Here is a 144179-nt window from a genome sequence, read left to right on the forward strand (position 1 = left end):
CTTAAACACTAATCCAACAGTCTCCCACTTGGATAAGTCTAGTAACTATATCTCACATATGACTTCAGGATCCGATTAGCAATCGTAGCTTTCAATAGCCGCTGTCAACTCTGATCAGTAATATGTCCTTCAGATAAGGGATCGTACAATCCTCTGTTCTAGATATCATGTTGACAATACTAGTTGTTCAGCATTTGTTCCTCGATCTCTAATTTGTTCGACATAGAACTCAGTTGAACACATCAACTTCATCCTGACTGGGCCCGACACATAAGTCAAACCAAATCATCGAGTGGCCAAGATATCGCTTTTATTCTCTTAGAATAAAAGGAACAGAAAAACTTCGACTTATATGCTTTTATCATTTACTAGCTAAGTCACACACAATAATGCGTTTTATAACATCAAGTTACTGATGCGTTTTCGCATTATCAATGTATAATCAGCTAGCAAACAATAACCATATCTCTAGGTTTAAAGATTATATGATATTATCATCTTGTGATCACTTGTGATAACTTTCATCAAGTGATACTAGCAAGTGCGGGTTTATTCCAATGCTCAAAACATATTTCATAAGCACTCATAAACTTTGTAGCAAACCTTTGCTATGTCTAAAACCTTTTAGACAATCTACAAACATGACAATCTTCTTTCATATCTACTTCCAACGTATGAGCGATTGTGGACGGTTCGAATAATCTTATTATTCAGGAAGTCAAAACATGCAAAATCGAAACAATAGATAAATAATCAACACAAGATAGTAACTTTCTTATAAATAACACACCTTTATTTAATCATCAAATGTTGAATACAAAATTATCCATTACAAGTTTCCTACCTATCTAATCTAAACTAATATCGTCTTTTAGCCCAACGCTCCTAGCGTGCTGCAAATTATCCATTACAAGTACCTCTAATGGCTCACAAACACCAAGAAGCAAGAAGGCAATTATGAGAGAGGAGGGAGGATGCTAATTTTTGGCCCTAGGGTTTCTCTTGGAAGCAAGTGGCCGAAAATTGAAGGCTAGGGTCTCTATTTATACTGTAGGCTGCTGGGGTTTCAGTCTAAACCCTAATGGACAGCTTAGCCACCAAGCAGCCCAAGGAACCTTCTGGAATAAGGCCTTGGACGAAAATATGATGATCCTTCATCATAATTTCGTTCCCCCTTTAGCCCATTATGTTTCTCAGCCTAAAACTCAACCATCACACATTTGACAGTTTAACCCCCTTTATTTAATTAATCTCTTTTAGTCACCAAATTAATTCTTAATTAATTTATGACTAATACTAATTAAACAAATATGATTTCTCCTTTAATATATTATTCTTATAATATATTAATAAACCACAATATCCTCTCTCTCTCCATTAAATTACTTTATCAAGTTGCCTTGGTGAAGGCAACCCAAAAGGACCATGCACAATCGGGTCAAGTACATACCAAATACAGTTACAGACTTAGACACTAATCCAACAGTTTATTGGGCTTCCGGTGACCCAAATACATGCCTAATGGACCCTTAATAGCTTTTACATGCTATTGGGCCTTAGTGGCCCATTTGCATTGCTAATACGGTCCAAATAACTTATCATATGCTCGATGGGCTATAACGTGTCTGTAGCATACTCAACAGCCTGTAATAACATTCAAAGTTAGTGGGCCTCCATCGTCCACTTTCTTGTCTGTTAGGCTTACTTCATATTCACATAAACATCAAACGGGAAGTAATCAATGTTATTCAAATTCATGGGGTAATAATTGGTATTTAGTGAGAATTATCGGTTGGCACCAACGAGTGTCGGTCGTAGCCTGTAGCTATAATCAGAGTCTCCTGGAGGGAGAGTGAGAGTTTGGGTATAGATCTATACGGGGGTGACTCCCCCACACCTGAGCTGTTCGCTACAGTTAGACTCGGCCAGTCTAGGGTGACAAAATCTTAATTCAAAACCGACATTTGGTAAAATACCAAGACAGGCGAAATAGTCATTATTATGCATGGTTATAACGACTCACTTAGAGATCCATTACCATATCATCATTCATGTGAAATCATATTCATACACTGTGAAGATGCAAAGTGATTCATACAATAATGCAATACTATCATACTATTTGAATTGGAAAACATCAGGTTTTCCGGGGAACGATATTATTCACTTTTACATACAACAGGTACAATACAAAGAACAATTATGATGAACATTCACTTTTACATGTTTTGAAATCACATACATATACACTTATGTGATCATCACATCTTTTTTTTTGTAAACAGTTTTTGTTTCAGAAAATATCAGATTTTCTGGATTTTACAAACGATAGAAAACATTTTCACATCAAACCTGCTTATGAACTCACCAACATTATATATGTTGACCGTTTTCAGAATAACTTGTTTTCTCAGGTAACCGTTAGAATTAAGAATTATCAAGCGTATTTATGAGCGTCTTTTGTGTGATGTCAATCGATAAATAAATTGTGTTTTGGATTATGTAATGTAAACAATATACTTGATGTGAACAATGACGGTTGAAATGTATTAATGCATGGTGATGTTTATGTTATGTTTCATGTATATTCATTGTGATGATATTTCAATTTAAATCACACGAGCCCTCGGACGTTTCCGCCGTCTGGTTCGGGGGTGTGACAGGTTGGTATCAGAGCTCTGTTTATAGTGAACTTGCATTTGTAACCACACATTGATATGCAACTATAAACCCAAAGAGGGACTTAATAACTCTGAACAAAACAAATAAAATATAAAAATAAACACTCTTACTAGTGTGACTTAGAAACATAAACATAATAACAATTCAAATAAGACATTGGGAAAAATCCTGACATCTCGGTTAAGCCAGGACTGTTCACAGTTGTATTAGGGATGAATGTAGCCTGATCAACTACATTTCCTTCAGAATACAACTATCACATGCCTTGGAGCGATCACGATGGTCAGTAAACCTAAGGCATACCCCTTTTGTTAACCAAGAGGAGAGCATCAAACCAATTACAATAACAACTAAAATGTCTTAGGAATAATAACGGTTTATTCATATACCCCCTCCCATTTATATACCCCCTCCCCTTGCAGACAGTATGACTGGTTTCCATCTTCCTGGAGATCCGTATTTCCCCAATCAGGGGAATAACGGATGGCTAGAGGAATCCGACAAGGAACCTGAAGAGGACCCCATGGAAGAAGAGGAACCGGAAGAGGAAATCGAAGAGGGACCTACAGTACCTGTGGCAGACATTGAAGAAAAAGAGTCTGGTGACGACAACGACGATGATTCGGACACTAAGTCTGTAGTCATCAACCCCCCCCCCCTATACCCAGTGAGGGTGCCAGCTCACCGAATGGGCCCTAACGGCCCTACCCCTCCCTGGGGAATCGACATTTGGAGATGGAGCAGACAACATGGACATCCACCCCCGTTTGGCATGGCTCGTGAGTTCTATGAATTGAGGGATTGAAAAGGTGGAATCAGTGTTCGAGATTTGCGGATGCCCTGAAGAAGTCAACGTGAAGTTTGCAGCGTGTACATTTGTTGATCAAGCTCTCACCTGGTGGAATGGACATGTGGAGGCTATGACTCTTCCGGTGGTCAATGTCATGCCATGGATGGAATTAAAGGAAATGCTAATGGCTGAATACTGTCCGCGTGGCGAGATTCAGAAAATGTAGCAAGAGTTATGGAACCTCACAGTCCGAAATTCCGACATCGATGCTTACATATCAAGGTTTAGTGAACTATCTCTGTTGTGCCCTGGCATGATTACTTCGGAGGAAAGAATATCGAACGATTCATCTGGGGATTAACCTCCCCAATTAAGGAAACGTGATAGCTGCAAATCCCGAAACCTTTGACAGCTCCAAGAGGTTAGCCAAAAAGTTGTACGGCCACAACAACTAGAAGGGCGAGAAAGCAGGAGAAACTGAAAGGAAGAAGGAGAGTGACAACAAGAATGGAAAGAATAACAAGAGGAAGGGACGACAAGGCTCAGAGTCATCAAAGAAACAACAGACAGTAGTGGTTGATGCTGCAATCACCCAAGTTACCTTCACCCCGCGTGCTCCAGCCTCATCCACCCCAAGTGCCCCTAAGCAGTATTCCGGAAATCTCCCTAAGTGCAACAAGTGCAATTTCCATCACAATGGTGGATGCAGGGAGATGCATTGTACCAGTTGCAACCGAAAGGGTCATACGGCAAGATACTGTAGGAGCTATCCTCCCCAGAACCAGCAACAGGGAAACAACAACAACAACCGCAACAATAACAACAACAACACCAACAACAACAACGACAACAACACTGGGGCCAGCCACACCTGTTATGGATGTGGAAGGACTCGGCGTTTCCGTCGAAATTGCCCTAATGTCAACAACCAAGGGAATGGAGGAGCAGGGAGAGTGCTGACCATGGGTCAAGGGGAAGCGGTTCAGGATCCCGTTGTTGTCACTGGTACGTTTCTCCTTAACAACACATATGCATGCATCATATTTGATACCGGGGCAGAGCGGAGCTTTGTTAGTAATAAATTCAAACATTTGCTAAATCAACAACCCCACAAGCTTAATGAAACCTTTACGGTGGAAATGGCTAATGGGAAAACAGAATCAATTGGGGAAATCTACGTAGGGTGTACCCTAACCTTAAATCACCACGCATTCCAAATAAACTTGATGCCTGTAACTATTAGGAGTTTTGATGTGATTATCGGCATGGATTGGTTAAGCCCCCATCATGCTGAAATTATGTGTCGCGAGAAGGCCGTTCGCCTTCATCTCCCTAACCACGAAACCCTAATTATATACGGGGACAAACCCAGTGCGAACCTCCGTCTTATCTCATGTATTAAGGCACAAAAGTGTCTACAAAGGAGATCCGTTGAGTTTCTGGCAAACGTTATGGATAAATCTAAGGAAGAGATTAATATTCGAAACATCCCAGTGGCTTGCGACTTCCCGGACATCTTTCCTGAAGATCTTCCGGGGATACCCCTCAGAAAGACAAGTTGAGTTCCGAATCGAGCTTGTTCCAGGAGCTACACCCATCGCCAAATCGCCCTATAGGTTGGCTCCTGCGGAGATGAAATAATTGGCAAGCCAACTCAGCGAACTCTTGAACAAAGGATTCATTCGATCCAGTTTCTCACCTTCGGGAGCTCCGGTCCTTTTTGTTAAAAAGAAGGACGGATCCTTTAGGATGTGTATCGATTATAGAGAGCTGAATAAGCTCACTATCAAGAATCGCTACCCACTTCCACGAATCGACGATCTATTCGACCAGCTTCAAGGAGCGAACTGCTTCTCTAAGATAGATTTGCGATCCGGCTATCATCAACTCAAGGTCCGGGAGGAGGATATCCCCAAGACCGCTTTCCGAACTCGCTATGGACATTATGAATTTGTTGTAATGCCCTTCGGTCTAAAGAATGCCCCTGCTGCATTTATGGACCTGATGAATCGAGTTTGCCGACCATTCCTTGACAACTTTGTAATCGTTTTCATCGATGATATCCTGGTCTATTCTCGAAGCGAAGAGGAACATAGTCGACATCTCCGACAAATCTTGGAAACCCTGCGAGCCGAAAAGTTGTACGCAAAACTCTCTAAGTGTGAGTTCTGGCTTCGTAGCGTAAAATTTTTAGGGCTTGTTGTCAGCCAAGAAGGGATACATGTGGACCCTTCCAAGGTTAAAGCCATTGAAGGATGGGCCGTCCCGACGACACCCACAGAAATTCACCAATTTTTGGGACTCGCAGGTTATTACAGAAGATTCATCCAGAACTTCTCCAGAAGAGCCAAGCCTCTTACCATGCTTACACAAAAGGGCGTACCATTCGAATGGACAGAAAAGAAGGAGGTTGCCTTCCGAACTCTGAAACGAGCTCTCTGTAGTGCTCCAGTATTATCATTACAAGAGGGAACCGAGGACTTCGTAGTTTAGTGTGATGCTTCGAATCAGGGTTTAGGCTGTGTACTTATGCAGCGTGGGAAGGTGATAGCGTATACATCCCGACAACTAAAGACACATGAGGTGAATTATACCACCCATTATCTCGAATTACGAGCTGTGGTCTTTGCTTTGAAAATTTGGAGGCACTACCTCTACGGTACAAGGTGCACCATTTTCAATGACCACAAAAGCCTCCAACACATATTTAATCAAAAGGAGTTAAACATGAGGCAGCGAAGATGGGTTGAGCTGCTAAACGATTATGAGTGTGAAATCAAGTACCACCCAGGCAAGGCTAACGTGGTAGCTGATGCCTTGAGCCGGAAAGAATACTCGAATCGACATGTGATAACTCTCTCGATAACCATTCAATCACATTTATCGTCCCAAATCCAAGAAGCCCAGTTGGATGCGATGAAGTCAGAAAACATAATAAGTGAAGCATTGCGAGGAATGGAAAAGAACTTGGAAATCAAGGGGGATGGAGCCTATTACTTCATGAACCGAATTTGGGTCCCTAAACTAGGGGGATTCAGAGAGGTAGTCATGAATGAGGCTCACAAGACACGATACTCCATCCATCTGGGTTCAGATAAAATGTACCTAGATAACAAGCAATATTATTGGTGGCCTAACATGAAGGCAGAAATTGCCACTTACATTAGCAAGTGCCTCACTTGCGGTAAAGTGAAGGTAGAATATCAAAAGCCCTCAAAACTATTATAACATCCTGAAATACCCAAGTGGAAATGGGAAAGGATTACCATGGATTTCATGACTAAATTACCCAAGACAGTGGACGGGTTGGATGCTATATGGGTAATCGTCGATTGATTGACTAAATCCGCCCATTTCCTGCCAATAAAGAAATCTTACAAGATGGAGAAATTGACAAGAACCTACATCAAGGAGATCGTGAGACTCCATGGAGTGCCAATATCTATCATATCAGATCGAGAGAGTAGATTCACTTCACGTTTTTGGCAATCACTTCAAAAGGCTATGGGAACACAACTCGACATGAGCACTGCTTACCACCCACAGACGGATGGTCAAAGTTAGCGAACCATTCAAACGCTTGAGGACATGCTTAGAGCCTGTGTGATCGACTTCGGCAAGTCTTGGGACACCCACTTGCCTTTGATTGAATTCTCCTACAACAACAGTTATCACACGAGCATCAAGGTTGCTCCCTTCGAAGCGTTATACGGTCGTAAATGTAGATCACCGTTGTGCTGGGCTGAGGTGGGTGATACTCAGCTAGCAAAAGGGCAAGCTCCGAACAATGCTTTAACAGGGCCAGAAATCATACGCGAAACGACAGAGAAGATAGTTCAAATCAGAGCTCGACTTCAAGCATCACGAGACCGACAGAAGAGCTATGTTGATAAACGGCAAAAGCCCTTGGAATTTCAAGTCGGGGATCGGGTGTTATTAAAAGTCTCTCCATGGAAAGGGGTGATTCGTTTCGGGAAACGGGGAAAATTAAACCCACGATACATTGGGCCATTCGAGATTCTTGCCCGAATCGGTCCTGTGGCCTATAAGCTGCAGCTACCTGTTGAGCTCAGCAGCGTACACCCCATGTTCCATGTTTCCAATCTGAAAAATTGCTTGTCCGACGAAACTCTTGTCATCCCATTGGAAGAAATCGAAATCAACAAGAATCTCCTGTTCGTCGAGGAACCAGTTGAAATCATGGACAGTGAAGTGAAGCGTACTAAGCAAAGTCGCATTCCAATTGTGAAATTTCGATGGAACGCAAAGTGTGGACCGGAATTCACATGGGAACGTGAAGACCAAATGAAACAAAAGTACCCTCACTTATTCTCGCATTCTCAAATCTAGCTTCAAAAAGAATTTCGGGACGAAATTCCCTCTAATGGGAGGATGATGTCACAACCAGAAAACTCTAATGCTTTTGTAAACTTTAACAAGGATAACATTTGTAACTAAAGCTTGAAAGCATGCATGATGTTTATCCAATGAAAACAAAATTCCATCAAACATTCTATACAAACACTTCAAATAGTCAACAAAAGATTGGAAACCCTAAAAATCCCGCGTTAAGTCCAATATGGACTAGGATTTCCTTATTGGGCCTAATGGACCAATAAGCTTCCAATTTGACTATTTTCGGCTTAGAACTCTTAAATGGGCTCTAATTGGACCCCCTTTCATGAAACTTAACATTTTGGGCCATAATGGATCTAAAATGAATTAGTTTATCATTAATGGGCCTTGATTAGTTTATCATTAATGGGCCATAACAAATCTAATTAGCTCTAATGGGCCATGAATCCATTCTTTTATGAAAATTGGGCCGTGAACCACCCTAAGGGCCTAATGGGCCGAAAACATCTTTATGGACCTCATAATTTTGAACCAAGATAAGAAGTGGGCCAAATTAATTCATTTCCTTCCTCCTAGCCCAAAATTTCGGCCCACGTAGAAAACAAACAAGAAAAAAGAAGTAAATGGGGAGGGTTGACTTTGGGAGGTGTCACCTCCATTTTACACACCATGTATCCATTCATGGACCAACATGCATCCATAATAGTCACTTCACTTCTCTCTCTCTCCCCTCTCTTCTTCTTCTCGGCCGAGAACCACCAAACACACACACACACCACACAAATTCTCTCCATTTCTCTCAAAGATCATCCTCTTCCTTCCTTCAAAGAAATCTCGAAAATTAGCTTGGATTCAAGGATCTTCTTCAAGTGTTGTCAATCATTGGTAAGTGCTAGCATACACAAACACCTTCTTTCATTTCAACATCTAGAACTCTTTCTTACAAAGCTTTACTCCATGAACACCTTAGAAGCTTCTTAAGTTCGAAATCAACTCAAGGAGGCTTGCTAGGACCAAAAATCTTCTTCATTTCTCTTCAAAACCGAAACATCAAAGCAAAGGTGAGTTTCATGCCCCCTTGTTTTCGGTTTTTACTTATTTTTGGGGGGAGAATACAAGTTCTATGTGTTGATCTATGTGTGTATGCTTGTTATATGTGATTTCTTTGGTTGTGTTGTGAAAACATGATATTATTTGCTAGATCTCGAAATCTATGGCTAAAGTGTGAAAGATACATAAACAAATAACCTAATAAACAACATACTTCAAAGATCCAAGAGTTTTTATGTTTAAGAAGTGAAAAACAAAGCCAAATATTCCTATATGTGTCATTTTTGCAAAATTACAAAGATTTGGTTAAAAGATGATGTTTCTCGGTTTTACAAGGACAAAATGGTATTTGTTTATATAAAAATCGGATTTTATGGAAATAATACTTGTCAAGGGGCTACAAACATAAATTTATGATTATGGGCTTCAGATTTGGTCCTGACGGTTTTTGGGCCCAAAGTGGTGAAAAGTAGAGATTTTTGAGGACTAAAGTTGTGAATTCATTAAAATATGGGTCTAAAACATAAATAAACTATTTTAGGGGCTGAAAACGGTTTTAGTTCAAATTTGGACTAAAAATGCAAACTTTTCGGATTTTAGGCCAAAATTGTAAAATTTACGGAATTTGGGCCAACAGTGTAATTTGTTTTTACAAATAAGGGCTGAAAGTATCAAACATTGTATTTTGGGGCTGAAATTGTAAAATAAACTATGTTTGGGCCGAAAATGTCAAGAAAAATGATTTAAGGACCAAAAATGTCAATTTTCACCAAAAAGGACTAAAAATGTCATTTTTACTAAGAAAGGGATGAAATTGTAACTTTATGTGCAAAAGGGGCTGAAATGGTCAAATCAATATTTTGGGACAAATATGATAATGTTTAAACATTTGGGTCAAGGATATTAAATCTATAACGTGTGGTTTCAAAAGTATATATATATATATATATATATATATATATATATATATATATATATATATATATATATATATATATATATATATATACAACCAAAGTGTCGTTATAAATCAATCGTCCAACATTTTAACGTGGTAAGTAAACACAACAACTCTTATACTACAAACCTACATCGATAAACAGCTAAACAATACAATGATTGGGCCCAACATGTTTATTAGTCTTCCGGTGACCCAAATACATTCCTAATGGACCCTTAATAGCTTTTACATGCTATTGGGCCTTAGTGGCCCATTTGCATTGCTAATACGGTCCAAATAAATTATCATATGCTCGATGGGCTATAACGTGTCCGTAGCATACTCGACAGCCTGTAATAACATACAAAGTTAGTGGGCCTCCGTCGTCATCTTTCTTGTCTGTTAGGCTTACTTCATATTCACTTAAACATCGAACGGGAAGTAATCAATGTTATTCAAATTCATGGGGTAATAATTGGGATTTAGTGAGAATTATCGGTTGGCACCAACGAGTGTCAGTCGTAGCCTGTAGCTATAATCAGAGTCTCCTGGAGGGAGAGCGAGAGTTTGGGTATAGATCTATACGGGGGTGACTCCCCCACACCTGAGCTGTTCGCTACAGTTAGACTCGGCCAGTCTAGGGTGACAAAATCTTAATTCAAAACCGGCATTTGGTAAAATGCCAAGACAGGCGAAATAGTCATTATATGCATGGTTATAACGACTCACTTAGAGATCCATTACCATATCATCATTCATGAGAAATCACATTCACACATTGTGATGATGCAAAGTGATTCATATAATAATGCAATACTATCATACTATTTGAATTGGAAAACATTGGGTTTTCCGCGGAACGACATTATTCACTTTTACATACAACAGCTACAATACAAAGAACAATTATGATGAACATTCACTTTTACATGTTTTTAAATCACATACATATACACTTATGGGATCATCACATCTTTTTTTTTTGTAAACAGTTTTTGTTTAAGAAAATATCGGATTTTCTGGGTTTTACAAACAATACAAAACATTTTCACATCAAACCTGCTTATGAACTCACCAACATTATATATGTTGACCGTTTTCAAAATAACTTGTGTTCTCAGGTAACCGTTTGAATTAAGAATTATCAAGCGTGTTTCTAAGCGTCTTTTGTGTGATGTCAATCGATAAATAAATTGTGTTTTGGATTATGGAATGTATACAATATACTTGATGTGAACAATGACGGTTGTAATGTATTAATGGATGGTGATGTTTATGTTATGTTTCATGTATATTCATTGTGATGATATTTCAATTTAAGTCACACGAGCCCTCGGACGTTTCCGCCATCTGGTTCGGGGGTGTGACACCTTAAGTCCTTGTGAGCCTAACACCCCAAATGTGATGCCTCAAATGTTTCACACAACACCAAAACTATTGGAATAACTTGAGAGAAGAACACTTTCACTCAAAATTGGGTAGCCATCCTTGTTCTTTTCTTAGTGCCGATTTTGCTCCATATGGGTTTCCTTTTATAGTGTGTCACATGTAGGGTTACACCATGTAAACCCTAATTGACATGGCTTTTCATTTCCTCCATGATCCATGGGTTTTAAGCTCAATGGAGCACCCTATGGGTTTTAGCCGAATCCAATGAACCATGGATCATAAGCCCACTATATAAGAATGAATGATTTACACAATCAATCCTTATATATTTAATTAGTCCCTTTTGATCACAAAATCAATTCCAAATTAATTCTTGATTAATAGTAATTAAATAATATGGTTTCATATTAATATATTAGAACTTATAATATATTAACAAACCATAAGTGTCCTTTTCTCATTTTGTCTAGCCAATTGTCATGATGCCATGCAACCCAAATGGACCATGCAAAATTGGGTCAAGTACATACCAGATATAATTATGGACTTAGACACCTTATCTAACAATCTCCCACTTGGATAAGCCTAATAACTATAGCTGCAAGTATGGCTTCAGGATCTGACCAGCAATCGTAGCTCTTTCAAAGTCTCGCGGAACTAAGATGACCTGCCATTTAAGATAAGCGATCATATAATCCTTTGCTCTTAAGATATCAGCCGGACAAATACATGGAACAATGTCGTACTTATTGTCGAGCAGTTTGTTTCCCGATTTCCGATTTGTTTGACATAGAACTTAATCGAACACATCAATTTAGTTCTGACCGGGCCCGACACATAAGTCAAAACAAAATCATCGAGGGGCCCAGATATCCCTTCTAATCCTCCAAGGCCTAGAAGGAACAAATAAACGTCGACTCATATGCTTGTACTAACTACTTGTTGAATCATACACAAAAGCACGTTTTATAACATCGAGTTACCGATGCGTTTTCGTACAATCAATGTACAACCAACTCATGGTTAACAACTCATATCTTTAGGTTTGAAGATTTATATGATATTACCATCTCACGATCACTCGAGATAAATTCCATGAAGTGATACAAGTGAGCGTGGGTTGAATCAAATACTCGAATCCCATTCCAGGAGTACTCATGAACACTGCAGTCCCTTTGTCCCAGACAAACTACAGATCCGTTCATGACAGTCTTGCCTCAGTACCTACTTCCAAAGTATGATTAACTGTGGATGGTTCGAATAATACGATATACCATAACATAATTATTCTCGAAGTCAAAACTTGCAAAATTGAAACAATAGTAAACGATTGACACAAGATAGTAACACTTTACTCATAAATAAATAACAACTTTTATTTAATCATCAAATGTCAATTACACTTTACAAATTTCAGAAATAGCTATCTAATCAGTAAAACTAATATCATCCTTCAGCCCGATGCGCCTCACATGCTGCAAATGCTTAACCCTACACAATCCCTTTGTGAGGGGATATGCTGGGTTCTCATCCGATGATACCCTCTTTTCCACGAGAATTCCTTCTTCTATTCGATGTCTAATAAAGTGGTATTTTCTGTCGATGTGTCTGGATCTGCCATGATCCCTTGGTTCCTTGGCTAAGGTAACTGCACTTTCACCATCACAGAAAATCTCCATAGGCTTCTTTATACCTGGTACAACTCCAAGATCTCCAATGAAGTTCTTCAGCCATATCGCGTCCTTCGCCGCCTCGCTTGCTGCTCTGTACTCTGATTCACACGTTGAATCAACTACTGTCTCCTGCTTGGAACTTTTCAAGTAATTGCTCCTCCATTCAGGGTAAAAAACCAGCCTGACTGAGAGCGGAAATTATCCCTATCAATATGAAAGCTAGCATCGCTGTACCCCACTACTCTCAAGACATCACTCCCAACGAGGGTAAGAACCCAGTCCTTAGTCCTCCGTAGGTACTTGAGAAATTATCCACATCAGGACGAGTACACGTCATCGCATACATGATCGAGCCTACAGCAGAAGCATATGGCACTCGACTCATCTCAGCTATCTCAGCCTTTGTACTCGGGCTCTGAGTCTTACTCAGTTTGGCATTACTCTTGATAGGTTTTATACAAACAATCCTATGTGTGCATGCAACCCTAATTGGATCTATGTTTTCACTATAAGACATACAACTATATGAACACAAAATAAACCCTAGCATGCTTCTATAATTTTCGAAAATCATATAGAAGTGTAGAAGACATACCTTTGTTGTTATATTGCAATAACAACTAGTTTCCTTGATCTCTTGAACTCTTGAAAGCAAGCACCACAATTGTAGTGCCTCTAATGGCTCACAAACACCTTGAAGCAAGAAGGCAATTAAGAGAGAGAGGGGAAGGATGTTAATTTCGGCCCTAGGGTTTCCCTTGGAATCAAGTGGCCTAAAATTGAAGCATAGGGCATCTATTTATACTGTAGGGTGCTAGGGTTTCAGTCTAAACCCTAATGGATAGCTTAGCCACCAAGCAGCCCAAGGAACCTTCTGGAATGAGGCCCTTGGACGAAAATATGATGATCCCTCATCATAATTTCGTTCCCCCTTAGTCCATAAGGTTTCCCAGCCCAAAACTCAACTATCACACATTTGACAGTTTATACCCCTTTATTTAATTAATCTCTTTTAGTCACCAAATTAATTCCTAATTAATTTATGACTAATACTAATTAAATAAATATGATTTCTCCTTTAATATATTATTCTTATAATATATTAATAAACCATAATATCTTCTCTCTCATATCAAATCACCTTGTCAAGTTGCTTTGGTGAAGGCAACCCAAAAGGACCATGCACACTCGGGTCAAGTACATACCAAATATAGTTACGGACTTAGACACTAATCCAACAGTCTCCCACTTGGATAAGTCTAGTAACCACATCTCACATATGACTTCCGTATCCGATTAGCAATCGTAGCTTTCAATAGCCGCTGTCAACTCTGACCAATAATCTGTCCTTCAGATAAGGGATCGTATAATCCTCTGTTCTAGATATCATGCTAACAATACTTATTGTTTAGCATTTTATTTCTTGATCTCTGATTTGTTCGACATAGAACTCAGTTGAACACATCAACTTCATCCTGACCGGGCCCGGCACATAAGTCAAACCAAATCATCAAGTGGCCAAGATATCGCTTTTATTCTCATAGAATAAAAGGAACAGAAAAACGTCGACTAATATGCCTTTATCATTTACTAGTTAAACCACACACAATAATGCGTTTTATAACATCAAGTTACTGATGCGTTTTCGCATTATCAATGTATAATCAACCAGCAAACAATAACCATATCTCTAGGTTTAAAGATTATATGATATTATCATCTTGCGATCACTTGTGATAACATTCATGAAGTGATACCAGCAAGTGTGGGTCTATTCCAATGCTCAATACAAATTTCATAAGCACTCATAAACTTTGCAGCAAACCTTTGCTATGTCTAAAACTTTTCAGACAATCTACAAACAAATTTATGACAATCTTCCTTCATATCTACTTCCAACATATGAACGATTGTGGACTGTTCGAATAATCTTATTATTCAGGAAGTCAAAACATGCAAAATTGAAACAATAGATAAATAATCAACACAAGATAGAAGCTTTCTTATAAATAACACACCTTTATTTAATCATCAAATGTTGAATACATGATCATCCATTACAAGTTTCCTACCTATCTAATCTAAACTAATATCGTCCTTCAGCCCTACGCTCCTAGCGTGCTGCAAATGTTTAACCCTACTCAGTCCCTTCGTGAGGGGATCTGCTGGGTTATCTTCTGACGATACCCTCTTCACAACGAGGAGTCCCTCTTCTACCCGATGTCTAATAAAATGGTATTTCCTGTCGATATGTCGAGATCTGCCATGATCCCTTGGTTCCTTGGTTAAGGCAACCGCTCCTTCATTATCACAGAAAATTTCCATGGGCTCCTTTATGGATGGCACAACTCCAAGGTCTCCAATGAAGTTCTTCAACCATATAGCCTCCTTTGACGCCTCGCTCGCCGCAATGTACTCTGATTCGCACGTTGAATCAGCTACAGTTTCTTGCTTGGAACTTTTCCAAGTCACTGCTCCTCCATTCAGGGTAAAGACCCAGCCCGACTGTGATCGGTAATTATCCCGATCTGTCTGGAAACTAGCGTCACTGTACCCTCGCACCCTTAAGTCATTACTCCCACCGAGGACTAGAAACCATTCCTTGGTCCTTCGTAGGTACTTAAGAATATTCTTGACAGCAATCCAATGTGCCCTACCAGGGTTCCCTTGATATCTGCTGACCATGCTCAAAGCGAAAGCCACATCAGGGCGAGTACAAGCCATAGCGTACATAATCGAGCCAACTGCGGAAGCGTAAGATACTCGGCTCATATCAGCTATCTCTGCCTCTGTACTCGGGCTCTGAGTCTTACTCAGTTTGGTATTGCATTGGATTGGTAACTCCCCTTTCTTGGAATTTTCCATACTAAAACGTTTTAGTACCTTCTCCAAGTATGTATCCTGACTAAGTCCTATCAGTCTCTTGCTTCTGTCTCTCACTATCCTTATTCCCAGAATATATGCAGCCTCTCCGAGGTCCTTCATAGCGAAACACTTCCCAAGCCAGGACTTGACCTCCTGCAATGTTGGGATGTCGTTTCCTATGAGTAGTATGTCATCGACATACAATACGAGGAAGCTCACTATACTCCCACTGGCCTTGACATATACACATGACTCATCTTCATTTCGCAGAAAACCAAACTCTTTGACCTTCTCGTCAAAACAAAGACTCCACCTGCGAGATGCTTGCTTTAATCCATAAATGGATTTCTCAAGCTTGCACACTCTATTTGGATGCTTCGCATTGACAAAACCCTCTGGCTGATTCATGTAAACATCCTCAGCCAGCTTCCCATTTAGGAAGGCGGTTTTTACGTCCATCTGCCAGATTTCATAATCATGAAACGCAGCTATTGCAAGCATTACCCTAATAGACTTTATTTTCGCAACTGGTGAGAAGGTCTCATCATAGTCAACTCCAGGAGTTTGAGTAAAGCCCTTCGCGACCAATCGCGCTTTATAAGTGTGCACTTTCCCATCCATGTCTGTCTTCTTCTTGAAGATCCACTTGCACCCGACTGTCTTACGACCTGGTACATTATCAACCAGAATTCCAAACTTGGTTGTCATACATGGACTGAATCTCGCTGTCCATTGCCTCTTTCCATTTAGCAGACTCTGGGCCTGCCATGGCTTCCTTGTAGCTGTTAGGTTCGTCCAGATTCACTAGTGTACTATCACTAATAAACGTATCCCCGTCAGTAGTAATATGGAAACCATAAAACTGGGGTGGAACAATAACTCTACTTGAACGTCTAAGAGGTAAGGACTGGTCAATAGGTTCAACAGGAGTTTCCTCCTCAGGTTGCATGCCAGTGTCAGAGGTTCCTTCTTCTCCTGACTCTTGAAGCTCTTCAAGGTCAATTTGACTCCCACTGTCTTCTTGGCTTATGAGTTCTCTTTCTCTGAAAACCCCTCTCCTAGCAACAAAGACAACATTGTCATTTGGTCTATAGAAGAGATAACCAAAAGACTTCTGTGGATAGCCGATGAAATAACACTTCTCACTACGAGGTTATAGCTTGTCGTGAGTCTCTCGTCTTACGAAAGCTTCATAACCCCAAACCTTGATATGTGCTAACGAGGGAGCTTTCCCTGTCCACATCTCGTGAGGTGTTTTGGTAACCTTCTTGGTGGGAACTAAGTTAAGGATATGGGCGGCAGTCTCCAAGGCATACCCCCAGAATGAGATTGGTAACGAAGCACGACTCATCATAGAGCGAACCATGTCCAACAAGGTTCGATTACGTCTCTCAGCCACACCATTCAATTGTGGCGTTCTAGGAGGCGTCAATTGTGAAACTATTCCACACTCTTTCAGATAGTCGTGAAACTCAAGACTTAGGTACTCTCCCCCACGATCAGATCGAAGCATCTTGATTTTCCTGCCCAACTGATTCTCTACTTCATTCTTGAACTCTTTGAACTTTTCAAAGGTTTCTGACTTCTGCTTGATTAAGTAGATATATCCATATCTGCTATAATCATCTGTAAAAGTCACGTAGAAGCGACAAGCGTCCCTTGTGGTGGATCTAAAGGGTCCACATACATCTGTGTGTATGAGATCCAATACACCCTCACCCCTTTCACATGTGCCAGTAAAGGGTGACTTGGTCATCTTCCCAAGTAAACAAGACTCACACACGTCATCGTCCCTAAGGTCGAAAGACTCCAAGACTCCATCCTTTTGGAGTTGGGCTATGCGTTTCTTGTTCACATGGCCAAGGCGACAATGCCACAAGCATGCTTTGTCCAAACTTGTGGACGAATCAATATTCAAAACATCATTTCCTAAATTGTCAATAACTAACACAGATTCATAAATCCCATTACAAGGTGATGCATTGAAATAAAAGACACCATTCAAATAAGCATTAATAGAACCATTACTATTATCAAATGAATATCTGAAACCTTGTCTAAACAAACCATGAAAAGAAATGATGTTCCTTGCCATATCTGGCGAATAACAACAATTATTTAAATCTAGTCGTAACCCATTACTCAACACTAAGGAATAAACTCCGATCTTGGTTACTGGTGAAGACTTCTTGTTTCCCATGATCAAGCTTATCCTTCCATGCTCCACTTCCCTACTTCCTTTTAGGCCCTGCATATCAGAACAAATGTGGTAACCACACCCTGTATCAAGAACCCATGAAGTAGCAAATGATGAGTTATTAGATTTAATTAAATACATACCTGCAAAGGTGGGCTTTATCTTCCCATCCTTAATATCTTACAGATATTTAGGGCAGCTTCGTTTCCAGTGGCCCTTCTGGTGGCAATAGAAGCACTCTGCTTCCTTGGGGTCAGAAGAGGGCTTAATAGAACCTGCTTTGGTCCCACTAGAAGAGGAACCATCTTGGGTCTTACCCTTATGGTGGCTCTTGTAAGGAGCCTTCCTCTTCTTTCCCTTTCCTTGGCCAATTGCCAACACAGGAGCAGCTACAGTAGAGGATGATGCAACAGATTTGTCCTTGAGGTTGCTCTCAGCTGTCCTCAGGAGCCCTTGAAGCTTACTTAGGGTGGCGTCTTCCTTATTCATGTGGTAGGTCATTCTGAACTGGCTGTAGCAGGAAGGCAAGGAGTGGAGGATGATGTCGATAGCCAAATCCTCATCAAACTTAACATTAAGTTTGAGAAGACGATCAACATATCTTTGCATTCTTTGCAAATGAGCAGTTAGGGATTCTCCACTCCCCATCTTAGCGGTGATCATGTTGGTGATGATCTCATTGCGCTCTTGCCTCGCGCTCTGGTGGTACCTGTCCAGCAAATCTTGATGCATCTCATATGGATACATGTCCTCATAGGACTTTTGGAGTTCGAGGTTCATGGTGGCCAACATGATGCAATGAACTTTCGTTGCATCACGCTCGTGGGCCTCAAAGGCGGCCATCTCTTCAGGAGTAGCTTCTTCTGGGTTGATCCTTTCAAGCTTCTCGTCTAGGACATATTCTTTGTCCTCATAACGAGTTATCATGCGAATGTATCTCATCCACTCGTTGAAGTTCGAGCCATCAAATGTCACTTTTTGACACAGGTTCATCAACGAGAATGACCCAGAAGTGTTGTTGTTTGCGTTTGCGTTTGACATCTGAAATAGAAAGGAACAAAGTTTGATTAGAATGAATCCCTAATTAAACACCCACATGAGAAATTAGGGCTAGGATCCAACAACATTATTTACAACTTAGAAAAGGGATGCCGTAATCTAAAAGTAAATAATTTGAAGGTAAGTGAATGACGATTCACTAATTTTCACCATGAAAAACGAAAGAGGTTAAGTTTTAAATGTATTTGAAAATTCCTAGATTTCTTTTGAGATTCATTGAACATTTCAATGGCATGTTTAAATCTCGATATGCACTTCAAATTTGCGACTGGGATGCCGAGGATCGCAAACAAGTTTGTGAATAACCATGCGAATCATCATGGTGCACTCAATGTCTTCATCACCTAATCAATGTGCTGGTTAGCCACGCACGCTCCATTGATCTATGATAAGACATCGAGCCACCCTTTGTCACCAATGTCAATCCCAAATTAGTGTGCTGGTTAAACACGCACGCTCCACTAACGTTTGACAGGGGTACAAAGTGTAATTCCATGGAATAGCATCATTTTCACATTTTATCCTAAAGTAACTAAGAGTGGGAATTTGTAAAACAATGTAGTTACTTTAATATTTCCATTATACTTATAATGAGGAATTAAGTGCCCTATCCTATCCGTTCGGCTAACGACCCTCCACCAGTCAAGCAAGCGGTAGATGTGAGTGTACATCCATTAAGCGCCATTTTATAGGCAGCAACCTTATACCCACCTTATAGACTGGCTTCGTGAATGAGGCCTACTAGCGATAAGGCTAGCTTATTCTTATACATATATATAATAATTAATCTTATAATATCATAATTGTATAAGGGTGTATTTTAAAACATTTTAAAATACTAGTGTCTTTGTTGCATTTAAAATTTTCGAAAATTAGACAATTTAATTTAAAATTTTAAACACCAAAAATCTTTGATTTAATAATTATCAAAATTAAACAATTAATTTAAATTATTAAATCATGAAGGATTATCATAAAATTAAACAATTAATTTATCCTAATTCTTTTTATCCCCTAGATTTCGAAATTTATGGAAAGGATAATTTAAGATCTTCAATTATCTAGTTTAAACAATTAAGTTGATAATCACAAAGATGGCATTATCCAAATCCCTAAAATTTTGGGATCTTGTCTTGGGGGGCAAGGGATTTTCGAAATCCCTAGGGTTTCATAACCCTAATTTCGAAATTTTGGAGGCTAGGCAAAAAAAAATTAAGAACCCTACAAAAAATCGCCAACTAGGGTTTCTTAACCCTATTTTCGAAAACCACCAAGCCTTAGGGTTTACTTGCCATAAACCCTAATTTGTCAAATTCATAATATGTATCAAATCAAATTGAAAACAAAAACCAAAGGCTCTGATACCACTGATAGGTTTTATACAAACAATCCTATGTGTGCATGCAACCCTAATTGGATCTATGTTTTCACTATAAGACATACAACTATATGAACACAAAATAAACCCTAGCATGCTTCTATAATTTTCGAAAATCATATAGAAGTGTAGAAGACATACCTTTGTTGTTATATTGCAATAACAACTAGTTTCCTTGATCTCTTGAACTCTTGAAAGCAAGCACCACAATTGTAGTGCCTCTAATGGCTCACAAACACCTTGAAGCAAGAAGGCAATTAAGAGAGAGAGGGGAAGGATGTTAATTTCGGCCCTAGGGTTTCCCTTGGAATCAAGTGGCCTAAAATTGAAGCATAGGGCATCTATTTATACTGTAGGGTGCTAGGGTTTCAGTCTAAACCCTAATGGATAGCTTAGCCACCAAGCAGCCCAAGGAACCTTCTGGAATGAGGCCCTTGGACGAAAATATGATGATCCCTCATCATAATTTCGTTCCCCCTTAGTCCATAAGGTTTCCCAGCCCAAAACTCAACTATCACACATTTGACAGTTTATACCCCTTTATTTAATTAATCTATTTTAGTCACCAAATTAATTCCTAATTAATTTATGACTAATACTAATTAAATAAATATGATTTCTCCTTTAATATATTATTCTTATAATATATTAATAAACCATAATATCTTCTCTCTCATATCAAATTACCTTGTCAAGTTGCTTTGGTGAAGGCAACCCAAAAGGACCATGCACACTCGGGTCAAGTACATACCAAATATAGTTACGGACTTAGACACTAATCCAACAACTCTGGCATGCTGAACTTATTCAACACCTTATCCAAGTAGGTACTTTGACTAAGTCTAATTAGTCTCTTACTCCTGTTTCTCAATATCCTTATCCGTAGGATATAGGCAGCTTCTCCAAGGTCCTTCATAGAGAAACACTTCCCAAGCCAGGATTTAACTTCCTGCAGGGTTGGAAAGTCATTTCCTATGAGTAGTATGTCACACCCCCAAACCGGAACGGCGGAAACGTTCAGGGGCGGAGGACGTAATGCTCAGTATCATAACCATAGTGAAGAAAGTAAACACAACCATCATAAATATAATTTAAAAGGTTACATCGTTGCAAAAAAATACATGTTTCCAAATAAATTACATATAATGTCAAAATATATCAAAAATCTGCACGTTAGCGTCTTGGCTTCAAATTCTTTTGGTTACCTGTATTACTGAATACCTGAGAATACAAGTTGTTTTTTTTTAAAGAGTATCAGCATTAAAGCTGGTGAGTTCGTAAGCAGTTTATGCATGAAAAATGGATGTTGTTCCTTAAAGTTTGTTACAAGTTTGTTTCCAGAAAATCCAATATTTTCTAAAAGGTTTGTTATAGTCTTAACTGAACCAAGACTTAGTATATGTAAGTAAATCGTCATACTTATGTGTGGTTTTACATTTAAATAAAACTCCTTAAATCTCCGTGAACTGTGTGTTTTGTTAATTCCCCATGTGAGTTGTTTTAACCATGCTAAAACTCGAAGACCTCGTACTCGACGTTCTTCAGGCATTGGAATGTTATGACATTTGTCACCCCAGACCTTCCGGTCTAGCTGTTGCAAGCAGCTTAGGTGCGGGTTTGTCAGACCCAATATAGATCTATACACAACTATCACGCTCTCCCTCCAAGAGATTCTGATTATAACTACAAGACTTTTTTGTGGTACTTAAGAGTACCCTGAAGGTGAATGACTCACAAATCTATTCATTAACAAGTTCACATAATTTGTAAGAAAATACCCGTTTTGTAAATCGATTGTGTTAGTGTTTCTTTGTTAAACGAAGTGTTCAAACTATACCTATTATAGTTTATCAAGAGTATTTTATGTTTAATGAAACCTTGTTATGCATGACTTTGTATTTCAATAAAATGACATTGAAAATACTAAGTGTAACTCGTACACACCTTGCTCAGCATGTTACAAGGTGTGAATAACTCTTAAACATGTTTTTGACAGTTTTATCCTTAACTGTCCCTGTTTTAGAATATTTCTAGTAAAATCATCGTAAGTTGAAAACAAAATCCGTAAACTCGGGGAGTTTGCAAAAAGAGTCTAATGTATTCATAAATTTTCCTATAATTTTTGGTGGTCTCAAACCAGTGTGAAAATGTTCATCGTCACAGCTTGGTCCGATTTTGTTACTGAGGTGATAGGCAGTTTTGTAAAAATCACCATAAATTGTAGAAAAATCGTATGGAGATGTGCAAGAAGTCATTTTAAAGGTATAAACCTGAACTATTTTCATATTAAACAGTTTTGAAAAATATTAAGTTTAAGTTGGGTAAAACAGTTCGTGAACAGGACACAACCTTTCTATTGTAAGCTGTCAGGTTAAGTTTCAAACATGTTTTGGTGTTTTAACTTGTATTCCCCCCTGAAAACTAAAGAAAACATGAAAATGTAGGGGTATGAACTCACCTTGAGTGATTTCTTGCAGAGTGGAAGGTCGAAGACGAGGAGTATCAAGTCAAGAACACTTGATGAACACGTGAAAGCTTGAATGATCCTAAGAACGATTTTTGGTGTTAAAATGTGTGTAGATGATCCAAGAGTGTTATGAAAACATGGAATAAAACTTGAGTTTAGATGGAATACTTACCAAAAAGTGAAGTAGTAGCTCAAGAACACTTCCAAAAATGGTTGGAAGTAGAGAGAACAATAGGCTCTTTTGATGGTTTGAGAAGTGTATAAGTGTTTGAAAGTGATCAAAGTAACCCAAGAAATCCTCCAGGGATTTCTTTATATAGATGACACATGGAGACAAGTGGGCACACTTGACCCACTCGTGGTGTAGAATACTCTTCTTAATGTAAAATAATGATTTATAATTAATAAATCCTTGAGAAGTGAATAAAATATGAGTTTAGCGAGTTTAAAATGATAAAAATATGAGTTTGGTGAAAAATCCCTGTCAAAAACGTCAAAAACAGGCTTAACAGGCGAAAGTTGTCGAAAACCGGACAATAGGAGCGAACCTGTGAGGTTAGGTCCTTAGGAGATGAGGACCGAGAGTGGGCAACAAGGGAACCGAAGGAAGGGGATCGGGCCCGAAGGGAGGAAAGAAGCGAGGCTCGGATCCGAAGGCAGGAGGGAAGCGAAATGGACCGAGGATCGGTTCATTTCGGCTGCGAGAGGTTTCGGTCCTAGTTGACTTCGGTTCGGTTCTGAAGGGAAGGTTCAGTCTTAATAGGGTTCGGCTCTAAGAGGTTCGCCTCTAAGAGGGTTCGATTCCTAAGAAGGGTTTCGGCCCTATTTAGCTGTTTTTCGATATAACTCCCCGATTCAAGCGGTTTTTGCCAAGTTTAGGGTCGGGATGACCCGGATGACTATAAAAAGTTGAGAGAGATTTTGAGAGAGATTTGGGAGAGATTAGGGAGAGATTTAATTTTAGCCATTATTATTGTATAATCTCGTAATGCAAGGTTCGTGAACCCCGTTATGCTTCGTTTATGATTGTTTTCAGTCCCCAGAAGGGTCCATAGTCGTGTTTTGATGCGTTTAACTCCCTTCTTAGGGTGTCCCATTGCTAAACACATAGATTCTCCGAGACACTTGAATTTTTAACATACAAATGCACATTCTTATACATAGAATAACTTTTAACATGCAAGTACTAGTTAAGTTTGACCGGTTTGACTTGTTGACTTTGACTTGAATTTGACGGTTGTCACATAGTATGTCATCCACATACAATACCAAAAAGCTAACTACACTCCCACTAGCCTTAGCATACACACATGACTCATCTTCGCTCCTCGAAAAGCCAAACTCTTTGGCTTTCTCATCGAAACAAAAATTCCATCTGTGAGATGCTTGTTTTAGCCCACAAATAGATTTCTCAAGCTTACACACCCTATTAGGGTACTTTGCGTCGACAAAACCCTCTGGCTGACTCATGTAAACATCCTCAACCAACTTTCCATTAAGGAAATCTGTTTTGACATCCATTTTCCATATTTCATAATCATGAAATGCATCAATGGCTAGCATAACCCTAATGGACTTAATCTTCTCTACTGGTGAGAAGGTTTCATCATAATCAACTCCCGGAGTTTGAGTAAAACCCTTCGCTGCCAGTCGTGCCTTATAAGTGTGTACATTCCCATCCATGCCGGTCTTCTTCTTGAAGATCCATTTGCACCCGACTGTCTTCCGACCCGGTACATTGTCAACCAAGTTCCAAACTTGATTGTCATACACGGACTGAATCTCGCTGTCCATAGCCTCTTTCCATTTGGCAGACTCAGGGCCTGCCATGGCTTCCTTAAAGTTGTTAGGCTTATCCAAATTTACCAGTGTACTATCACTGATAAATGCATCACCTTCCACAGTAATATGGAAACCATAGTAATGTTCAGGTGGATTCCTAACTCTTGTGGAACTCCTCAGAGGCACAGACTCATCTATCGGCTCTACAGGAGTTTGCTCCTCAAGTTGACTGCTAGTGTTAGAGATTCCTTCACCGCTTGACTCTTGAATTTCTTCAAGGTCAATTTGCCTCCCACTGTTTCCTTGTCTTATGAATTCTCTCTCACGAAAGACTCCTCTACTTGGCGCAAAGACCACATTTTCACTGGGTCTGTAGAAGAGGTAACCAAAGGATTTCTATGGGTAGCCGATGAAAATATACCGCTCACTTCGAGGTTCGAGCTTGTCGTGAGTCTCACGCCTCACAAAAGCCTCGCAACCCCAAACCTTGATGTGGTCTAAATTGGGAATTTTCCCAGTCCACATCTTGTGAGGTGTTTTGGCAACCTTCTTGGTAGGGACTAGATTTAGGATATGGGCGGCAGTCTCTAAGGCATACCCCCAAAATGAGATTGGTAACGAATCCTGAGTCATCATGGAACGAACCATGTCCAACAAGGTTCGATTACGCCTCTCAGCCACACCATTCAGCTGTGGTGTCCTAGGAGGTGTCAACTGTGAAACAATTCCACATTCCTTAAGATAGTCAAGGAACTCGATACTAAGATACTCACCACCTCGATCGGATCGGAGAATCTTTATCTTCCTGCCTAACTGATTCTCTACTTCCTGTTTAAACTCTTTGAATTTCTCAACGGTTTCTAACTTATGCTTGATTAAGTAGACATAACCATATCTAAAGTAATCATTAGTAAAAGTCACATAGAAGCGGTTAGCATCCCTTATGGCGGTTCTGAAAGGCCCACACATATCTATGTGTATGAGATCCAACAAACCCTCACCCCTAGCACAAGTACCAGTGAAGGGTGACTTTTTCATTTTTACAAGTAAACAAGATTCGCAACTATAATAAGATTTTAAGTCAAATGACTCCAAGACTCCAGCCCTTTTGGAGTTGGCCTATGCGCTTCTTGTTGACATGTCGAAGACGACAATGCCACAAGGATGCCTTATCCAAACTAGTGGAAGAATCAATATGCAATACATTATTTCCTAAGTTGTCTACAATCGACACAGTTTCATATACACCATTAGAAGGTAATGCTTTAAAATAAAGAACATCATTATAAAAAGCATCAATACCACCACAATCATTATCAAATGAAAAGTAAATCCTTGTTTGTACAAACCATGAAAAGAAATAATATTTCTCGTCATTTCAGACGAGTAACAAAATTTATTTAAATCTAATACTAATCCACTACTAAGCAATAAAGAATACACTCTAATATTGGTGATAGGTGATACATTCTTATTCCCCATGATCAAGTTTATCTTCCCGTGCTCCACATCCTCACTTCTTTTTAGGCCCTGCAAATCAGAACAAATGTGATTCCACACCTTGTATCAAGGACCCAATAATTAGTATGTGGTGAATTATTAGACAATATAGTGTAAATACCTATATGGGTGGATTTTCCTTTCCCATCCTTAAGATCCTGCAAGTACTTGGGGCATGTCGAAGACGACAATGCCACAAGGATGCCTTATCCAAACTAGTGGAAGAATCAATATGCAATACATTATTTCCTAAGTTGTCTACAATCGACACAGTTTCATATACACCATTAGAAGGTAATGCTTTAAAATAAAGAACATTATTATAAAAAGCATCAATACCACCACAATCATTATCAAATGAAAAGTAAATCCTTGTTTGTACAAACCATGAAAAGAAATAATATTTCTCGTCATTTCAGACGAGTAACAAAATTTATTTAAATCTAATACTAATCCACTACTAAGAAATAAAGAATACACTCCAATATTGGTGATAGGTGATACATTCTTATTCCCCATGATCAAGTTTATCTTCCCGTGCTCCACATCCTCACTTCTTTTTAGGCCCTGCAAATCAGAACAAATGTGATTCCACACCTTGTATCAAGGACCCAATAATTAGTATGTGGTGAATTATTAGACAATATAGTGTAAATACCTATATGGGTGTATTTTCCTTTCCCATCCTTAAGATCCTGCAAGTACTTGGGGCAGCTTCGCTTCCAGTGCCCCTTTTCCTGATAGTAGAAGCATTGAGCATCTTTTGGGTTGGAAGAGGGACTAGCAGAACCACCTTTGGTTCCATTTGATGAGGATCCTTCAAGATACTTTCCATTGGTACCTTTCGAAGGGGTCTTCCTCTTTTTACCTTTACCATCCCCGATTGCCAGAACAGGGGTGGCGGTAGGAGTAGGAGTGGTAACAACCGATTTGCCTTTAAGACCAGATTCAACGGTCTTCAAAAGTCCTTGAAGTTTGCTAAGTGTGACCTCCTCCTTGTTCATATGATAGGTCATGCGGAACTGATCATAACAGGGAAGTAAGGAGTGTAGTATGATGTCAATAGCTAGCTCCTCAGGGAAGTTCACATTCAACTTCAATAAACGGTCCACAAACCTTTGCATTTTCTACATGTGGCCCGTGATGGGTTCACCATCCTTCATTTGGTTTGTTATCATGGAAGAGATGATTTCATACTGCTCTTGACGAGCACTCCGATGGTATCTTTCCATCAGGTCCTGGTGTATCTCAAAAGGGTAAAAGTCCTCATAGGACTTTTGGAGTTCGGCTGTCATTGTGGCCATCATGATGCATGCCACCTTGGTGGCATCTCTCTCATGAGTCCTAAAGTCAGTGATCTCCTGTGGAGTAGCAGAAGACTCATCAAGTTCCTTCAGCTCCTTGTCGAGTACATATTCTTTGTCCTCATAGCGAGTGACCATCCTTATTTTCCTAATCCAATCATTGAAATTAGTCCCATCAAAGATGACTCTCCCACAAAGGTTCATGAGAGAGAAGGAGCCGGTAGGGTTCGAGCCAGAAGCATTGTTGGAAGACATCTGAAAAAAGAAGAAAGACAAGTTTAGATTTGATAAAGAGACCTTAATAAGACACCCAAATGTAATATTAAGGCTAGGATCCAACACAATATTTTATGACTTAGAAGAGGGATGCCCTAATCCAAGCCATAAAATATTTGAAGGTAGGTGAATGATGATTCACCAATTTCCACCACGAAAAATGAAATAAATATTAGGTTTTAATTGGAATGAAACTCCTAGATCTTTTCAGATTCATTAAACAATTCAATGGCATGTTTAAATCTCTAATGTGCCCTTCAAGTTTGTGACTGGGATACCGAGGATCACAAAACAAGGTGTGAATAACCATGCAAATTAACTTGGTACTCTTAATTTTATCACCTAATCGATGTGCTGGTTAACTACACACGCTCCACAGATCTATGATAAACCTTAAGCCACCCTTTACGATGCTTGTCAGGTCCAAGTTAGTTTGTCGGTTAACCACACACGCTCCAGTAAGCATTTAAGCAAGGTGCAAAGTGTAATTTCATGGGTTAGCACCAAATTCACCTTTTCCAAAAGTAACTAAGATTGGGAATTTCTAAAACATTTAGTTACTTTATAAGGGGGGTATAAGGTTGTTTCCTATAAAATGGCAGCTTAATGGGTGTCCACTCTCAATAAATTCTATATATATATATATATATATATATATATATATATATATATATATATATATATATATATATATTAAATTATAATACTATAAAATAAAAGGATTGAATTTTAACCTTTTAAAATTCTACGGGTTGGAACTAAAGTTTTCTAAAGTGACTTTACAAGTTCCAAAACTTGAATCTTCAAAACTTTTCAACTTCATAACTTATGAGTTTAATGGTCTATAAAAGAAGACTCTTCATTTTATGTAACCTATGAGTTCTTTAATGACTCTTTTAAAGAAATGACTCTTGGTAATCAATAACTTGAGGACAAGTTATGGACTCCATTAATAACATTTAGATCAAGAATTAGATTATCAAACAATTTGCAAATAATTCCCATGATCTACTAAAATCATAAGTATGAACATTCATATCAACAATTTCAAGAATCATATAAACATATATAAAACTTGAAAATTTGATAATAACCATTGAAAATGGATTGGTATAATCATTACCTCACCAAAAATAGGTTTTATAAGTCCAAAACAGTTTAGGGTAATGATTCTAGTCCATTTCCAGCAGCAAAACTCGAAAATGTGCACACATGGCCTCCTACTCGCCGAGTGCAAGAACTTACTCAACGAGTAGGATGAAATAACACATGGACTCGTCGAGTACCCCCATGGACTCAACGAGTTCATTGAAGAGTGAGCAAAAATTCGACTTTCTTCAGCAATTTGCATCAAGTATAATGAAAACAAGCCTAGGATCTAATACCACTGATGGGATTTGAGCATTCTAACACTCCTATGGTGTACATGCAACCCAGGATACCTTGGATCTATGTTTTCTATAATATACATGCGAATTTGATTTTCCAAGGTTTCTCATCCTAACTAGCATGGCATGGGGTACTTGTAATATAAAACTAGTAGAATGACATACCTTTCTTATAGCTTGGATTCCTTAAGACCTTGTGAGCCTAGCACCCCAAATGTGATGCCTCAAATGTTTCACACAACACCACAACTCTTGGAATAACTTGAGAGAATAACACTTTCACATAAAATCGGCTAGCCCTCCTTCTTCTTTTCTTAGTGCCGATTTTGCTCCATATGGGGTTCCCTTTATAGTGTGTCACATGTAGGGTTACACCATGTAAACCTTAATGTGCATGGCTTTTCATTTCCCCCATGATCCATGGGTTATAACCTCCATGGAGCATCCATGGAGCACCCAATAGGTGCTAGCCCAATCCAATGAACCATGGATCATAAGCCTTGTATATAAGAATGGATGATTTACACAATCAATCCCCATATATTTAATTAGTCTCTTTTGATCACAAAATCAATTCCAAATTAATTCTTGATCAATAGTAATTAAATAATATGATTTCATATTAATATATTAGAACATATAATATATTAACAAACCATAAGTGTCCTTTTCTCATTTTGTCTATCCAATTGTCATGATGCCATGCAACCCAAATGAACCATGCCAAATCGGGTCAACTACATACCAGATATAGTTATGGACTTAGACACCTTATCCAACAACTTCATGGCATAAAGGTGCCAACTTTATGGCCATGGAAATCCCATGCAACTTTTAGACCACCTTTTTGGTCTTCTAAGCCCTAATGGGTCATGCATGCAAGCCAATATAGGAGCTTTATGTGACCAAATTGTCCCCAGAGCCCAGATCTATGACCTCATGGTCTATCTTGAAGTCTTAATGGCCTTTGGAGTTGGATCTAATCCATTTTGAGTTAGGGTTTGAGCTTATTTCTTCTACGATAGGTTTTAATGGGTAAAGTTGGAAACTTTACCCTCGTAGGCGTGTTTTCGACCCATATATGGAATATGGGACTTAGATTTGAAGAATAATGGCTTAATGCCTTAAGAAGGCTTAACAGATTGAAGAACTCGACAAGTTCATAGTGGAACTCGACGAGTTGGGTCGAAGCGTCCCGATTCTGTTAAAAGGAAAAAAAATGACGAGTTCAAGGATGGACTCAACGGGTTGATTTGAGATGTCCTAATCTTGTTGATAGGAGGAACTTGACGAGTTCATAAAAGAACTCAACGAGTTGGATTGCAACTTCAGGATTTTATGATTTATGGAACTCGGCAAGTTGAAGGACCAACACGACGAGTTGAGTCAACTCAGAATGTTGACTTTGACTTTGACCAGGGTGTTGACTTTGACTTTGAATTTGACCAAAGTTGACCCCTAAGGGGTTATGAGTATGAAAGGGTTATTAAAGGAAATCTATTAGTGTAGGGTTTAAGTTGGGTTGATTTTAGAGTCGAGTATTGTTCATCTACTTTACAACATTCGAAGTGAGCTACCTTCCCGGTAGCAGTAGGTCTAAGGCACCAAGGCCGGCCCACTAGTAGGAGTTTGTAGTTAGATGATTGTATTTGTGATAATCATCTGTTATTCCACTATCTGTTATGATTTATGTGCTAGCATGCTATGATATTATGTGATAGTAGTAGGGGTGGAATAGACCTGCGTATCCGGTTGATAAACCGGAGGGTAAGTCGGGCACCCAGATATGCCTAACAATATGTTTATGTGTGGTTATTATATGACATTATGTGATAGTCGTAGAGGGTGAAACAGACTCCGTAAGCGGTTGAAATAAACCGGAGGGTAGGTCGGGTACCCAGATATGCCTGACAGGGGTAGGTCGGGCACCCAGGTAAGCCTGATAGGGGTAGGTCGGACACCCCGGTATGTCTGACATGGGTAGGTTGAGCACCTAGGTATGCTCAGCAAGGTAGGTCAGGCACCCGAATATGCCTGATATTATGTTTGTTGTATGGTTGTGGTATGAGGGGGGAACTCACTAAGCTTCGTGCTTAGGGTTTTCAGTTTTGCTTTCAGATACTTCTTCTTTGAAAGGAAAGGAGCCGACATGATCGCAACGTATCACACTATGATTTTCTACACATGAGATCTTTGGGAGTTGTACTGTGATGATGTTTTATTATGACATGTTTTGGGTATTGAGATATTGGTTTTGATCATGATATGTGATGATACTATTGATGTTTTCAGACTACTGGTTTTTATAAATACGTAATTAAAAACGAAAATTTTGATCTTGAATTTTGGGATGTTACAATAAAATAGTCATCTGTGAAGGAGGCATTGGACGTCACGAAGTAAATTATGTAACCAACAAGATTATGCAAATGCATAGGCGACTCCCATGTACTGAACTTCAAAACTAGAATTGGAAATTACACCCTATCATTTGGATGGCATTTAGACAAGATTGTCATAGAGTTGTAATACACGATATCTAGTGGTCGACTGACAAATGGTTGGACACCCACAAATCTGAATCTCAAGATACGCTTGAGAGCAGAAAAGTATGGATCCAGAAAATCATACATATATAAGCATATTTGCTGAACTTAAAATGTAATGTTCTTATGGTTGAAGGTTAGGTACTAAAGGGCTCTTCCAATCTGGTGTGGAGAGAGGGGTCTAATATCGAGTACCATTCAAGTCCAGATTTGGTATGGCTTTAGTTGAATAAAAATATTGGTCTCAATAATAATGTTAGCCTGTTTAAGAATATTGGTTACATATATTGGCTGAGAGAGAAGTAAAACGGTGGAGTTATAGGAGGAAGATATGCTATGGGAATAGTTAAGAGTCCCCAAATATGTGAAAAAAATTGTCATTCCCTATAAGAAATGATTTGTTGTAAGAATTTTATAGATGGAATAGCTAGAATAATATCATCAATGTATAATAAAAGGAGGGTCCAATGTAAAATGTCGTCCTGTAGAGGGTTCGGTGTAAACTGTCTCCAGTAGAGATTTGTGAAGAAAAGCATTATTCATAGCTAACATAAGAACAATCTGTATGTTATCCGGTTAGTTAGTCATTGGTTAGTCAAGTTGAATGCTTCATTGCAATCAATACCTGGTTGCTAGCTTTTTTATGTTGGCAACGAGACAATCCTTGTAGATGGAAAGAGTTCTATCATCATGAAAATTGTTTTTGAGTAACCACATGAATCTATTAAATGTTTACCCCTCCTGGTCGGGGGAACAAGGGTCCGTGTACTATTCAAAATAAGAGCATAAACTCTCTATCTATGGATTATGTTAATGAGGGTCCTAAATAACTTGTAAATATGGTCACGCGACATAGGAAATAAAGGAAATGATTAGGTTTAGATGTTGAATGAGTTCTTGGATTCTTCTTTTGTTCGGATCATCATTGGATCGTTGGTGATTTGTCTAGGTGGTTCAATGATAATGGTAGAAGATGGTGAAGTGTGATATGTAGTCTCGATAGCCTTTGTTGATGAAGGTGATGTGGAAAATAGGGAGTGGAATTTCGAGAAGAGATATTAAGATTAGGTAAGAGGAAGGAGCAAGGAAATATTAGTGAACAATATGAGAAGAGCCAAGGTTGTCGTGTAGGAAATCATAGGAGAGTGGTGCTTCAGGTGTAACAGAACTATACAGAATTATAGACTCTTCGAACAAAACATAACAAGAAATGAAGAATATTATATTATGAGGTATTGTCATGATGAGGTGGGACATGAGTGAGCCGTGAGTGAACCATTCCTTTTTCTTCCATGAGAATCATGCTCCGCGTTTCAAGAAGCAGTGGAAGGGGAGATCGGTGTCTTACTATGCTTTCCACATGATCAAAATTTGATGATATTCCATTAATAGCAAAGAAGACTAGGTTTTTATCTAGTATCGGGGATCCAATATTTTCAATTAAATCAGTCATTGTCTTGATTTTGTGAAGATATTATGGACGAAATATATGTAGTGGAAACATTACACAATTTATTATCCACCTCCGGTGCTTTTTCATCATTATTGACTTAGAACAAGCCTTCTAGATTCACCCATACATCTTTAAAAGTGAAGTTTATGTTCAAATTAACGGTGATAGGTTTGGAAAGACCGTACCATATTTATAGAGTTTCAAAATAGCATTAATCTTCTTCCATTCTACATCCGTTGGCTTAGGCATGGTGTTGTCCACATGGTCTCGTACATCAAAACTAATAGTGTGCTCAAAATTGTTCTTTCCAATCATCATAGTTCAATCGATCCAAGTCGAGGATCAATGGTATGTGAGTTTTGATATTGGTAATACCAAAGACCTTGTTTGGAAAATTAGTAGAAGAACACGACCCAAGGATGGTGGTCGGACGTGGAGCAGGTCGTGCCGCCTTGAGTAAGAAAGCAAGCAGTCGTGAAAGAAATGAAAGTGAGGATTTTTAGGATAAGATATGTGATGTGATACATTGATTAAATGGTTCATTCTCGTTGCAAATATTAGGGATAACAAGAGAAATATCTAACAAAATACAACATATTGTTGGGCTATTTTTACAAGGGCTGTGAACATAATTACAAACTTGTTAGTAATTTTAGTGTCACCATCTAATTTTATGTAATTGGAACTAACATGTGAGCGAAGGGGATTCATAATTTGTACTATAATATATGTATGGGTATGTGCGGAGTTTACGCATGTATAATATCGAATTACTAGTCGGTTCGACGACAAGTTGGGGGACCGAGGGCAGCACCCCTTTGGCGAGGTATAAGGGCAGCGCCCCTAGCATGGTCCAAGGGGCAGAGCCCCTGCCTAGGGTCCCGCCTACGTGATTATGGTTAAACTGACGAAATTCGTCAGTTTTGAAAACCATTGATTTCCATATTAAATTTTGGGTTTCGTTGACATGCTTCCAAAGCAACCCACGACGGCCAACCCTAAGAGGCAAAACCTAATATCGTTTATTATATAAAAGACTCTTCTCTTTGAGAAGAGACTCACAACTATTAGCTTTCTTCAAACGAAATCCATCAAGCAATTTGGCTTACGATTTTCGTGTCTAGATTTGTAAGTATCCTCTTGGATTATCCTACGCTGAATTTCTTGCAATCCAGGCATAAGGTAGAAATATCAGTTCAGAAAGTGTTCACACGGTCTAAGGGGTATCCAGATCTCCAACATAAACCCTAAACTACTCCAACAAACTCTGTGTTATATTACCCACTAACAACATTGTTTGATAAAACAGCCTTTGCAGATCCGCTTCCAAGAGTCTTGGAAATTGAAGCTAATAGAAATTGTGTGGTGAGCCGAAGATTAAAATAATATATTTAGGGGGTAGAATTCTCTGGATCCTTCGAAAAGATTCAATATTAGATTGTAAGGCATATAAAATGACGTGAATTTTCGAGGTTGTTTCTCAAAGTGGAAGTGGAATAACCTGATCCTTGGAAAAATTAATGTTTACATGTAGAGAACTCTTAAAAAAATGACTTTCTGTTAGATAATTATATGGGACCACATCATATATATGTAACGTTATTATTAAATCCAGTTATTATGGTAAGAATATAACTTCTTGATGGACCGATTTTTAGAATATTTACTTACCTTGTGGGTTGAATTCCCAGTTTGACTCAAGATCCTCAAGATCCCTTCCATCTCTCACATTAGGGTATATCTCCATCCATATATACATGTGATGAGGAGAAGATCAAGACACATAGAATACACACACAAAATTTGTGGCTCAAATTGTTGAAGGATTTTAGAGAGTTCTTGAGATCAACTAGAAAACGCATCCTAGTCTTCAGATCCGTAAATCATAATGAATCAGGTATGTAATCATTCTTTCAGGTTTAAAGTTTTCTTTTGACAGATTCGAGATTATTATCGAAAGCTTCTGCATTTTATGTTTTGGTTATGAAAATAACCAACAATTGGTATCAGAGCCAACTCAAATCTGTTACTAGAATCTTTTTGTTGTTTTAATACCCCTAAAATTTGTTTACATAATAAACATACATGTTGTTACTCATTACGTCAAGATTGCAATTTCGGTTTCATTTTTTGCTTATTTCTATGTTGATGATGATGAGAAAATAATTTTGGAAGATATATGGTTTCTTTGGTTACTTGTACGCATATATTTTGTATGTAAATTTACAATATGTTTTTTTTATCCTTTGTGACGTATGAGCTGTGAAACTTATGTTGTTGATAAAACAAATTACCTATCCACAACCCACGTGATTGTTAAGGTTTCCTAGAATTAATATTGAGAAACTAAATAATGATGATTTGGATAATGGTTCATTTTTTTAATTATTACAAAATAGTTGGTAAAATTTTCCAAAATTTGATGTTAAGATTATAATTATTTTCTTACCAGTATGTTTAATGGATAGTAACATATCATAATATTCTTGCTACCTAACTTTTCTTTTTTCTTGGTTTCCATCAAAGAAATATAAGGTGAGATAAATATATATATATTACATTTTCTTCTTTGACCGTACATGGCTATATATCATAGCTTCTTTCTATTATTAAAAATGGAACAAGCTAATATCATGATATATTATTACATTTATTTTCAAGTTCAAGTACTATGTTGTAACGCCCGGATCCTGGTATGTATTTTAAAATTAAATTATTCATTTTTGCGAGGGGACTCGGCGAGTTGGAGGCCCAAACTCGTCGAGTAAGAATGGAATTTGGACGCGGGACTTGAAGACTACTAGACTTGCTGAGAGCCTCAACTCGACGAGTAGGACTACCAGAGTGAAACCCTAATTATTAGGGTTTTACACCCTATTTAAGGACCTTAACACTTCATTGTGGCCTCCCTCATCGCCTCCCTCAGTCCAGCAAAACTCTAATTCGTGATGTTGAGCCTTTTGAGTATGTGTGAGTGAAAAGAGGGTGATTCTTTGGAATTTCCTTGAAGGAGTGGAAGCTAGAAGTGCTTGGTTGAAGGAAGAAGCTTTGGATCCAGAGGTTCCCTTGTCAAGGCAGCCTTATTGAGGTATAAAGTCTATACCTTGACTATTCATTTTCTAGATCTCTTCATGGAGTAGTTTAGGGATTTAAGAAGCCTATGCGATTCGTGGATGTGATCATGTTTTGGAGTTATGGCTTCAGATCTAGACGTCCATGGCCTTATGGACTTAAAGTTGCCAGCTTTATTAAGTAATGGCCCTTCTGCATGCCTTAGATCTCTTTAGAAGCTTAGTTTTGGTGCTATTAGCTTCATGACACCATGCATGAACGTAAAGTTAGCAACTTTACGTGGTAACTTAGTCCTAAGGGACTGGATCTATGGTGTGGATGCATTGAACCCGACTAGAAACGACTGAATGGGTTTAGACTATAGGAGACTCGACGAGTTGTTCATACAACTTGGCGATTTGGGTCGTGGTCCCCCAACCTTTTCTGTTACCGAGCAAATTCGTTGACTCTAGGAGATGACTCAGCGAGTTGGCCATGGTTTTGGGTTAGGAAGATTGAGGAACTCGACGAGTTCAAAGAGGGACTCGACGAGTTGTGAGTGAAATGTCCCGACTACATTATGAGGAGGAACTCGACGAGTTGGATCGAGACTTCCATGCTTTATGGATCATGGAACTCGACGAGTTGAGCGACCAACTCGGCGTGTTGAGTCAACTAGGATGTTGACTTTGACCAACAGGTTGACTTTGAATTGACTTTAACCAGAGTTGACCCTTAAGGGGGGGGGGGGGGTTCATGAGTATGAAAGGGTAATTAAAGGAAATGCTTATGTGTAGGAGTCTGAGAGTGGTTGATTTCAGATCAGGAGCCTTTGCAGCTAATTCCCAGTTATCGAGGTGAGTTACCTTCCAGTATGAGTGGGTCGAAGGCACCAATGTCGGCCCACTAATATTGATTATAGTTGAGATGATTGTCTTTGTGATAATTATATGGTACGCCACAATCTGTTATGCTTAATGTGCTAGTATGTTATGTTATTATATGGTTGTGGTAGGGGTGAAATAGTCATCATTTACCGGTTGAATGATACCGAAGGGAGGCCAGCACCCATATATGCTAGGCAGTTACCAGTTGAAATATACCGAAGGGGAGGCCAGCACCCATATATGCTAGGCAGTTACCGGTTGAAAGATACCAAAGGGGAGGCCAGCACCCATATATGCTAAACATTATGTGCTTATATGGTATGAGGTATGATTGAGGAACTCACTAAGTTTTGTGCTTACAGTTTTCAGTTTTGTTTCAGGTCCTTCTTCTTGAAGGGAAAGGAGCCGATACGGTAGCAACACATCACACACACGATTTTCCACATATGAGATTCTTGGGATTTATACTCTGATGTTGTCTTATCATGACATGTTTTGACTATTGATACTTTGGTTTTGATATGATTTGATACTATGGTTGTTTCCTGACAAATGGTTTTACAATTATTATATTTAAAAATAAAATGTTTGGCCCTAAATTTTGGGATGTTACATATGCATTGCTTTAGTATATTTTCGGCCTAATGAAAACGTAATATCACACATATTTATGAGAAAACTAATGAGATTTTGTACTGTCGTTATATTTGTTATAACAAATCTCCATATTAGGATAATGTTGAGTCTTTCTATTATTTAGTTACTAGTCATTTGGTTGAAACAACATTAATAGTTTCCTTTTTATAAAACCTAAAATATTTTGATTGAATATTTGAATCTTTTGGCTTATGGACGTCGTGTTTTGGGTTAGTGATTAATATAAAATTGTTACTAAAATAACCTCTATTATTTTAATCATTTTGATTGTAAATAATTAAAGTTTTATATGATATTGTTTATGTGAACTGTGTTCGACTTAAAGGTAGACACATTCAATATATTTCAGGTTAATTGTCAATACACTACAATTATGATATGTTTATTTATTGTCTAAGTAAATTTATTGACACAATATATCGCCAAAGTGACCTCTTTTGTGAAAATTAATTTACAGAGAACTTAAATTTTATGGTTTGTGTTTCTTTTTGCGGATATTAATCGACCCAAAGGTAGGTTAATATTTGGCCGGATAAATACATGTTTGATAACAAATATGCGACAATTTTTAGGTTACATGTCATTAATAAGTCAATCCAAAGAGGGACTTATTAATTGCTATGATATATTGTCAATTCTTATTATCAAAATTTATAGTTTATGTGTTTGTTAATGCGGGTATTAGCCGACCCAAAGGTAGAATGATATTTGGCCGAATAAACATATATTTTGTGATAAACATGTGATGATTTTTTGGTTACATGTGATTAATAAGTCAATTCAAAGAGGGGCTTGTTAATTGACATGGTTTATTGTCAACGTTTATCTCTAAAACAAGGATATCTCTGGCAAGTTAGTATTGCTATCCAAAGACTTGATATTAATGGTGTGTTGATACCTTGTAAAGATGTCATAAATTGAATTTATTGATTAAAGTTTATGGATGAATGAGCATAAAAATATATTTGTTTATGTTCTCAAAACAACAAATTTGAATTATTGTATTATATATGCTAATATTGATCACAGTTATTATTCATTTACTCAATGACATTAAATTTAAGGAATGGAATAAGGGCATTATGTTAGTTCTCATTTGCATGGATATTGACCTTGCATTTTGGATAGAGTAACATTCTTTGAGGATGTTGAGTCTGGGGGAGAAACAATGTTAAAACATTGTCCTTAAGGAGGAATAAGTCTTGATTCATTGCTTCTGATAGTATGCAGATTAGGAATTAGTGATCAACAATGTTATTCAATATCCTATACTGAATACACAAACTCAACAACCTCAACTTTAGATATCCTATGCGTGATACCATATTTTCATCAGTTTATTATCTCTTTTGGTTTTGAGGTAAATACAATAGATGATTTCGTGTATCACAGATTAAGTAGGAGGAAATTTGTCTTTTTGGTTTTGGGCAGATATCTTCGCAACCCAAGTTTGGATCAAAAGAAAGCAGCCAAATGGATTTGAGATATCTATACTTAACAAACGGCTATATGCTCAACTATTGGAAATAAGATGTTTTAAAGATCATTTTTATTAAGAATATGATTTTGTTAAATGCAAAAATGGTTACCGATCCATATCTGGATATTTTTACATTTTAGCATGATGAGTCATTTCATGGAATAGATTTCGGTAGCTTCTTCCATAATGGCAGCATAATCTGTAGCATGGAATATGGTTGCGGAATTTTGTCACGAGGCTACACATTATTGGTATTGAAAGACCACTAAAGTTGTGATAATAAGCCAGCAATGTTGTATTCCAACAACAAAAGTTCTATTAAGTCAAAGCATATTGACATCAAGTTTCCTTTTGTTAACCCAATAGTGCAAAATGGAAATATATATATATATATATATATATATATATATATATATATATATATAGCAGATATGAAGAAACTCCATGAAAGCGGATCCGCTCATAAAGGGATTACCTCTCTAAGTCTTTCACGAGCATACTACACACGTTGGTGTGATATTTGGTTTTAGTGAGAGTTTTATGGTGCTTTATGTCTTCTTTAAGAACAATTACGTTTTTCTGTACAGAATTAAGAATTCAGTTAACTCCATTATTATTTGCACTTATTTGAAGTTTGATCTCACTTCAATCTAAAGAGGAACTCGTTGGAAATCGATTTAGATTTTAAAACCACACATCATGTTTAATCTATGTCGTTAATTATATATGTATATATGACCATTGATAGGTTTAGTTACGTAAATTGTAACGAAGACCACTTTGATCCTATAATATTATGATTAGTGGAAGAGATTGTTTAAGGGTACCAATATTATGATAACATTCATTAAAGAGCTTATACAGTTATACGTACATTTTTATATTCGTGGTCCAGTGGGAGATTGTTAGATAATTATGGGACCACATCATATATATGTAACGTTATTATTAAATCCAGTTATTATGGTAAGAATATATAAATTGTTGATGAAACGATTTATTGAATATTTACTTATCTTGTGGGTTGAGTTCGCGGTTTGACTCAAGATCCTCAAGATCCCTTTCATCTCTCACATTAGAGTATATCTCCATCTATATATACATGTGATGAGGAGCAGATCAAGACACACAGAATACACACATAAAATTCGTGGCTCAAATTGCTGAGTGATTTTATAGAGTTCTTGAGATCAACTGGAAAACTCATCCTAGTCTTCAGATCCGTAAATCATAATGAATCAGGTATGTAATCGTTTTTTCAGGTATAAAGTTTTCTTTTGACAGATTCGAGACTAAGATCTAAAGCTTCCGCATTTTATGTTTTGGTTATGAAAATAACCAACAGTTTCTAATAATGTCAAGTGGATATTGGCGTATAACTTGATGATCATAGCTGCCCTTTGTGTAAGAATGCAGAAGAAAGGAACGAACATACACTAGTAAAACGTTTGGTGGCAAAGTATACGTGGGCAGAGGGGTCAAATTTTTGGGGTTAATTTCCTTCCAGGTAATATGGATTTGTTCGATCACATTTTCAACATCACAACAATTGTAGCTGGTTATCAGTTTAAGGGTAGAGTTTGCCTCATCTATTTGGGAATGTAAAAGGATTGATTCATCGTGTTATCGTTTCTTGATGCATCCAGTTTGTGTAGTGTTCAATTCGTGGTAAATCTTTATATGAAAATATTTCAAACAGTAATCTTAGGATGCACATTCATTATTTGCAACATGGGTCGAGGTGGATTGGATGCATGGGAACTCATAGAATGTGTTCAGGTTTTGGTGTCTATCTCCTCAAAGTAACTTGGTGTTGGGGTGCAATCTTAATTGTGAGATCAAAGGGTGTTACTGTGAGATATTTTTTGCCTTAAAAAGGTGTTTTGTTTTTGGTGGGAAGATTTGGGAAATTGGGAAAACTTGGTGTTTTGTGTATTCTTTCGTGTGTATGTGTGTGTAATTCCATCAGGGGAACAAGATTGGCTGAATATACTTCCTGGCTTACTGGCTTACTGGAGTAGAGTCTGAAATTGGTCTCTGGTTGCTATCATTTGGTTTAAGTCTTTATGGGATAAAATGTGTGATCACATTTCATATAGTACTGGATTGTTTTTCAACGTCCAAAAAAATGTTTCTTTGTCGAGCATAATTTTAACACTCACCAATTTCTGATTGTGAGCTATTTGGGTTATGATGGATAATCTGCATGGCAGCATTATAGTAGTCAGCATAGATGATGACGACACTGGGATGCAGCTCTCGAAGGTGGTTTAGTTTGGTTTGCAGCAGTTCATTGTGGTATTCGGTAAGTCTATTGAACTTGATGAGGCAACCGGTTCTGTTATCATTCTCTTCTTCTTTTTCATAAAAATGGCTTGTTAGTATCATACCAGAACACCCAATTGGAAAGGTTCTTGGAACAACCAGTGTTTGAGCCCCCATATTAATTAGTTCCTGTATTTAAAACTATTAGAGTCAACCCCAGGAGAAAATCATAAACTAGAAAAAGAAATTTGTGAATGCATGGTAAGTTGTTGGTAGTGATCATAATTTAACATATAGTTTGAATGATTTGAGTAGTTACATTAATTGCTGAGATGATGGTATCAATAACAAGTGGAACGTCATCGATTCGTTTATTATCAACTATTGGATTGTTGTAATCGGTTCCACCAATCTCTCCCATTAGGATCAAAGAACGCCCAACTAAGTTTCTACAATCTGCCAAAATTATAGTCAACAAAACTCATTAAATAGTGTTTGAATCTCGAAATTATAAACCAAAATCTTTAACTTTGTAGAAAATTATAATCCCAATATATAACAAATATTATGCACACATATGTATGTTTGATTACGTGAACCTGAAGCGTTGCTGCAAATAAAAGGCAGTGATTTTTTAAACCATGTCAATTGAACTCCTAAAGGAACATTTGCGACAGCATTAACAGTCCCTCTTGCTTCATGAAACGATGTATCCAATGCTGTTGCAGCCACCACCGCGTAATTAACTCCTTGTCCAAATTCCACCACTTTGTCATCCTCCTTGTCATGTAGAAACGGTGGTATCAATGGCAACCCAAGATTCTCAGCATCAGGAAGAACAAAAAATCAAAATGAACTACATAGTTTGTTACAGACTATTTACAAGATGTCAAATATCTAAAACAAACACTAGGCTTGATACAAAGAAATCAATATGAAGTTATGATAATCAAGGAAAAAAGAAGTAAACTTAGATCAGAAACTTGCATGGAACAAAGATAAGGTTTCTCCAAGATGTTGGACAATTATTAATGCACGCTTAGCATTACACATCTGGATTGGCATTACACATCTGGATTTTGCTTGTCCAGAGTGAAATGCTTTAGGTATTTGTCAATGCATGAACGAAATTCAATGTATGTATGCAATGGTACTGACAACTAGAATCTGATTTATCATAGACATACCTTAAAGTCTTAAACCATAAGTCAAATTGAATCCTCAATCAAACACAACTACTCTGAGTCGAGTCTATTCTGGGACAAACCAATTTGATCTACGTCCAATCAACTCTAGCCGTTTACTGTGATATATAAATTGTTCTAGCTAGGGCTCAACCATTACCAGTCACATTTGATAGTTATTAGTTTCACACACACACAGGACTTACCTAGGAAATCGATGAGGAGGCGACCATTGGAGGCACGACCCGTGGGTTGATGAAAGAAGGTTTCTCCATAAGGCCACCGAAGAGCATCAACGGATATGGAGGCGATTTGTTTAATGTTTCCGGTGTCAGCCAGGGAGTCACCAAAGCTGAAAATGGTTGTATAACATCCATTCCCATACATGCTAGTATTCCATAACACCTGCAAAATCATTAAGAAGAATGTAATGGACCAAGAACATGTAGAAAACTCCATTACAAGATGCTCCAAATATATTTATACTGTTTGAAAAGAAAGAAGGTAACAAAATTTCCTGCGGAAGTTATAGCATGGAGCTCCCATTATATATACAAATCCCTTATGTGGATAAATAGAATGAAAAGAGAAATAACATGTTATTCAATTAAAATTTTGGATTTTTTAACATGTTTTTCATTTTATTAGAAAAACATGTATGGTTTTTTGGATTTTGAACATGTTTTTCATTTTCTTGGTAAAACATACCCACAATGTTTTTTTCCACCTTTCTCTAGCTAGGTTGTTTCTTCTCTTTACTATTAGGGTTAATATTTTAAAGAGTAATGTGCAAAATGATACTAATATACTAAATTGCAAAAGAGTTTTAAACATGCACATTTTCGACATTTTGAGAATATTTTTTTGTGGATGAGATCATTATTCAAATTGAAATTAGGTGTCAAGGGTTAAGGGCACTTGAAATTGTAATTTCTTCTTTAATGCTAGTAAAAAAACCAAGCTTATGTAAATTATGAAAACCCTTCCTCAATTAATAACATGTGTTTAACAGAAATAATCAACTCCATCAGTCAAATCCATCAATCTACATGAAAAGCTATGTTTTTTAATTAAGTGGAATATATTAAAGAAAGAAAAGAAGAAACGTACATATATTCACATAAATTAATAAGAATCTTATGATCTTATATATGTCTACCTGCTACTTGTTATGATTTTTTTATTGATTATATGATACAATGCTATGATATGGTTGATATTTTATGATCTTATATATGTTGATTACACAATACAATGTCATTACAAGTTGTAATGACATCATATCGTGTAAAAAAACATATATAAGATCATAAAATATCAATCATATCATAGCATCGTATCATATAATCAATCAAAAAGAAAAAATCGTAACACATAGCGCGTAGACAAAAAAATAAAATCTTTTAAGGATGTGTGCTCAAAAAAATCTTACTCACCTTTGTTTGCTGTAAAACATACCCTACTTGTTGCTCTTGTATTCTCCTTTAATCCAAGAACGATATCCTGAATATAATACATAATTTTAGGCTTAATCATCTCATATAACAACTTAACACATCGATCAAATAAAAACTAATTTAATGACACTTAGATTACATTGTATCATTAGTTAATTAACTTTTAGCTTCTTATCTAAACTACTATTTTGATAAACAATATGTTCATACATCAAATCAACTCTATTGTATCAATTGGGTTAAGTTATTATATAAGGTCAGGAGTTGCATGCAACGCCTCAGTTGTTAGCTCAAAAGCCTTGCTCTTCGCCACAAGGGCCGCTTGGTTGCCCTCTCGGCCATATGTAATCCTCAACGTCGTCGGAGCTGGTGCTACAACTACTTCATCCGTCAAACTCAGACAATCGACCTTCTTATGGTCCCTCTGATTACAATGAAAGCAAATGATTCATGAAGCATGGGTGGTAGTGGTGGTAGTGCAATCCCTGCCGAAGTATCTTATCTTGCCGCACTTATAGCAACTTGAACCAATCGCCCTGCAAACCCCATCATGCATCTTGCCGCATTTGCCACGACGGCCCCGACCTGCTGGCCTTTCGATCTAGACTCAAAAACATTGGGTTTCTCGTTGAACCCCCAGATACGTGCACCCGCTCTACCTTCCTGTAACACCTCAAATTTCATACCAAAATTTTCATTTTTAAATTACCCAAAAATATTATTCAGAAGCCAAGTCATCGCAAAACATAAGTGTCAAATACAAAACATCACAAAATATCAGAGTGCTACAAAATGCCTAGTCACAAATTTCCTAGCTAGTGTGTACAATTAGACCTTCTCCTTCCCACGATCCTTAGAAGTACCTGAAACACATATAATCAACAACTGCAAGCTTGAAGCTTAGTAAGTTCCTTAAGATACCACATACATAACAACATAAATAAACAGCTATGAGTTATCAGCAACCCTGGGGACTAGCAGTAGTCATGCCATATGGGTTATCAGCAACCCTGGAGACCACGGTCTCAGTCACACATAAACAACATAATGCAAAATAAAAGTTAGACCCAACTGGTCATCACAAATACAGCTAGTGTACCGTACATGTAAGTATAAGTGAGGAGACACACCTGATACTGATGACAAATAAATCTCACACCCGAACTGCCGGAACTATACTCCCGCGTAATATCATAATTATTACTTGTAATTAATAATTAAGGTCCGTAACTTAACTTGAGAGTCCAAATTGCACAACTAAGCCCCCTTAAGGGAGAAAAGACCATTTTCCCCTCCCATGGTCCAAAACCCTAACTCTTGACCAAAGGTCAAAAGTCAGCAAAAGTCAACTGCCTAGCGCGTATGTTGGGCGTACACTCCTCTTACATAGGGCGTACTAAAAAATCAGGCAGGATCTGGTCAGGCTACGCTGGGCGTAGTCAAAAGTATGCGGGGCCTAAGCCGTCCGATCCCAAAAATTACTCCAAAATGGTCTTAAATGTTAAGACATGCATCCCAAACACAAATATGACCTTCTTAGAACGTCTTAATCCATAAAGTCCAAAACTTCAAGCCTTTCCATGGCTAAAAAGAGTTTAAACCTTAAAACTCAAACTTAATTCATACTCAACACCACCAAAATCTTGCATAACTAGAAAGGGACCATCAAGCAACCATTTTTATGAATCTACAATACCTAAAACACTTGAAAAGACAACTAATATGTTATTGAGTACTCCATACTTACAAAGGTTCAAGCTTTGGGACAAAAAGCTCATAAAAAACTCATCTATGGACATCTAGAAGGAAACACATCAAGGTATAAACTTTACACCACCTTCTTCACTAGTCTTCTTCTTCAGCAAAAGGCCACCAAAATCATCACTAAGCTTCAAGATCTTCCTCACAAGGAATATACTCGAGATTAGGGTTTGGAAGGAGTGGAGGCTGATTATGGGAGGTCCAAGGGTGAGTTAATGCCTTGAAATAGGGGTGAAACCCTAAAATTTAGGGTTTAGAGACTGGGCCAGTACGCCCGGCGTACCATAAGCACGCCCCCGCGTACTAATGGCTTCCGCGATCCCGAGCTTCTCACGAGTATGCTACACATACCCTCATGTACGCCCAGCGTACAGGATGAAAGGTGGAACTTAAACCACAAGGGAGAAAATGTGCACACTTTAATTAGGTCAAAGGGTAAAAATGAAAGTATCTGATAATCAGATGTTACACTTCCTCTTCCGATGTGCTCTAAATCGATTTCCCACTCCCAAGCCCTGGATATCATGTCATCTAATGTTGGACAGGCTTAATAGCTAACAAACTCCCTGATATTATATCTTAGCATATCACGTTACCGATTCTTCTTCATCTCCTCATTTTCAGCATACTAGGATACCAATAAACCTATCTCTCGGAATTTGGCGGTGGTCTCTACCCATGTCTCAGTCGTATGCCGCATATCTTGGAACTCCATTGCCAGCTGTTGCACCTCAACAGTAGGTGCAAACTCCCCTCAGAACTGGGTTACAAAATCCGACCAGGTCATGACCTTAATGGCTAAAGTTCCCAGAGCATAACCAACCTCCTCCTACTAATCCCAGGTTCGCTCCCTCAGACAGCGTGCAGCGAACCTCACATTCGACCCCTCGGGGCAGAAGCTAGCCATCTGATCCCACTCCATGTCTGCTGTTCATCATTTGGTGGAAATGTTGTCCTTCACCCAAAAGAAAACTGTTGCCCTACATCCCCTAAAAACCTTGAAGGAGAGAGTGTGGGCTACATATTGACCAGTAGCTACCTCAGATCTAAAGGCCCGGAAACGCTCCCCCATCAACTCTATGAAACGCTGAGTGATCGATCCGAACATCACCGGTGTCGCATCAAGGATGCCTCTCGTAATCTCTGACGCGATAAACTACTGTAGCCCTCATCAATTGGTTTGGTGTCCGTGCCCAATCTCGATCTAGATCCCAAACCTCCTGCTCCGCCACAGGTCATCACCATGTTGAAACACAATACATAAGCAATCAGTACACGCACGAAGAGGTTCACACTCCGAAAGTTTCTCGAAATCATCAAGACCTTCCTTGTCTTATGTATAGATCCTATGTTTTTAGTAGTACGGGCCCAATACTACCATCCATACCTATGTATACCTTCCTCAAGGACTCTCTCGAATTCTCCAACTCACTTCCTACTATCCATTACTTCCCTCACACTATATAGCTCCCTATGCGCTAAGATTTATCATAGGTTTTCCTAGGATTCCCTTTTTCCATCACCTGCTGACATCAACTGCAGAAGAGACTCCCTTCAACTTCTCTAACTGCCTCACAAATACAGTTACATGTTATCGACATCATATAATTTTTGAATGCTAAATCCTACCCTACAATGGTTGGACTCAAAAAAGAGCTATTTCAATATGGTTGAATCTAACCTTCAAAAATTATCCTATCCCCATAACATGTAATTTTACGCATTCACTTAATAATTAGCCGACAGCAGCGGAGTCCCTAGAAGCACAAAGCTAGCAACATTCGAGCATTGGGTTCTAAACCAATGCACTACCCCTAATCAGGCCATTCTATCTATTCATCTTAAATCTATAGTAGCATGCAGTGCTAAAGGCTCGTACAATTGAAATACAATGCATCTCTCCAAGAATTCTACCATGCAATTACGAACAAATCCTCAACCTTAATCTCGTATGCTAGACATATACACATATGTTGAAACTATAAACATGTATGGGTATTTTAGGAAATCCTTACTTGAGCACGACTGATTGCACGTATCACACCTATTTCTTTAAAAAACATCCATGTATAAAATCCATTTTCTTTCAAAAAGATTTCAAATTCCTCTGTTTGAGTTCAGACATACCCGACTGTGTGCCGGAATCCCTCAAACCAAGGCTCTGATACTGTGACAACCGAGAGGTTTCCATCACTGATTCCCATTAGGAAGTTGGAAAACAGATGTAATAGCATAAAATTGAAATATCTGATCTTTGAGATAATAAGAATAAAATGTGTCATTACATTTATTGTTAAAAACGTTCATTAGGCTAAACAATTAGCATCCGAAAAGTTGTAACATTTCCTAAGATGCTTAACATACTTGGATAGTACTTGTTAACATGATCTCAAGGGTATATGATTCGTAAAAATCCGAATCCAAAGGAAAGAGTTATGGATTTTATAAAAATAGAAATCTGCCACGTAATAAAAATTAGTTACGTCAAAACGGTACCTAGAGATTGGTTGAATTTTGACTAAAAGTGAAAAAAAGGAGTTTCTTAGTAATCCTCGATATATAAACTTTAGGAAAAATTTTGCCGAAAATGGAGTCCATACGAGAGATATATGATTTTTATAAAATAATTTACTTTTAACCCGGCTAGCACGAAAATGAAAGTCAAAACTAGCTAAAACATCCTAAAGGAGAGTTGTAGTACCCATTGAGATCGTCACATAAATATAATGATCACTTAGATTGCAAGAGACGTGGCTGAGTGGTAAAGTGACATGTGGCAGCTTTAATACTCCAGTTCCCATAATTTTTTCCATCAATTTAGGGATTTGCGGCTGAATCATATTCGCTATCGTATAGTAGTTGAACAAAACTACTGTCACTTGTCGGTGGTTATAAAGAAAGAAGATAGACTAGAATTACTCTCACACAAGAGCGCGGATATTGTTTAAATGATTGACATTGCCCTATATTTTTATTTCGTACTACTTCACTTGTTTTTTTTATATTCATGTAACACACCTATTTATACGAACAAATACTTAAAAGGTAAGGAAATATAATGGCTAAGAATTGCCATCAATGCTAGCTAACTAGTCATCACAAATTACTCCATAAAACTACCACATGTGGAGAAAAGAAAACAAATCACTTTTCCCATGCATGAACATTCCACTCCATCATGTGAGAGATGATCACAACATTCTAGAAGAATGATTTGTCTACATGGCGTATTAGAAAAAACATGTCATCAAATTTTTTTTATTTAAAAGCATTGAGAACCAAAAAAACCATTGGTATACTAAAAATCAAACCTTGGGATGCCATTAAACTTTATACTAAAAATCAACCTTCTTTGGGACATTACATCAAACACTTGGGGTGCCTATTCCATCATAGTAAAATGATAATTTCTTTACGTAAGTTGAGGAAAAATAATAAACGTAAGCACATGTGGAGAAAAGAAAACGAATCACACAAAATAATTTTTCGAATCTAAATTTATTAAAAAGCTAAGTGTCTTGTACACGAAAAAAATCAGTTTGAATAAAATTTTAAAAAAGCAATAGATATTTGATTTATAATGTGAATTGTCGAGTGACTTCTAATTTTTTACATGAGAATATGAAGATCGGTAGATGAAGGTGTTCGGCTTGATGACAATGTTGGACGACACCACGTTGGTACTTAATGATGTCGTGGGAAAAAAGAATCGCATACAGAGGTGGTGTAGGAAGGAAGAAGATGGATTGTTATAAAGGAGGTCGGTGGGTGGTTTTTTAAGGTTCATAAACTGATTTCCCAAATTTAAAGGTAATTAAAGATTTTCTCTATTTACCATAATTAATCATAGCTAAGATTACTAATATACCGTTATAGATTTAATTAACGATTTATTTTTTCTAATTTTTTATTGGTTCCTATGTCAACAGAAGAGATGTTCATCCACACATGAACTTATATCTATATATCGTACATCTCAAAATTCATTATGAATTAAAAGTTATGTCTCAGGTTGGGTCCCTTTGGCCCATTTGTCTTTTTCCAACTTGTCGATAAAACCTTCCGCTAAATCATCTGTCCTCCGCATCAAAGTTGATATATATATATATATATATATATATATATATATATATATATATATATATATATCCCTAAACTAATAAATAAGTAGAAATTGTACACGTGGCAATCAAATACCCACCCCAGTCGAATTTTCCCACTCTTTTTCTAAATGTGAAATTCTGATATTGCCCTTCATTAAACACGTCAATTGCTTGATTTTTGCGCGTTAATTACTCAATTTCCTGCAACAATTAAAAAAACGGAAAGTAAATCATCATTGTTTAATTTAAAAAGATAATTAAATCTTTTCAAATATATGATTCTGATCAATTTCTTAAATAGCGTAACTTGCCTAATCTAATTTTTTTAAATACATTATCACGTTTAATTCTTTCATTCACAGCAAATCCAAATTCCAGAGCAAAAGAGAACATAGTATCAAATATTGAAGTTGCCGTCTGTTCTTCTTTTAGGTATGTTATTAAAAGTTTTTCTTATTAGTTTAATCATTCAATGTATTCATCTTCATCTTCCTTCCAATCTCTCTGTTTGGGTGTATATTGTATAATATGTATCGACTCTATTTGAGAAAAAAGGACTCCGATTTTATGGATTGGTATTAAAAAGTCTGAAATAATCTCATATATTGTGTTTGTATGTGAATGGTTTAATAAACAGTTTCTGCTATTAATATTATTGTAACCCAATGAAAAAGGCAAAATGGGTATTAATTTCAATATGTTTTCAATTGTTTGCAGTTGAATATGAGAATGTATATGTTTATATTTGTATTAGCGATGGAATATATTGCTATTATTGATTTAATAGCATATTTTGTGTATGTATATATTCGTATTTCATACCATATTTTGTAATTTTTTTTTTGTATTTTTGCAGTTTTAAACTTCCGTGACGATTTCTTTAAAAAAATAAGTCTATACTCACTATTTATGTTAATGGTTTAAACAATTTCTGCTATTACTATAACCCAATGAAAAGGGCAAAATGGGTATTAATTTCAATATGTTTTCAATTGTTTGCAGTTAATACTAACTATTTCTTTATAAAAGAACAGTTAATAATATATGGCATTACACTTTCAGTTTTTTTATTTCTTTTTTGAAAATCTACCTGTTTATATTGCCAAATCAGCTACAATGCGATAGTACTGTGTCCTATTTTATTTATAACTTATAAATTTTGTAAGTTTGGACTAAATGCTAAAACTAGCAACATACTTTGCTATCTAACAAACATACCTCTAGATGAAAGTTGGGATGCATGTGTGTGTATCTGATGTGTGCGTGTCTATGCCGATATTTATGTGTAGTTTCACAGATCCAACCATTGACAATGATGTACTATTAAAGTTTTTTTTATTAGGACATTGTAGTTTGAAAAACCCACCAAATTATAGCAATGACAAGTGTTATTTTGATTAGGGATAGACTTGGACTTTTTCTTTCAGGTCATATTAGGTCTGGGCATTTTTTTCACAGCATATTAGACATTAATATTTTTTTGTATTGTAAGGAAGAAAGGGACAAGATGGTCATTTCGATTTAACCCAACGAAAAGGTCAAAATGGGTATTAATTTCAATATGTTTTCAATTATTTGCAGTTAATACTAACTATTTCTTTATAAAAAAACAGTTAATAATAGCTATTTCTGTTAAGGGTTTAAACAGTTTCTGCAAAAATTTTAAACTATATTTGCTATTTTTTCATTATACTATATTGCTATTTATGGATTGGTATTAACAAGTCTGAAATAATCTCATATATTGCGTTTGTATGTGAATGGTTTAAACAGTTTCTGCTATTATTGTAACCCAATGAAAAGGGCAAAAAGGGAATTAATTTCAATATGTTGTTATTTGTTTGTTCTTAATCATGTTTCATCTTATTGTTCTATAAGTGAAGCCATCAAAGAAAAAAGATGAAGAAAGAAAGAAAATGATGTATATATCTTTGGAACTACTAAGAAATTGGACACTTTATCAAGAAATGGAATATTAGAATTACCTTCTTAAATGTACGAGGTCTAGATGAAGTACCAGCAACTGCAATCATCAATAAAAAAAATCATATTAGTTAACAAAAATAAACATCCAGTTGACCGAATAGTCACTATTTTACCAATTGTCTTTACATTATTTGTACTATTTATTTGGACATTGTTGCTTGCTTAACTATGCGTGTAACTGTGTATGTATTCATCATTATATGAATTGTTTCTATGTTTTACAATGAATTTTAATTCACCTCATGATTATGGCATCCCAATAACCAAAAACGTTGTTGCCCTGTTAGAAAATTAGTCGTTTCATCACACTATAAAACCCCTTTTGGAACCATTAAAACCTAATTAACGGAAACATGGAGAAGAAAAAATGGAAACAGTAAGGGAGAGAGGGAGTCCGAGCTAGGGTTAATCACTGAATCGCAAAATCATCACTTACCTCCAGGTAGTATTTAGCTCTGAAATGTGATTCCTTCCTCTTCGATTTCTGTGTTTGTGCTGAAATCATGTTTAGGGTTAGGGTCCATTCTCCTCTTCGTATCCCTGCTCTTCGATTTCCCTACAGGTTGTAAGGCCAAAATATGTTTCACATATCATATGGTGTATTTTTCATTAAAAGTAATTAATTATAAATTATTAAGTTTAATATTTTTAATTATACTCACAATTACACAATATAATAAATATCAAATATTGATTTTACATTATTTATAAATGTAAAAAATTTTCAATTGACTTAAGAAAAACAATATTAATAATTCGAAATCGTAATAACTAATCAAAAATTTAGAAAAAAATATATTCATTTTAAAAAATATAAGTTATATTGGTCTTAGGTTGTGGAGCATGGCCTTGGTCATTTACACTTCACTGAGGTGCAAGTAGTCTCTCCAACATGTATCATGGTGGTTTGGAATGGTTTTATTCTTGAAATTATTTAAATTACTGGAAATTAAAGTATGTATATTTTCACGAATGCCCATGTTTATATTTGTTGCATGCTCAGTATATATTGGAGTTGACTTTTGTAAAAAACTACGTGGTGTCTCTATTGTTCGAAGGTGAGTAATATGATTTATCAAAAAAAATTTCATGTAGGAAAGGAATGGAATCTTACATAAGCTTTTAATCTTTATTATTTGTTTGGTTTACAGTGGCGAGAGTATGGAGAATGAATTGTGTGCATGTTTCTAAGGTATTAAAATTGTGTGTTGTGAATGAAACTAACCGTGATAATGTATTTAAAAAAAAAAAATTGATTAGGTAAGTTATGCTATTTAAGGAATTGATAAGCATGATATATTTGAAAGAATTATCGTTTTAAATTAAATAATAATTATTTACTTTTCATTTTTTAAATGTTGCAGGAAATTGACAAATTGACGTGCAAAAATTAAGCAATGGACGTGTACAATGAAGGGCAATAGCGGAAATTCACATTATGAAAAAGAGTGGGTAAATTCGATTAGGGGATTATTTATTACATAAATAAATTTTAAATTCTATTTAACATTAATACCCGTGGGTTCCACGGGTTTTTACCTACTATATATATATATATATATATATATATATATATATATATATATATATATATATATATATATATATATATATATATATATATATATATATAGGGATGAAACTGGGTCTAAAGCTGGACCGGATGGACCCGGACCCAGAAAACCCGGAACCGGTTAACCGAATTTTGTAAAACCGGAAACCGGACCGGTATATAGTAACCGGTTCCGGTTCGGTTCCGGGTATGGTACCGGGTAAAGTGGGTCTAGACCGTGGGTAGGTTGCAACCGGATAAAGTGGGTTTAGAACCGGAAAACCCGAAAAAATGGAATTTTTTTGGTAATTACTTACTACGTAGTGGGCTGAACTTTGAAAATGTTCATATTGATATCCCGACTTTGGGGGACTGTAACTCATTGAATATGAAACCAAAATTGACAAAATTATAGTCTAATATCATGAACAAACTCTAAACTACACTCTGGAAAAAAACCGCATGTCAATCCGACTTTAAACGAATGAGATATGCATGTGTTAACATTTTCACAGAATACAAAGTACAAAAACAAATAGCTGAAAAGTTGAAAATTTCCAGTTTTGATATCCCAACTTCGGGGGACTGTACAAACTTATAGTCTAAACTCACCTACAAACTCTAAACTACATGTTGGAAAAAACCACATGTCAATCAAACTTCAAACGAATTAGATATGCATGTTTTAAAACTTTCACAGAATACAAAAAAACTGAAAAACTAAAAACTTTCAGCTTTGATATCTCGACTTTGGGGGACTGTAAGTCAATGAATATAAAACTAAAAATGACAAATTTATAGTCTGAAATCATGTACAAACTCTAAAGTACACGATGGAAAAAACCGCATGTCAATCGCAGTTGAAACGAATGAGATATGCAACTTTTAAACGTTTCACAAAAACCGGTTACGGCCCTAAAAGTGGTTCCGGTTCTTAACATTGGTTCCGGTTTTTAGACCCGGTTTACCCGGACCCGATTGACCAAAACCCGGATTACCAAAAACCCGGAAAAAGCTAATTTTTAAACCCGGAACCGAAACCGGTTCTATATATTCTGGTTCTAACGGTTCCGGTCCGGTTTTCCGGTTGTAAAAAATCATTTAAAAGTCATTTATGTCTAACATAAAGAAAGATTCTAAATAGTGTGAGTGTGTCATGGCGGCAATGTCATGCCTCAAGCATTATGAGTCGTCGACAGTTATGACGTTTGTTAAAGCGTGACTAAATGTGGGAGTTTTGTGTATAATTAATAGTTTTATATGTAATTTCTACTATAATTCCTTGTATATACATATATCACTTTAGATGATATTTTTTCAAGGCTTGGCATCGAGTATAAGCATTGGAGCGATGGCACGTCATGACGAGACTTTTAGAACCATGCCATAAATACATTCAACATCTTTTGCAAACCAAACAATATTGTAAGCATAATGAATTTTAATTATGTTCAAAATATTATACAAACACACAAAACTATCCGAGTCTTTGTAAGTTTAAATCCATCTAACTCCAAATGGTTTGACACTTTCCGTATCCCACGTAAAAAATCAAACAATCGAAACGCCCCCTTAAAACACTTTATTATTTCCCAATGAATGATGCAATGACCATTGAATTCCATAACTTTTTATTTCTTATAATACACTCCACTCCCTTCACTTTTCCACTAACTGTGGCTATGGATGCTCTTTCTCAATATTTATTTTAACTATATATCACATTTTTTTCTAGAAAATGCACATCTCCCTTTCCGACTCCAGTTCTAATAGGTCTCTGTTGCATTTGTGAACCCGATAACCCAACTCTAACTTGTGATGTTAATGTAGGACACAACAAATTAAATTGGGGTGTACTATATGGGCCTTGAAATAAACTCTTGAAGATTATTAGGTATGTCGCTTCTGTAAAGTGTATTCCATCCCGGTAAGCATACATATTGGGATCATCACACGCAGTCGCAAATGCATGTCCACATGTCGCCAACGGATTGTAATTATATGGACCTCCTCCTCCACATCATGACTTCAAAACCATTTTTGTGAATCCTGCAATATTTTCAATTCCGTCACAAGAAGAAAACCAAGATCCTAAATTAACAAATAATATGGTAAATTGTGTATCACTAGCAATATTTTGGCTGTTCCAATATTTAAACACCGAATCTGTTTTTTGGAATTTTGGGTATCAACCACTTGGCTCCCATCGATGTAAAAGAAAGTGATTTGAGCTTATAACATATTGTGTACAAGTTTTTGCGATGATTTGGAAAGTAATAATCAAAATCCCTATTCATCTAATCCGGATCATTCATTAAAAATTAAACGAAGTAGAGATAAGAAAACTAGTACAAATCTAAAGATGGCTACCCTTTCATATATCTTGTTAAGGTTAATTGAAAAATATAAGTAAATTAAAAACCAAAAAGAATAGGGCTAGAAACACAAGAAATAGAAACAAGCCTAGTGAATTAACACTCAAGAAAGGTAGCAAAAAAAAAAAAAAGAAGAAGAGAGAGCACTGATCAATTAGTGTTGTTTTTTGGTTCACAGAGAGATGGTGTGCCTCTCTAACTGAATCAAAGATCATTCGAATCAATAAAATAAATAAGGCCAACGACATCGAAAATACTTTAGTCCCATCTGTGGCTAATTGTGAAATCTCAATTTATGATGTAAATGCAGATGTTAGAAGAATAACTGAAATTGGTATCGAAAAAGGTTTCACTATGTGTAGTAATACAAATGATATATTAGAAATTGTGAAAAGGGAGTTGTGTTAAAAATTCACCTCTAGAATACTCTTTCTATCCGAATTAGGAGTGGGTTATGAGGCCAAAATAAATAAAATAGTTGAGTTATGCCTAGAAAATAGGGTATGAAAGGTTTAATTAAGCATTGTAGATCTGATTGGGGAGACATAACATGGAATTTTACTTTGTAATTCCAAACCGGAAATCGGGTGGTCTATTTTCAATTTAAACCCTTTGTTATTCCACAAGTTTGAAGATATAATGAAAGATTTCTTCCTAGCAGTAAAAAGCATATGGGTAGAAAAAAAATGGACAGTTAGTTCATCAGTGTCTATGCTCCACAAGCTTCATCCGATAAGAAATTATTGTGGGAAGAAATTAGTAGGCTGATTGACAATAACAAGGAATGTTGATGACTAATATTCAACGATTTAAAGATGTTAGAAAAGTCGGTGAAAGGATATGCTAATTTTCCATACCAGTGCATGCTACTTTGATAAATTCATAGAAAATGTTGTTTTTGTAGATCTGAATATGGGAGGACCGGATTTACAAGAATGTCGACTGATGGAGCTAAATTAAGTAAGATAGACAAAGTCTTTGTTTCTTGATTCTTTTCTTTTGAATTCCCGGATGCATAATCCACTTCCATGAAACGTTTCTATCAGATTGTTTCCCGATCATCATGTTGACAGATTGATAAGGTAGATTTCAGTCCTAGTGATTTTAAAAAATCTAACTATTGGTTAACATATAAGGATTTAGTTGTGGTGGTTTCAAATAGATGGTTTATGAGGAGGATGGATCCCACTACCTTATCTCCTTTCGACGTCGTCTTGGAAAATTTTTTAAAGTTATCGAATATGACGGATGAGATTGTTAATGGTTTCAAGAAAAATATTAATAAGAAATAAATGGGTTTGAGAGAAAGCTTCACCAAATCAAAATCGCATACATAAGGAGGAAGTCAGTGTTTGACTTGAATCCAAAGGAAAGGGTGAAATAGTGGGACGAGGGGGAGGAAAACATGCCTTTTTGCATAGAACTAGAAAAAAAAAAAGAAGGATTAATAGCCTCCACAAGCGTACCATTAACAGAAGTTGGATTGTTTATCTGTACGTTAAGGTGGTTGTGTTTGAATTATTTAAGTCCAAATGGTTGGACAATAAGTTTTCAACACCTAGACTTTTTAGTAGTAAACTTAGGAAACTATCAATATCATAAGCTACGGCTCAAGAAATCTTATTATCATTTGACGAAGTCAAGAAGTCGGTACGAGAGTATAGTAGAGATAAAGCACCTAGCCCAACAGATTGTCCTTTGCTTTCTTAAAAGAGTTAGTTACTATTCATCCATTAACAAAGGATCTACCTCATCAAGGTAATGATATACTTTTATCAGTTACTCACTTTGAAAGACATTTATCCATTGACAAAGGATCTACCTTATCATTCATCGCTTTAGTCTAGAAGGTTGAAAAACTGTTAATTCTTGGTGAGTAGATATAGACCAACCGATTTTATTTGTTGTGTCTGTAAAATAATTACGAATGTCTCGTTTTAGAGACTTAAAGTGGTCCTATGTTTGGAGATCGGAACCTCTTAAATAAATTATGTGAAAAGAGTAAAGACAAAGGGGACTCATCATCGGTAGCCTAAATGACATCAATTATGCTTTCTTAAGAAAGTAGGTGTGGTAGTTTCGACATAAGTAATAATATATACTCACAACGACTTACTACTAATGTCAAGTGGATATTGGCGTATAACTTGATGATCATAGCTGCCCTTTGTGTAAGAATGCAGAAGAAAGGAAGGAACATGCACTAGTAAAACGTTTGGTGGCAAAGTATATGTGGGCAGAGGGGTAAAATATTTGGGGTTAATTTCCTTCCAGGTAATGTGGATTCATTCGATCACATTTTCAACATCACAACAATTATAGCTGGTTATCAGTTTAAGGGTAGAGTTTACCTCATCTATTTGGGAATGTAAAACTATTGATTCTTCGTGTTATTGTTTCTTGATGCATCGAGTTTGTGTACTGTTCAATTCGTGGGAAATCTTTATATGAAAATATTTCAAACAGTAATCTTAGGATGCACATTCATTATTTGCAACATGGGTCGGGGTGGATTGGATGCATGGGAACTCATAGAATGTGTTCAGGTTTTGGTGTCTATCTCCTCAAAGTAACTTGGTGTTGGGGTGCAGTCTTAATTGTGAGATCAAAGGGTGTTACTGTGAGATATTTTTTGCCTTAAAAAGGTGTTTTGTTTTTGGTGGGAAGATTTGGGAAATTGGGAAAACTTGGTGTGTGGAAGTTTCCTTCAAACTTCAACATTGGATGATTTAATACCATTCTACACATGTGGTTTTAATTTGTCAAGAATGGGTGGTAGCATGTTTGTCAAGAATGGATGGTAGCATGTTTGTCAAGCTTGGATGGTAATAGACAATTGAATTCATACATTCATTTGCCTATAAAAGGAAATGAAACCAAGCTTATTAAAAATACCACACCTCAAATTACATCTTCATCTTTCTCTCATATTCATACAAATATATGTTTGATATATTTGTTTTTCTTTCCTCTATCTCTGTAAACACTGAATATTATAGTAAATTGGTTCTCGGCTTCCTCCGCCCGTGGTTTTTCCCGATTTGGGTTTCCACGTAAATATCGCGTGTTTTTTATTTTTATCGTTCGATTTATTCTTGGTTGATTATTCAAATAGTTTTATATTCCGTTGAATCGCTATCGTGATATTTGGGTTTTATACTTCGATCTTGAAGTTATCGATTATTTATTGTAGTCGATTTGTCTACAATTGGTATCAGAGTTATCCGGGTTTTCCGATAACGATTCGTAAAAACTATTTTCAACCATGTCATCGATGAAGTACGATATTCCTTTACTTGACAGAAACACAAGATTCCCTCTCTGGCAAGTAAAGATGAAAGATGTGTTGATCGAAATGGATCTCCACAAAGAACTATTAGGAATGGAGAAAATGTCGGCAACTTGGTCGACTGAGGAAAAGGAGATGAAAGATCTGAAGGCGTCGTCGCAGATCCGTCTGCATCTTTCTAACGACGTTCTCCAAGATGTGTTGAAAGAGACATCCGCAGCGGCTCTCTGGCTAAAACTCGAGCATCTACTTATGACGAAAAGCTTGCCCAACAAGCTACACTTGAAGCAACGACTTTTTAACCTAAAGATGGGTGAAGGTAGTTCTTTGTCTGATCACCTCTCTACCTTTAAAGAGCTTGTAGGAAATCTGGAGAATATGGACGTCAAATACGAAGATGAAGACTTGGCGTTATTTTTATTATCTTCTCTCCCAGACTCCTACGATCACTTTCGTGACACCATTATCTATTCTCAGGACACTCTTGTCCTTGACGAGGTAATGACTGCTCTTGATTCAAAGGAAAAGATGAAGCAGATAGTTGGGAACAGTAGCAGCGATTCTAAAGCCGAAGGTCTCAACATCAGAGGGAGACCTAACGAGAGAGGTAGCTCTTCACAAAACCGATCTAGATCTAAGTCCAAAGCCAATCGCAAGTATTGCAATTATTGCCACAAGAAGGGACATCTGATCGATGAATGTTTCAAGTTAAAGAACAAGGAGAAAGCAAAGGCAATCGCAAAGGGAAAAACAACCAATAACACCGTTGAAGCCGATGTTGCCGAAACTGGTTCCGATGGCGAGCTTCTATCCGTTTCAGACTACGGTTTAATGACCACGAGTGAGTGGGTACTTGATTCAGCGTGTACTTTTCATATGTGCTCCAACCGAAGCGTTTTTCATTCATATGAAAAGGTTAACGAAGGCCACGTTCTAATGGGTAACGACACTTCGTGTCGTATTATTGGACGGGGTACACTCAGGTTCCGCATGTTCGATGGCGTTGTTCGAACGATTCAAGATGTGAAGCACGTATCCGGTCTTAGGCGAAATTTACTAAGTCTCGGTACTTTCGAGAAGAAAGGTTACGAGTTTGTTGGCAAAGACGGGAAACTCCATATTTTCAAGGAAGGTTCTGTGGTCATCCGAGGAGTTAGAAAATCCGCAAACCTTTACATTATGGATGGGCAAGTTATCTCCGGCGAAGTCTCGGTATGTTCTAAATCCCTCTCCAACGTTGATCGCTCTCGTCTATGGCACCTCAGGCTCGCTCACATGTCATACCATGGTATGAATGAACTAAGTCGAAGGGGGTTGCTCGGGGAGCACAAATCAATCGAACTTGAATTCTGTGAAGATTGTGTATTTGGAAAGCAGAAGCGAGTGAGTTTTATCGGTGGCAAACATACGACGAAAGGGCCACTTGACTACATACACTCTGATTTATGGGGACCAGCAAAGCTTACATCGAAAGGTGGAGCCTCTTATATGCTCATGATCATTGACGATTTCTCAAGAAAGGTATGGTCGTTCTTCTTGAAGTCAAAGGGAGAAGTATTCCAAACTTTTAGAGATCGGAAAGTATTGGTTGAAAAGCAATCAGGTTTTGAAGTGAAATACCTTCGTACTGATAATGGACTGGAATTTTGTTCTGAAGAATTCAACTCCTATTGCCGTAGGGAAGGAATTACAAGGCATCGCACCGTAGTTCATACACCACAGCAGAACGGCGTAGCGGAACGTATGAACCGTACCATCATGGAGAAGGTCTGATGCATGCTATCTCATTCGAAGTTGCCGAAGTCTTTTTGGGCCGAGGCCGCTTCAACCGCATGCTACATTATCAACTGTTCCCCTTCTCGTGCTATTCAAAAGAAGACCCCATTTGAGCTTTGGTCCGGCCAACCTGCTGATTACACGAAATTGATTCCATTTGGATGTCCAGCATATGCCCGAGTTGATAACGGTAAATTGGAACCTAAGGCAATTAAATGCGTCTTTCTCGGATATCCGACAGGTGTTAAAGGGTTCAAATTATGGAGCCCGGAGCTAAGCAAGGTTTTGACATCTAAAGATGTGACCTTCGATGAAAAAGCCATGCTTCATCCTATCTCCAACATTCAGACCAGAGAAAATGAAAATTCGGAAAAAGACAAAGTTCGAGTGGAGGTGGAGTTTCCTTTAAATTCATCTTTCGAGGACCAGTCTCATGAAGGTGTCGAGGTTTCTCAACCCTCGAATAATCAACATTCATCTTCTCATGAGCCAACCGAAGCTCCAAGCCAACCTCACAGTCCCTCCATTGCAAGAGATAGACCTCGCAGACAGATTGTACCTCCAAAGAGATATGTTCAAGCCAATTCTGTCGCTTATGCACTTACAGTTGCCAATGAAGTTGAGTCTGTTCTGGAGCCCACAAGCTACAACGAGGCCATTCAATCCAAACATTCTAATAAGTGGATGGTTGCCATGCACGAGGAGATGGAATCTTTTCAGAAAAATGGCACATGGGATCTCGTTCCAGCTCCAAAGGGTAAGAAGACAGTTAAGTGCAAATGGGTCTACAAGTTGAAGGAGGCTATCCACCCTGGTGACAAACCAAGATATAAAGCTCGTTTGGTAGCCAAAGGCTACAGTCAAATCCCAGGTATCGATTATACCAACATTTTCTCTCCGGTTGTGAAACATACGTCAATACGTGTCTTGTTGGGATTAGTTGCCTCTCATGACTATGAATTAGAGCAACTTGATGTTACTACATCATTCTTAAATGGTGTGCTTGAGGAAGAGATATATATGCAACAACCTGAAGGTTTTGTAGCTCCTGGCAAGGAAAGCTACATGTGCAAATTGAAGAAGTCTCTTTATGGCCTCAAGCAATCTCCTCGACAATGGTATAAAAGGTTTGACTCATTTATGACCAGTCACAAGCTGAAAAGGTGCACCTACGACAGCTGCGTTTACTACAAAAAGTGTGACGATGGTTCAATGGTCTATCTACTTTTATACGTGGATGACATGTTAATTGCAGCGAAGAATATAAAGGAGATTCAAAAGATAAAAGACCAGTTGAATGCTGAGTTCGATATGAAGGACTTAGGTGCTGCCAAGAAAATTCTAGGAATGGAAATAGTGCGAGACCGTAGTGCAAGAACTCTATACCTTTCTCAACAAAGCTACATTGAGAAGGTTCTGCACCGTTTCAATATGCATGACGCAAAAGAAGTCAGCACTCCTTTCGCAGCCCACTTCAAGCTATCATCCGCCTTAAGTCCTACCACCGAAGAAGATATAGCATACATGGCAAAGGTACCATACTCCAGCGCTGTAGGATCTCTTATGTATGCTATGATTTGTACACGTCCAGATTTGTCATATGTGGTAAGCATGGTGAGCAGATACATGGCGAATCCAGGAAAGGAGCATTGGCTTGCTGTTAAATGGATTTTTCGCTACTTGCGAGGTACTTCCTCTTTATGTCTGCGGTTTGGAAAAACCGATAATGGAGTACTTGGTTATGTGGATTCCGATTATGCAAAGGACTTGGATAAAAGACGATCGATTACAGGGTACGTGTTTACTTTGGGTGATTGCGCAGTTAGCTGGAAAGCGCAGTTACAATCTACTGTAGCGTTATCCACCACTGAAGCCGAATACATGGCTGCTACGGAAGCAGTGAAGGAAGCCCTCTGGTTGAAACGGTTGATAGGTGAGCTTTCAAACAAGTTATCTGTTAACACTGTTTTTTGTGACAATCAAAGTGCAATATTTCTGACGAAGGATCAAATGTTCCATGATCGAACGAAGAATATTGATGTTCGTTATCACTTCATCAGAGATGTTATTGCTAAAGGCGATATTATAGTAAACAAGATCAGCATCAATGATAATCCTGCTGATATGTTCACTAAAAGTCTTCCAATAGCCAAATTCAAAGCATGTTTGGATTTGGTAGGTGTTTCAGATCGCATTTGAGCCTGATAGGCTCGTGGTGGAGGAAGTATATTTACTTTTCAAAATCAATTTTTTCTCATATGGTGTTTGCAGATTCTTATAGAGATTTGGAGTATGGTGAGCTGTTGATAAACTGTTTTGCATGATCATTGTGCAAGTTAAAGTTTTTTCATCCTGTCTCATTTGAAGTCAAGGTGGAGATTGTGGAAGTTTCCTTCAAACTTCAACATTGGATGATTTCTAGAATATCATTCTACACATGTGGTTTTAATTTGTCAAGAATGGGTGGTAGCATGTTTGTCAAGAATGGATGGTAGCATGTTTGTCAAGCTTGGATGGTAATAGACAATTGAATTCATACATTCATTTGCCTATAAAAGGAAATGAAACCAAGCTTATTAAAAATACCACACCTCAAATTACATCTTCATCTTTCTCTCATATTCATACAAATATATGTTTGATATATTTGTTTTTCTTTCCTCTATCTCTGTAAACACTGAATATTATAATAAATTGGTTCTCGGCTTCCTCCACCCGTGGTTTTTCCCGATTTGGGTTTCCACGTAAATATCGCGTGTTTTTTCTTTTTATCATTCGATTTATTCTTGGTTGATTATTCAAATAGTTTTATATTCCGTTGAATCGCTATCGTGATATTTGGGTTTTATACTTCGATCTTGAAGTTATCGATTATTTATTGTAGTCGATTTGTCTACATGGTGTTTTGTGTATTCTTTCGTGTGTTGTCATTCTGTGTGTTGTGTGTGTATATGTGTGTAATTCCATCACGGGAACAAGATTGGCTGAATATACTTCCTGGCTTACTGGTTTACTGGAGTAGAGTCTGAAGTTGGTCTTGTTGGAATTAACCCCAAGAAACATTGAATTAAAGCAATAACATGAACATTACGTATCAGAGAAGAGAGATGTTTATATGTGCACTAAATATAGCCTTTATTGATCAAGCATCAGTTACATTTACAAATACAATTCATACATATATATATACGTACCAATCATCACAATGTTTAGTGAACCATTGTGACTTTTGACCAATATAACGGTTCCTAACTTCAACTTCCTTCCTAACTATAACTGACTTCCTAACTGCAATAATTACTTTTCAAAAATACTAAAATAACCCTAAGTCTAGATTACATTTCCAACATTCCCCCTTAATCTTAGACTTTTACCAAGAGGGTATTTCTGGAATTTCACTTCTCCCATCATCTTTCTTAGTTTTTTGTTGCCGGTCATCATCTGCTTGTGTCTTGTGGTATGAATTTCCACTGTCAACATACGTAGTAGAAGACCATCTTCCTTCTCATCTTTTGTTGCTAGTTCAAGAAAAGAAACTGTTGTGTTTTCCATAGGTTCCATAATCATCTTTTCTTCCTCAAGCATATACTTGATATCCTTCACAAAACTAACCGCAAACCCAGAGAAAGTAGGATAAAACTCATCATCATGTTCATTTGGTTTCATTCGGAAACCCTCAAAACCATCTGTAGGATAAAACTCATCATCCAGAATCTTTTCATCAGAGACATTCACACAATCATCCACTAAATCTTCATCATCAATCATCATATCACAGAAAAACTTGCCCAGAATCTTTTCATCTGGATCAAGAATCATACAATCACTAACATCAAAAATAAACTTTAACATTACCGAGATCTTTTCAACCCGGTCATCAATCCAAACTTCATCCATTTGATCACCTCTTTTCTTCAGTGATTTTTCTTGTCTTTTCTCCCTCTCCCCCTCTGATATTTCTTCCTGTTTCCTGCATAATCCTTTAAATCTGGAACCTTGCTCTGATACCACTTTGTTGGAATTAACCCCAAGAAACATTGAATTAAAGCAATAACATGAACATTACGTATCAGAGAAGAGAGATGTTTATATGTGCACTAAATATAGCCTTTATTGATCAAGCATCAGTTACATTTACAAATACAATTCATACACATATATATACGTACTAATCATCACAATGTTTAGTGAACCATTGTGACTTTTGACCAATATAATGGTTCCTAACTTCAACTTCCTTCCTAACTATAACTGACTTCCTAACTGCAATAATTACTTTTCAAAAATACTAAAATAACCCTAAGTCTAGATTACATTTCCAACAGGTCTCTGGTTGCTATCATCTGATTTAAGTCTTTATGGGATAAAATGGTGTGATCACATTTCATATAGTACTGGATTGTTTTTCAACGTCCAAAAAAATGTTTCTTTGTCGAGCATAATTTTAACACTCACCAATTTCTGATTGTGAGCTATTTGGGTTATCATGGGTACGTGGATCACTAGACCGGGCATCATGATGCACGAAACCGGGGGTCGAGAGGATTCTGGCAACAAGAATATTTGTGGGGTTTGCATAGAACTGGATTGTTATGTGGTCATAGGTGAATGATATGTTAGTCTATCAGTGGTGTATTTATATTCCTAATGGACTGTTAAACTTCATATACAGGTGGTGTCGCTTTGTAAGATGTGTTTTTGTTCGGGGTTCATTATCCTTATAGTATATATCTGGCTGTTAAAGAAAAAAAAAGTACCAAATTTATCTGGAGAACGGATAATCTGCATGGCAGCATTGTAGTAGTCAGCATAGATGATGATGACACTGGGATGCAGCTCTCGGAGGTGGTTTAGTTTTGTTTGCAGCAGTTCATTGTGGTATTCGGCAAGCGTATTGAACTTGATGAGGCAACCGGTTCTGTTATCATACTCTTCTTCTTTTTCAAAGAAATGGCTTGTTAGAATCATACCAGAACACCCAATTGGAAAAGTTCCTGGAACAACCAGTGTTTGAGCCCCCATATTAATTAGTTCCTGTATTTAAAACTATTAGAGTCAATCCCAGGAGAAAATCATAAACTAGAAAAAGAAATTTGTGAATGCATGGTAAGTTGTTGGTAGTGATCATAAATTAACATATAGTTTGAATGATTTGAGTAGTTACATTAATTGCTGAGATGATGGTATCAATAACAAGTGGAACGTATGAATTGAGCTCATCGATTGGTTTATTATCAACAATTGGATTGTTGTAATCGGTTCCACCAATCTCTCCCATTAGGATCAAAGAACGCCCAATTATGTTTCTACAATCTGCCAACAATTATAATCAATACAAGTACTCACTAAATACTGTTTGAATCTCAAAATTATAAACAAGAATCTTTGACTTTTTAGAAAATTATAATCCCAATATATAACAAATATTATGCACACATATGGTTAGCACAACTGTATACAGTAGAAGCACATATGTATGTTTGATTACCTGAACCTGACGCGTTGCTGCAAATAAAAGGCAGTGATTGTTTAAACCATGTCAATTGATCTCCTAAAGAAACATTTGCTGCAGCATTAACAGTCCCTCTTGCTTCATGAAACGATGTACCCAAAGCTGTTGCAGCCACCACCGCGTAATTAAGTCCTTGTCCAAATTCCACCACTTTGTCATCCTCCTTGTCATGCAGAAACGGTGGTATCAATGGCAACCCAAGACTCTCAGCTTCAGGAAGAACAAAAACTCAAAATGAACTACATAGTTTGTTAATTAGAGACTATCTAGAAGATGTCAAATATCTAAAACAAACACTAGGGTTGGTACAAAGAAATCAATATGAAGTTATGATAATCATGGAAAAAAAAAAGTAAACTTAGATCAGAAACTTGCATGGAACAAAGATAAGGTTTCTCCAAGATGTAGGACAATTTTTAATTCACGCTTAGCATTACACATCTGGATTTTGCTTGTCCAGAGTGAAATGCTTTAGGTATTTGTCAATGCATGAACGAAATTCAATGTATGTAAGCAATGGTACTGACATCTAGAATCTGATTATATCGTATAGACATACCTTAAACCATAGGTCAAATTGAATCCTCAATCAAACAAAACTACTCTGAGTCGAGTCTATTCTGGGACAAACCAATTTCATCTACGTCCAATCAAATCTAGCCGTTTACTGTGATATATAAATTGTTCTAGCTAGGGCTCAACCATTACCAGTCACATTTGATAGTTATTAGTTTCACACACACACACACACAGGACTTACCTAGGAAATCGATGAGGAGGCGACCATTGGAGGCACGACCCGTGGGTTGATGAAAGAAGGTTTTTCCGTAAGGCCACCGAAGAGCATCAACGTCTGTGTGGGATATGGAGGCAATTTGTTTAATGTTTCCAGTGTCGGCCAGGGAGTCACCAAAGCTGAAGATGGTTGTATAGCATCCATTCACATACATGCTAGTATTCCATAACACCTGCAAAATCATTAAGAAGAATGTAATGGACCAAGAACATGTGGAAAACTCCATTAGAAGATGCTCCAAATATATATATGTTGTTTGAAAAGAAAGAAGGTAACAAAATTTCCTCCGGAAGTTATAGCATGGAGCTCCCATTATATAAACAAATCACTTATGTGGATAAATATAATGAAAAGAAAAATAACATGTTATTCAATTAAAATTTTGGATTTTTAACATGTTTTTTCATTTTATTAGAAAAACATGTATGGTTTTTTGGATTTTTAACATGTTTTTCATTTTCTTGGTAAAACATACCAACAATGTTTTTTTCCACCTTTATCTAGCTAGGTTGTTTATTCTCTTTTCTATTAGGGTTAATATTTAAAAAGTAATGTGCAAAATGATACCAATATACTAAACTGCAAAAGAGTTTTAAACGTGCACATTTTGGACATTTTGAGAATACTTTTTTGTGGATGAGATCCTTATTCAAATTGAAATTAAGTGTCAAGGGTTAAGGGCACTTGAAATTGAAATTTCTTCTTTACTTAATTTTTTAATGTTTTTTGAAATTAAAATATTAGAAGGGAGTACACCCTCTTTTTGACAACTATCAAATTCAGGTCATTCTCGGACTCATTCAACTTTTTATAAACCATATATTCACATCATGCCAAGACCTAGTAGTATAAATTAGGTCAAAATCTTGTATAATCTTGGATCCAACTAAAATCTATGACTAATATACTTGACTCTTACGATTCAAGTAAGTTGTCTAGCTACTATAAGAAATGCCAATACCCGAATTAGAACGAACTCCAAACATTTGTTATGATTGAAAAAGGGTATAAAACCCTTAAAATAAATTAAAACCTTATAATTTCATTTCAATATGATGGTGAATATCAAACAATGTTCCAAAAACCCTAAAGAGCCCAAAAATCCAAATTTATAAACTTTAAAACCTAAAAACTCTATAAGATTTGTTATGAACCTCATTATATAAAATTTAAATAATCAAGTTATGGGATATAATCAAAGACATAAAAATTTAATTATCAAACATTAATCATGATTTATTAGTTCAAAACAAAGATTTTAAATAAATCAAGAATTAAATAAAGAAGCCTTTTTATAAAAATTGGGGTTTTATACAAATTTAAGGGGAAATTATATAAACTTGAATTAGGAGAGAGAGGACCTCTCTTATACTCATAAAATCCTTCACCCTCTCTCCCATGCTCTCTCTTCCCAAAATCTTCAATCATTAAACCCATTCTTACACTTCACATCCCTCTCTACACTCTCTCTCACACTCCACCCATTTACCACACTCAAACTCTCTCATTCTATCTCCAAAACCACAAAATTCTCCGGCCAAGAACACCTCTCAACCTTCAAATCTTCATCTTCTAGGGTTGTTCTTCAAGGTATTCACGAAAATCCTTCATTTTCCTTCACTTTCCTTCTTGTTTTAAAGGTTTTTCTTGCACTTCTTCTTCTTCTACACCATTCTTTATGAACATACATGAAAATATCCATGAAATTTCGAGTTTGATGATGATGGTGGTAGGGTTTCACCCAAAAACAACATGCATGTTGTTTAATGGTGAAATCCAAGGACCAAAACCTATGTCAAACCCTAAAATACGAATTTTTACAAATTTTAAAGGTTCATCTACCTTATGCATTCAAGTTTTTCTTTTGAAAACATCACTATGAACAAAATATGTCCATGCATGGTCTACAAACCATGATGCATGTGATGAACATCAAGTTAAAGAGTTTGATGATCAAAGTACATTGTTAATAGTGCATGTAAATGATTTTATTCATAAAAAAATCTAGATAACCTTTTCTGTTCGAAATAAAATTTTCTCAAATTCCCATTAAGATGATATGAGGATCTGGAAAATACGAAGAGCTTTTATCTTTTCTTTAATTTAATAAAATTATTACAAGAAAACAAGGCCATAAATCATTTAAAATACTTTCTTAGGTCTATAAATCCTAGGTAAATTCATGAATAACCCCTAAAATAAATGATGACATCTCAGTGAGTTTTATCGATTTTGGTTGCTGTTTGCTATGGTTTTAAATTTTGTTTTTGTTTAATCCAAGTAAATCATAAAACCACTTTAGGGAATGTGAAAAGGCTATCTAAGATTTTTCGCACATCCTACTGCATGTGGAATACTCAGACAAATATTTTCAGAATTTTTCATAATGCATAACTATTTTTCTCCTATTTTTGTATTTATAATGGACTAATAATGGAAAAAATAGTTATGCTCATCCAAAATACATGAAAAGTTACCTAAAAACCTTATACTATATTAGAACTCTAAATACAAATTTTGATGATTTTTATATTTCGTATACTATTTTTCGTTTATTTTCTAAGATTAAATACACTTAAATTGTCACACCCCGAAACCGATGGCGGAAACGTTCCGGGACGGAGGACGTCATATGTAGTATCACAACAGTTGTATCATAGTAAGCGAAGTAAACACAACCATTACATTATAATATGAGTATTTACATTGTTCAAAAACATGATTTATACATAACGGTATATGACAAAAGTAAAAGACGTGACTTCAGAATGTTCCGTCTTCTCCAAAAGTTGGCAGGAGTACCTGTCTATTGATGCCCTGAGAATACAAGCAGTTTTAAAATATCAGTATAAAGCTGGTGAGTTCATAAGCGTTTTAGTTCTGGTGAAAGAAATGTTTCTTTAATCCTTTGAAAATTGTTTCCCAAGAAAATCCTATATTTTCTTATGAAAGAAGTTCGATTATCCATTAGTTAAACAGCCTGTTTACGAAAGGTTTAGTTATCCCAGGAAAATCCTATATTTTCCTTAAAAGTTGATAGTTGGTTATCGATTCTGAAACGAGGTGTACAAGTATCTACCATACTTGTATCGTTAGATGTAGTTTCCTTGAAAAACCCTGTTTACTCTCAGTGAGATGTATTAGCCTTATTACATAAATAAAACTAATAAATAAGTAGTGAACTAGATCCTAAGCGCATTACTAATGCCCTCTAGTAATCAAATCGGTTATTACTTTGAGGTTAGTTCATTTGTTTCATTATTACAAAAGTAAATCTCTGTTATCTTGGTTGCGAGTTTTATAACCATACATTAAACTAGATATGGCACGAAACGGGGCCAGTATCCTTTTATGACTTTGTCACCCGTAGACCTAACGGTCCGACTGTAGCTAGCAGCGAGGTGCGGGATAGTCAGTCCCGTATAGATCTATACACAATAGTCACGCTCTCCCTACAAGAGATTCTGGTTATAATCGCTAGTCCTACACTCACGAATCCGGTGGAGTGTTACCAAGGACGTGTCTCCAATCCTAAAATAACAAACTTACAAGTAATAGCATCGAAAATCCTGTTTATGTTTTGTATAAATCCTTTAAAAAATATCACATTCTATGATAAGATTTACAAGTTCCTTGCTTTAGTTTTGAAAACTGTTTCTACGAGTTGATTTCTTAATGGATTGGTAAAACGGTTTTCTGAGTTAAAAGCATGCTGAACATATAATCATTCTATGCAAAATGAGATAACTTGAGCACAAGTTTCCTTGTACTTTTTGCTTGAATTCCCCCCCTGAAAACATGAAAAACTCGAAAAAAGAGTAGGGGTATGAACTAACCTGAAGTGAGTGATGCGGATGTAAGATCGGAAAAAGGATGCTATGTGTCAAGTGAAGTCTTGAGCACACGTACGGATCCTATTTAGCATATAATGACATATATATATGTATACAATTAGTGTTTACTCAACTAATTAAGAAGGATAACACCCTTATAGTCTAGGAAACACTTATATGGAAGTGTTACAATCACAAAGGATTGCTTAAAATGAGTGTATGGTCACCAAATGGAGCTTTCGGTCCAAGTGGTATGTTCCTAGGAGCTTTCGGTCCTAATGTTTCTCGGTCCGAATGGTTCTCGGTCCGAAGGTTCTCGGCCCGAAGGGTTCTCGGTCCAAAAACCGAAAACTGAAGATCTTTGATGCATGTGGTGTTTTTCAAGGGCTTTCAAACATGCATAGGGGTTCTAAGTGTTATCCAAAGCCTTAAGTACGTTTTAAGGTCTTAAAGGCACCTTTCTTTAGGGTTTTCGGTTTAAGGAGATGCACTAAGCCGAAAACTCCTTTTGTTCTTGGAGAATGACGATTTCAAGGCCTACATCAAGAGTTTCAACTAGAAAATAAGTGCAGGAAGTAATACTTACGATTTAGAGGCTAAAAGAGTTGATTTTTGGACCAAAACACTAGTGTGTGTTCTTGGTGTTCTTGAAGATTAAACCCAAAAAGATGAAGTTAATGGATGAAATCGAAGGGGGATGCTAGTTAGGAAGATCTATCAACGATTCAAGGTGAAAGAAACACTTACATTTTTTGAGAACTTGAAGATCAAAGTGAAGAACTCGATGATACTTGAGAGAGAATAGATGTTGTCTTGCTTGAAAAGGAAAGAATGATCCAAATGATCATGAAATATATATGTAAGATGGGGTTTTCGGTCCCTTGACCGAAAACTCTAAGGTCTTGACCGAAGATTCCTTTTTGAGGAGGTTTTCGGTTTGCTTCATGCCTAGTACTTCAACAAATTCATCCTAACACCGATTCCTTTGATGTACTAAGTTTAGAATATTTCGTTAGTCCAAAAATAATACTCATGTGAACAGAAATAAATCCGAATTGATTTATTTAAACGCAAAGTCTTTCCCAAACTATCAAATTTGACGGAATTAAATAAAAACCCGAATTTGATTAACGGAAATTGAGTAAGGATAATGGAAAAAGTTCCGGGTTGTCACATCATCCCCCCGTTAGAGGGAATTTTGTCCCGAAATTTGAACATAGAATACAAATCATGGATTAGAAAAAGAGATGTGAATACTTCTGTTTCATCTGATGTTTGCGTTCCCAAGTGAATTCAGGTCCCCGCTTGGCATTCCAGCGAACCTTCACTATCGGGATGCGACTTTGTTTCGTTCGTTTGATCTCTCTATCCATGATTTCGACGGGTTCTTCTATGAAGTTCAGATTCTCGTTGATTTCAATCTCGTTGAGAGGAATCGTAAAGGTTTCTTCGGATACGCAATTCTTAAGATTCGAAACGTGGAATACAGGATGAATGTTGCTAAGTTCTTGCGGTAAATAAAGTTTGTAGGCTACGGGACCGATCCTACCGAGGATCTCGAAGGGTCCTATGTATCTTGGATTTAGCTTTCCACGCTTTCTGAAGCGTATCATGCCTTTCCAGGGCAAGACCTTCAACAGAACACGGTCTCCAACCTGGAACTCCAAGGGTTTTCGTCGTTTATCGGCGTAGCTCTTTTGTCTATCTCGTGAGGCCTTAAGTCGTTCTCGGATTTGTACGATCTTTTCAGTTGTTTCGCGGATGATTTCTGGACGAGTGAGAGTGCTGTCAGGGACTTGCCCCTTGGCTAGCTGCGTGTCACCCACCTTAGCCCAGCACAGAGGGGATCTGCACTTGCGACCATAGAGTGCTTCGAAGGGCGCAACCTTGATGTTGGTATGGTAACTGTTGTTGTAGGAAAATTCAACCAAAGGAAGATGAGTGTCCCATGACGCGCCGAAATCGATGACGCAGGCTCTCAACATATCCTCCAATGTCTGAATTGTTCTCTCACTCTGTCCATCAGTCTGAGGATGGTAAGCTGTGCTCATATCCAACTTAGTTCCAAGAGCTTTCTGTAGTGACTGCCAGAACCTCGAAGTGAACCTGCTATCTCGATCGGAGATAATGGACACAGGTACACCGTGTAGTCGGACTATCTCTTGGATGTAGATTCGCGTGAGTCTCTCCATTTTGAAAGTTTCTTTGATTGGTAGGAAGTGAGCGGATTTAGTCAGTCGGTCGACAATTACCCAGATGGCGTCGTGCCCACTCGGAGACTTGGGTAATTTGGTGATAAAATCCATAGAAATTTTCTCCCACTTCCACTCAGGTATCTCCGACTGGTGGAGTAGACCTGAGGGTTTATGATATTCGACTTTCACCTTGGCGCAAGTCAGGCACTTGCCCACGAAGGTAGCAATCTCTGCTTTCATGTTCGGCCACCAATACAGTTTCTTGAGATCGAGGTACATCTTGTCCGAACCTGGGTGAACGGAGTATCTGGTCTTGTGAGCTTCGTTCATTACAACCTCTCTATAACCACCGAACTTTGGGGTCCAGATTTGGTCCATGAAATAATAGACTCCGTCTCCCTTGATCTCTAGGTTCTTTTCCATTCCTCTCAAGGCTTCACCCGGCATGTTCTCTGGTTTTTAAAGCTTCCAACCGAGCCTCTTTGATTTGCGCGGGTAAATGGGAATGGATAGTCATGGTCAGTGCCTTCACTCTACGACCTGAGTACTCCTTCCGGCTGAGGGCATCTGCTACTACATTGGCCTTGCCGGGATGGTAGCGGATTTCGCACTCGTAATCGCTGAGTAGCTCAACCCATCGCCGTTGTCTCATGTTCAGCTCCTTCTGGTCGAAGATATGTTGCAGACTTTTATGGTCAGTGAAGATAGTGCACTTGGTTCCGTAGAGATAATGTCTCCATATCTTCAGTGCGAAGACCACTGCTCCTAATTACAGGTCGTGCGTTGTGTAGTTGACTTCGTGTGCTTTCAGCTGTCTTGAGGCATAAGCAATGACTTTTCCCCGTTGCATGAGCACACAGCCTAGGCCCTGATTGGATGCATCACAGTAGACAACGAAGTCCTCCGTCCCTTCGGGCAGAGACAAGATAGGTGCGCTGCATAGGGCCTGCTTCAATGTTTGGAATGCAGTGTCTTGCTTTTCACTCCAACAAAAGGGTATGCCTTTCTGAGTCAGAGTGGTTAAGGGTTTGGCAATTTTGGAGAAATTCTGGATAAATCTGCGATAGTAGCCAGCGAGACCCAAGAATTGACGGATTTCTGTGGGCATCTTCGGTGCTGACCAGTTCTCTATCGCTTTGATTTTGGAGGGGTCCACGTGTATGCCTTCCTTGCTTACCACGTGACCTAGGAATGTTACCTTGCGAATCCAGAATTCGCACTTGGAGAACTTCACGTACAGCTTCTCCGTCCTTAGGGTTTCCAGCACTGATCTCAAGTGTTGTCGATGATCTGCCTCACTTCTGGAATAGACAAGTATATCATCTATGAACACGATTACGAACTTGTCCAGGAAAGAATGGCACACCCGATTCATCAGGTCCATGAATACCGCCGGTGCGTTGGTTAGACCGAAGGGCATCACTACAAATTCGTAGTGACCATACCGAGTCCGAAATGTTGTCTTAGGAACATCACTCTCATGGACTCGCAGCTGATGGTACCCTGATCTTAGGTCTATTTTGGAAAAGTAGCTGGCTCCTTGAAGTTGATCGAAGAGGTCGTCGATTCGAGGAAGAGGGTAACGGTTTTTGACTGTGAGCTTGTTCAGCTCTCGGTAGTCAATGCACATCCGAAAGGATCCATCCTTCTTTTTCACAAATAAGATCGGGGCTCCCCAGGGTGAGGAACTCGGTCTGATGAATCCTTTGCTGAGTAGCTCATTGAGCTGACTGGATAACTCCTGTATTTCTGACAGTGCTAATCGGTATGGGGATTTAGCTACGGGGGTAGCTCCGGGGACTAAGTCGATATGAAACTCGACTTGGCGTTCGGGAGGGATCCCCGAGAGATCTTCGGGAAAAACATCGGGAAAGTTGCAGACTTTGGGGATGCTCTCGAGGTCTTTGACTTCCTGCTTCTCGTTAATGACGTGTGCTAGGAATGCATAACACTCCTTTCGCAGGAGTTTCTGGGCTTGGATGCATGAAATCATAGAGAGGTTCGAACTGAGTTTATTGCCGTAAATCATGAGAGTTTCATTAGAGGAGCGATTGAGGCGGATAGCTTTTTCGTAACAAAGGATATCAGCATGATTGGGGCTCAACCAATCCATGCCGATGATGACATCGAAGCTTTTTATGGAGACTGGCATAAGGTCGATGGGAAAAGAATGATCGTTTAGGGTAAGAGTACAGCCTACGAATATATCATTAGTGCTCTCTTTCTCACCGTTAGCCATCTCGACGGTAAATGTTTCAGTTAATGGTTGAGGTTTATGCCTAAGAAGATGCTTGAATGCATGACTAACAAAACTTCTCTCCGCACCAGAATCGAAAAGAATGCATGCATAAGAGTTTTCGAGGAGGAACGTACCCGAAACAACGGTGGGGTCTGCCAACTGCCTCTTCTTGACCCATCGTTAACACTCTCCCTGTGCCACCTGCTGTTGTTGCCTTGGGGCAGTTTCTCTTGAAATGCCCGACTTCCCCACAGCCATAACAGGCTTTACCGACATCTGCTCCAGAGGCCGGATCGGTTGGTTGGACTGGGGTTCTGCAGCTTTGAGCCATGTGACCCTTCTTACCACAGTTGCTGCAGTGCGTTTCACGACATGGGCTGGGGATGCGATAATGATAGTTGCATTTGCTGCACCAAGGGAGGGTACCAGTATATCCACTGGTAGGTGCTTGGGTGGCAGGAGCAGCGGCAGGAGTAGTAACAGCATGGACTGCCACCGTTTGTTGTTTCTTTGAGGGCTCTTGTGAAGAATGGCCATTCCGCTGCTTCCAAAACTTTGTTTTCTCACCACTCCCTTTAAATGGCTCAGGAGCGCTTGCCACTTTATCCAGATCAACTTCGTGATCTATGAGAGTTTGCGCCAGACACTTAGCACTGTCAAAGGTGTTTGGCCTAGCAGCCAAGACATTTCCTTTGGTGGGTTGTGTCAGTCCCCAAATGTATCTCTCTATCTTCTTGCTTTCCGGGGTGACCATTCTTGGGCAAAGAAGCACTAGGTCTTCAAACCTAGAAGTGTAGGCAGCAATGTCGGATTCTTTCATCCTCAGGTTCCAGAGTTCGTGCTCTAGTTTCTGCATCTTGCCTCGTGGGCAGTACTCGGCTATCATGAGTTCCTTTGAACATTCCCAACCCATAGCATTTGCCATTGGCAGGGTTAGGGATTTGACCCGACCATTCCACCAGGTTAGTGCCCTGTTGGCGAAAGTGCAAGCGAAGAATTTTACTTTGTTAGCTTCAGAACAGGAACAGATTTCGAAAATGGACTCGATTTTCTCGATCCATTGAGTCAGGGCAATAACTCCTCCTTTGTCGTCGAAAGATGTGGGTTTCGCGCCCATGAAGTCCTTATAGGAACAATCCTTCTGGTGTCCCTGACTACCTTCATGATTTTGGGGATGCGTACCACCTCCCTGACCACCAGATCCGCCAGGATTCATCTGTGACATCGCGGCAGCCACAGCACCAGTAACAGCTGCTTGGAACATAACGGGATCGAACTGAGGGGGCGGTGGTGGTGGTGGAGCATCGTCATTCCTTCTGATAGGTCTTTTTCGAGGAGGCATCTTGTTCTAGAAACAATCAGGAAGAAGAGGATGGTAAGTCCTCGAGATATATGAAACAAAATATATCCTATCCTGATAATAAAGTGTTCTACCAAGCGATAAGCAAAGGAAAGTTACTAATTCAAGTAAGTTATCGCTAAGAAACGAATAGGTAGTAACACTAGGAATGAATTTCTACAATGTATTCGGCTCTGACTAAAATACTCCTATAGTATTTTAAGTTGTATGGATATTGGGTAAGTCTTAGGCCTGTTGCAGCACCAAAGTCACTCCCAAGCACATGTTGGTCATGTCTCGAATGAATATAGTTGATCAGGCTATATTGACCCTAGACATGCTTACATAACTGCCCAGGTTTAACCGCAGTGTTCAACATCCAAAATACTTTTGTTTTGTTCTACTTATGATACTGATTCTGGTACGTAGGTATACTTGTATACTTTTTGAGAAAATACTTGTATTTTAAAAGTATACTTTTAGTTCAGAGCACTTCAGCCCCTTAGTGTTTATAGTTCTATACCATGTAAGGTTCGGTATACTTAGTTCACTATAAACAATACCTCTGATACCAATCTGTCACACCCCGAAACTGATGGCGGAAACGTTCCGGGGCGGAGGACGTCATATGTAGTATCACAACAGTTGTATCATAGTAAGCGAAGTAAACATAACCATTACATTATAATATGAGTATTTACATTGTTCAAAAACATGATTTATACATAACGGTATATGACAAAAGTAAAAGACGTGACTTCAGAATGTTCCGTCTTCTCCAAAACTTGGCAGGAGTACCTGTCTATTGATGCCCTGAGAATACAAGCAGTTTTAAAATATCAACATAAAGCTGGTGAGTTCATAAGCGTTTTAGTTCTGGTGAAAGAAATGTTTCTTTAATCCTTTGAAAAGTGTTTCCCAAGAAAATCCTATATTTTCTTATGAAAGAAGTTCGATTATCCATTAGTTAAACAACCTGTTTACGAAAGGTTTAGTTATCCCAGGAAAATCCTATACTTTCCTTAAAAGTTGATAGTTGGTTATCGATTCTGAAACGAGGTGTACAAGTATCTACCATACTTGTATCGTTAGATGTAGTTTCCTTGAAAAACCTTGTTTACTCTCAGTGAGATGTATTAGCCTTATTACATAAATAAATCTAATAAATAAGTAGTGAACTAGATCCTAAGGGCATTACTAATGCCCTCTAGTAATCAAATCGGTTATTACTTTGAGCTTAGTTCATTTGTTTCATTATTACAAAAGTAAATCTCTGTTATCTTGGTTGCGAGTTTTATAACCATACATTAAACTAGATATGGCACGAAACGGGGCCAGTGTCCTTTTATGACTTTGTCACTCGTAGACCTAACGGTCCCACTGTAGCTAGCAGCGAGGTGCGGGATAGTCAGTCCCGTATAGATCTATACCCAATAGTCACGCTCTCCCTACAAGAGATTCTGGTTATATGGGCTAGTCCTACACTCACGAATCCGGTGGAGTGTTACCAAGGATGTGTCTCCAATCCTAAAATAACAAACTTACAAGTAATAGCATCGAAATTCCTGTTTATGTTTTGTATAAATCCTTTATAAAATATCACATTCTATGATAAGATTTACAAGTTCCTTGCTTTAGTTTTGAAAACTATTTCTACGAGTTGATTTCTTAATGGATTGGTAAAACGGTTTTCTGAGTTAAAAGCATGCTGAACATATAATCATTCTATGCAAAATGAGATAACTTGAGCACAAGTTTCCTTGTACTTTTTGCTTGAATTCCCCCCCTGAAAACATGAAAAACTCAAAAAAAGAGTAGGGGTATGAACTAACCTGAAGTGAGTGATGCGAATGTAAGATCGGAAAAAGGATGCTATGTGTCAAGTGAAGTCTTGAGCACACGTACAGATCCTATTTAGCATATAATGACATATATATGTATACAATTAGTGTTTACTCAACTAATTAAGAAGGATAACACCCTTATAGTCTAGGAAACACTTATATGGAAGTGTTACAATCACAAAGGATTGCTTAAAATGAGTGTATGGTCACCAAATGGAGCTTTCGGTCCAAGTGGTATGTTCCTAGGAGCTTTCGGTCCTAATGTTTCTCGGTCCGAATGGTTCTCGGTCCGAAGGTTCTCGGCCCGAAGGGTTCTCGGTCCAAAAACCGAAAACTGAATATCTTTGATGCATGTGGTGTTTTTCAAGGGCTTTCAAACATGCATAGGGGTTCTAAGTGTTATCCAAAGCCTTAAGTACGTTTTAAGGTCTTAATGGCACCTTTCTTTAGGGTTTTCGGTTTAAGGAGATGCACTAAACCGAAAACTCCTTTTGTTCTTGGAGAATGACGATTTCAAGGCCTACATCAAGAGTTTCAACTAGAAAATAAGTGCAGAAAGTAATACTTACGATTTAGAGGCTAAAAGAGTTTATTTTTGGACCAAAACACTAGTGTGTGTTCTTGGTGTTCTTGAAGATTAAACCCAAAAAGATGAAGTTAATGGATGAAATCGAAGGGGGATGCTAGTTAGGAAGATCTATCAACGATTCAAGGTGAAAGAAACACTAACATTTTTCGAGAACTTGAAGATCAAAGTGAAGAACTCGATGATACTTGAGAGAGAATAGATGTTGTCTTGCTTGAAAAGGAAAGAATGATCCAAATGATCATGAAATATATATGTAAGATGGGGTTTTCGGTCCCTTGACCGAAAACTCTAAGGTCTTGACCGAAGATTTCTTTTTGAGGAGGTTTTCGGTTTGCTTCATGCCTAGTACTTCCACAAATTCATCCTAACACCGATTCCTTTGATGTACTAAGTTTAGAATATTTCGTTAGTCCAAAAATAATGCTCACGTGAACAGAAATAAATCCGAATTGATTTATTTAAACGCAAAGTCTTTCCCAAACTCTCAAATTTGACGGAATTAAATAAATACCCGAATTTGATTAACGGAAATTGAGTAAGGATAATGGAAAAAGTTTCGGGTTGTCACATAAATCCACAAAATCGGATTACAGTATATAAAAATCACCATTAGTATTTTTCTCGGATTATGTACACTGTAAATGAAGTTTACAAAATTTTTGGTAATTTAATTTAACTGTTTGATAATTATTCACCAATTAATGATTATTCAAGATAATAAAACATAGAAAAATAGCAAAATTAATTGAAAGATATCTTTTATATTTTTCAAAGCTTGTACATGTATAATAACAGTGTTACAAAATGTTTGGGCAATTTGGGAAACTTTTTTATACTTTTCTCCATTTTTGTTAGAATAAATGCACAAAAATTCATAAAAATGGGATAATCTGTTTAGAAACTCATTTCTATATTTTTCCCAGCTTAAGTATGTTTAATGGCAGTAATATAAAAAGTTTGGAAATTTTTATCATCTGGATACTATTTTTCAAGAATTTATATTGTTATGAAGGCTTAAAAATTTGGAAAAAATAGTTAAACACATCCAAAATTCAAGGGAAATTTTCTGGAAGACCTCTACTGTATTTGGAACGAAAATCTAAAGGTTGATGAATTTTGGAAACTGTTTGATAATATTTTCGGATTTTAGGAGTTTAAAACACCTTTAAATGTTGAAATTACCGCAATTAATATTACAAAAATCTCGAAAATAATATCCAAAATTATCTTAATCACATGAGTTATAAAATATCACCATTTCAGAAAAATTGTTACCCATTCAATATAAAACCATTATTAGAACAAAAATTTGGCATTTCTCTATATGTAGAATTTAGTATATTAGCATTAGATTTCGACATAGAAACTCACTAGTGTGTGTTTGATGTCGTAGGATCCCGGTAGTAAGGTGTTGGTGTATTCTGAGGCACCACTTGTAGCTACTTGAAGCATTGTGAGTATTCACGACTCCCCCTATTTTCGGTTTTTATGTTTTGGGGTGAAAAAGCATGTCCGAAAAACTGTTTATTGTTCATTGTATTTAAATTTATTTGTATCAATCTTGATTGCTATATTTTGCTATGTATGTCTATGCAACTTGAAACATGAGGCCTTATCGTCTTAAGTCCCTTCTCTTACACTTTAATCCAACCATTAACTCTTTGAGCCAATGGTCATTATGGATAGCGCTATTAGCAATTGACAACTCCTCACTCACCCGATTGCTTGAGTGTATGATACCATTTCATCTATGGAACGATAAGCATAAATCTTGATAGGGCATCAGTCATAGGCTTGGTTGTGAACTCATCGTTTATTCATATACATATAAACTTGTTTATTATTTATAGCAATGAACTTTGTTTCTATTTATAGCAATGAAATTTGTTTCAATTTATAGCAATGAACTTTGTTTTTCATTAAAGCAATGTTCATTTATTTATGGAAATTTTTATACCAAATCTTAATTTAATAAACCTGTGAACTCACCAACTATTTTCATAGTTGACGCTCGTTTTACATGCCTTTTCAGGAAATAATTAGTAAGTGGATATAAAGATTCATCATCATAGAGCATGTTGCATCATGTGCAAGTTATTTTGTGATGTTAACTTTTGAAAAATGTTATTTTGGGAAACTTGTATTTTGCTTTGTTTGAATTATGGGTTGTAAACTTTTAACTATTACTATGGTGATGTATCTTTATCTTTTGAAATGAAACCTTTATCGTTGTCATATCTTGCGTTTCCGCTTTAGCGGGGTGTGACACTTTTCCCCTCTCCCCATAAGATGAATATCCCTCTCCTCCTACATATCTTAGTTTTCCTACAACCATCATCATTGATGAACATATGTACAGTTGCCACCATCACCATTTTAACATTGATTCTCTGAATCGTTTGTCCTAAATTGAAACTCTACCTTAATGCTAGTAAAAAAACCAAGCTTTAGGAAATTATGAAAACTCTTCCTCAATTCTTAACATATGTTTAACATAAGTAATAAACTCCATTAGTCAAATCCATCAGTCTACATGAAAATATACGTTTTTTAATTAAGTGGAATATATTAAAGAAAGAAATGAAGAAACCTACATATCACATAAATTAATAAGAATCTTATGATCTTATATATGTCTACCTGCTACGTGTTATGATATTTTTTTGATAGATTATATGATACAATGCTATGATATGGTTGATATTTTATGATTTTATATATGTTTATTACACAATACAATGTCATTACAAATTGTAATGACATCATATCGTGTAAAAAACATATATAAGATCATAAAATATCAATCATAGCATAGCATCGTATCATATAATCAATCAAAAAGAAAAAATCATAACACATAGCACGTAGACAAAAAAATAAAATCTTTTAGGGATGTGTGCTCAAAAAAATCTTACTCACCTTTGGTTGTTGTAAAACATACCCTACTTGTTGCTATTGTATTCTCCTTTATTCCATGAACGAAATCCTCAATATAATACATAAGTTTAGGCTTAATCACATTATATAACAACTTAAAGCATCGATCAAATAAGAACTAATTTAATGACACTTGGATGACATTGTATCATTAGTTAATTAACTTTTAGCTTCTTATCTAAACTCTTATTCTGATAAACAATATGTTCATACATTAAATCAAATCTATTGTACCAATTGGGTTAAGTTATTATATAAGGTCAAGAGTCGCACGCGCCGCCTCGGTTGTCAGCTCAATAGCCTTGCTCTTTGCCACAAGGGCCGCCTGCTTGCCCTCCCTGCCGAAGTACCTTGTCTTGCCGCACTTATTGCAACTTGAACCAACCGCCCTGCAAACCCCCATCATGCATCTTGCCGTACTTGCCACGACGGCCCCGACCCTGATTGCCCATCGATCTAGACTCAAAAACCTTGGGTTTCTCGCTGAACCCCCATATGTGTGCACTCGCTCTGCCTTCCTGTAATACCTCAAATTTTAGACCAAAGTTTTTATTTTTAAATCACCCAAAAATATTGTTCAGAAGCCAAGTCACCGGAAAACATAAGTGTCAAATACAAAACATCACAAAATATCAGAGTGCCACAAAATGTCCAGTCACAAATTTCCCAGCTAATATGTACAATCAGACCTTCGCCTTCCCGCGATCCTCAAAAGTACCTGAAACACATATAACCACACTACAAGAATAAGTATCTATAGTGACAAAGCCTAAAGGGACGAAGAAAGTCGTCGTTATAGGTGGACCTATGGGGACGATTTGTCATTCCAATAGGGTTGACCAAAATTTTTTTTGACCTTGAGATTTGTAAACGACTTGGCGGGTCTCAAATGGTTAGCGGGAATTTTCCCGGGTTCCTGAAAAGTAATAGGGACAACAATTTGCCTCAACTAAAAAAAATTAAATATAAGTTTTTTAATTTTGAAGCTAGGTCTCTTCCCTCATTCACAATCACATCTCATTCACCCTTTTCTCTCTCGATCGAACGACCCATACTTGACGCCGACCACCGTTACAACGGTGTTTTCCGTTTCCATTGACGCTGCCGACCTCCACAACGACCATCGCCTTCACTGCCTATGACCTGTGACCTGCGGCCTATTCTCTTCGGGAGGAAAATTCGAGTTCCATGTGTTGATTCCGACTCCCTGTTTTGGGCTTGGTGTTGATTCCGCCTCCTGATTTCATCAACAGTTTCAATTTCCCTGATTCCAGCTTCCTCTCTCTGTTCATCAACTCCTATTTTCTCTAGGTATGTCTCACTAATTTTGTTATTGAGTTACTGATTTTGTGATGTGTTAGTTAATTTAGGGTTATTGATTTTTGTAGACCCACTTCAAGGAAAGTTCTTTCACTTTGCACATGCTCTATCGAGGACACTGTACAGGTCAGAATATGGTGTTAAAATGTTAATGCAGAACCCTATGAGGCTATGCCATCCATTCTGGAGGCCACGAAAGAAAATAAAACAAGTAAGATCATCTAGTACTTTAAGCAGTTCTAGCAATCATTCTAGATTATCTAGTTGTTTAATTCTTATTCTCTTGTTATATTGTTGGTTTCCGTCACTATGGCTGCAAGAAGCCTTTTCTCTAAAATTTACAGTCTAGTGTTTGTTGGAGGTAATGGAGTTATGGATGTATGTATTATTATGTGATTTTGATTAAAAAATTAGAGGAAAAAAATATAATCTTTGTTTTAGCTTACTTAAATGTGTCTGGTGACTTACTAAAACTTACTAAAACGTGACATATATTTTCAATTTAACGTTCAGGATGAGATTTTTTAAGGGTCCGTGGACCATGATTGCCAAAGTCAGATTATGAGGTTTATGATTATCAGTTTTCTGCACATCAATTGGCTGGAAATCATTGCAATGTTGATTTTATCTTAACTGGTCTTGCTCATAATATGGTGGTGACACAATCATTCATTGTATTGCAGGTTATGGGTGGTAAATAGTATGTGGATGATCATTTGACAAAGATATTTGAGGCATATATGGTTGTCTTTTAAGGTTACTTTAATTATTTTGCTGAATGATTTATATTATGATGAAGCAAGGGACGTAATCTTAGAAAGGAAATTGGAATGACTTAAAGAGAGCGACCAACATAACACAACATTGAAATATGAAATTCTTTTCCAAAGAATGCCTGAACCTGTAATTACAATTTCTCCTACCTAAAAGTTTCAAAGGCATCATTGTCTAAAATTGTAAATAGCTATATATATTAGCATTTCTGGTTACCCTTGTTTTTTACATTAATATGTTAAATTTGCAGCCTTAATTGTGTTGCAATGAAGTGTATTCCTGCATGGTGTCGCCACATTTGTTTTGCGATAAGTCACATTAAAAGAATAAGTAGCTATAGCAATGTCTTGATTATGTTTGTGTATGTTGTTAGGTGGTGATTTTGTGACCAATGAGGATGTTCTTGAAGCTGTTGAGAGGGCTACAACAAAGATTTGTAACAATGATACTAAGGGTGAAGCTAAATCACTGTATTTGTTTGGACAAATGGCATTAGAAAACATGCACGCCTGGGGATGCTGATTTCGAGCTAATCATCTACAAGATTTGTTCAAGATGGAGAATTTGATTTTGATGTTATTAGATTTCATATATATTTAGCTTGTAAGTACATAGATCTTTTAGTATAATTAATTCGATTTTCACAAAGGCTAAAATTTGTTTTTTCACATTTTATGAACCAAGCCAAAACAGAGGCATGCCAAATGTGCAACAAAAGTTTGTTGCCCTAATTGTAAAAGTCTAAAAAAGTCCAATTTTCACATAATGATAAACTGCCCCTGTATTGATAATCTTTTGTTCCATATTGTTATATGTGATTCATTCATGCTTCCAAGTATGAAAAAAGGATAAACTATCTTTTTATAAGCTTTTGATTGGATGATGTTGAAATGTTTTATAGTTAAATTTACTATTTTTCTGATTTAATGTAAAAGTTCTGGGAAAATTAAACATATAATAGGGACAGGATGTAAATTGTGTCCAAACACCTATGGGGACGACATGTCGTCTCTTTAGGTGTGCCTATTGCGACGAAGGCTATGGTGACGACAAAATGAGCTAAAGCGACAGAGGTAAAGTGACGAGGCATATGGTGACCACATGTCGTCCCTGGCATTTATAGCGACGACTTTGCACCCTAAAGTGATGATTTTTGTTTTTCATATAGGTCTTTATTCTTTGAGTGCCAACAACTGCAAGCATGAAGCTTAGTGAGTTCCCTAAGATACCACATACATCACAACATAAATAAATAGCTATGGGTTATCAGCAACTCTGGGGACTATCAGTAGTCCTAGTGGGCAAACAACACGCCATGTGGGTTATCAGCAACCCTGGAGACCATCCGCAGTCTCAGTCGCACATAAACAACATAATACAAAATAAAAGTTAGACCCAAATGGTCATCACAAATACAACTAATCTACGACACAGGTAAGAATAAATGAGGAGACTCACCTGATACTGATGACAGATAAATCTCACACCCGAACTACCAGAACTAGACTCGCCTAATAACACAATAATTAACCATAATTAATAATTAAGGTCTCTAACTCAACTTGCGCGTCCAAATCCCACAACTAATCCCCTTAAGGGAAGAAAACAATTTTCCCCTCCTATGGATACAAATAGGTTGCGAAGATCTGTTTCTGATGGTAATGCTTTGAGTATTGTTTCAAACATAGTGAATATAAGTACATTAAGTTAGTTCTTTCTTTCTATTAATTGTTGTGTTTTTGGATAACTCAGAACATGATGGCCCATTTGGAAGACATAATCTTAGAAAGGAAATTGGAATGACTTAAAGAGAGCGACCAACATAACACAACATTGAAATATGAAATTCTTTTCCAAAGAATGCCTGAACCTGTAATTACAATTTCTCCTACCTAAAAGTTTCAAAGGCATCATTGTCTAAAATTGTAAATAGCTATATATATTAGCATTTCTGGTTACCCTTGTTTTTTACATTAATCTGTTAAATTTGCAGCCTTAATTGTGTTGCAATGAAGTGTATTCCTGCATGGTGTCGCCACATTTGATTTGCGATAAGTCACATTACAAGAATAAGTAGCTATAGCAATGTCTTGATTATGCTTGTGTATGTTGTTAGGTGGTGATTTTGTGACCAATGAGGATGTTCTTGAAGCTGTTGAGAGGGCTACAACAAAGATTTGTAACAATGATACTAACGGTGAAGCTAAATCACTGTATTTGTTTGGACAAATGGCATTAGAAAACATGCACGCCTGGGGATGCTGATTTCGAGCTAATCATCTACAGGATTTGTTCAAGATGGAGAATTTGATTTTGGTGTTATTAGATTTCATATATATTTAGCTTGTAAGTACATAGATCTTTTAGTATAATTAATTCGATTTTCACAAAGGCTAAAATTTGTTTTTCACATTTTATGAACCAAGCCAAAACAGAGGCATGCCAAATGTGCAACAAAAGTTTGTTGCCCTAATTGTAAAAGTCTAAAAAAGTCCAAGTTTCACATAATGATAAACTGCCCCTGTATTGATAATCTTTTGTTCCATATTGTTATATGTGATTCATTCATGCTTCCAAGTATGAAAAAAGGATAAACTATCTTTTTATAAGCTTTTGATTGGATGATGTTGAAATGTTTTATAGTTAAATTTACTATTTTTCTGATTTAATGTAAAAGTTCTGGGAAAATTAAACAAATAATAGGGACAGGATGTAAATTGTGTCCAAACACCTATGGGGACGACATGTCGTCTCTTTAGGTGTGCCTATTGCGACGAAGGCTATGGTGACGACAAAATGAGCTAAAGCGACAGAGGTAAAGTGACGAGGCATATGGTGACCACATGTCGTCCCTGGCATTTATAGCGACGACTTTGCACCCTAAAGTGATGATTTTTGTTTTTCCTATAGGTCTTTATTCTTTGAGTGCCAACAACTGCAAGCATGAAGCTTAGTGAGTTCCCGAAGATACCACATACATCACAACATAAATAAATAGCTATGGGTTATCAGCAACTCTGGGGACTATCAGTAGTCCTAGTGGGCAAACAACACGCCATGTGGGTTATCAGCAACCCTGGAGACCATCCGCAGTCTCAGTCGCACATAAACAACATAATACAAAATAAAAGTTAGACCCAAATGGTCATCACAAATACAACTAATCTACGACACAGGTAAGAATAAATGAGGAGACTCACCTGATACTGATGACAGATAAATCTCACACCCGAACTACCGGAACTAGAGTCGCCTAATAACACAATAATTAACCGTAATTAATAATTAAGGTCTCTAACTCAACTTGCGCGTCCAAATCCCACAACTAATCCCCTTAAGGGAAAAAACAATTTTCCCCTCCTATGGATACAAATAGGTTGCGAAGATCTGTTTCTGATGGTAATGCTTTGAGTATTGTTTCAAACATAGTGAATGTAAGTACATTAAGTTAGTTCTTTCTTTCTATTAATTGCTGTGTTTTTGGATAACTGAGAACATGATGGCCCATTTGGAAGGCACCTTCAAGTGATGGTCAAAAGAAGATTCATGCCAACAAGTGAAGTTTCTCCAAGGAATTGGAAGGAGAGTATTAAGAAAAGGTTAAGTTATAAATATTTTTGATTTCCATTTATACACATAAAGATTTTGTGAGCAACAAGTACGTTATGCTTGCAGGTGACCCAACCAACACCTGTGGTGGTAGGATTATGCTTGCAGGTTACCAGTTTGTTGTTTATGTTCTTTATTTCGTCTTAAGGCTTGAAGATGCAGTTAGCAACTAAAACCCATTATGGGTTTCGATGATTGTGGAAAGTGTTTCATGAAATTGAAAGGGACGGAATGATTTTTAGGATTGTACAAGGCAGAACTAGAGCCTCATACGAAGTTCTGGAAATGATTTGATTTTGGTTATGTTGTGATCAACGAATCATGCATGTTTTCTCATTGTTTTTCCAGATATGAAGACGTTTCTCTAACATTAATTATAGTATCATGAATGCCTTTTTCATCTGCCAACTCTTTACTTTAGGAAATACTTTGGTGTAGAATACCATTATTCATTCGTGTTTTTTGGTATTATGTTGTTAAGAAATGGTGGATTCAAGAAAGAAGCAAAAAAGTCTACTTTGGAATGGTAATTTTTTTTTATCGGTTTACTTGGACTTTAAGGTGGAAAAGAAGTCAGCACCAACGTTACATTTAACTTTACATTTTATTATTCAAAATGCACATGTTGTTGGCAATCAAGTAACTTGATTTACAATAACCTCTCAATTTGTTCCATTTTTTCCCTTTTAGTTTAAGGAAGATTATTGTTGTAAGTTAATACATTTTTGAATGGTATATATTCTTTTCTTTTTTCTGATTTTATTTTGAGGGTATAATTGAGAAACATTTGAAAATAGATGAAGAAATATTTGAAAATTCAAGGGTGGTTGTGTAAAGAAAAAGCTACACGTACTCATTTTTTCCGATCTTTTTGTTTTCTTTTCTCTTCACAATTCCACTATCATTGAATGTTTAGGTGGGACCTGGGTTTGTGACATTCTGGTGTACATACTACTGGTTTATTAGAAAAAGCTACCAACCTATTTTAAGTAGTTCAAGAGGTAAGGTTGGGTTACAACTTACAATATAAAATGGAAGTAAAAGTGGGTTACATACATAAACGTTTTAGTAATAGGATACACAAATAAAAAATATATGTTATTGACATTATTAATACTAAAAAGCACTTTCATTTCTTTAGGCATACTTATTTAGTTTCAATTTTTTTGATATTTACTTAACGCATTCATTTTTTTCCCACTTTTTATGCAAAACAAACTACTTATTTTAATTTACATCAGTTTGGTATATTCAAATGTGGAAGTTTTTCAAGTAAGAATCAGGTTGTAGAAGAAACTAATAATACATAAAAGTTTTAAAAATTCTGAGAATCAATGCAACATCATCTTATACAGAAACCAAGCTATATAATGGATACCTAACCTCTTTATGATGAAATATGAGCAATATTATAAGTTGACTTAAAAAAGTATTACTTTTGTCCTCAAAATTCATAAGTGAATATTTTTTGTATAGGGGATTGATCGATCTGTAGGTAGATGCTAATAGACTTGGAAGTGAAACTCAAAGATTAGTTTTCCGAAATGTGTTTAGTAGGTTGTTTTCACTTTTTGAGTTTTTGGTTAGTAGGTTAAGATATATTAGGTTGTTATCATGCTCAAAACATCAAGAAGACAAGTCCACACATATATGCTTTTAATATGTAAAATCGATGGTTGATAAAGTCTTAAAAACCATATATTTGACATTTCGATCAACCATGACTTTTAAAGGGCTCATTCACATCAATAACATCTATTTTGAATTGAAAGGTTATTTTCGTCAGACCATGGGTACATCTTCTAAGGATGTTTTAAGTTTCAATGACTTCTATTTTAAATGTCTTTTATTTTAAATGAATTCTATTATTAATTATATTACGATTAACTTTCAAATTTATTTTTAATTTGAGACCGCGTGTAATACACGGGTTATATATATATATATATATATATATATATATATATATATATAATCTGCCGGAGACTTTTTTTTTGGTTCGTCGTCGCATGTAACGTCAAAGAACAGGAGGTGATCGTCCAATTCAAACAGCAATTTAAAGTATTCGAAATCCACCCCTCACGAAAATTCTTTACAAACTAAGTTTCCACTATTCAAACTTCACTACAACATTAAATCTAACACCCCTCCTCTTAAATATTTCTTACAAATCAAGTCCTAATCACTTAAACTTTCATTTACTTTATTTAGTTTTAACCCTCCCTTGAGATTAATTTTGGACATAAATCCAAAAATCAAACTTAGAATTTAAATATGTTATTTTTAGTCCCTCATTTGAAAATTATCAACTAATTTAGTTCCACTTAATTTACTTTAATTAATAAATGGACCCTATGTCTTGGATAAATTATAAAATAATTTTCCATATATTAAATTCTATAGGAAAATAAATTAATCTTGGAGTTTTGTGTTCTCGCGCCCAATACTCGATACGACTCGACAACGGCACTTTAAGGTGAATGTTACGGCCCCACTTTTACATATTTTCGGGGGGGGGGGGGGGGGCGTGCTGTTATATATATATATATATATATATATCTACCTCTTTTAATAAATGAATCCTAATTTTGCCACTTGTCATCTTTTTATCATTTGTTTTGCCACCTGTATTTTGCCACTTGTCATCTTTTTATCATTTGTTTTAGGATTGTACAAGGCAGAACCAGAGCCTCATACGAAGTTTTGGAAATGATTTGATTTTGGTTATGTTGTGATGAACGAATCATGCAGGTTTTCTCATTGTTTTTCCAGATATGAAGACGTTTCTCTAACATTAGTTATAGTATCATGAATGTCTTTTTCATCTGCCAACTCTTTACTTTAGGAAATACTTTGGTGCAGAATACCATTATTCATTCGTGTTTTCTTGTATTATGTTGTTAAGAAATGGTGGATTCAAGAAAGAAGCAAAAAGTCTAAATTGGAATGGTAATTTTTTTATCGGTTTACTTGGACTTTAAGGTGGAAAAGAAGTCAGCACCAACGTTACATTTAACTTTACATTTTATTATTCAAAATGCACATGTTGTTGGCAATCAAGTAACTTGATTTACAATACCCTCTCAATTTGTTCCATTTTTGCCCTTTTTAGTTTAAGGAAGATTATTGTTGTAAGTTAATAGATTTTTGAATGGTATCTATTCTTCTTTTTTTTCTGATTTTATTTTGAGGGTATAATTGAGAAACATTTGAAAATAGATGAAGAAATATTTGAAAATTCAAGGGTGGTTGTGTAAAGAAAAAGCTACACGTACTCATTTTTTCCGATATTTTTTGTTTTCTTTTCTCTTCACAATTCCACTATCATTGAATGTTTAGGTGGGACCTGGGTTTGTGACATTCTGGTGTACATACTACTGGTTTATTAGAAAAAGCTACCAACCTATTTTAAGTAGTTCAAGAGGTAAGGTTGGGTTACAACTTACAATATAAAATGAAAGTAAAAGTGGGTGACATACATAAACGTTTTAGTAATAGGATACACAAATAAAAAATATATGTTATTGACCTTATTAATACTAAAAAACACTTTCATTTCTTTAGGCATACTTATTTAGTTTCAATTTTTTTGATATTTACTTGACGCATTCATTTTTTTCCCACTTTTTATGCAAAACAAACTACTTATTTTAATTTACATCAGTTTGCTATATTCATAAGTGGAAGTTTTTCAAGTAAGAATCAGGTTGTAGAAGAAACTAATAATACATAAAAGTTTTAAAAATTCTGAGAATCAATGCAACATCATCTTATACAGAAACCAAGCCATATAATGGAGACCTAACCTCTTTATGATGAAAGATGAACAATATTATAAGTTGACTTTAAAAAGTATTAGTTTTGTCCTCAAAATTCGTAAGTGAATATTTTTTGTATAGGGGATTGATGGATCTGGAGGTAGATGCTAATAGACTTGGAAGTGAAACTCAAAGATTAGTTTTCCGAAATGTGTTTAGTAGGTTGTTATCACTTTTTGAGTTTTTGGTTAGTAGTTTAACATATCTTAGGTTGTTATCATGCTCAAAACATCAAGAAGACAAGTCCAGACATATATGCTTTTAATATGTAAAATCGATGGTTGATAAAGTCTTAAAAAACATATATTTGACATTTCGATCAATCATGACTTTTAAAGGGCTCATTCGCATCAATAACATCTATTTTGAATTGAAAGGTTATTTTCGTCAGACCATGGCTACATCTTCTAAGGATGTTTTAAGTTTCAATGACTTCTATTTTAAATGACTTTTATTTTAAATGAATTCTATTATTAATTATTATTACGATTAAGTTTCAAATTTATTTTTATTTTGAGACCCCGTGTAATACACGGGTTATAACCTAGTATATATATATATATATATATATATATATATAATCTGCCGGAGACTTTTTTTTTTTGGTTCGTCGTCGCATGTAACGTCAAAGAACAGGAGGTGATCGTCCAATTCAAACAGCAATTTAAAGTATTCGAAATCCACCCCTCACGAAAATTCTTTACAAACTAAGTTTCCACTATTCAAACTTCACTACAACATTAATTCTAAAACCCCTCCCCTAAATATTTCTTACAAATCAAGTCCTAATCACTTAAACTTTCATTTACTTTATTTTGTTTTAACCCTCCCTTGTGATTAATTTGGGACATAAATCCAAAAATCAAACTTAGAATTTAAATATGTTATTTTTAGTCCCTCATTTGAAAATTATCAACTAATTTAGTCCCACTTAATTTACTTTAATTAATAAATGGACCCTATGTCTTGGATAAATTACGAAATAATTTTCCATATATTAAATTCTATAGGATAATAAATTAATCTTGGTGTTTCGTGTTCTCGCGACCAATACTCGATACGGCTCGACAACGACACTTTAAGGTGAATGTTACGGTCCCACTTTTACATATTTTCGGGGGGGGGGGGGGGGGTGTTGTTTTGTATATATATATATATATATATATATATATATATATATATATATATATATATATATATATATATATATATACTTTTACATATTTTCGCGGGGGGGGGGGGGGGGGCTGTTATATATATATATATATATATATATATATATATATATATATATATATATATATATATATATATATATATGTATGTATGTATGTATATATATATATATGTATGTATGTATGTATATACTATATATATATATATATATATATATATATATATATATATATATACATATATATATATATATATATATATATATATATACCAGTTGTAATATGTCGAAGTCATAAGTTTATTTTACAATGCGCATTTGTAACGAAGCGTAGTTGTTCAGTCCTTGTAATTTTTTGTGTGCTTTCATGTTTTCCTATAAATAGGGACATTACTTAGAGTTAGATAAGAGTCTTGTATGAACTTGTCTATTTTTCTCTGTGTAACATTTGAAAGCATAATAGAGCTGAAACCAGATCATATTTACATCTCGTGTTCAAACTTCATTCATTTTACTCTGATTTGATTCATACTTGATTCGACACTTCATCAATTGGTATCAGAGCAGGAAGCATAATCTGCGATCTGATTTTCACTCTGATTCAAAAGGTTTTTGAATCAAATTTCTGATTCAAAAAGCTTCTGCACCTTTTGAAGTGAAAAAGCGTTCTAGATCTTCTGTTGTGATTCGATTCTGCAACTGATTTTTTTGAATCGAGTGTTCTGTTTGTTATCTCAGTTCAGCTCAGCAATTTGCTTTCAAATTCTCTTTGATTTCACAGAAACTCTCAAAAAACTTTCATCCGTACATCAATGGCGAACTTCAATCTCAACTCGATGACTTGATTCTCTCATTTGCTAGGATCTTCAACTAAGATTCCTATGCTTATTCCTGAATATTATGATCAATGGGCTGATCGGATGCAAGATTACTTGAATGGACTCGATGAAGAGCTTTGGTCATGTATCTCTGGGAATATCAATCCTCTGAAAAATGTTCAACCAATTGGATCATCTTCTGGAACTTCAAGTGTTGGTGATAAAACTGATCGTTTGAAGAAACTTGAGAAAAGATGCATTAGAGAGTTACGTGGTGCTTTACCTCCAGTTGTATACAACTATGTCAGGAGTTGTACAACTGCAAAAGATATCTGGAATAATCTCAAAGACAAGTTTCAGGGAAGTGAGAAGACAAAAATAAATTCTGTGAAGCAATGTTTGATTGAATTGAAGGAATTCAAGCAAAAAGATGGTGAAACGATCGAATGCTATTATGATAGGCTGAATGAGTTGATCTACAAATGCAATCGTTATGGAATCACGAGGACTGCTATGGAATTCATTCTCATCTTCGTTATGGGACTCCGCAAAGAATGGAGGAGTGTTAGCATGATGGTTAAAAACCAACAGAGTTTCGACACATCTTCTCTAAATGATTTGTACAATCAACTGAAAACTCATGAAAACGAAGTGAATGAAATAGCAGAAGAGTCGAAGCTTAGTCTGGGAGGTCCATTAGCACTTGTGTCTAAAGTGTTTGAAAAGGAAACAATTGAAAAAGGTGATTCTGATGATGAAGAAGGGTTTATCATGAATTCAGATGATGAGGCAGTAGCTTTCTATTCAAACAACTGAGTTAAAAAGTTTTTTAAGAAACCGTTTAATCCGAAGATGAGACAAGGTGAGGACATAGGAAGTTTTGTGAACAAGATTACTGGAGAAGAGAAGAAGAAGTTTGAAAAGAATGTTGAGAAGGTGACTGAAGTTAAGAATGAGGAAAAGAAGCTGAAAGGAAATTCAGGTGTCGATTGCCATTATTGTAACGGAGCAAATCATCTAGCAAATGATTGCATGCTTCGTAAGAAGGATGAGAGAAAGAACAAAGTGAAGGACGAAGCATATTATGTGGAGAAATTGGAAGAGGTGCGTACGAAGGCAAAAAATTTGTCTTTAGTGGCTAGAGGTGAACAAAAGGAAGAAGGCACATATCAGATCTGGTCTTCCGGATCCGATGATGAAGAAATGCGTAATCCTATGCATGGTGCTATGTATGCGAAGCTGGAGGAAGATTCTGACGAAGAGGTGACTGGTCATTTCTTCATGACCAAAAGTGCTGATAAATCTCCAATGACAACGAAGGTACGTACTATTCTTCACTCTTTCAATATTCCTTTAAGTGCATATGATTCTGAACTAATTGCTTTTGATGATACTGTTGCTTATTTCGATGCTTTAGTTATATCTGCTAGCAATGAGGCTATAAAATCAACTTCTCCGTTGGTAGAAGTTCAGAAGATGTTAGATGCCAAGAAAATAAAAATAGAGAGTTTAGAATTGCAAATCACGAACATTATGTGTGATAGAGACTCATTGTCTAGTGATGTAAAACTTTTATTAGCTCAACGAAACATTTATTGTAATACTGCTAAACGTCTCTATGGCAAATTAACTGCATTGCATCATTCGTGTGAAATTAGCAAGGAAAAACATAGGAAATTACTACCTTTTTTAGCATACGAGAGAGCAAAGGTTGATAATATTTCGTATGATTGTGAGAAAAATTGTTGGTGCATGGAAATGCTCCACAAATTATGAGTGTTTATTAGGTTGTATTTTCCCTTTATTGTATTTATGGTGTAAATACTCTCCCTCCTATATAAAGGGAGAGTTGGTCATTTATTACTTTAGAAGATTATCTTTTCCTTAGTTAGAGTTACACTTCTTACAATGTAATCTCTAGAGAGAGAAAGTTGGTGGGTTCTCCCACCCAGGGAGAGTTTCTCCCCCACCATGTTCTTCATTAATATATTTTATTCTCTCTTGTTCTTAGTCTTTTTATGAACTCATAATATGTTCTTCGTGTTCATACTTCCAAAAACACGATTAATCTCGAGATATCTTTCTTCCGCACTCACCGTTCGTTATAAAAATGGGTCTCAACAATTGGTATCAGAGCCATAGTGGTTGCTTTTTGAAAACGGAACTCTGATTTTCAAAGGGCCTTCTATACCACTGAAGCTCATTTCTTAAAAAAAAAACTTCAAAAAATGGCACAATCGTTATCTCCGAATGTTTCCAACAGTGTTGGTGGTTCTAACCGAGCCCCAATACTGGTAGCAAATGAATATCATCACTGGTAACCAAGAATGGAAAGATACTTAAGGAGACTTGGTAGAGATGTATGGCGATCCGTAGAAGAAGGACCACATGTCCCAGTCCTTAAACTAGTCCAAACTGACGGCGCTACAACCAGACTAGGAGGAGGACAACCAGTCATGAGCCGTCCCACCTAGGATGATCTCGATAAAATGGAAAATGATGCTGTTGCTTTTTATGAAATCTCCTGTGGAGTTGCTCCTGACAACTTCGATATTATCATAAATTGCAAATCAGCAAAAGAGATCTGGGAAGTTCTTAAGAATCTGTACGAAGGCTCAGAACAAGCACAGGACAAGAAGCTTACTACCGCACTCAATGAGTTCAACAACTTCAAAGCTCATACAAAATAACCATCCTCGTTATCCCAAAAGTTCTAATCCACCACCCCAATCTCAAAATAATCAACCAAAGGAGGCACCGCAGTCTACTCAGACCACTGACTCCGGTACTCCCTCAGAAGACAAGACTGATGTTGTAATTTGTCACAAATGCAACAAAGAGAATCACTTTGCAAGAGATTGTAAGGCCAATGTAGTGAAAGACAAAGCATTCTACCTTAGAATGGCTCAAGAGTTGGAAGATAAAGAAAAGGCAAGGACATACGTAGCCCATGTTAAAAGAGACCATCAAGTTTGGTCATCCGGAGACGAAGATGAAGCCATCAGCAGTATCAAAGGAAAAGGGAAAATCTGTATGCTGGCAACTACGGATGATGATGGGTCTACAAAGCTAGACAAAAACTACTGCTACATGGAAAAGGATGGAACTCTAAGCATCGTCGAACAGGTAAAACTTATGATCCAAACTCTAAACTATAACATGCATGACTGTCAACCCTACATAGATGATCTTAATGACACTTGTGTTGCCGTCCTTACAGACTATAACAAAGCCTTAGATGAGAAGAACATTGCGTCCCAAGGGATGTTCCACGTGAGAGGACGACTGGATAACAAAAGACTCAAAATGGCTATGTTAGAGAAGGACTTAGAGTTAGAAAAAGATTCAAGAATGTTGAGTGAAACCCAATTAGAAATAGCTTTAAACCAAAGAGATTTAGCTCAGAGTAAAATTGTACGCTTAAATCTTTTAATCGGAAAATTGTTCAATGAAAGTGAAGCTATTGAAAATTTGGTAAACAATGGAACCGTGGACAATACATACAATTGGGGTTGGTCAAATGGATATCCTACCGCAATGGATTCCTCACCCCGGTTCAACAAAGACAGACTGTATGTCCCTCCAGACCGAGAATTTCATTTCCCAGTCAATGACAAGACCTTTCCCGAAGACATCAAAACTCACTTCGGTAGACTGCATAGTCTAAGCAATAATTGTGTCATTGAGGAAATTGTGCTTGAGGTTTCGGATCACACATGTGATCAAATTCCTATCTGTGGCACCATTTACCCAAATTCTCAAACCTCATCAGTAGTTGATGAAGAAATTGTCATTGAGGGCCCCGAAGTCTCGAAAGACTTTCCATCTCTGCCCTCAGACCACAGTGTTTCTCACTATAGCCAAAAGTCCCACTGCAGTCCCAACTAAGACTTACTCTGCGGTAGTCAAGTCATCCCTACCGCAGTCTTCGAACAAAAGTTCTGCCACTCTTCAAACAATTCATCACGAATTACCCATAGAAAACTTTGAAGTGGGTCAATGCTCTCAAATCCCTGAATCTTCAAGTTCTGATGACTCAAGCCCTCGTTTTCACAAATTTTCAAAGGGTTCTAGGAAACCGCAGTTGAACAACAAAGACTGCGGTTCACCAAAATCCTTAGCCAAAAAGGTTTTCAAAGAGGAAATTCGATCCCGTGGCACAAATAGACAAATTTTTTCGAAAAACAAGAAGCATGTCAGATTTCCAAAGTCCAAGAGTCCAGAAAAATTTGTTTTCTCACACTATTTTTCAAAAAACTCTCCTATCAAGAAAACACACAAAAAGGAATGTCAAGTTTCATCAGTCATTTCTAATTCATCGGACAAAACCCAAAAAGGTGCAAAGTCTTTTTAAAACAATGGTTTTCAAGTCTATTCCTCAGATGACCCAAAATGGAAGGGTATCTTACCTACTCCAACACTTTTAAAGTCACGTCAAAATTTCAAAAAGTGGAAGGGTATTCTACCAACTCCACCAAAAAGAACTCAAAGACCTACACGTGCTAAACCTTTTTCAAAAACAAACTTTTTCAAAAACAAACTTTTTCAAAACCCAACACCACTCATGTTAGGGATTACCAACCTCGGATCGGTATCAAGTCCAATTTATCCTATAGACCGCTGACCAAGCGTAGTGTCAGATCAAAAGACAAAATCTCTTTTTGTAAATGTCAGTGTAGTTGTCAAAAGGATTCATCCTATGTCAAATCTAGTCGGAGTCAGAAACCTCGTACTTTTTCAAAAACTCACAACACTCCAAACCTGCACAAACACCCAGGACTGGGATCAAAAGTTGACAAGAGACCCGTCCCTGCAACCTCGGTCCATGCATCATTCAGAAATTCACCAATTGCCCCAGGCTCCAAACTAGTTTGGATGCGTAAACTAACTGTGTAATTCTCAGGCTTTGTGCACGGAGGAACAAGAAGATGAATGGTTAATTGACAGTGCCTGCTCCTTGCACTGACCGGAAGGTTAGAATACCTTCGCGATTTCAGGCCAATATGCAATGGTGGAAATGTCACATTCGGCAACAATGCGAATGGAGTCATCCGAGGTTACGGTGTTCTCACTACGGGGAATTTTTCTATTCAAAAGGTTGCTTATGTAGAAAGCCTTAAACACAATCTCATCAGTGTTGGCCAACTTTGTAAGGCAGGACATCGAGTTGAATTTGATGATCAATTCTACTATGTAATGACAAGTGATAGGAGCACATGGTTGACCAAATCTCGATCCGAAGGTACCATGTACCCTTTGGATGTCTCTCTGATCATTGGTAGACCGCTGTTGTGCTTCCTATCCAAAGCCGTATCCGAAGTCAGCTGGCTATGGCATCGCAAGCTAGCTCATCTCAAATTCAGGTACATCAACAATTTGATCACCGGAGAACTAGTCAGAGGTCTCCCTATTCTCAAATTCAGCAACGTTACTCTATGTCCGGCGTGTGAATGTGGGAAGCAATCCAAAGCAAGTCACCCCATGGTGATTGATTCTTTAATCTCTGAACCTCTAGAGCTCTTACACATTGATCTCTGCAGTCCATCAACCGTAGCTAGTCTCCATCACAAGAAATACATACTGGTTATTGTAGATGACTTTACACGCTTCACATGGGTCTTCTTCCTTAGACTCAAGTCAGAAACACCGCAGATTCTCATCAATTTCATCAAGGAAATAGAACTTCATATCAAGCTTCCAGTAAGACGTATCCGCAGTGATAATGGAACCGAGTTTACTAATCATCTTCTCAAAAGTTTCTTGGTTTCCAAAGGCATCACTCACAACTTCTCAGCTCCTTATACACCACAACAAAATGGGGTAGTAGAGAGAAGGAACCACACTCTAGTAGAAGCAGCCAGATCCATGCTCAATTTCGCACACCTTCCTCTCTACTTCTGGGCTGAAGCTGTAGCCACCGCATGCTTTGTTCAAAACCGAAGCATTGTGTGCAAACGCCTCAACAAAACACCGTATGAGGGCCTTAACAACCACAAGCCAAATGTTCGCTTCTTTCATATCTGTGGGTGTAGATGTTTCGTGATCAACAACCGAGATCAGCTTAACAAGTTTGCACCGAAGTCTGATGAAGGCATATTTCTTGGCTATTCCACTAACAAAGTTGCTTACAGGGTCCTCATCAGACGTACAAGGCTAATCATTGAAAGCTTCGATGTGAAATTTGATGAATTTCACATCCGCAACGCCCCTCCATCCACTGAAACCACAACAATAATGGAAAGTGATATTCCTGCCTCTTCAGGTCCATTAAATCTTGTTGAAGTCAATTATGACGATCTCTTCGACCCTGTAGAAACAACCAAGTTATCCGAAGTTCTTGTGTCACCGGCAGCTCAACAACAACACGCTGATGTTTCTGGTCCATCACTATCCGAAGTAGCATCTCTCAATACTTCCACCTCTCCGGTTGAGGGGGAAAGCTCTACTCCGGATCAAGCAACAACCGTCGAGGTTCCAGTACTTGATGCTGCTCAAGTTCCTATCCGCAGAGAATCATTACCATCAAACGTATCTTCGAATTCGGATGATGAACTCATAGAGAACATTGACACAAGAACCGATTCCAGGATTATCACTCTTCCATCCGCAGTCCAGGGGGAACCTTCTCAGGTTCCAGAGGAACTCCCATCCGCAATCCAGGGGGAACCTCTTCCAACTGCTCAATAAAATTCCATTCTCGTTCCAACAAACCAAGATGATTCTGCAGGATGTTCTCAAATCCAGGGGGAACTGCCATCTCCAACCGCAGAATCTTCTGATATTGAAGATATTCCCTCTACCGCAGCTGCTGATCATCTGCAACCCCGTCTACATGTATGGACGAAGGACCACCCACCAGGTCAAATCATTGGCAACCCATCTGCAGGTATCCAGACTCGATCTTCCAAGGACTTATCTGATCATTGTCACTACGCAACATTTATGTCCTCGGTCGAGCCCCAAACGATCAAAGAAGCATTGCTAGAACCTGATTGGATATCCGCAATGCTAGAAGATCTAGAAGAATTCAAAAGAAACAAAGTGTGGAAGCTCATCCCGAAGCCACATGGTCACACCATTGTTGGTACTAGATGGGTATTCAAAAACAAGCTGGATGAATCTGGTGCGGTACAAGGCAAGGCTAGTTGCAAAGGGCTACAGTCAACTTGAAGGTGTTGACTATGATGAAACGTATGCTCCGGTGGCACGAATGGAAGCCATGCGAATCTTCTTAGCATACGCAACCCACAAAAACGTCAAGGTACACCAAATGGACGTTAAGAGTGCATTTATCAATGGGGAATTAAAAGAAGAGGTTTATCTGCAGCAACCTCCAGGCTTTGAAAGTATTGAATTCCCAGACCACTGCTACAAACTTGAAAAAGCAGTCTACAGTCTGAAGCAAGCCCCAAGAGCATGGTACGAGACTCTCTCTGAATTTGTTGTCTCGTCCAGATACAAAAGAGGAGTGATTGATCCCACTTTATTTAGAAAAGCAAATGGTGACCACCTTATGCTAGTACAAATATATGTGGATGATATATATCTTCGGATCGACTGATCAAGGAATAGTGGATGAATTTGCCAAGCTCATGACCAACAAATTCAAAATGAGCATGAATAGAGAGATTAACTTCTTTCTAGGACTTCAAGTGAAACAAGTTCTGCAAGGGATATTCATTCATCAAGAGAAATACACCACTGAACTGTTAAAGAAATATTCTATGGACAAATTTTCTTCGGCTAAGGTCCCCATGGCCTTTGGATATAAGATCTCTGCTGATCCCTCAGGCGAATCTGTGGATCACAAGACTTATAGAGGTATCATAGGCTCTTTGATGTACCTCACTGCAAGCGGACCAAACATTGTCTTTGCAACAGGTGTATGCGCAAGGTATCAGGCTGACCCAAAAGTGTCACATATGACCGCAACCAAACAGATACTACGGTACCTGAAAGGAAGCAGGTCTCTTGGATTATGGTACCCCGCAGACAATGATTTCAGCCTTCAAGCATTCACAGATGCAGATCACGCCGGATGCAAACTAGATCGAAAAAGCACTTTAGGTGGTTGTCAATTTCTGGGTGGAAGACTCGTCAGCTGGTCATCAAGGAAACAAAGTTGTGTATCTCTGTCTACCGCAGAAGCTGAGTATATGGCCGCAGCCAGCTGTTGTTCACTAATCCTATGGATGAAGACACAACTTATGGACTACGGATACCGAATGTTGCGGATACCAATTTACTGTGACTCTGAAACTGCTATTGCTATTTCTCACAATCCAATTCAGCACTCCAAGACTAAGCATATTGAACTACGGTATCACTTCATTAAAGACCACATCTTGAAAGGTAACATTGAACTCATCTTTGTCCATACTCACGAAGAGATTGCTGATGTGTTCAAAAAAGCGCTCGACTCCACTAAACTTAACACCTTCCTGCAAATGTTGGGAATGATGAATCCAGTCCCGTAATTCTTTTTGAATTGATAAATACCGCAGACCATCCTTGGTCCCCGTTGCGGTTCTAACTGAAAGCTACTTATGATAGATGGTTTTGGTACCGCAGTCTATGTACCACAACCATAAATCATACTTATCTTTCATGGGTCCTTATTGTTTGTTATTACTAACCTTTTGTACAAGTGCGCTCCTCAGTTCCTATACTGCAGACATTCATCTGTTCATCCGCAATGACATCTGTTCATCCGCAATGACATCTGGTCATCCGCAATAAAGTGTCCATCCGCAATCACATTGATAATTTCTAACTGTTTCATTAATCCTTGATTCATGGTGTGCTATTTAATGATCCTTCATTAAATAAGAAAACATTAAAAAAAACATTCCTTGAGAAACTGTCTCATTCTACTTTTTGAATAAACCTTGTGTCAGACCTATTTTAGGTATGATGACAAAAAGAATGTTTTTCCATAAACGCATCCTTAATCTGTCTTTTCCTCTTACCTAGCACGTCCCATCCGTTACAACTTCTTTTCCCCTCACCACACGATCACCTGAAGTAATGATGTACGTCTGACTTTTCATTAAATGCAAATCCATTTTGGTAAAATCTCAAAAACCTTTTTAAAACCGTTTCGTCTTATGTGGCTGAGATTTAATTTCCAATTCAAAAGATTCCCCCCAAACGACCTTTTACCTTATCCTCTCTTTTTACCTAGGGTAAAAACAGTTACTGTTTCACTTCACCCCTATATAAACCCTTTGTCTTCTCCAAATTCACTTTACGCTCTCTGAACATTGAATCTTCCCTCTAAAATTCCTTCAAGCACTCTGTTTTCTACTCTTTCTCTCAAGCTCCTATAATGGTGAAATCCGGTGTTTCCAAGAAACAATCCAAGGCATCTGGATCAGTCAACCCTACTGGTTCAGACTCTTCCACAATTGCTTCAAGCAACTTCAGAGCTATATTCGAAGATCATTCATCCTACAATGCTCCGATCAAGCTGATGATCAAGTTTCTGAAGAATCATCCCCTGTTTGGCCCCTTCGATGCTTTCACGGACGTTGTCCCAATCTCAACCCTATTCAAATGTGCCTTCTCCGCCTATCGCCCACTCGAAAACCCACAAGAAGTCCATCTTAATCTGGTTGACGATTCTTTGGTCATTCTGTCCAAAGAAAAGTTTCTTTCTGCCATTAACCTCCTTGTTCATCCCTCCATCAAGATTTTCACCCCATCCATGGCGGACGTTACCTCTGCACTTCACCAAATGGGATATCAGAAGAAGATTAGAGGAATTGGGGAATTCAAGAAAAACCAACTGCCTGCGGTCTGGCAATTTGTTTGCCACTTCGTCATCTGCAGTCTATCCGGCAGAACCGGAGGCACGGATAATATGGGACTTAAACTTTTGGAGCTGGTGTGGCGTATCTTCACAGGTCATGACGTGAAATACAGGCAGATACTATGGGACGACTTTCTTCAATACATTCCCAAGGAGAGCCCAAGGGAGAACCCAACCGAACTCACTTTCACAAGGTTCTGGTCCCTCTGCATTTCAGACCTCCATGCGGATGCAAGGATCGACATGGGCAGTGACATCAATTTCTTTGTCCCCAAGGATCTCAAAAGGTACAATCCCTCCTCTGATCAATCTATTTTTGGACCAATTCGAAGACTTCCTATCCACATTCTTTCCACTCTTGGTCTTGAGACTGCTTATGTCTCAGATCAAATTGAGGCTACGGAAGGTATTGCCCCATACCTTCTTACCCCGCCTCTTCAATACCCATCTGCAATCATCAACCCTGAAGGTACCGCAGTCCCTTCTTCCACTACTCTATCCAATCTTTCTCAAACACGAAAACAATTGGCCTCCAAGAAGAAACAAAGAACTCCCAAGAAGAATGCTCCCAAACCAACCGCACCCACCAAGAAACGTAAAATCAGACCAACCGCACCCACACCTGATAGTGATTCTGATGAGGATGCACAACCAATTGCCATCCTTAAGAAAAGAAAAACCAATACCACTGGCCATATGCGTGACCGGACTGATACCTCAGCCTCTCAAAAGGCTCCGGTAGTCCTTGGGGTGGCCGCAGACCCATTCAACACCACCATCGAATACCACTCAAGTTCAGAAAGTGAGTTTGTTTCATCACTACGTGGAGACTCCCCCCCCCCAGTTCAATCCCACGAGGATTACACTGGTGCATGCCCTAAGGTCTCCAGGGCTTCCCGACTGCATTTCTTTTCACTTGAGGAGTTGCGCTCCATCCTCTTGAATGTAACCCAAACACTTCAAACACCTCCCCAACCGCAGGGCACTTCTTCCACCCATGACAAAACTGAGCCAAGGCCAAACTTGACTACGGGTCAAGGAGACCAAGGAAGCTCAGGAAATCCTACTCTGCTTACATCCGCAGCAGGTGGTTTAGGCACGGTGAGCACAAATGTGCAAGGATCCGTGAACCCGAAGGACACTTCGGTGCGCTTCCAAGGATTTGACGGGGATGAATCAAACGACTCATGGTTACGCTACACTCCTGTAACTGAGTCAGAAATGAAGAAATATGCCGCTTTCAGAAGGGCATTCCAAGCAGGCAAGGAACAACAGATCAAGCAACAACAACAAAAGGAACAAGAAATTCAGTCAGTGGCTTAGTATTGGGCAGATGCAATCAATAATGCCAATACCGTAGCCACCATTCTGAAGGTTCAAGACTGGATGACCGGGATGGCTGAGACAATCCTCAAAGCTCAAGCAACAGGTGAAGGTGCAGGCCCCTCCAGAGTAACTCCAACTCCAACTCCAACTCCAATTCTAACTCCAACAGTTCATGAATCACAAGACGAATGAACCGCAATAGAAGTCAGTTCTGCTCCCACCTTCGGTCTTGATGATGATACCATTCAGGAGGTAAACAAACCCTCTCCCTCTGATGATGACCTTATGATGTTCGATGAAGAAGAGGAATCCAGTGGCTCTCACCATTCAACTTCTAAACCCAAAGAGAAAGAGAAAAAGAAGAAGAATGTTGTCACAAGAAAAGAATTTCTGAGCTTACAAGCAAAAGTTGATCAAATTCTAGCTGCGGTCAAGCCAACTCAACCGCAAAAAGAAGACCTGCCTGGACCGCAGTCATTAATCGAACGGATAGAGCGCTTGGAAACGCGTGAGCGATTGGCTGCTGAGAGAATTTCTCTCAAAGTTGAAATGGGAATCCGGTCCCTTGACAACAATCGCAAAGTAGATCACAAGGACTTCATGGCTGCTGCGGAACGCCTCATCTCTGAGGTGACCGCAATCAAGAAAGATCTCCAAGCAGTCATTGCGGATCAAGCCTCACAGTCTCAAAAACTGATAGCTGAGACTCACACTGCGTATGAGTCCACTATCTCAGTTCTTCAAGCCACAATCAATAGACTGCAACGATCCCTATCCTCCAACTTCCATGGTCCCGAAATTCTTCAGCTCACCAAGGAAATACATAGACTGCTCTTCAACTCCTCCATTCCCAATAATCAACAGTTGGCCGATGCCCTCAAAGCTCAATTTCAAGATGTTTTTGCCAAAGTTGATGACCTTCGAAAATGGCTTGAGGAAACCCCTGGGTTGCATTCCTCTAGAGGGGGAAGTGAAGACGAAGTCCATCACAGTGAAGAAGAAGTCCATCATTCACATCACTCCATCTCACAGCATCAGAGTCCCCCCATCATCACCGAAAAAATTCCTACACCACAACCCTCACCGCAACCATCTCATCACACTCCATCTCATCAGACTCCACCACAAAAAGAGACCACGGTTGAGAAACCAGAGACTCCCCCTCACTTCAAAAACCTGGTTGAGCACATGTCCTCTCCAAGCTCAAATGACTCCCCTGCCACCACCCAAAGGAAAAAAGATTGGAAGGCAGCTAAACTTGCGGAGCTCATATGGAGAGAATGCGGTTTTGATACCATCATGGACGAATCCTTGATAAACTCTTGGATCAATCCTCACCGCAGACTACTGGATGAAGATTACAGACCTCACCTCACATATGCTGAACCCCCTTTGGATGGCTACTAGGATGTCCCAATCTCTCCAAATGCCAAATACTTCATTGTGTTTGAGCAATTCGACCGCAGCCTTCCAGACCACAAAAGACTGCCAATGGAATTTGAGAGACTTAGTCTTTTTTATGCTAAGCATGCCTCTCCCATTGAGAAAATGTGGTCTAACGATAGACCATCCGCAGTCAAGAACTACAAGATTCGGAAGTTCATGAAGGCTGACTTCATCCAATACACCCTCACTAGAAGGGAACACGACTATGTCCGCACCAAACTGACTTCCCTTGAATGAATCCGGAAGAAGTGTTTCTCATAGCTAAGGTGTTTCAGAACAAGTCGGAGAAGCATCCGAAGATGAAGATTGCGCTTGAAAGGGCTAATACCTTTTTGAAGGAAACGGTCTGTGATTTTGCTAAAATCGACGCAGACATCTACCCCACCATTGCCAAGAAATTTGATCTGCCTCCACTCGATCCTACACCAATGCCTACCGAAGGCTATCAAGAAAGATCCTTAGGTGCAACCAATTTTCCTGAACTTGGTGTCATTTTCAAAAGGAAGATCGATAATGTCAAATACTTCATGCCTATGACTGCCATGCATCGCCTCACCAGGAAGCAACTTGATATCTGCCAAACCGCAGTTGAAAAATCGAAGCACACTACTGCAGAAGTCAAGTTCGAGATTTTAAGGAGAATCATCTGGTTGGAAAACATCAGGAAGTTTTGGTGGATCCTGATCAGGTTTCTTAAACTTGATAGCTGAACAAAAGTTAAAGAGGTCAGTTAGGGGGAAATTGTTGAATCATAAAAAGTGACCCTCTTGAACTTCAGCTACCGCAGCCGTCAAGCACCCGCAGTCGAGCTTCTTCATCAGCAACCACATCCGGAGTCTATACCTACCGCAGTCACTTTACTAGATTACTTTACTTGTCTTTTATTTTAATACTCTCTATTGTCCAGTATGCCTTGCAACTAACTCTCTAACTATCTAACTCTAACTTATTAATATTATTGTTGAGCTTTTAGATCCTTCGAGATTAACTATTCCGCAATCTACTAGTTGTAACGTTTGTTCAAGTGTGTCTCTAAGTTTTTCTCTCAACACCGCATTCTCTCCATATGAGCTCCGCAAGTTTAGCTGCCTTCCAATCTTTTTGTTTGGGTGGGAGAGAACGTTGGTGCATGGAAATGCTCCACAAATAATGAGTGTTTATTAGGTTGTATTTTCCCTTTATTGTATTTATGGTGTAAATACTCTCCCTCCTATATAAAGGGAGGGTTGGTCATTTATTACTCTAGCTAGCTCACTTTTTCTAAGTTAGTGATTACTTTTCTTACAATGTAATCCTAGAGAGAGAAAGTTGCTGGGTTCTCCCACCCAGGGAGAGTTTCTCTCCCACCATGTTCTTCATGCAATATTATGATTATTCTCTCTTGTTCTTAGTCTTTTTCTTATGAACTCATAATATGTTCTTGGTGTTCATACTTACAAAAACACGATTAATCTCGAGATATCCTTCTTCCGCACTCACTGTTCGTTATAAAAATAGGTCTCTACAATTGGTATCAGAGTCGTACCTTGAAGATCTCACGATTAGTTCAAGGGAACGACTCCCGTTCGGTGATTATCTTGTGATTTTTCCGTGTTTCTGCAAGAAAAAGTTTCGGGTTTCTTACCGGAATTTTTTTTATGAAGTTCGTTCTTAGTTCTATTTTCTGGGTGATTCTATCTTAGTAAAATAAATTGTTGCTGCTGCTACTCGTTCTATTTATTGTTGGAAGAAGATGTTCTTAAAAAGTTATTATTTTTGCTGTTGAAGAAATGAAGAAAAATGGGAGAAGAAATTATTTTTGTGGTCTCTAAAATGTTGAAGATGTTCTCCAGGAGGTTCTTTTCCTTGGATGTGAAGACACAAAGATTAATGGGCTTATTATTCATGAAGAAAGTGGAGAATTTCTCTTGAAGACTTTTTCCCAGCACTTTTTCTCATCATAAGAGGTATTATCTTCATATCTCTCAATTATAAAATTGTTGCTGTGGATCTTTGATTTGAAGAAATTTGGACGTATTATTTGTTTGCAAAAAGTCAATTGTCCTTGTTACTCTTTTGGGTAAAGAGTATTCCACTATTTGCTCCCTCAAAAAGACAAAAACCATATGACATTGTCCTTTCCCATCACCTTTTGTCCCCTAAAAACCCCCTGCACACTCTTCCTTTTGCCTTCGCAAGACCACATGTTGACTTAAAATGCTTTATAAAAAGATTCCCTTATTAAAATATGAATAAATGGCATTTGCGGTACCATTTCTCATGAAAAAATAGCATTTTTCGTCACCTGTTCAGCCCTTTCCGGACCCCCGAACCGCAACCAAAAACTGCCTACCGGAGTCCCCTTAGAAGCCTACCTGCAGCCCTTCTCAGCCCCTGATCCGAAGTCCCTACCCGCAACCTCTTGGTCCGCAACTGAGAGACCGAACCCTATTCCTTACCTGCTGACCGCAGTTGCGGTACCTGCCTGGTGACCGAAGTCCTTCTTCTCGGACCGAGGTCCTCGCACCGCAGGCGCTCCACTGCAGTTCGGTTCGGACCGCAGGCGTCTTTCTCCATCTCGGACCGCAGCTCGCTTCCTCTTGCGTCCTCCCCTACCGCAGTCAGCCTAGCCACTTCGTCCACCGCACTCAAGACCATCCATTCGCAGCCCACCATCCGCACCCAACCCTTCCCACCGCAACCACCTCCCACCCAAGCCACCCTCTCTCATCCGCAACCACCCTAGACCCGCAACCAGCCTCCAACTTCGGATCCTCTCCTCTTCAGCCCCTCCTCAACTTCGAATCCCTCTCTTCAGCCCCCCTTCCTCCTTCTTCTTCCATCAGCCCCTCCCTCCTCCTCCTTTTCTCCACCTTTTTCCTCCCCTCCCCTCCTTTTTCCCCTCCTTTTTTTTAAAACCCTAATTTTGTCAAATCTTTATTTTTTTTATTCAGATTTTTTTTCTGCATTATTTTTTTTAATTAATTTTTTTTCAGCCAATTTTTTTTATTTAGCCAATTTTTTTTTAACACCAATTTTTTTTTATTTAGCCAATTTTTTTTTTAACACCAATTTTTTTTATTTTAGCCAATTTTTTTATTTAGCCGTTTTTTTATTAAAACCAATTATTTTTTTATTACACCAATTATTTTTTTAACACCAATTTTTGCCACAACCGAACTTTGGATTGTCACATTGGTTCATTTCATGCCGGTTATTATTGGAAGAATACTTCTACCGCAGCCGGACTTCATATTATTTTTAGGATGCTTGCACCGCAACGGCGATTGATCAACAAAGTTGTTTCGCATTCTTCACTTTATGAGATATTATGAGTTGGCGCTCTTGATTTTTGGTTGACGAATCATGTATCTTGAGCATGTGGACTTTATTCTTTATTGAAGACCACTTCAAGTGTTCCGGCACCACAGTTTGGATATTTGGATATACTTTTGGCACAACAAATTATTCTCAGCACAGCTTCAGCAACTATGTCACCCGCCTCCTCATGACCGCAAGAGTATCTCTTTTACTCTGTCTCGTTTCTTATCGAGACCCTTCATACATCTAGGGAGAGATTCTCTATTAGCTCTTGGTATCCGACACTCTCCATCCGATGATTTGTTGATTTTTGATATCCGGTCATTGGTTATCAAAAATAGGGAGCGAATATCATCCGGATTTGGTTATTATGATTGTTTGAGTTTGGATTTTGAAGACTTCTGAAGACGATTATTTATTTAGTGATGCGATGTGGCACTTCTTTTTGGTCTTTACGGATCAAATTTTTGGCATTACTCGATGTTTTCCGATTCAGATTATTTATTATTCGGACTCTACCACATGATGATTTTGTGTTCGCATCCGGTTCAGATCTTATGGTTTCACGAGTTTGGATTTGTGATATGTTGAAGACGAAGATTATTTTGGAAATGTGACTTGGCACTTATTTTTGGTCCTTGGATCAAATTTTCGGCATTGCTGGACCATGTTTTTGGACTCACATTATTTTTATCCGGACTTCATTTTATGGATGCTTCACATTTTTAGCAGGTTATTCTTTGAAGAATTTTGGTGTATTATGATTCGAGAAATCAAGATGTTTTTCAGACTTTTGAAGCCGAAGTGTTTCTTTTATTGGATCTTCTACTTGCTCATGGTGACCTCCTTCTTCGGGTGATTATGACCGGTTTGAAGATTTGGATCTTATTTTTTCTGCTTCATTGGTTGTGCTTTGAAGCCGAAGACCTTCATTGTTAGAGATTCATGGCCAGTTTCAGATTTCACAGACACTTCAGAGTTTCAGAGACATTTCAGCACTTGATTTCATTTTATTACCACACTTGCTAGTCGGATTACTGTATTATAGCCATGTATCACCTATTGGATCTCTCATCATTTGTAAGCATTTAGGGAGAGAACGTTGGTGCATGGAAATGCTCCACAAATAATGAGTGTTTATTAGGTTGTATTTTCCCTTTATTGTATTTATGGTGTAAATACTCTCCCTCCTATATAAAAGGAGAGTTGGTCATTTATTACTTTAGCTAGCTTATCTTTTCCTTAGTTAGAGTTACACTTCTTACAATGTAATCTCTAGAGAGAGAAAGTTGGTGGGTTCTCCCACCCATGGAGAGTTTCTCTCCCACCATGTTCTTCATTAATATATTTTATTCTCTCTTATTCTTAGACTTTTTATGAACTCATAATATGTTCTTCGTGTTCATACTTCCAAAAACACGATTAATCTCGAGATATCTTTCTTCCGCACTCACCGTTCGTTATAAAAATGGGTCTCAACAAAAATGTTGCTGAATTTGACAAAATTCCTGATGATAGATATGCTTATGGAATTGTTAAAATTGACGAATGTCTGGATTCAAGTGAATTAGTCAACATTGTGAATGATACTTTGACGAAATCAGAACAAATCAAAATTTTGAAAAAGACTCAAAATCCAACATCTGATTCTCAATCTAATTTTGCTGATATTGAAGATAATTCTGACAATATTAGTGAAATTAGTGATATTGAGGATGTTGATTGTTCTCAGTTGTCTGTCATTAATTTTGCATCAAAATCTAAAGGAAAAGAAAAATGTAATGATTCGTTGGTTAAGAATGACACTGACAAACCCTCAAGTTCGAATGTTTGTGATTTCGACAATGTGAGTGTCAGAGATAGTCAAACAAATAGTAGTGATGATGAGGATGAAGCCCAAGTTTAGAATGACTCTAACCCAGACAAACCTGTTTCAACTGAACCAATCGTTCCACGTGTTGTTGTTGATCAAGTCTTCGGGGACACTGAAAACTTCGATAAAGTTCTGTCTGAAAAAGGATCCCATTATTTTGAAACAAATCAAGTGGTGTATCCAAATTTCAAGTGCACAGATGATGTTGTTTTTCCAAATCAGGTGTTTGTCACTACTGGAAATGTTGAAAACATTAAACCAGAATTCACCAAAATGGTCGAAAATGACAACAAGAAAACAACAGACGAAGGATTCTTTTCAAATCAAAGTACTGTTGAAAACAATCTAACAAAGAATTCGTATGTTTTTCAAAGACAAAAACCTCAACGAAAATGGGTTGAAAAACAAAAGGCTGAAAAAGATGTTTCGAAACCAGTTGTTGTGGAAAATGAAAGCATTGTCAAATTAAATTCAAAAGAATTTAAAGATCAAATAGAAAAGTTTTCAAAAGAAAATGACATTTCAAAAAGACAAGCTCGAAAGAAAATTCTCTGGCAAACTGTTGAGTCTCAAAAGAAAGAAAATGGTTTGACATTGAAAACTTCTGAAAACATACAGACTAATTCTGTTGAAAACAAGTCTTCAAATTCAACATCTTGTTCAGACCCAAAGAAAAATCCCGCTCAGTCAAACAAAACAATGTCTGAATTTTTTCCAAAAACAAGTTCTTCGAAAGTTCCAAATACAACATTTTTCAAAGATAACAAAAATACCTCAAAGAGCGTTCAAAATAACTCCTCAACACCAAGATTTTCTTATAATCAACAACACAGATTTTCACAAAATCAAAAGGTTCACAATCGATTTTCTCAAAATACAAGTGTTGGAAATAATGTTGGAAGTCGATATGCAATGGCATTTCGTCCTAAGTCCAATGTTGATTTTGTTCCACAAAAACCAAATTTTCCAAATCCATCTGGAAAGAAACATTCGAAAGTGTCATACACGAAGGGTTCGTCAAGTGTGAAGAATATCGATCATTGGCTTGAAGGACAAGGGAAAATGTTTCAATCTCGAAAATATTCTCAACAATAGATTCACAAAGCATATGAGCAATATTTTAATGATTCTTCAAATAGTAGTTCTTCTTCCAAAGAATCCAATGTTCCTGTGAAAACATGGAAACCAGTTTCGAAAGATAAACAAGTTGGAAAACAAAATGAGAACAAAAAGGCGAATGTCAGTGCCAAATATAAACCTTCGAAAACTTATATTTATGCTCCTTTACCTAGTGATGTTGACTTAATTGACAGTTTCAAAACTAAAGTTTGTGATTGGGTTAAAAGTTCTACATTTCATTCTGTTTTTAAAGCTAATTTCCAAGGACCCAAACAGCCTTGGGTACCTAAATTCTTTCATTCATCGCAGGTGCTATGTGACGAGCAATATGATGAGAAATGGTACATTGATAGTGGTTGCTCTCGTCACATGACTGGTAGAAAGGAGAATTTAAGAGATTATCGAAGTTTGGAAAATGCAGGAGTAGTGAAGTTCGGAAATAATCACAAGTGTCAATTGAAAGGATATGCCAAAGTTACAAATGAAAAGTTCACTGTTAATCGTGTTGCTTATGTCGAAGGTCTTCAACACAACTTGATAAGTGTTTCACAACTTGTTGTGGGCACTGGGAATCAAGTGTTGTTTAACGAAGCAGGCAGCATCATTTCGAATGTTGAAACTAACGAAGTTTTGCTTAAGTCCAAACGTCATGGTGACATGTTTACTCTTGATATCAAACCAATCGTCGACAAACCCTCAGTGTGTTTACTTTCGAAAGCCTCCTCAGATGTCAGCTGGTTATGGCATCGACGTTTATCTCATTTAAACTTTCGAAATTAAAATAAATTGGTCGTTGATGATCTTGTTCGAGGTTTACCTGTACTAAAATTTGATAATCATACTTTGTGTGCAGCTTGTGAACAAGGAAAACAACATCGCAAAGGACATCCAATTGTCATAGATTCGAAAATTGTTGAACCGTTGGAACTTCTTCATATTGACCTTTGTGGACCATCCACTGTTGAAACACTCAATAAGAAACGATACATTTTGGTTATTGTTGATGATTTTACACGTTTTACTTGGGTATATTTTCTCAGGTTAAAATCTGAGGTTGCTCAAACAATGATCGAGTTTATCAAGAAAATTGAGATAAGTCTAAAGAAAAATGTTCGAAAGATCAAAATCGATAATGGGTCTGAGTTTAAGAACAAAGTGATGGATTCGTACTTAACCAAAAAAGGAATTTCGCATAATTTTTCTTCGCCCGATACACCTCAGCAAAATGGTGTGGTTGAAAGAAGAAATAGGTCACTTTGCGAAGCAGCAAGAACTATGTTGACTTATGCGAATCTTCCTCAATATCTATGGGCAGAAGCAGTTTCGACAACATGTTTCACTCAAAATCGATCTTTCATTCATCATAGATTCAATATCACTCCGTATGAACTAATCAATAACCGAAAACCTAATGTCAAATTTTTTCATTTTTTTGGTTGCAGGTCTTTTATAATGAATCTTAAAGATAGCCTTTCGAAATTTCAAGCCAAGGCTGACGAAGGCATATTTTTGGGATATTCGCACAATTCGGTTGCATATAGAGTGTTAAATAAGCGTACACGAAAAGTCGAAGAGACATTCAATCTTACTTTTGATGATTATTATGTCAAACAAGTTGAAAAGCAATTTGAACAAAAACCAATTATTAATGAATCATCTGATGAAACTGAAGAATCAAATTCATCTGACTTTGATTATGATTTAATTTTTGATGTTCCTGACAGGGCTGTGGATGCTGAAGTTCATGCGAATGATAATCATCACTCTAAATCTACGAAGCATACTGATGACTTGGAAAACCCTCAAACATTTGTAAATTGTAATTCTACATCGAACTCTCCCAAATATGGCGAAAGAATACAAAATAATCCAGTGGAGGGGGAGCAATTGGATTCGAATACTATGCATGAAGTTGAACATTCTTTCGAGGGGGAGAAAGGGAGAATGAATACAAATGTCGAGGGGGAGCATTCAGTTGAGGGGGAGAATCAGAATGATGAATTTCACGTAATTAATGATAATCTTTCTGTTGCAGGTTAAGAAAATGAAGAGTTATACGAAGATGCACATTTGGACTTTGATCCAGCAAATCCACCATTGGAAAGTGGACAAGCAATCATCCGAAAGAGCAAGTCACTGGAAATCCACGAGATAGAGTTTTGACGAGGGCTTAAATTCGTGCAAAGAATGAGGTACTGAATACTCATCAAGAATTTTGCATGTTTAATGGTTTTATCTCGAAAATTAAACCAAAGACTGTTAAGGTTGCAATGGAACACTGTGATTGGGTTGTTGCAATGCAATCTGAACTGGCTGAATTCGAGAGAAACAAGGTTTGGAGATTAATTCCAAAGCCAAAAGATGTTTCCATTGTCGGGTTAAAATGGATTTTCAAAAACAAAACCGACAAGGATGGAAATATTGTTCGAAATAAAGCACGACTTGTGGTTAAAGGATATTCACAGCATGAAGGGATAGATTATGAGGAAAATTTTGCCCCTGTCGCAAGACTCGAGGCTGTTCGTATATTCTTAGCTTATACAGCTCACAAAGACTTTGATGTCTATCAAATGGATGTGAAGTGTGCATATTTGAATGGAGAGCTGGAAGAAACTGTGTATGTAGAACAACCTCCAGGCTTCGTGAATAAAGAATATCCTGATCATGTGTATATATTAGATAAAGCTATCTATGGGTTAAAACAAGCACCACGAGCATGGTATGCAACTCTTACCAGTTTTTTAAAACAATCAAAATTTAAACAAGGATCAGTTGACCCCACATTATTTCGAAAGAAAGTTGGTAATCATCTAATGCTTGTTCAAATTTATGTCGATGATATTATTTTTGGCTCGACTGACCCTGTTTTGTCTAGTGAATTTGAAAATTTGTTGAAAAGCCAATTCGAAATGAGCATGATGGGTAAAATCAATAATTTTCTGGGTCTAAACATTCATCAAAACAGAGAAGACATTTTCATCAATAAGGAAAAATATACAAGGAATTTGCTCGAAAAATTTGGAATGACAAATAGCACGAAGTTAAGAGTACCAATGACGGTTGGAACAAGGCTATCACCTTCGTTAGAAACGCCTGCAGTTGATCTTACCTTATACAGGAGTATGATAAGTTCATTGCTTTATCTTACTGCAAGTAGACCTGATATCATGTTTTCTGTATGTAATTGTGCTAGGTATCAAGCAAATCCACGAGAACCACATTTAACTGCTGTGAAAAATATTTTTCGTTATCTCAGGGGAACAATTTCGTTAGGATTGTGTTATCCTTCGAAATCAGGATTTTTCATTCAGGCATTTTCAGATGCAGATCTAGGAGGATGTTCTTTGGATTGAAAAAGCACAAGTGGTGGTTGTCAATTTCTAGATGGAAAATTGGTTAGTTGGCAGTCAAAGAAACAAACGTGTGTTTCGATTTCTACTGTTGAAGCTGAGTATGTTGCAGCTGCTGCTTGTACATCTCAAATAATTTGGATCCAGAGTCAGTTACGAGATTATGATATCAATATGAAAAAGATTCCATTGTATTGTGATTCACAAAGTGCTATACGCATTTTTCATAATCCAGTACAACATTCGAAAACAAAACATATAGCTCTTCGTTATCATTTTATCAAAGATCATGTCGAAGATGGCAACATTGAAGTCCATTTTGTAAATACAAATGATCAACTTGGTGATATTTTTACAAAAGCTTTAGATGAAAAATCATTTGTTCGAATTTTGACAAGTTTGGGAATGCTCGAAGCAAGTTCAGTTCCAGGAATGGTATCGAATGTATGACAAAAATGTGTTATACAAATGTGTCGATTCAGAGGTCATCATGGTTCATTCAGAGGCTGATAGTATTAACCATTCAGAGGTTACTGTTCACATTCATTGGTTCGACATGCTTCGTCTTCGTTACATTGAGGATGTTGGTACTTGGAGAACAAATTTTCGTTAGTTTGACAACTTTTTGTTAGTTTAACAAATTTTCACTAGTTTGTCAAATTTTCGTTAGTTTAGCGATTTTTTCGTTAGTTTTCAAATTTTCGTCAGTATAATAGTTTTATTTTCGAAAAATCAAAAACCACAAAAAGATTTTATTTTTGTTTTGTCAATTTATTTTTAAAAAAATCCAAAATTCCAAAAAGATTTTGTTTTGTTCTTTGTCTTTTCTTGATGCAGATTTCACGAAATGTTTTCCAAGGGTCATGCTTATGTTTCTATGGGAAGGTACAATTTCGACAACTTTGTACTAGTTAGACTGTCCCTAGAAGCATGTTGCAGCATGTCGAACGAAGCCTCCGTAGACACAATATGTGTGTATGAAAGCCTTAATGAAATTTTTCATATGAAAATTTCTTCCCAAGTCAGGCTTATATTTACATTAGTCGAATGAGCTACCTTACTCTTCTCAACTGAGTTAAGAGTTTTTTGTTTGGTACAAATATAATAGAGGTACACTTGATTTCGTAAACCAATCTTTTTCATCTCCAAATTTCTTACACTTTCACACACGAAGACATATGTCCAAGAGATCTTTGATTCAACCCGTCAAGATTTAGACATGTCAAAACTCTGTGTTAATGATCTGACATCATGAGGCCGTGATGAAAGTGAAACCCAAAATTCTACGTTTGTAAGGAATTGACGGGGAACAAGGTTCCAGTTTTAACGAAACACTTGTTTCTGTACCAGACATTCGAAACTCCAAATCATATTCATTTCTCATGAGTGGTCTTGATCAAACTATCGAAGCCCACGATGTTTGTTACCCAACAGGATCCATCATAAATATTTTTTGATGAATATGATTTCCGTGTGAGTTTCATTTGCTTTCCAAGCCACTTTCATAATACTTCAAAGCATACTTGTCACTGACTACACTGGTGAAACAAGTAATTTTGGTTACAATTACTCACTTTATGTTTAGGTTGATATGTAACGAAATTATAAACAACCCACGAAGCCTTATAAAAGAAGCCCTTCGATACTTCTCTGTAAGTATTCGATTGTAATGCACAGGAACATACACAAGCAGTTGATTATCTCTATTGATAATTAACGAAGCAACCTTTGCCTGGGTTAATTCCTTTTGTGTGAAAATGTTTTTGACATCACAAATCCAAATTTTCATTACTTTGCTTCTTATCTTCTCTTTGATACACTGCACTCACGAAATCCTTGAGGTTCTGAGTAATACCAACTCAGGCTGATGATTTCAAACATCTGGCACATGACTTCGCTTTCCATCCCAAAAGTGAAAGAGACTTACCTCCATCCGTAGGTTCATGACGGTTATAATTCTATTGAGACACACGAACATACGATTTGAAAAGACGTTTTGTCTTCAATCCGGGTTTCAAGGCGACGTGACAGTTACTTTTTGAAGCATGGCCAATTTATCAGCAGAGTGGTGCGAGATTCAAGGTGCCACGTCGGATTTCTTTTAATTCCAATTCCGCTTCAAATTTGAACTCTAGGGTTACATATAAAAAGGGAATCAAAGGGTTTACACAGTTTACGCTTTCAAACGTAAAATTCCTAAATTCTCTATGCAAATTTCTGATTGTTCTTCAAAGCTTCAACATAACCCTAATCATGGCCACTTCTGCTGATCTCAATGCTCACTCCCAAAACACTGAAGATTTTTCTTCACTACCAATCATGAAGATTCAGGGCACCAATTATCAAGTTCAAGAGGATGTTTCTCTTTATCCAGATGAATTAAAGATGTTGGTGGTTGCCCTGAAAAGTTCTGTTCTATCAACGACTATGTTCAATTCTTTTGTCGTTCCACTTTCATGGCTTTCTCAAGCAGGATCCACTGCGACTTACAGCAAAGCTATGGATATCATCACTTTACAACTAGTGAATGACAAGAAGATTCGATTGTCCAAGAAATTTTTTTGTCAGATTCTTGATATCCCAAATTCTCCAAGCTATACTGATCTTTCTTCTGCACAAGTTATCCACATGTTTAATGAGATGGGCCATCAACCCCCACTCACCAAGATCAGTGATTTCAAGAAATCTGGACTTCCGATTGTTTGGAATTTTCTCTTCAGAATCTTTCTACACTGCTTGACTGGTCGCAGTGTTGGCTTGGATAAAGGTCGAATGGAGGTGTATGCAATGGTCGCTGGCTTGTACTATGATATTACCGTGGATTATTCTACACAACTGTGGAAGGAATTTCAGAAGAGTGTAGAAAACACGAATGTTGTTCAAGGGATTTCGTGTGCAAGGTATTGGAGTTTAATTCTTCGTTATTTTTGTGCAAAAGAAGGAATTGAGGTGCCTGCTGGTGAAGAGACTGCTGAATTTATAAAATATCAATTTCCGAAGGAGGTTAATGATGATGCGGAAATCTTTAAGCACATTTCAAGGATTCCTGATGCAATGTTACCGCGTGTTGACCCAACGAATTTGGTTCTCATGGAGTATTTGGAAACAATCAATCTGGGTGATGAGTCTGGGAAGTTGTTGCCAAAAGAAGCATCTGGTCCTTCGAAGAAATCCCGCAAACCAAAGAAGGAGGTAACAACTACTCCTAAGAAACTAGTTCCAGAGCCAAAGAAAATGAAGTCACCGCAGAAACAGACGAAGCCAGAAGCACAAGTTTCGACTGTTTTGTTTGAGCCGGTAGAACCCAATACAGATGACCAAGCAAAGGAAACCATCCCATCAAAATCAGGTATTTTCAATGACTTAAAAAGCAGTCTAGATATGAGTACATCTTACCATCCACAGACTGATGGTCAGAGTGAGAGAACCATTCAGACTTTAGAAGATATGCTCCGATCCTGTGTAATAGACTTTGGAAATGCGTGGGATACTCATTTACCGTTAATTGAGTTTTCCGAAAACAATAGTCATCCCACCAGCATCAAGGCTGCACCGTTTGAGGCTTTTTATGGACGAAAATGTCGTTCCCCAATATGTTGGGCAGAAGTTAGAGATACGCCGATGGCCAGAGAACGTACAGGCGATACCTTACGTACTAGACCAGAAATAATCCACGAAACAACTGAAAAGATCGTTCAAATAAATAGGAACATTACTTAGAGTTAGATAAGAGTCCTTGTAATTTTTTGTGTGCTTTCATGTTTCCTATAAATAGGGACATTACTTAGAGTTAGATAAGAGTCTTGTATGAACTTGTCTATTTTTCTCTCTGTAACATTTGAAAGCATAATAGAGCTGAAACCAGATCATATTTACATCTCATGTTCAAACTTCATTCATTTTACTCTAATTTGATTCATACTTCATTCGATACTTCATCAATATATTGTTTAACGATACAATATCACCATTTTTATGCAATATAAATCACACAAAAATATTATTTACTACTCTACTAGTTACGGTACGGGGAATCTGGTTTGAAGGGTCATATGGCTTGTTGGATTCCAGAACAACTTAAATGCCAAAATGATCCTGCCCTTGGTGTTTCATGTATGGCCCTCGTCTGTACATGGTAGTACGTGTACTAAGTAATATTTATCATACAAAATACACATGAAATATCATTGTTTTGTGTAAACACTTTACCGGTTTGAGAAATAATTGTTTAAACGTTTACATGTTAAGTAAACAAAATCATTTTAAACATCAAATATTTACATATGTTATGTTGTTAAGATAATACAACTAATAAAAATAAGATATATATATTTCGACTACAAATGTGCTATGACTGTATAGACGGTTATCAACTTGGAAGATTGAATATACCTCATACATACACAAAAATATATAAGTTTATATATTTATACGAGTTATAGAACTCGTATCTTAGGCTCATTTAAGTGCTTGTACTCAAAGTTTTATCAACTGTTTAAAAAAGTATCATACGTTTTTACACTTACGCTTATCAAATATACTTGTCATACAACCTTGGCAGATGACTATATCCGTCTATCCGTACCATTTTTATAAACTTAACAAGATGTTTATTACCTATAAACCATAGTTTATATGTCTATCCGTACCGTTTCCATACTATAAATTTGAGTAGATGTTTATTACCTAGAAACCATAATTTATATGTCTATCTGTACCATTCCGTTACTATAAACTTGACTAGATGTTTATTACCTAGCAACCATACTTTATATCTCTATCTTATCAAACATTTTCCCAACACAGTTTTCTTACAAAGGTAATACTTTTTAGACTTTTTAAAAGTATTATACTGCGGTTAAGCAGAAAACCTGTGACACTCACTAACCTTTGTGTTGACCCTCAAACTTACATGTATTCTCAGGAGATCATTAGAAAAGCCTTCAGACAGAAGATTAGTCGTGGTTACAGACGACTTAGCTATCTAGTTTTGTTATCTGCCTACTTGTTTAAGGCAACTACTATCTATTATCACTTGTAAAAACCTTGTATTCAAACCTTATGAATAAATATATATGTTGTTTTTTTTATCGTTGTACTTGTGCTATATATATTCAGTTTATGTGTGATCCATGAACTTAGTCGCACTCCCGACATGTTCCACCTTGGCCGGGGGTATAACAGAATGGCTTCTAATAAAAGTATTAATAATAATGACATTACTTCTCGACTACTTATGGCATTTGATGTCTGGTCGTCTTCTATGCTTGGTAGTCGGGAAGAACAAAACAAAATTTAATAATACTACAAACCCCACCAATCATAATATATAAGAGTTTATATATACTCTGACCCACGATGAGAATAGTTAATAATATTTTAAATATCCCTTCAAATAGAACTAGCAACTCAACCCTTTAGGTCAGACGCCTCAAGGAGTTCGACAGACTACAATGGTTGAAAGTTTTAGAGATTGAAGGATGTTCTCCAGATTCGCTACAACAACCTAGTACCTTATAATCCATATATACATTTTAAAACACATACAATTCATTAGCAATTAAGGTCCCCTTTATATCATTTATAAATCTGGAGGATTTGTAAACCAACCACCTCCTCCTTGTTATTTGGAAATCCAGAGGATTTTTAAACCAATCACCTTATCCTTATCATTTGGAAATCTAGAGGGATTCGAAATCAATCCCATTTTTCTTATAATCTGTAGAATTTTACGAGCAAACAATACTAATACGCTATCATAAAATGCATCCTATACATACTTGTTAGGACTTCATAGTATTAACACATCTTAACATATACGTTTTGAACATATTAATAAAATGGTCCCACGAAAGGAACCACGAGTTCATCCACCACCAACTCCCTGAGGCAACCGAAAGAAAACCCCACAAGTAAATCAAACCTTGATAGAAACTCCAAGTCGTGAAGAAAATCTTATTGCAACGAATGTGAACCCAACATTCCAAATGGACCCCACCATGGTCCAAAACATGCTTGCACAAGGAATTCATGGAATGGAAACCTCGATCCTTCTACGACACTGAAGGAGCTGTTAGTCTATCCCGTTGGATAGAAAAAAATGAAGCAGTCTTTCAAATTATTGCTTGCCCTGACGACTGCCGGGTTAAGTATGCTACCTTCGCGTTGATGGACTCCGCCTTAACTTGGTGGAATAACTATGCGAAGTCAATGCGAATTATTGAAGCTTATGCTATGGGTTGGGAATCCATGAAGCATATAATGACCAAGGAGTATTGTCCCCGACAGGAGATACAGGCTGTAAAGCAGGGGCTATGGAACCTTGTCATGAAAGGATCAAAAGTAGCTGCCTACACCTCTCGATTCAATGACCTTGCAAACCTTTTCCCGGGAATGGTGACCCCAGAAGACAAGAAGATCGAAAGGGTACCATGACCCCACCAGAAGAGAAGAAGCAAACTGGAAGCACCAAAAGGACATTTCATGGAGAATCAAAGGAGGACTCCAAGTATCACAAGGCTGGACCAGAACCGTTGGCTGTCTACGTCGTAATTACTAATACTCCCACACCAACTAAATCCTAGACTGGAACTTTAACTTATTGTGTAGAGTGCAATTTCCACCATGTCGGGAATTGCAGGGAGGTGATCTGCAACAAATATAACATGAGAGGTCACATCTCGAGATACTGTAGAAGAACCCCAACCACTACGGCATGAGGAAGCTGTAACAGTTTTGAATACAGTCAAACAGGGAATTTTAAGAAGGACTTCCCGCAACTGAAGAACCAGGGTGGCAATGGAAGGTGTCACACCCCCAAACCTGAACGGCGGAAACGTTCGGGGGCGAAGGACGTCATGTTTAGTATCATAACAATTGAATAGTAAAGAAAGTACACACGGCCATCATATACATAATTGAAAAGTTTACATGATTGTAGTATTACATGTTTGCAAAAGTCATTTTCAATATGATATCCAAAAGATTAAACTAACGCCTGAGCGTAACTCTTCAAAAGCAGTTGCTAACCTGGTTTAGCGATTTCCTGAGAATACAAGTTATTTCAAAGAAAAAGTGTCAACATTTAAGTTGGTGAGTTCATAAGTAGTGTTTTGATAAAATGTATGCCAGTCGAAAGTTCGTGTATGTTTTCTAGAAAATCCGATATTTTCTTAATAAAGTGGGTTGTGAATCATTGTTGTATAAAGTGAATGTTTGAACTAGGAAAATCCTATATTTTCCTAAATGAGATGCAGTCTTAAATGACCAAGACTGTAACCTGTAAACAAATATGCCATGCTTAGAAATGAAGATGTATAAAGTGAATGTTTGAACCAAGAAAATCCTATATTTTCCTAAATGAGATGCAGTCCTAAATGACCAAGACTGTAACCTGTAAGCAAATATGCCATGCTTAGAAATGAAGATGTATAGTTTTATTATTAAGTAAAACTAGTTGTGGAAGTGTTTATCCTGAATTCTAAATATGCTGATAATACCCTATAACATAGTTATTACCCCCCGAGCATGACTGAGTTATGTATTACTACGTGCATGAGTCATTGTTTCCGCGTGTTGTGAGTTCCTCATAACCATACTAGACGCAGTACCTAATGTTGACATTTGTCACCCCGGGGACTGTAGCTAACAGTCAGCGTGCGGAGTCGTCAGCCCCGTATAGATCTATACACACTTGTCACGCTCTCCCTCCAAGAGACACTAGTTATAGGTGGGGACTTTCGTTTGGTACAAACAAAGCCATATGACATCACATGATTGCTAACAACAAGTTCACGAGTAATATGATGAAAAATCGTTTGTATGAAATGATTTCCTTTTCTACCGTGTTACAAAGGCGTAATGATGAGTTGAGTTTTCTTGTAAAAGCATCATGTTCTAGTTGAAAATGGTTACCCTTGATATGATGTAGTATGCAAACGTAGAAATAAAACATATTATATCCCAAGAGGGTAAAGTTGTGTTGTGAGGTGTTTTGCATGATAACAACTTCATATGATAGTTAAAATAACAATACGAAAAGTATAGTAAAAGATTGGTGTTTCACACGATTTTAACCGTGTGTTTACTTGTATTCCCCCCCCCCTTAAAAGTGTTTCTAAAGCATTTTAAAAGCATTTAAAGTGTGGTTGCAGGGGTATGAACTCACTTGATAAAAGTGGTGAATTGAAGAAGACGAGACTCAACTCGGGCAGTACTTCGACTGAAAAGAAGCAATTTTCTCGGGATCTTCGAGACTTCGTGACTTGCGTCGTGTGTTAGAGGTGCTATCAGGGCTTCAGGGTGGTCTCGGGAGGCTTAACACAGAGTAAAAGTAGGAGAAAGAATGGAAATGAACAAACAAAGCCGGCTGCCCTCAATCCTTATTTATAGGGTGAATTTTCTGAGTTCACCTCGTGAGTTTCTAATATTCACTTCGTGAACTGGCTCACCTCGTGAGTTTCTAATATTCACCTCGTGAACTGGCTCACCTCGTGAGTTTCTAATATTCACCTCGTGAGCTCGATACGTCATTGCGTTCGTCACGGCCACTTGCCCTGGAAGACGTCCATCATCTGTTCACCTCGTGAGTCACTAATTCTCACCTCGTGAACTGGCTCACCTCGTGAGCCACATATGCTCACCTCGTGAGCTCTGCCACAACCTTGGGGTTCACACCCCGAACTTCAGAAATTCATAACTTTCGCATACGAGCTCCGTTTTTGACGTTCTTTATATCCATGCGTAGGTGAGATTATGCTCTACAACTCTCGTTTAGACTCTGTTGGCTAATTTTGAACTTATTTTTAATATATTATTAATATATTATTTTTAGTAGGTCGGGACCGGAAAACTCTGTTAGAAATCCATAACTTCTTCGTCCGATGTCCGTTTTCGTCAGACTTTTTACCGTTGTAATACCATTGATGAGATCTTCGATTCTCGTTTAGGTCATGTTGGCAAAAAGTCGCTCGATCTCGATTTCGAGTTTTTAGTTGTCTACTGTTGTGTCCGAAACTTCGAAAAATGATAACTTCCTCATATGAAGTCAGATTTGGGCGTTCTTTTTATGTATGTTCACGGTTTTCGGATATCTACGCTTTCATTTAGACACCTAAGGTTGAAAAGTATTTTATTGAAATTTCTCATTTTATGCTTAACAGTGTTTTACGGGTATTGTCGTGTATCTTCGATCAGTCATAACTTCTTCGTTATAACTCGGATTTTAGTGTTCTTTATATTTTTGGAAACCTAGTTACGATATCTACCACTTAGTATACTCAATTATGGTTACTGAACAAATTTATTTTTGACCTAATTTTGCTGGTGTTACATTATCCCTCCGTTAGAGAGAATTTCGTCCCGAAATTTGCATTTTTACTGGACTTCAATCGTTGAGGAAAGATGTGTGTACTTCTGTTCCATTTGATCTTCTTGTTCTCTAGTGGATCCAGATCCTAGCGTGGGTGTTCCAGCAGATCTTCATTATTCTGTCTATTGTTTTGATCGGTAGAGGTTGTGTGGATTTGGGTTTATTTGTCTATGTTCATCTAAATGTTAGTATTGATTACTCGTAATACAGGTCGGATTTGTCTTGAACTTCATAGTTGAATTCATACCTGGTCCGTCTATCATCGCTTTGTGTATACCATTCGCATACACACTTTGTAGTGATAAGTTAACCGTAATCATTCCTAGCCTCCGGGTTTTAACTTGACTCGTCGTACGTGTGCTATTCCTAAATAGTCTGTCGGTAATACTTCGGGAAGGTCACGAAGGATATAGTACTCCTCACATGAGTGCTATGGGATTTTGAATCTAGGAACGGTTTGGGAGTTGTGTCGGGTTTGTCGTTATAAATCGATAGAGTTTCTTTAGCCAACGGGGAAAGTGAAGGGTCTTTTCATAGCACATGCAATTGGCATGGTGAAGACCAAGCCAATCCATTTCTAGTAGCTATTTGGGAACTTCTTATCGTAATAATTGTGAAGTCGATCAGGACACGTGTTCGTTAGTGGGATAGTGCATTCTACATATGTGTTTTCAGTGCTTTTAGTCTATCTTTGTTATTACTACTATGAAGGTTTTGCTTAATGATTGGGGTGTTTGTTTGAGTAGATTTTTAAATTTGTGACTCACGGAACTCCTCTCCGCTCTTATTGTCAAATGGAATGCATGTAAATGAGTTATCGAGGAGAAATGTACCCGGAATAACCGTGGGGTCTGCAATAGCCTCCTCTTGGCCCATTGCGAATACTCCGCCTCCTCCACCAGCATTCCTGTTGTTTGCCTTCGGGCAGTCCCTTCGGAGGTGCCCCGTTGCTCCGCACTCATAACAAGTACGGTCTACTCCCATATTTGCGGCTGGAGTGGCTGGTTGGGTTGGTTCCCTGCAGTAGCGGACGGTGTGTCCCTTACTATTGCACCTAGTGGAATGCATTTCATGGCAGGGTCCGTGATGGTGAAAGTTGCATCGGTTGCACTTAGGCTGGTTGCCGTTGTACGGCCTTGTGGGGGTGGTAGGGACAATAATAGCGTGAGCTGTCACTAACTGTTGCCTCTTGGGGTTCTCCTGCATGGTTTCCCCCTTTCTCTTATTCCAGGGTTTCCTCCGGTCCTCTATATTCTTCGGTGGCTCCGAAACAACAGTAATAATACCCTGTTTAACACCGTGATCAATCAATCGTTGAGCCAAGCGCTTCGTGCTGTCAAACGTGATTGGGTTAGAGGCCAGGACATGCCCCTGGATCTGAGGTGATAATCCCCAAATGTACCTCTCCACCTTCTTCGATTTCGGGTTTACCATACCTGGGCACAAGGCTGACAAATCATTGAACCTGGCCGTGTAAGCGACTAGGTCCGATCCGGTCATCCTTAGGTTCCATAGCTCATGCTCCAGTTTTTGAATTTCGCCCCTCGGGCAGTATTCTTCCAACAGTAGGACCTTCAAGTCCTCCTAGCTCATGGCGTTGGCGACTGGAAGAGACACAGATTTCACATGGCCCTTCCACCACATGAGGGCTCGGTCTGTGAAGGTACAAGCAGCAAACTTGACCTTGCTTGTTTCTTGGCATGAACAGATTTCAAAGACCGTCTCGGTCTTTTCAAACCATTGCATAAGCGCAATGACTCCTCCAGTGCCGTTAAACATTTTTGGCTTGGCGTTTGAGAATTCTTTGTAGGTGCATTCCCTAACATGACCATGACCAGTGCCATGGTTCTGATGGTTGGTACTACTCCCTCTCCCTTCGGCTCCATTAGAGTTTATTTGGGATCGCACAGCTGCTACTGCTGCGGTGATGGCAGCCTGAACCATAGCGGGATCGTAAGTTGGAAGTGGTGGTGGCGGTGTTGGTGTCGTATTTCGGCGTGCTGGCCTACGAGGAGGCATCTAGCTGCCGAAGAAATAACCATGAAGATAATAAGTCTTTGATTGATTGAGAGTCGTGTGTTAATGAGTTAGCCATTTTCAACATTTCATGAATTAGGTTTGACCTAAACAAGGTTCTCGATTTTGATTCATAATAAGAGTTTATAGATAAAATTATGAATTTGAGTGGTATGCAAAGAGTTAACACACAAAAGAAGTACTTCCTTATATATTAAACATATATTTTGTTACATTCCGAAGTCAGGAAAATTTTGACCTTTCTAAAGGTCTCCGATTACAAAAGCTAGAGAAAAGTAAGACTTTTAGCCGAGATCCTATTCTATAACAAAATTTTGGGAGTCGGGCAAGTACTACCTGGAGTACGTACTAAGGTTATTCCACAAACCAACAGAAAGAGCGAGTAGAGTATCCTCTACTGGTGGCGGGAACTGTTCTGCTGAGCCTTTTGGCCTGCTAACTGACGTTCCATCTCGAGCAAACGCATTTCATACCTTGCCTGGCGTGCTCTAAGTTCCCAGACTTCAGTTTGAGTTTCAGTTAGCTCTCTCTGCCAAGCTTCATTTTGATTTACTATTCTACCATGAGCTAATCCTAACTGCCGGATGCGAACTGTATTGACTCCAGTGTTCGCATCATTCTCCTCAGTTTGATGGATGGTTGTCCTTCCTCGTTCATCAATGCGAGAAATTCGGCGAACTAATATAGGAAGGACTCTGTCTGCTGAGCCTCCCCCGCTCAGATTGTAGAAGCTTCGGTCTCCATTGTATGGAAGGGGTTGACACTGTTCGCGACTCCACCTATTCAGGTTGGTTGCCCATAGAGGTGTCGAGCCATGAAATTCCGGTCGAGGATTAGGATTTTGAATTTGAGCCGCTAAGGGTAGGTTATTGTCCTCGGGATCTGGGTCTGAGTCTTCTTGCATTTCTCCTTCTAGATCATTCTCTACCCAACCCCCACTGTCTTGGTTCGGGTAGTAGGGATCCCCTGGTAGATGGAAGCCGGCCATTGCGTCTGTACGAGAATATGGATATAAGAATTGTCTAGAACTAAGGCACATAAGGTTGAACATCAAAGTTAAACTATTGTATGCATAAAATACTCCTATAGTATTCTAAATGTTATGTTTGATTCTAAGGTTTATAAGTTTGGTAAGTTTTAGACATGTTGTCCACTGTAGCTATCCCCTGTCATATGCTGGTCGGCTCTCGGACATATATAGTTGATCATGCTATATTCATCCCAGTCCCGATTACATATTCCAAGGCATACCTATATTGCACAACTCATCTATAATACTTCTATATTGTTTTCATTATGATACTGACCCTGTTATATGATGTATGCATGTATACTATATAAAAATTTCATTTTAAAAGTATAACTCTCAGTCAGAGTGTTTTTGCCCAGTTGTGTTTATAGTTGTATATAAAAAATAAATGGTTTTGATATACTTAGTTCACTATAAACAATGCTCTGATACCAATCTGTCACACCCCCAAACCTGAACGGCGGAAACGTTCGGGGGCGGAGGACGTCATGTTCAGTATCATAACAATTGAATAGTAAAGAAAGTACACACGACCATCATATGCATAATTGAAAAGTTTACATGATTGTAGTATTACATGTTTGCAAAAGTCAATTACAATATGATATCCAAAAGATTAAACTAACGCCTGAGCGTAAGTCTTCAAAAGCAGTTTCTAACCTGGTTTAGCGATTTCCTGAGAATACAAGTTATTTCAAAGAAAAAGTGTCAACATTTAAGTTGGTGAGTTCATAAGTAGTGTTTTGATAAAATGTATGCCATTCGAAAGTTCGTGTATGTTTTCCAGAAAATCCGATATTTTCTTAATAAAGTGGGTTGTGAATCATTGTTGTATAAAGTGAATGTTTGAACCAGGAAAATCCTATATTTTCCTAAATGAGATGCAGTCTTAAGTGACCAAGACTGTAACCTGTAAACAAATATGCCATGCTTAGAAATGAAGATGTATAAAGTGAATGTTTGAACCAGGAAAATCCTATATTTTCCTAAATGAGATGCAGTCTTAAATGACCAAGACTGTAACCTGTAAGCAAATATGCCATGCTTAGAAATGAAGATGTATAGTTTTATTATTAAGTAAAACTAGTTGTGGAAGTGTTTATCCTGAATTCTGAATATGCTGATAATACCCTATAATATAGTTATTACCCCCCGAGCATGATTGAGTTATGTATTACTACGTGCATGAGTCATTGTTTCCGCGTGTTGTGAGTTCCTCATAACCATACTAGACGCAGTACCTAATGTTGACATTTGTCACCCCGGGGACTGTAGCTAACAGTCAGCGTGCGGAGTCGTCAGCCCCGTATAGATCTATACACACTTGTCACGCTCTCCCTCCAAGAGACACTAGTTATAGGTGGGGACTTTCGTTTGGTACAAAAAAAGCCATATGACATCACATGATTGCTAACAACAAGTTCACGAGTAATATGATGAAAAATCGTTTGTATGAAATGATTTCCTTTTCTACTGTGTTACAAAGGCGTAATGATGAGTTGAGTTTTCTTGTAAAAGCATCATGTTCTAGTTGAAAATGGTTACCCTTGATATGATGTAGTATGCAAACATATAAATAAAACACATTATATCCCAAGAGGGTAAAGTTGTGCTGTGAGGTGTTTTGCATGATAACAACTTCATATGAAAGCTAAAATAACAGTACGAAAAGTATAGTAAAAGATTGGTGTTTCACACGATTTTAACCGTGTGTTTACTTGTATTCCCCCCTTAAAAGTGTTTCAAAAGCATTTTAAAAGCATTTAAAGTGTGGTTGTAGGGGTATGAACTCACTTGATAGAAGTGGTGAATTGAAGAAGACGAGACTCAACTCGGGCAGTACTTCGACTGAAAAGAAGCAAGTTTCTCGGGATCTTCGAGACTTCGTGACTTGCGTCATGTGTTAGAGGTGCTATCGGGGCTTCAGGGTGGTCTCGGGAGGCTTAACACAGAGTAGAAGTAGGAGAAAGAATGGAAATGAACAACCAAAGCCGGCTGCCCTCAATCCTTATTTATAGGGTGAATTTTCTGAGTTCACCTCGTGAACTGGCTCACCTCGTGAGTTTCTAATATTCACCTCGTGAGCTCGATACATCATTGCGTTCATCACGGCCACTTGTCCTGGAAGACGTCCATCATCTGTTCATCTCGTGAGTCACTAATGCTCACCTCGTGAGCTCTGACACAGCCTTGCGGTTCACGCCCCGAACTTCAGAAATTCATAACTTTCGCATACGAGCTTCGTTTTTTACGTTCTTTATATCCACGCGTAGGTGAGATTATGCTCTACAAGTATCGTTTAGACTCTGTTGGCTAATTTTGAATTTATTTTTAATATATTATTAATATATTATTTTTAGTAGGCCGGGACAGGATAACTCTGTTAGAAATCCATAACTTCTTCGTCCGATGTCCGTTTTCGTCAGACTTTTTACCATTGTAATACCGTTGATGAGATCTTCGATTCTCGTTTAGCTCATGTTGGCAAAAAGTCGCTCGATCTCGATTTCGTGTTTTTAGCTGTCTACTGTTGTGTCCGAAACTTCGAAAAATCATAACTTCCTCATATGAAGTTAGATTTGGGCGTTCTTTTTATGTATGTTCACGGTTTTGGGATATCTACGACTTTCATTTAGACACCTAAGGTTGAAAAGTATTTTATTGAAATTTCTCATTTTATGCTTAACAGTGTTTTACCGGTATTGTCGCGTATCTTCGATCAGTCATAACTTCTTCGTTATAATCCGGATTTTAGTGTTCTTTATATTTTTGGAAACCTAGTTACGATATCTACCACTTAGTATACTCAATTATGGTTACTGAACAAATTTATTTTTGACCTAATTTTGCTGGTGTTACAGAAGGGCACATACGATCACTGCAGGAGATGCTCTCCTTGAACCACCTATTGTTATTGTTATTTCCGAAAATATAAAGAACGTCCAAAACGGAGTTCGTATGCATAAGATAGGATCGTTTTGAAAAAAACGGACAGTAAAACATTGTTTTTGTTTAATCGCGTAAAACCGAATCGATCCGGTGAGGCACTTACTTTTTGCCGACGACATTTCCGAGAGAGTTTTTGAACTCAGGTTATAGTCTATTATTTAATTTCACACTCAAAATAATTTTTACGAAAATATTTACATAAGTTGCGAAAACGGACACCGCTTGCCCTTTAGACTCAAAACTTTAAACGTAATTACCCGGAGATCCGTAACTCCAAAAATTAATCTGTTTGATGTTGGAATCCTTGAATTAAACTCTATCTAACTGTAATTTCGAAAACAAATTCTTGATACATGGATCCCAACGCACCTGGTTTCGAGTGTCTTAGGGCATTTAATGGGGTGTAACCCCATGTGGGGCCCACATGTGACCCAAGAAGCAAAAATTTCCAGATTTCCTTCCCTTCTACTTCTTCCCCACATTCTTTTTTCGTCCCCCTCTTCTTCTTTTTCTGCAAAATAGTACATTGCATGGTTGGAGGTATGGCCTTATTTGTTTTGTGTGTGTGTGTGTGTGTGTGTTTTTGCTATAAAAAGGAGGCTTGGGACACTCCATTCAACACATAAATCTTCAGTCAACTTCTCTTCTTCAAAAAGTATGTTAATTTATAAAGTATGTTAATTTATAAAGTATGTGTTATTATTGGTTTTTTGTCAAGATAAAACTTGGTATGCTATATGTTGTTATTGTTAATTTTATGTCAATATAAAACTTGGTATGTTATATGTTCTTGTTATTGGTTTTATGTTAAGATAAAACTGGTTTTACTTCAAGTTATAGTTGTTATACTGCCTAAATGTTATGAAGTTAGGAGTACTGTTTAAAAGAATAGTCTAGTAACTTAGGGTTTTAGACATGAAAATGCTTTTGTTGTTAGAGCTATAGGTAATTGTATTCATCAACTAAGATTGGGGATCTTAGCGGAAATCCTCTGAACTGTAACCGTTAATCCCGTGTGAGCGAGGAAGTTGTGTATAATTAGTATACGGGTTGACCACCCCACTTGTGATTGTTAGCTACAGTCAACCATAAGCAAGTGACGAACTATCCTTTTACTTGTTATTGTTCCGACGTCGATGAAGTGTACGGTGTTGTTCTCATGGAAATCATGAGTGTTGTTTCTCATGGAAATCATGAGTGTGTTATTTCTCATGGAAATCATGAGTGTGTTTTATCAGAGGTATTATGTTATAGCAGCGGTTACAGGCTTATGGTAGCAAATTGTTAGAAACATTGTACTTTGTCGTATACAAGTATTAATGTTATGTATAAGTTTCCCCTTACTTATACCTAAGGTTTAAGGAATGTTTAGGTATAATACTTAATTGATAAGTAAACTATTATACTTAATATACATACTAAATGTTGGAGAGTCAAAATGATACGTTCAAAACTATACTTTTGAACGTGGAAAATGTATTATTTTTATATGGAGTCAAAACCTGTGGACTCACCAACTTTATGTTGACGTATTTTAAAATGCATGTGTTTTCAGGAACTTGAAAAGCTGGTATGTATTTGAACAGGAGAAGTTTTACTATTACCTTTCTGTTCATTAAGAAGTATGTCATATTTGGATATTATGTAATAGGTTCTAGAAAAACAGTTATGTAACTTTCAATTATCAATAAAGGTATGTATTTTCTTTAGTAATGTTCAATGTATGTTATATAACCATGATACGAAGAATAACGTTACACCACCCGGTGTTTCCGCCGATGGCTGGGGGTGTGACAGATTTGGTATCAGAGCTATTAACTATAGTGAACTAGTACTTTCTTAGGAAAGCACGTCTATATTTTAGGGCTTACTCTATTAGGTTTAGGTATATCCCTTAGCCTACATTAAAAAGTATTATTAATTATTCGACTGAAGGACTACTTACGGGAGCGGTGACAAGGATAGACGTGTCGATTTGGGTTGTTGGATTTCAGAACGGCTATATGCTAAAATGATCCTACCCTTTCGACTGTGCTGACTGGCCGGAGCCTTATCAGATAGACCTAAAGTAACAAACAATAGTTAAAGCGTGAATACAATAAATAAGAATATAGAGTCATATATAAAGACTCAGACCCGCGATGAGAATACACCTTAATACGCATAATTTTTTGGATCTCAAGGATTTAGATCAAATATTCCAACTAAAGTTTATATGTGCATATGCTCTATCACAACTAGGTGTAGGTGCGCAACTACATTTTATTATGATCAGATCATATGAACTATTTAATTTGGGAGTAATATTTGATAAACTAAACTCTTGGTGATCCAAAATGTATAGAAATTCGACATGGCACATTCACGAGAATGGATAATCATCGAGGATACGGATGAAGAAGAGGAAGTTTCATTCCCCATGATGGTAGGCGATCCTTACTACCCTATAAATCCAACCACCTTTCAACCAATACCTTTTGACGATGGAGCACCTTTACCCTCCAACGAATGGGAAGAGAGTGAACCAATGGAAGAAAGCGAATCAATGGAGGAGACATAATCGGTGGAATCATCTTTACCACCACTGAACACTCTTTACCGTCAAGTTCCAGGAGGAGCAAAAATGAAACGCACGGCACGTAAATCCATACCGATATGGCAAAAGATTAAGAAGAATCATAAGGCGACATCTTCAGGAAGTCATAGAGTTCAAGATGAACCTGCACGGATCGCACAAACCGTTGATAGTGGGTAGCGGAAGAAAGAGTTGCTAAGATGTATGAGACTGGTCAATCATCTCGACCACATCTCTCACATTCTTCTGAAGTTAACACTTTATCTCAATTGTTTGAGAAAAGTGTGAAAATTGAAGATAAGATGGAAATTGTCGAAGGAAGGGCTACTCATCTCTCTGGAAGAGTACGAAGGCTAGAAGGACAAAGGATGCAAGATTAAGAATCGGTGATGGATGTCCATCATCAAATAAATTTCGCTTATAACGACATGATTACTCATGATGAAAGGATTGCAGAGTTGGAGCTCTACAATCAAACCTCAAGAAATGAAGAACGCACGGGAAGTCTTGAGCAGAGAACTCAATCACTTGAGGAGCAAGTGGTTAATGTCACTGATGTGGTAAGTCATCACTTAGGTTTCTGGTAGATAAGCTAAAACTAGTGGTTGTGTAAATAGAGAAATCAGACTAGTTAAGGAAAGAAGAGTAAAGTTTATAGCAAGGATGTAGAAAACCTTGGAAATTTTGCAATGTTTATAGAAACTTTTCTCTTGTAAGCCTAAATAAACTGATGTAACCGCTGGTAATAATATAAAACATATATTATAGTAATCATTGTGTTATCCATTATGTTTTACACTTTGAAGAATAATTGAAATATTTAGTACTCGTGTAGTAAATGACTAATTCTTCATGAAACTTATAAAATTCTTATTATTTATAATAGGAACTAAAACAAAATGCCTAGAAGGAGTGGTGCTCGGCTAAACCCTAACCAACGATCAGCACCACAACAACAACCACCATAACCAAACCCCCCAATAAGTACAACACAACATGAAGAAATCATAGCTCAAAGAATTGTTGCGGCTCTATCTAATGTCACAAGAGATGAAGTTAGAAATGAAGGCCATGTAGGGACCGCTAGAACGTGTACCTACAAAGATTTTATGAATTACAGGCCAAAGAGCTTTCATGGAAATGAAGGAGTTGTTAATTTGACTAGGTGGATAGAAAAGACAGAGTCCGTCTTTCAAATAGCTTTTGTCCAGAAGACAGTAAAGTACGATTTGCAGCCTGTACTTTTGCTGATGCATCACTTACGTGGTGGAACAGCCATTTGAATACAATGGGAATTGATACTACAAATTCCATGAAATGGGAAGAGCTAAAAATGATGCTAGTAGAAGAGTATTGTCGTAGAGAGGAAATACATAAGCTGGAACAAGAATTGTGGACCCTAACCATGAAGGGTTCAGAGATAAAAGCTTATACCGCTAGATTTAATGATCTTGCAGTAATGTGTCCAGCACTTGTAACCCTTGAATATAAGAAGATTGAGCGATATATATGGGGTTTATCATCGCAAATCAAAGGCATGGTGATCGCATCAAAGCCTACGACCTATGACAAAACAAAGAGAATAGCTCATCAGCTAACCCTTACAGAGATCCAAGGAACAAAAGTGGTCTCAAAGGCTGAGTCTCCCAAATCTGGAACAAACAAGCGCAAGTTTAATAGGAAGAATCCCACACAATCATCTGAGAAAAGACAAGAAGTGGCAACCAATTATGCAGCCACGACAGCAGTACCCACTCAACCAAAATCTTCATGGTGCAATCAGTGCAACCGTCATCATCCAGGTGACTGTTTTGTCTGCACGAAGTGTAAGAAAAAGGGGCATACTGCTAGTTACTGCAGGAGCACAACACCTGCAACAGTCAATCAACAAACAAATACTGGAACAGGCCGTGGTGAAGGAAGAAAGTGTTATGAGTGTGGAGAGGTTGGACACATCAAGAAAGAATGTCCAAAGTTAAGGAGTCAAGGAGGCATAGGGCGTGGTAGGGCGTTTGTTATCGAAAGCAGAGAGGCTATCCAGGACCCTTCGGTCGTATCTGGTACGTTTCTCATAGATAATTTATATGCTACCATACTCTTCGACTCTGGAGCAGATAGAAGTTTTATAACTCCGATGTTTAGAAAATTGTTAAGTCATGAGTCTAGCAAATTAAAAGAAATCTATGAAGTAGAAATCGCTAATGGTCAAATCGAGAGAACACATGAAATCCTAGAAAACTGTCTGTTAACTCTTAATAGCTACCTTTTTCACGTCAACCTCATGCCAATGCCTATCGGTAGTTTTGATGTCATAATTGGCATGGATTGGTTATCTTCACACCACGCCGAAATTCTATGTCATGAGAAAGCCATACGGCTACCCATACCAAACGGCGAAGCCCTGATTATCTATGGTGATAAATCTGGGAAGAACCTCAAAGTCATCTCTTGTACTATGAGCCAGCAATATCTACATAAGAAATGTAGCGCATTCTTAGCCCACATTGTAGATAAGAAGAGAAAGACAAAAGAAAGCAAGGGCATACCTCAAGTATGTGATTTCCCTGACGTGTTTCCTGAAGATCTACCTGGAATACCTCCCGTCCGACAAGTCGAGTTCCGAATCGACTTAATTCCAGGAGCAACACTAGTAGCGAAATCTCCTTATCGGTTGGCTCCATCCGAAATGCAAGAATTGTCTAGTCAACTACAAGAACTTCTTGACAAAGGCTTTATCCGACCAAGTTTTTCACCTTGGGGAGCACCCATCTTGTTTGTCAAGAAGAAGGACGGATCCTTTCGAATGTGTATTGATTATCGGGAACTAAATAAGCTAACGATCAAGAATCGTTACCCGCTTCCAAGAATTGATGATCTATTCGATCAACTGCAAGGATCCAACTACTACTCAAAGATAGATCTCAGATCAGGATACCATCAACTCAGAGCACAAGAAGATGACATTCCAAAAACAGCATTTAGAGCTCGTTATGGTCATTATGAGTTCTTAGTTATGTTTTTTGGATTGACCAATGCCCCAACAGTGTTTATGGATCTTATGAATCGTGTTTGCAAACCATACTTGGATAAATTCGTGATCGTATTTATCGATGATATATTGCTATATTCACGAACCAAGGAAGAACATGGTCAACACCTTCAAATAATCTTGGAACTACTAAGATTCTTATACCCCCTTCTTCTCGCATAGATAGCATGGCTGGCTTCCCTCTCCCCGACGATCCGTATTTTCCCAACCAAGGCAATGGTGGGTGGCTCGATGATGAGCAAGAAGAGGATCATCCAATCCCTTTAGATGATCACCTCGCAGAAGGTTTTTCGGATGGATCTGACTTCGAACCAGAAGTCAACAACTTTCACCAAGAGGATCCAATCCCAAACCTCAACCCCCGACTAGCATTTCAAGGCCCCACTCCCTTGTGGGCGAGAACCTTGAACCATTGGAGTGATGAGCAGGGTCAGGCCTTACCCTTCAACGGAGACCGATGCTTTTACAACATAAGCGAGGGAGGCTCAGCTGACCAAGTCCTGCCCATTATGGTCCGCAGGATTGCTCGGAATGTAGAGCAAGGTCGAGCAGCCATCGACCGAGTGATGGAAGTGGATGCCAACTCTAGAATTAACACGGTCCGCATTCGCCAACTCGAAGAGGCTATGGAAACGACTAGGAGAACCAATGAGGCTCTGCAGCAACAGCTAACTGCATCCCGGGCTGAAGTCATAGAACTCCGAATGCGTCAGAGGGCGCATGAGCGACAACTTCAAGAAGTGGTACGCCAGCTGGCAGAGCTGAGGGTTCGCCCGTGGGATACCCGTCGTCGGTAGAAGATGTCGACTCGTTTTTTCTTTTGGGTTAAGGAATAGCCTTTCTTTTCTGTGCCTATGTAGCACTAGTCTGTAAAATATTCCTATCTTTCAAGTACTTTAACTAGGATTTCTAAACTGTCAACATTTTCCCTTATGGTTTGTTGTAAGACCTATTGATAGGTCATTTTTCCTGAACTCGTTTACATCATTAATACCAGTAAGATTGACAGTTATCTAATCTATTGGAAAGTCTTTACCTTTGTGTTTCCCTGCTCTATTGTTATGTCTCTATCTGGTGGTTGGACTATGGCAATTTAGTCCATGAAACACTCTTATCATGCTTACAATTATTTCTTACTATTATCATCATCTATATGAATTTCCAGTAAAAGATGCCGCCTCGCAAGCGTCCGACCAGAGGCAGACCTGTAAATCAAACTCCACCACCACCACCCCCTCCGCAGTTCGATGTGGTGATGTTTCAGGCAGCTGTGACCGCAACCTTGGCTCAAGTAAATTCTGGTGGTGTTAGTGGAGCTGGAACGGGCACCAACTCTAGCCATGGTAAAATCCAACCACGTACACGGGAGTGTACCTATAAAGACTTCATCAGCTGCAAACCAACGTACTTCAACAGAACTGGAGGGATTATTACGCTGTCCCAATGGATCGAGAGAACAGAAGCAATCTTTGAGACGTGCTCTTACCCTGAAGGAAGCAAGATAAAATTTGGTGCCTGCACCTTCACCGAAAGGGCCCTGACATGGTGGAATGGCCATGTCAAATCACTCTCACTGGTAGCAGCTAACGCCATGGGCTGGGAGACACTGAAGGATCTAATGGCAAAGGAGTACTGCCCGAGGGGCGAAGTTCAGAAACTAGAAGAAGAACTGTGGAATCTCAAGATGAAGGGTTCCGACATAGTGGCTTATACAGCCAGATTCAGCGACCTGGTGACTCTATGTCCCAATATGGTCCCCACCGAAAGCAAGAAAGTTGAGAGATACATCTGGGGTTTGGTACCCCTATATCGAGGGAACGTTCTAGCATCGAACCCTGCGACCTTTGATAGTGCCAAGGAATTGGCCCAAAGGCTTATCGATCATGAGGTTCCTTCTCCTCAAACAACAACTACAACGGCTGCCTCCGTTCCAACCAAAGCAGCCGACAATAAGAGAAAGCGTTGGGACTGAAAGAAGGGGAAATCAGTTGAACCCTCTTCTAAGAACCAACAGATCGTGGCTGTCCATGCTGCCACAACCCCTATTGCCCCTGTACGAGCCAAGCCATATGCAGGGACCCTACCCAAGTGCACCAAGTGCAATTTCCATCACAACGGCCCCTACCGGGAATTGCACTACACCAACTGCAACCGGAAGGGCCATACTGTCCGGTTTTGCAAGACGCCACCCAAACCCATCACCCAGGTCCCAGGTCCTCGGTACAGGAGTAAGCCAGGCCTGCTACGGGTGTGGCGAGACAGGGCACTTCAAAAGAATCTGTCCAAAAGCTGGGAATGCGGGAGGAGCAGGAAGACTACTTGCTATTGGCCACAATGAAGCCGTGGCAGACCCCACAGTAGTCACGGGTATGTTTCTCCTCGATAACTCTTATGCATGTGTCTTATTTGATTGTGGGGCAGAGAGGAGCTTCGTAAACCAAAAATTTAAACACTTACTCAATCAAGCATCGCAAGCACTAAAAGAAACCTTTGTCGTAGAAATGGCTAACGGAAAGACAGAGCGTTCTAATGATATTTACATAGGTTGTACCGTCACGCTAGACAATCATTCATTCCCAATGGACCTCATACCCGTGGCAATCAAGAGTTTCGACGTCATTGTGGGCATGGACTGGTTGAGTCGTCATCATACCGATATTCTGTGTTTCGACAAAGCAGTCCGTCTAAACCTACCGAATAACGAAACCTTGTTGATCTACGGAGACAAACCCGTTATGAGCCTTCGTATCATCTCAAGTATTCAAGCCCAGAAGTACTTACGTAAGTAATATCGTGCATTCCTGGCACACCTTGTCGATACGAGCCAGAAAACAAAAGACCTAAAAGACCTCCTCGTAGTACGCGACTTCCCCGACGTCTTTCCAAAAGAACTACCGGGTTTACCTCCCCAATGTCAAGTCGAATTTAGGATGGACTTAGTTCCAGGGGCTACCCCCGTATCCAAATCGCCCTACCGTCTAGCGCCTGCAGAGATGCAAGAACTGTCCGGTTCAACTTAACGAACTGCTCAGCAAGGGCTTTATAAGACCCAACTTCTCACCCTGGGGAGCACCGGTCTTATTCGTGAAGAAGAAAGACGGATCGTTCCGTATGTGCATTGACTACAGGGAACTCAACAAGCTTACGGTCAAAAATCGTTACCCTCTTCCGCGCATAGACGATTTATTCGACCAACTGCAAGGGGCGAGCAACTTTTCTAAGATTGATCTGAGATCAGGGTATCACCAATTACGAGTGCTTGAGGAGGATGTTCCGAAGACAGCCTTCCGAACTCGTTACGGACACTACGAGTTCGTAGTAATGCTCTTCGGATTGACTAATGCGCCCGCAATATTCATGGACTTAATGAATAGGGTATGCCGTCCTTACTTGGATCAGTTCGTCATCGTTTTCATCGATGACATACTCATCTACTCTCGAAGTGAGGAGGAACATAGCGATCATCTACGACAAGTCCTAGGAACATTACGATCGGAGAAGCTCTATGCGAAGTTCTCTAAATGTGAATTTTGGATCCGCAGAGTCGAATTCTTAGGTCACATGATTAGCGAAGAAGGAATCCACGTGGACCCCTCCAAAATTAAAGCCATCGAGAACTGGTCAGCACCGAAGACGCCTACATAAATTCGTCAATTTCTAGGCCTCGTTGGCTACTATCGCAGATTCATACAGAACTTCTCGCGAATTGCAAAACCTCTTACGATACTGACCCATAAAGGTGTGGCCTTTGACTGGAAAAGGAAATAAGAGGAGGCATTTCAAACGCTGAAGCAAGCCTTATGCACCGCACCGATACTATCCCTCCCCGAAGGGATAGAAGACTTCGTAGTATATTACGATGCCTCCAACCAGGGGCTCGGCTGTGTTCTGATGCAACGAGGTAAGGTCATCGCCTATGCCTCAAGGCAGCTGAAGACACACGAGGTCATCTACACCACACACGATCTCGAATTAGGAGCAGTTGTGTTTGCCCTGAAGATCTGGAGACACTACCTGTATGGTACGAAAAGCACTATCTTTACAGACCACAAAAGCCTACAATACATATTCAACCAAAAGGAGCTCAATATGAGACAACGACGGTGGGTTGAACTACTCAATGACTACGAATGCGAAATTCGTTATCATCCGGGTAAAGCCAACGTAGTAGCAGACGCCCTAAGTTGGAAAGAATATCCTGGTCGAAGAGTCAAGTCATTAACCATGACTATCCATTCGCATCTGTGCACAAAAATTAAGGAGGCACAACTCGAAGCCTTGAAACCTGAAAATGTGGCGGGTCAATCCCTGAGAGGAATGGATAAGAGCTTAGAAGTCAAGGGTGACGGAGCTTTATACCTCATGGACCGGATCTGGACACCGAAGCACGGTGGCTTCAGAGACTTGGTCATGACCGAGGCGCACAACACTCGATATTTCGTCCACCCGGCTTCAGATAAGATGTATCTGGATCTTAAGAAGTTATAATGGTGGCCTAACATGAAAGCAGAAATTGCTACCTTCGTGAGTAGATGCCTTACTTGCACCAAGGTCAAGGTCGAGTACCGAAAACCCTCTGGTCTACTACAGTAACCAGAGATACCAAAATGGAAGTGGGAGCGGATCACAATAGACTTCATAACCAAGCTACCCAAGACAACGGGTGGACTGGATACCATTTGGGTCATCGTTGACAGATTGACCAATTCCGCGCACTTCCTACCGATCAAAGAGACTGACAAGATGGAGAAGCTCACAAGAACATACATTTGGGAGATAGTACGACTGCATGGTGTTCCTACATCTATTATCTCCGATAGAGACAGTAGATTCACTTCGAGGTTCTGGCAGTCGCTACAAAACTCCTTAGGAACGAGGCTGGACATGAGTACAACCTACCATCCACAGACTGACGGACGAAGTGAAAGAACTATCCAAACCTTGGAGGACATGTTGCGAGCCTGTGTGGTCGACTTTGGAAAGGCATGGGATACTCATTTACCCCTTGTCGAGTTTTACTACAACAACAGTTATCACACGAGCATAAAGGATGCTTCATTTAAAGCCCTCTATGGCCGGAAGTGCAGATCCCCTCTGTGCTGGGCTGAGGTGGGCACCCAGTTAGCTAAAGGACGAGTTCCTGACAGCACTCTCACGGGTCCGGAGATCATTTGGGAAACGACGGAGAAGATCATTCAGATTCGGGAACGACTGAAAGCTTCCAGAGACCGACAGAAAAGCTACGCAGACAAACGAAGGAAACCTTTGGAATTTCAGGTGGGAGACCGAGTCCTTTTGAAAGTCTCACCCTGGAAGGGCTTGATACGCTTCGGAAAGCGTGGAAAGCTAAATCCAAGATACATAGGGCCTTTCGATATTCTCGCTAGAATCGGCCCTGTAGCTTACAAACTTAACCTACCCCACGAGCTTAGTAACGTACATCCTATTTTCCACGTCTCGAACTTGAAAAAGTGCCTATCGGACGAGACACTTGTAATTCCACTCGACGAGATCGAGATCAACGAGAGCCTAAACTTCGTGGAAGAACCTATAGAGATCATGGACCGAGAGGTCAAGCGAGCGAAGCAAAGCCGCATCCCTATAGTGAAGGTTCGCTGGAATGGCAATCGAGGACCCGAATTCACTTGGGAGCTCGAGGATCAAATAAAACTTAAATATCCTCATCTGTTCATTTAGTTATTTGTAATAACTTAGTCGCTTAAAATCTAATTTCGGGACGAAATTCCCTCTAATGGGGGGATGATGTGAAAACCCGAAATTTCTAACTTATACATTCTTCATTTTTATCAAAGTTAGCCTCGTTTTGCTATTTTGTAATGAAGTTTTGGGTCTATATGAGTGCATTAGGCTTAGTATAACCTAGATATGAGTTTTAGGAAGGGTTAGAATGCGTGTAGCATCACAAAATCGGGCCAAACACACCAAGCAAGGTGTGTGCGGCCAGCCAGCCGCACACAGCCAACCGCACACCCTCCCAGCCTCACACTCCAGCCTATATAAAGGACCCTAAGCCAACCGTACACCCTTTTCCCACTCCTTCAAAGCTGGAACGTTTTCTCTCAAGAATCCTTCAAGTTTTCCTCTCCAATCGTCAAAACAAGTAAGTAAACATCCTTAGATCATTGATACAACACATTAGAAAGCCTTTTCCTCAAGTTTGATCCATGAAATCATCATTCTAGATGATCTTCATGTGTGTACGGCCGTACACACATCCTATGTGACCGCACACATATCTTATGGTCCTAAAATGGACTTAAACACTCATCTAAACATAGGGTCGGCCAAAACACCTCCTTAGGATCGTCACAAAGCCTTGGAAAATCGATTTGGACACATTTCTATGGGAGTGTACGGCCGCACACACCATGTGTAACCGCACACACCCTTTTAAGGGTCCAAAATAGCAACAAACTTCCATTCCGGCTAAGCAATAGTCAAAGCACCTTCCCTAGAACATTCCTAAGGCTTGGAAACACGTTTTTGACATACTTCATGGTGAGTGTACGGCCGCACACACACTTGGCCGCACACTCTGGCCACACTCACACAAAACCCATGATTTGGTGGCCTTACACTCCAATATAGGGCCATACACCCCTTATGTGCAACCATATGTGTTGGTAACACTTAATTCAAAGTGTTTTTATGTCCTTAAGGCATGCCCCTATCACCATTAGTGGTGATATACATTGAATGTATTCATATATGTGTAATTATATGTTAAATAGGATTCGTTTGTGCTCAAGACTTCAATTGACACCCAACAATCCTATATCGATCTTCCATCCAAACCACTCACTACAGGTGAGTTCATACCCCTTAATCAACCTTTGAAATGATTTTAAATGCTTTATGGGGGGGGGGGGAATACATGTTCAAGCATTCTAGTTATTGCATTAATCATATGTGATTAATAACTAGAACAAACAGGACGATTTTCTATTTCTTTCAAATTGTTATCAAACTTATGGATTTCAAACACTTCAAAACATTTTATTAAACTCTTTTAAATGCTAAATCCTTTATCGAACTCTTTTAAACTTACATTATTGTCAAACTCATATCTATACAGATATATTTATATAAGTACGGTTTGAAGGACTTAGGACTAATAGCTCACTTTATTTCCTGTTCCTTGTTTGGTTGTAGACTTAGGATATCTTGTTATTTGTCTGAATGTTGTTGAAACCTTAATTATATATCGT

The 144179-nt window shown here is 37.9% G+C and overlaps 2 protein-coding genes and 1 long non-coding RNA gene across 4 annotated transcripts; all 3 read right to left on the reverse strand.

Annotated features, from left to right (window-relative positions):
• Window positions 1-26483: 26483 nt before the first annotated feature.
• Window positions 26484-43006, reverse strand: LOC145131911 (GDSL esterase/lipase At1g31550-like). The gene is made up of 6 exons (XM_079066553.1): window positions 42826-43006; window positions 42035-42280; window positions 41755-41891; window positions 41333-41624; window positions 26787-27687; window positions 26484-26695 (listed from the first exon to the last, which is right to left on the reverse strand). The coding sequence occupies exons 1-5, from the start codon at window positions 43004-43006 to the stop codon at window positions 27608-27610; spliced, it is 936 nt and encodes a 311-aa protein (XP_078922679.1). The 3' UTR covers window positions 26484-26695; window positions 26787-27607.
• A 6752-nt stretch (window positions 43007-49758) lies between these two features.
• LOC145134859 (uncharacterized) lies at window positions 49759-52500 on the reverse strand. Its single transcript, XR_013719398.1, has 3 exons — window positions 52363-52500; window positions 51926-51963; window positions 49759-50141 (listed from the first exon to the last, which is right to left on the reverse strand). It is a non-coding gene; the product is annotated as an uncharacterized LOC145134859 (long non-coding RNA).
• Window positions 52501-55370: 2870 nt separating this feature from the next.
• Window positions 55371-67497, reverse strand: LOC145134409 (GDSL esterase/lipase At1g31550-like). Of its 2 annotated transcripts, XM_079069255.1 has the most exons (5): window positions 67191-67496; window positions 66407-66640; window positions 66083-66231; window positions 65676-65952; window positions 55371-55527 (listed from the first exon to the last, which is right to left on the reverse strand). In XM_079069255.1, the coding sequence occupies exons 1-5, from the start codon at window positions 67450-67452 to the stop codon at window positions 55499-55501; spliced, it is 951 nt and encodes a 316-aa protein (XP_078925381.1). In that variant the 5' UTR covers window positions 67453-67496; the 3' UTR covers window positions 55371-55498. The 2 variants fall into 2 exon arrangements, with proteins under 2 accessions (XP_078925381.1, XP_078925380.1); XM_079069254.1 differs by lacking the exon at window positions 55371-55527 and having other exon boundaries at window positions 65535-65952; window positions 67191-67497.
• Window positions 67498-144179: the final 76682 nt, after the last annotated feature.

This window comes from Lactuca virosa, chromosome 8 (genome assembly GCF_052849685.1).
Source record: "Lactuca virosa cultivar CGN04683 chromosome 8, Lactuca_virosa_CGN04683_v6, whole genome shotgun sequence".
Classification (NCBI taxonomy): Eukaryota; Viridiplantae; Streptophyta; class Magnoliopsida; order Asterales; family Asteraceae; genus Lactuca; species Lactuca virosa.

Coding starts and splice junctions, on each gene's coding strand:
- LOC145131911 (XM_079066553.1), bottom strand. CDS start 43,006: ATGTATGGGAATGGATGTTATACAACCATTTTCAGCTTTGGTGACTCC. Junction 41,892..42,034: donor TATTTGCAGCAACGCTTCAG/GTTCACGTAATC, acceptor TAATTTTGGCAG/ATTGTAGAAACTTAGTTGGG. Junction 27,688..41,332: donor TAGCTCACAATCAGAAATTG/GTGAGTGTTAAA, acceptor TTCTTTTTTCAG/ATGTCTTCCAACAATGCTTC.
- LOC145134409 (XM_079069254.1), bottom strand. CDS start 67,452: ATGGAGTTTTCCACATGTTCTTGGTCCATTACATTCTTCTTAATGATT. Junction 66,232..66,406: donor CAGCAACGCGTCAGGTTCAG/GTAATCAAACAT, acceptor AATTGTTGGCAG/ATTGTAGAAACATAATTGGG. Junction 65,953..66,082: donor CCATCATCTCAGCAATTAAT/GTAACTACTCAA, acceptor TTTTAAATACAG/GAACTAATTAATATGGGGGC.